The sequence below is a fragment of the Neofelis nebulosa genome, chromosome 4 (genome assembly GCF_028018385.1).
Source record: "Neofelis nebulosa isolate mNeoNeb1 chromosome 4, mNeoNeb1.pri, whole genome shotgun sequence".
NCBI classification, from domain to species: Eukaryota; Metazoa; Chordata; class Mammalia; order Carnivora; family Felidae; genus Neofelis; species Neofelis nebulosa.
The window spans coordinates 51391594-51535772 of record NC_080785.1 but is presented as its reverse complement, the minus strand read 5'-3'; the positions used below and the strand labels follow the sequence as shown (position 1 = coordinate 51535772).

The 144179-nt window shown below is 43.0% G+C and overlaps 1 protein-coding gene and 1 long non-coding RNA gene across 7 annotated transcripts; one reads left to right on the top strand and one right to left on the bottom strand.

The window, feature by feature from the left end:
* The first annotated feature begins 24114 nt into the window (after nucleotides 1-24114).
* On the top strand, nucleotides 24115-98538 carry SNX10 (sorting nexin 10). Of its 6 annotated transcripts, none has more exons than XM_058724774.1 (7): nucleotides 24115-24338; nucleotides 66800-66846; nucleotides 84427-84513; nucleotides 88102-88202; nucleotides 88604-88702; nucleotides 96061-96273; nucleotides 96745-98538. In XM_058724774.1, the coding sequence occupies exons 2-7, from the start codon at nucleotides 66823-66825 to the stop codon at nucleotides 96824-96826; spliced, it is 606 nt and encodes a 201-aa protein (XP_058580757.1). In that variant the 5' UTR covers nucleotides 24115-24338; nucleotides 66800-66822; the 3' UTR covers nucleotides 96827-98538. The 6 variants fall into 6 exon arrangements, with proteins under 6 accessions (XP_058580757.1, XP_058580762.1, XP_058580760.1 ...); XM_058724779.1 differs by lacking the exon at nucleotides 24115-24338 and adding an exon at nucleotides 24363-24384; XM_058724777.1 differs by lacking the exon at nucleotides 24115-24338 and adding an exon at nucleotides 39079-39099.
* LOC131509246 (uncharacterized) lies at nucleotides 96107-100409 on the bottom strand. The gene is made up of 4 exons (XR_009260389.1): nucleotides 100312-100409; nucleotides 99876-100078; nucleotides 96375-96822; nucleotides 96107-96218 (listed from the first exon to the last, which is right to left on the bottom strand). It is a non-coding gene; the product is annotated as an uncharacterized LOC131509246 (long non-coding RNA).
* Between the last annotated feature and the right edge of the window lie 43770 nt (nucleotides 100410-144179).

The window sequence follows — 144179 nt, the reverse complement described above, 5'->3', positions numbered from 1 at the left end:
CTGTTATGTTACACTGAGAAAAAAACACAACATCTGCTTGTGGGAAGTTTTTTCCCCCCAACAACGCACGGCTTGAATCTAATCATAAATGATCATCAGACAAACCCAAATTTCACCACAATCTACAAAGTAACTGGACTGTCCTTTTCAGAAATGTCAAGGTCACGAAAGGCAGAGAAACTGTTCCAGATTGAAAAGAATAAAGAGATATTACAACTATGTACAATTCTGAGCTTGGCTTGGATCCCAGGCAAATAAAGGACATCATTGGGACTAACAGTGAAACGTGAAAGGGTCTGTGGATAGATGAAAATATAATACCTGTTAATTTGTTTTATTGGTTATATATTATTATGCAGGAGAGTATTTTTGTTTTTAGGAAATATACACCGAAGTAGTAAGAAGTAATGGAACTTTAAGTCTGCAACATATTCTCAAGTTCAGAAAAATATCATGTACTATAATAACAAGGCAAATATGATAAAATGTTAAGAACTGGAAAATCTGGGTAAAGTATATATGGGAGTTCTTTGTAGTGTACTTACAACTTTTCTATATACTGAAATTATCTAAAAACAAAAAGCGAAGACAATGTTTAAAGTATAAAACTCATCACCATACCTACAAGAAAATTTACTAAACTTTCAAGGAACTGATGATTCCAATTTAATACAAGACTTCCAAAGAATGCAAAAGGACAAAACACTCCTCAATTCGTTCTATGAGGCTAGTGCAAACTCAGTAACTAGACTAGATATGACAGATGATACAAGAAGGAAAAATTACAGTCTCATACATGAACATACATGCAAGACCCCAAACAAAATATTAGTAAAGTGAATCCAGCAATGTGTAGAAAAGATAATACACTGTAAGTTCAGCTTATCCCTAGAATACAAATTTCACCTCACATTAAGTTTTGTAAATGTAATTCTTTACATTAGTAGATTTAAAAAGGAAAATCATAGATTCTCAAGAAGCATATCAAAAGCATTTGTGAAAAAAACCTTGGCAAACTAGGAATGGAGAGAAATTTCTTTAACCAGATAAACAGTATCTACTAGGGGCGCCTGGGTGGCACAGTCGGTTAAGCGTCCGACTTCAGCCAGGTCACGATCTCACGGTCCGTGAGTTCGAGCCCCGCGTCAGGCTCTGGGCTGATGGCTCAGAGCCTGGAGCCTGTTTCCGATTCTGTGTCTCCCTCGCTCTCTGTCCCTCCCCCATTCATGCTCTGTCTCTCTCTGTCCCAAAAAATAAAAAAAAAAAAAAAAAAAAAAAAAAAAACAGTATCTACCAAAAAAAGGTGATCTCCCTTATCACCTCTAGTCTACACCGTACTAGTGGTTGTAGCCAGCCCAGCAAGACAAGGAAGGAAAGGAATTGGGAAGAAAAGGGAGAGGATAAGGAAGGAGAGAAGATACATAGGCATTAGGAGTGAAAAGGCAGAAACAAAATTGGTTTTATCCACAGAGGACACAAGTGTTTACTAGAAAACTCAAGATTCTCCAGACAAATTAATTAATAAGTTAAGATGGCCAGATACAAAGTCAATATACAAAACATCAATTATATGTAGATACTCTGGCCACAAAGAAAACTTAATTTCCAAAATGATACCATTAACCAGAGAAAAATAGAGATCCTAGTAATAAATTTACTAAAAGATGTACAAGGAATTAAGGACAACATGCTAAATGCATGTTCCTGGATAGAAAGATGTTCTCTTAAAAATGTAGCTTAGGGAAGCCTGGGTGGCTCAGTCGGTTGAGCGTCTGACTTCGCTCCGGTCACGATCTCGCGGTCTGTGGGTTCGAGCCCCGCGTTGGGCTCTAAGCTGACAGCTCAGAGCCTGGGTCCTGTTTCGGATTCTGTGTCTCCCTCTCTCTCTGACCCTCCCCCGTTCATGCTCTGTCTCTCTCTGTCTCGAAAATAAATAAAACGTTACCCCAAAAAATGTGGCTTAAAAGCATAAACTTCGGATCCAGAATGTCCTGGGCTCTACCACTTCGCAGCAGGCAAGTAGCTTAACCTCTCCCTATCTCCATTTCCTTCTCTGTAAAACAGAGGGGGAAAAGAGCACTTCCCTCATAGGATTAAGCGGATTACACAAAATGATGCCTCGGAGAGCAGAGCGCCTGCTGCGTAGGAAACCACGTGGTGATGTTGGCATAGGAAGCTGTGCTTTGTGGAGCAACAAATAAAAGTCTGGTCCCCTAACCAACAGGCAGCAACCACCTCTCCGTGTTTACGTGACAAAGCGAAATATACTTCTACCCTGTTGAAACCACTCTTGTTGGGACGCCTGTGTGGCTCTGTCGGTCCGACTAGGCTCAGGTCACGACCTCGCAGTTGGAGCCCCGCCTGGGGCTCTGTGCTGCAGCCCAGAGCCTGGAACCCGCTTCAGATTCTGTCTCCCTCCCTGTCGGCCCCTCCCCCACTCGTGTTCTCTCTCTTTCTCAAAAATAAACAAATACACATTAAAAAAAAAAAAAAAAACAACCCATAGGGTGCCTGGGTGGCTCCTTCGGTAAAGCCTCCGACTCCCGCTCAGGTCATGATCTCGCGGTTTGTGAGTTCCAGTCCCACCTCGGGCTCTGTGCTGACCGCTCAGAGCCTGGAGCCTGCTTTGGATTCTGAGTCTCCCCCTCTCTCTGCCCCTCCCATGCTCATGCTCTGTCGTCTCTGTCTCTCAATAATAAATACATGTTAAAAAAACAAAACAAGGGGCGCCTGGGTGGCTCAGTGGGTTAAGCGGCCGACTTCGGCTCAGGTCATGATCTCGCGGTCCGTGAGTTCGAGCCCCACGTAGGGCTCTGTGCTGACAGCTCAGAGCCTGGAGCCTGTTTCAGATTCTGTGTCTCCCTCTCTCTGACCCTCCCCCGTTCATGCTCTGTCTCTCCCTGTCTCAAAAATAAATAAAACGTTAAAAAAAAAAAAAAAAAAAAAAATTTTTAAAAAACAAAACAAAACAAAAAAAACCACTCTTGTTTGCAGCTTCCCCCTCCTCCACGCGCGCTCTCTCTCTCAAAAATGAATAAACGTTTAAAAACTTAAAACAAAAAGAAGAAAACAAACACTCTTGTTTGCGGGTTTCCTATCCCTCGTACCTGAGCTTAATGCAAACAAATACACTGGTTAACCCAACAACAGCCAGAGGCCACACTGCTGCGTCCCTCACCCACCTTCCACCAGGTGCTGACTCCTCACGCCTCTCCAAGGGGGGGGGGGGGGGGGCACGTGACCCAGTTTCGGCCAATAGGCTGTAAGGGGCGTCTGCAGAGGGCTTCTGGGAAACTCCCCAGTCTCAGGCAGAGCAGATGAGGTTCAGGTGCTACTTGTCCTAGTTTGAGCTCCCCCAGGAGCCGGCTCTGAAACAAGCATTTGAGCATCAGTAGTTTGTTTGGGAGATGTTCCCAGGAAACACTGGTAGGGGAGTGGGGAAGTGAGACTGGAAAAGGCAAGACGCCAATGAAAGATGAGTTATCAAAGCAAGTTCCCTTGGGAGTAGCTGAGCCATAATCCCACTGGGAAGCGATGTGGAACAGCCCCCCTCCCCAAGGGCAAGGAGCAGGCCTTACTCAACGATTCCCATCAGCTATTGCTTGAGTGCTGCTCCCAGGGGTCCCAGTGGCCAGAGAACCCTCAGCTAGGAGCGTGTATGGGGTCGGTTGCTAGCAGTCTGAAGCTGGGCCAGCATCCATGAAAATGGTACATGCCAAGGGGGTATGGGCAGGGTACTGACAGCATTTGTTACATCCAATTTGCTCGTCCTGTTGAAACGTTTGCGAGAGAAGGTGACATGGGGGGCTACTGCACTCGTGATGGGAAGGCAGAAAAAACTCAGAGTCCGGGCCCCAGAAGTTGGGCATCAAAGAGCCACTGAACCCAAAGAACAAAGCCCCACCTCAGGACTTCCTGCTGTGTGAGAAAAAAAAAAGAAACTCCTCTTTATTAAGCCACTGATTGTTGGGACAAATGCATTCTCAAAACCCATATATCTTTCTCTTGATGCTTCGCTCAGGGACATTTAGCTAACTCCATGGGGTTAGAGTTTTGGCAGCCAAAGCCGGGAGACTTAGTGATAGTTCTGATTTTTGTTTGGGGGAAAGAGCAAGAGAAAAAAAAGGAAAACACTTGATAAAGAAGGGGTGGGAGAGGGAAAGGAAGAACACAAGATAATAGCTTGAAAATATTATGTTGCCACAGTGGTTCGTGATGGCTGTGATGGCTGTAGCTTCGAGTTGGGAGGCCAGCCCTGCATCTAAATTAATTCCCAGGCCGGGTCCTCACCCAGCTGTTCTCTCTCCACCGCCCCTACCCTCCCCCACCACGGAGAGACCTGAGAACGGACCAGAACATCCAGAATTCAAAACAAGTCTGAAAAAATCTGTTTGTTTCCCTAGCTATGTATGTTGGGTTCAAACTGCTGTGGAGCAAACTGACTAGATACTGGAGTGTAGGAAGAGACACTTCAGAGACACAAGGGACGAGTGGTACTTACTGGAAAGAAATTACACAGATGTGCTCTTTTATCTTCCTTACCCTACCTTGGCTTCTTGTGTTTCCCTGTCAGGATTCACCTTATGTTTGCCTGACTCGGGCTTTCACTGAACTTCCTCTCCTAACAACTGCTGCCTCACCAACTGGTGGAAATGAACCTCTGCCTTGACAGGATCCTGTTCACTCAGTTCTTGTGGTTCTCTCCCGCAATACTAGGCCCACGTGGCCATTGTGTTCAGCTGAGGTTGGCAGAGATATAACTTCCCTCTGCACCTTCTAGATACTATCTGCAGGACATTGTTCTGTCTTGAACCTTTTTTTCCCCTGAGTTTTGAAACTTATTACCTTTCCAGAATCTTAAGGGAAGGGAAGTGACAATGTGTCAGACTTTTAGCTGAATTTACTCACGTTACCCTCCCTTCATCCCTGAGAAGGTGTTCTCCTCATTGTGAAATCATTTATGGAGAAAACTACTGGAGTGTCCCAGAGGGATTGAAAGAAGGAGGTGCCTTTGAGATGCCATGTGATGGACAGGAAAGTTTCCTCAGGTGAAATGTTTGTGAGTCCTCCAAGAAGGACCATCAAAACTTTGTTCTGACTAGTAGAAACAAATGAGGTTCACCTTCTAGGGTGCGCCACATAAAATCTTCACATGATGTTATATTTGGGTTCCAGACTCTCTTCCACACTGTAGGTTAGGTAGTTTGTCCTGGCTCCACACCACTCTCTCTCTGAGTCCTATCTGAAAGGACTGGGCAGCTGCATTTCATTTTCTGACTGGCTCGGGTCCCTGGGAGGCCTATGGGCTTGGAGGTAGCCTTAGAAGGCTGACTCTTGGAAAATTATCTCGGGACTTTACCAGAAATATCCTTTTACTTGTCACAAAAGTGACAGATCCCAGACTCTGGAATAATGGATGGCTTGGTGGTAACTAGGCTATACAGTTATCTGATGACCCAGGTCTTCCCTTGTGTATTGGCACTATGTAATGCTCCAAGACTTTTGCCCAATCACAGCAGAGGTAACCCCAAGAATAACTACGATTGAATCTCCCACAAGTCAAATAAAATGGGGAACGAGAGCCAGTTGGTTTATTTGAAGAAAGTCAAGATATTTCTTACAGACTTTAGTTTATAGAGTGACATTAACATGGGTTACTGGCCAACAAATTCAAGCTCAGAGAGGTTACATAACTCGTCTAAGACCACATGGCTAATAAGCAGCAGAGTTAAAAATTGAATATACTTTTCCTTCCGCAACCCAGGCTTTCCCATTTTAACTTGCTACCTCTCAGGCATGATGAGAATTATATTTTTCTTTTCTGAAATTACTGCCAAGCAATCCACATGTAGTTAACCAAGACTGCCAATTTTGCTTTCTAAATACTTCTCAAAACTTTCCGTGCTTTCCACACTTATTGCCAACCATCTAGGCCGTTATCTCTTAGCTAAACATTTGAAATTGTTTCTTAACTAGTCTCCTTGCATTCACTCTTCTGCTTCCCACTCCCATTCCTATTTCAAATATAATCCAGAGTGATCTTCTAAAATAGAAAGCTGATCACATTTTCGTCCTATCTAAAACCCCTCACATGGGGCGCCTGGGTGGCGCAGTCGGTTAAGCGTCCGACTTCAGCCAGGTCACGATCTCGCGGTCCGTGAGTTCGAGCCCCGCGTCGGGCTCTGGGCTGATGGCTCGGAGCCTGGAGCCTGTTTCCGATTCTGTGTCTCCCTCTCTCTCTGCCCCTCCCCCGTTCATGCTCTGTCTCTGTCTGTCCCAAAAATAAATAAAAAACATTAAAAAAAAAAATAAATAAAATAAATAAATAAAACCCCTCACTTGGCTTTGTGATGTTAGTATTTGACCCTAACCTAATCCCTAACCTGGCTACCTGTCTCTACATCTTTGCAGCTTCCTCTTCTGTAGCCATTCCCAGCCCTGTGCTTCAGCCACAGGGCCTTTGCACATGCTGTTCCAAACACTCAGAACAATTTGCATTCTTTCCCTATCACATCTCATAAAATCTCCCTATTTACATCTTGTAAAATTTGCATTCTTTCCCTATCCTTCCAGATTTTGCATCAAATTCCATTTTCTCAGTGAAAACTTCTGTGATTCCTCCAGGTTAGTTCTCTCGGTTTTTACTATTGTAACATTTAGCACTTTAACATCACAGCACTTAACACAAGTTATACTTAATTATTAATTTTTGTTATTATTAGATTAATAATGACCATTTCTCTTATTAGATTGTTAGCTCCATGACAAGAGGGACAATACCTAGTGAACAAACCTTGTGGACTGAGACATGGTAGGTGCTCAATAAATACCAGTTGAAGGAATGAACTAACTTTAAGAAGATAAGCAGAAACCAAAGCAGGGGCAAAGGAGATGGTTAGGATCATCTATGGTTCTGGGTTTACTCTGATGGCCTTTCTTACACAGAGGGAATTGTGGAAAACAGAAAAAGACATTTCAATATTGTTTTAAAAATTAGTAGGTAGGGAAGAGATGTTTTATAACTAGAGTTTTGATATATAGCTGAAATATATTAATGTCTGTAGAGGAAAAATACTCTAGGACAGCTTGTGACTGGCTTCATCTGGTCCACACTCATTTCCAGGAAAACTGAATCACAAACAGTGAGACTGAAGAAAGAGAAATATTCCAAATGAGCTACTGGAACAGTACAAACTGTGATTAACTTTGTCTCATTGCTGCCTCACACAGCTAAATGCTCCTTGTATTGATTACAAAAGGAACAAACATGTCTATTGTTAATTTCATTTTCTCGCAACTGGAAACTGAAACAGGCTTGCTGGATAGTAAAGTGTTGTTTGTTTTTTTTTTTTTAATTTCAGAAAATAAAATAAAATTCCACAATCAAGCTATAATTTTCTTAGGGCTTGATCAAGAATATCTGAGGAAGAAAAGAAGAGATGCTCTCTTTGAATGACTGACTTTGAATGACTTTGAAGCCATCTTTGGCTGGATGCAAAAGATATGGTTCTGTTTGTTTTCATCTCATAAAATTTGTGGGTTTTTTTTTTTTTTGCAAGCTTCTCTTTCCTTTATGGAATAGATAATAGAATAAAAATCTATATAACCTACCTGTCTTCTCCATACAATTCTGTTATGGAGCTGGAGATCTATTTCTTTGAAAAAAAGGTTGCTCTGGTATGTTCAAAATGTAGCCAGATTTGTTTTACTCAGGTGTGGAAGACAGCAGACATGGATATAGCTGTCATAAAGGAAAAAGTTTATGCTCATGGATCCCTAGAAACAGGAGAGACACAGGGCCGCAGGGGGAAGGACCAAGGATGGTCAGGGGGCAGAACAGTGGGAGAGGGCAGAGTATGGCCCAGAACCTTTATTGGAGTTCTCTTGGGAAAGAACCGGCAAGGCAGGATTGATACAATGAGTAGGCTTAGGATTGGATGGTTTGAATAATTTTGGCAGACTCTGGGCTATAAGGGTGGTCTCTATTTGTCCAGCACCTGGCCCTGGGGTGATTTAGGGCAAGAAGAATACAGCCTGGTGTGGGAGAGTTTGATAAAGAAGAGGGTTGAGGGTGTGAGCTCTGGATTGGTTGGTTTCCATATCAAAGGTACACTTGTAGGGGAGTCATTTGCTATCTGTAGGAACTTACTACCCCTGGGAGGAACAGTCTCTCTAGCATCAAGAATACAGAAAATAAGAAAATAGAGTCAACACACCTTAGGAGCAGCCAACTGGGACTTCCTTGGGTTTCTTCAGTTTGCTTCCTCCTTTCTTTTCCTCCTTTGTCCCTTTGTCCTTTTATCCTAATGACTATTCATTGAGGAACTGCTGCCTGTGTATCAGGCACTGTGTCTGGAACTATAGAAGTCTACTCTGTATAAGCACAGCCCCTGCCCTCAGGAAGCTCTCACAGTCTGGTGGGAAAGGTAGACATCAGCCTTGTGGTGGCGTTGGAACTTTAGGGATCTTTTCAGACGTGCTCTTAAAATGTTTTTCTCCTGGGGCACCTGGGTGGCTCAGTTGGTTAAGCGTCTGACTTTGGCTCTGGTCATGATCTCATGGTCTGTGAGTTTGAGCCCCGCGTCGGGCTCTGTGCTGACAGCTGGGAGCCTGGAGCCTGCTTTGGATCCTGTGTCTCCCTCTCTCTCTGCCCCTCCCCTACTCGCACCTCTCTCTCTCTCTCTCTCTCTCTCTCTCTCTCTCTCTCAAAAGTAAATAAACATTTAAAAAATGTTTTTAAATAAAATAAAATGTTTTTCTCTCACTTATTTGGTGTTGTCATACCTACCTTTGCCATTTCCTGCCCTTCTGTTTTCTGGGCTACTATTTTGTCAAGAATTGCTGTAACTACAAGGAAAAGGGGTCTGAGATTTAAGGATCTCCTACCTGTGAGGTGTTGAGCTTTAGTAATGGGGCTTGTACTTCCTTTATAATAATCATGGAGCTTCATTGCAGACAATTGAGCTGGCCAGAATCCTCTAGGTGAGAGGGGTGTTATTCTTTCTTATCCCACCTCATCTGGAAAACATATAACACTTTTTTCTACAAAGAAGTCAAGCAAAGGAGTTATTACAGAGGCAAAGTAACATAAAACAGGGACTACTTTTATTTCCCCCTATTCAATATTCACATACTTTGACCGCTTGCATGGCACAGGTGTTAAAGGATTAAGACGGTTTACAAGAATGTCTGGCACCCAGGACACTGAGTTATGGCAACTGTTTTCAGAATCAGTCCCCTTTCTTGGCAACACCTGATCTCATGGTGGATCAGAGCTGGAGTTGCCTTGCAAGCCCTGATATTTTTGTTTGGGGGTAGCAAACTCTCTTAGTCTTTGTGTGCCTTACGTTTTGAGCTCACTCTTAAATGACATCTTAGCTAAATAAAAACTTTTAGGTTGTCAGTTTTCCCCGAGCATCTCTGGTGTCTGTTTGCTGCCGCTGAGAAGTCTACGGCCAATTATAGATCATTCCCGCCATTTGCTTCTTCTCTCTGGTAGCTTCATAGATTGTCTTCTATCTCTGATGTTCTGCAATATCACTTTTATAAGTCTAAGTGTATGTTTATTTTTCTTTTTCCTTCTTGTATTTTATTTTTTTTTTTAAATTTTTTTTTCAACGTTTTTTATTTATTTTTGGGACAGAGAGAGACAGAGCATGAACGGGGGAGGGGCAGAGAGAGAGGGAGACACAGAATCGGAAACAGGCTCCAGGCTCCGAGCCATCAGCCCAGAGCCTGACGCGGGGCTCGAACTCACGGACCACGAGATCGTGACCTGGCTGAAGTCGGACGCTTAACCGACTGCGCCACCCAGGCGCCCCTCCTTCTTGTATTTTAAAGCACAATTTATATCTGAAGAATCATGCCTTTCAATAATTTTGGATAATTTTCAAGTCATTGCCTTAAACATGGCTTCTGTACCATTCAATCCAGCGTCTTCTTCTGGAACACCACTTTATGTATTTTGGAGTCTCTTGATCTATTATCCACCTCTCTTAACTGTCTCTGTGATGCATTCTGAGCAAATGCTACCATGATGTTTTCCAGTTTAGCAATCCTCTCTTCACCTATGTCCAGCCTAGACTTTATCCTATATGTTGAGTTTTAGATGTCATTGACTCTAATTTTCCTTCCTAAGAGTTTCAGTTGGTGATTTTGTATAATCAATTATTCTCGTTTCTCTTCTGCCTAGTTTGGATTTATAATTTTTTTCTTTAATGGATATTGAACAATGTTCACTTGTCTCTTTTAACATCCTCAGTGCATACAATGCCTTTTCCACAGAGCTTCCTCACATTTCCATGGGATAGAATTAACATTAAAGGACCGCGAGAGTTTGGACAATGGCATCTCAGTGGATACTGAAAGATTTGAAGCTTCTTTAAATATTGAGCTCTGAGTAAGACCTCTTGTTCCTTTTTAGCCTGTCATGGAGGCAGGTATTGAGTTGTGGGAAAGGACGTTAAGCAGCCTTTAGTAATGCCTGAAATAGACTTCGCCACTGACCCAGTGCAGTAGAACTTAGAGTCTGATTTATTGCCATAGACAAAATATAGAAATGGGTCATTTCTTGGAAAAAAATAAGGCTATAGTTGCCACTTTATACCTACCTACATGCGTCTCCTTCAAGGAAACAAAAATAAAAGCATAATTTACATACCCTTTATAACTTGCCTTTTTTCACTAGATTTTACATCATGAACTTCTTTCCATCCTTGCATATTTTCTCTTACTTTTGTTAACTTCATTTTGTTCATTGTCCAGATTAATTGCTCCTTCGCTGACTCCATTTTCTCTTTATCTAATTATCTTTGTTTCCTTGGTGCACTTACATGTGGGCACCCTAATTTTGTCCTCTGGAGGGAAGCTGGAGATTGTCCTCCTTCAGTCCTGCCTGTTGCCATGGAGACGGAGACCAGGTGCTGCTGGCGGAAGGTCTGTCAAGTACTGCTCGTGCCCGCCAGGGTATGGAGAGGAAACCAAGTGGGGGGTAAGCTCGCAGGAAACCATTCTGAAGCTGTCAAGTTGCCTGAGTCCCTGAAATGCTCCTCCGGGCCTGCCTGCAACAGGGAAAGGACCTTCTCCTGTGCGGTGACACAGCAGCGAGTGGATGTGATTGGGGTGATCCATCTCATGCCCTGGAGGGCAACGTGGGAGAACATCCGGGCTGGGTCAGGGCTGAAGCTCACATGAGAAGAAAGAGACAAAGCTTCTCTCCCGATTTGCCTCTGCCACAGCAACCAACGGGAACTTCCTGGAGGTAACCGTATGGGCAGTGGACAGCAACATCGGATAGTTGGAGCGGGAGAGAAAGAACTGGCAATTCCAGGTGGAGACCGAGGCTGGCAGTTTATACTTGCACAGAAGGACCTGTTAGGGGGCTTCCAAAGACAACCAAGGGAGGGGGTCTGGGAAGAGAGGAGCTGAAGTACTTCTCTCAAGTAGGTGACACACCAAAGCATTGTGATGAGGGCATAATGTAGGTGCACCATTTTTTATACTTACGGAGCTCCTCTGGGGACCTTCATCTTGGGGTTGTTTTATTCTTGTTTATTTTTTTTTTTTTATTTGAGAGAGAGGCAGAAAGAGAGCATGAGCAGGGGAGACGGGGAGAGGGAGAGAGAGAGAGAATTTTTTTTTTTTTTACGTTTTATTTATTTTGAGAGAGAGAGGGAGATAATTTTTTTTTTTTACGTTTTATTTATTTTGAGAGAGAGAGAGAGAGAGAGAGAGAGAGAGAGAATGAACAAGCTGGGGAGGGGCAGAGAGAGAGGGAGACAGAGGATCCAAAGCAGGCTCTGTGCTGACAGCTGAGAGCAGACAGCCTGATGCTGGGCTCGAACTCAAGAACCAGAAGGCCATGATCTGAGCCAAATACAGATGCTTCACCAACTGAGCCACCCAGGCACCCCAAGAGAGAGAATCTGAAGCAGGCTCCACGCATGGAGACTGCCGCAGGGCTCAATTTCTCGACCCTGAGATCACGACCTGAATTGAAACCGAGTCAAACGCTCAACCCACTGAGCCACCCAGGGGCCCCTCCTGGGGATATTTTAAACCCTAGTGTATCTGTAGCACATCTGTACAAATTAATTACCTAAGAATTTGGTTGGGATGTGGAGACTGATTATGGCACACATACCCCAAAAGGGTATGAAAAAGGTTTACTACTTACTGAGAAGAATAGGGTGTTCCCCCCAGCAGGTCTCAAAATAGTTTGAGAGAGCAGAGAAAAGAGACCAGCTTCTGGGTATTATGTTTGGGGTAAGGCCAGGTAAGGATTCCGTGTGTGTTTGAACTTCCTGTTGGTGCCAAAGGGGGGAGCACCGCACTTTCTTATCAGCTTGCCAAGATGTGGGATGCAAGGGAAAGAGCAAGGTGTAAGACTTAAAAGCTATCAGAAAACATAAAAAAGGAAAAGAAAAGAAAAGAATCAGCCTCTTTATTGTAGTATGTGATCTTGTTGACATAATTATCTTGATGCAAACTAGTTGAAGCCGATGTTGATGTTTTGACATAAAATACTTTCAGGCAGATAAAATAACAAACCATTAAATTTGAGTTTTCTTTCTTTTTTTTTTTAAAGTTTATTTATTTGTCTTGAGAGGGGAGCGGGGAGAGAGAGAATCCCAAGCAGGCTTATCAGGGCGGAGCCTGACACAAGGCTGGAAGATCATGACATGAGCTAAAATCAAGAGATGTTTAACCAACTGAGCCACCCAGGTGCCCTGAGTTTTCTTTTTAAAAAAGGATTGAGTCATATACACAAAATACACTGCACTCTAACCCACCCATCCCTGAGCCTTGCTCGATCCTACATTCTTTTCCTTTTGATTTGCTCCAGGCCCCTGCTCTTGCGATTGCTTTCATTAATAATGACAATGATGCCTCCATGACCTGTGGTAGGTTATCAATTGTGTCCCTGGATCAGGAGGGCAGAATGGCTTGACAGTGTCCAGGAAGCTGCCTATAGGGTATGTTAAATGAGAAAAAAAAAAAAAAAAAAAAAAAAAAAAGCATCACTCTGCAGGAATTAATGCAATAGTCATACCTAGTTGGGGTTGCAGAATGTTTGCTGATGAAAACCATTTATTCCACTTTGATGGATTATACCAAATAAAATAATTCACCGTTGGCTCAAGCATGCCTCACAGGGCTGTAAAACCAGGCTATGTTAGCCTGGGGAAAATTCTACCTGTGGTGAATGAAGACTTTCATGGAAGTCATATTGCTCAAGTTCTTGTTGTTGCAATTCATGCTTATGTAAATGTTGAGCAGGGAAATTCTTGAAGCGCCATCTGTGTCTTCCAGTGATGCTTATCAGAACACTTGAGAGGCAGTGGAAAGAAAATTGCCCAACACTGAAGTAATGAAAAAAACATACTCTCATGAAGGGGAGGCTGGGCCCACTGTCAGGTCCAGTAAAACCACAGACTTGACTTCAGTAGGGTTTCTGGGGTGCTGTGGGGTGTAAGGGGAAGACATCTCACACAGTGGACCACTGTTTGGCATGTGATCCTCCCTGGGGACCTAGTCCTGGAGAATTACCAAAGTGCTTCAATAGGAGCCAGCAGTTTCTTATTCCTAGGGGGAATCCTGGGAAGAACCTTTATAGGGAGTATAAGAGTTTACAGGAGGGAGATTGTAAGCAATAGTCCCTTGGCTGGGCAGGGGCTGAGCCGCAAGATGTGCAAGGGGAATCACATTAGACCCTTTGTCTCCCTCTCTGCATCCATTCTGCATATGCACCTGTGTGAATGCTAGCGTGATCAAGAAGTAGAATATTAGGTCATGTCCCTTCCAGTCATGACTTCCCGCTGCCATGACTAATAATGCCGCAGCTGACTTTCGCCTGGTTTGTGTTTTATACAATCTTGTATTTGGCTTCTTTCACTGAACACGATGCTGTAAGAGTCATCCACATTGTCCTGCATAGTCATAGGTGCATTCACTGTCAGGATTGTATGAATATACCACAGTTTAGTTCTCCTGATGGTGACGGTCATCTGGGCTGTTGGCATTTTGGGAATATTATGAATAGCGTTGCTATGAACATTCCTATATGTATCCCGTGAACGTATGTGTGCATTTATGTTGGGCATATATCCAGGAGTGCATTTGCTTGGCCATATAGTATGTGTCTATTCAGCTTTACTACATGATACCAAAGGATTTTCCAAAATGGATCATGAAAGTTCCAGTTGCTCTTCATCCTCAACAAGATTTACTGTTTGTTTTACTCCAGTCAGTAGTTTTAATGTATATTTCTCCGAAAACTTACGAGGCTGAACACCTTGTTATAGCTTTATGTTAATTTTTCACTTGAATATCATCTTTTGGGAAGTTCAAGACTTTGCTCATTTTCCTATTGGGCTGTTTGGCCTTTAAAAAATTGATTTGAAGGGGTTGTTTATATATTCTGGACACAAATCTGTTGTTAGATTTCATATATTCAAATATCTTCTACTCTGGTTAATTTCTCCATTCTTTTAGTGGTATCCTTTGATGAACAGAACTTTTAAAAAAAAATTTTTTTTAATGTTTATTTTTGAGAGAGAGAGGGAGAGAGACAGAGCATGAGTGAGGGAGGAGCGGAGACAGAGGGAGACACAGAATCCAAAGCAGGCTCCAGGCTCTGAGCGGTCAGCATAGAGCCCGACGTGGGGCTCGAACTCACGAGTCTTGAGATCATGACCTGAGCTGAAGTCGGATGCTTGACTGACTCAGCCACCCAGGTGCCCCTGATGAATGGAACTTCTTAATGTTAAGGTAGTCCAATTTATCAAATTGTGTTCTTGATTATTAATGCTTTTTGTGTCCTGTTTTAAGGCCAACAAATAGTATCCTAAATGTTCATCTGGAAACATATGAGTTTTACCTTTCACATTTAGGTCTATGATGCATCTTGAAATGATATTTCTATATGGTGTTTCTATATCTATATCTATATCTATATCTATATCTATATCTATATCTATATCTATATATCTATAGATATATCTATAGATATATCTATATCTATATCTATATATCTATAGATATATCTATAGATATATCTATATCTATATCTATATATCTATAGATATATCTATAGATATATCTATATCTATATCTATATATCTATAGATATATCTATAGATATATCTATATCTATATCTATATATCTATAGATATATCTATAGATATATCTATATCTATATGATATTTCTATATGATGTTAATTTTATTTACATCATATATATAGATATATATGATGTAAATACAGTGTAAATATATATATATATATATATATATATATATATATATATATATATATGTATTTATAAATGTGCCCCTTACATTTTCAGACCCCAGGCCAAGTGTATAATGGAGACATACATATCATATATCTAAATATTTACAAATTATAATTCAGACTGGAAAACTGTTAAATGAAACACAATTCTTCTACCTTGATAGATGGACCTTTATAATGTCAAACTTGAAAAATATGTTCATGGTCGTGTTTTTATGTGATTGACATTTGATAAAATACCCAAGATGACCAAATTTAATAATTATTGGGCATATCCAGTCTTCTGTTGATGGACTGGTGATGTTTGTATGAGGGATAAAATAAACATTCACAATTCATAAATTATTACATATTTATCCCATAAAGTTATGTTTCTTTATTTTATCTAAATCATTAATTTTATTACTATAATAAAGATTTTTGACACAATTTGTCTTCTATTGACACTAATGATCTAAAGAATTAAAAATAAGCTGTAACTATAATCAAAAAAAGAAAAAAAGGAAAACAAAACAAACAGACAAAGAAAGATGTAACTATGGTCAAAATGACCAAAATTTGAATGTATTTCTATTGAAAGTTTCATTTGTTTTCCAAAAATTATTCCTCTTTAAAACATTCACTATCACCTATTAAAAATTAAAAAGCAGAAATAGGGGCACCTGGGTGGCTCAGGTGGTGGCCCAACTCTTGATTTGGGCTCAGGTCATGATCTCATGGTTTCTGGGTTCGAGCCCCATATTGGGCTCTATGCTGACAGTGTGGAGCCTGCTTGGGATTCTTTCCCTCCCTCCCTCTCTCTCTTCTCTTTCTGCTCTTCCCCCACTCACAGGCACATGCTCGCGTGTGCTCTCTCTCCTTCTCTCAAAATAAATAAACTTTAAAAAAAATACATAAAAAGCAAAAATAGACCTTGAGAAGCTGGTGGGATGTGGGAGTGGCCAGAAATGCTCAGAATAGCTTGCAAAGCTGAGCTCCCTGTGATGGGCAGACAGGTCCTGGATGCAGAGATGCCTTATGCCCTGTCTGCCCCACATCAAGGACAAGTTCTTCCTGGGAGACTCCATGGTTTATCCCGGAAATCACCTGAGCAGACTCCTGGGACCCTGAGGGACAAGTGCTGCAGCTGGCAACGGGGGGCATCCTAGATGGGAAGAAATGGAACCAGTCTAAAGAGGCTAAATGACTTGAGACCTACGTGAGAGAGAGAGGCCAGCCACGCCACCAACCAAATACAAGCAAGTGAATGGGGGCAACAGAAGCCATCACATGTGGAAGCCAACACATGTGGAAGAGCCACCTAGCTGAGTTCTACTTGAATTCCTGACCCACAGAAGCCCCCAGAAACAAAACACACACATGAAAAACCAAAAAAGCAAAAATAAAGCATATACACTAAACATAAAATTTGTTAAATAAATTGTTTGAAGAAACTGACACTTTTTGACTTGATCTTTTGAAAAATTAATGAAATACTATTTAATATTTTCATACAAACAAAATTCTTCACAATTTTATGTTCAATGCCAATTTCATTGCCTCTATAAATAACCAGTAACACATTTGACCCTTGTATATCTAAACCCGCATAGAAATTTAACAGTAATTTGAATTGTTTAATATTGCAAAAACATTCGAAGCTGCCATGAGCAATTGCTACAAATACTTTACCAATTCCTGGTGCCTCTAAAACATGGTTTGAAATATAAAGAGAAGCAAGAAGATGGATACCTGGTTCCACTGAAGAAATGATACTTTGTTATGCAAGATTTATTGCACTCCTATCATCTAAAAGGAAGGAGTTGAGAGGTAATTAATTTATCTCATCTGATACCCAAGGTTGCTGCTGCTCAAATCCTCCCTGCACTTGGAAGCAGTCAGTCTCTGATGTTGGCGATGATATTAAACCCACAGACCTCACCGCATTGCCAGTTAGCTGCCTTTGCACGCTGAAATGTGTTACATGCTAAATTTTAACACACTGAAAATGACCTGATGTTTATCCATGTGGCCAAGGTAACTGTTACCTTATTTTGTGTAGAACTCAGAATAAAACTTGATCTCAGCCTCACCGCAAGGAAGTTTTAGTTCTTACACATAAGGGGCATGTCCTCTATAGGCAAAGAGCAGGATCATGCAGGTTGTACCCCTGAACAACCCTAGGGGGCAATCTTCACAGGGTAGTAAGTTTTCACGTAGTTTTAGTGATAGTTCTGCACAGACGGCAGTAAAGTGTCCTGATGAAAGAGAGTGTTTAACAAATTCTCACAAAGGTCTAGCAGCAATGTTGGGTCATTCTTTTCTCCAGAGGAAACCTCTGTAAAAGTTTAAAGCTCTCCTAGACCATACATACATATATATACATATAACAACAGAACAAGTTTTATAAGCTTAAAACTTCTACATAAAATAGTAGCACACTACATTATTTCTCACTTTTCTTTTTTCACTTAATTTGTCTTGAAAATCTTTTGATGTCAATGCATACAGACATTGCTACGCATGTGCTATAGATTATTTAAACGTTCCCTTATTGGTGGACATTGAACTTGCTTCCAGTTTTTTGCTGTTACAAACAACGCTGCAGTACCCATCCTTGCACGTACATATTCTCAATCACACAAGTAAGGGTCTCTAGGAGGGATGCTGAGAAGTGATGTTGCTGGCCTACAGGGTATGCATGATTTGGTAGGACACTGGCAAATCACGCTTCAAAATTGTTCTTCCAATTTAGACTCTCAAGAACAGAGCCTGAAAATATCTGTTGTCACCATGTGATGCTCTCAATTACAGTTCTTAAACTAAGCCAACGGTTGAAAAATGGATTCTCCTTTTATGGTCTATTATCTATTGGTACTTCTTTTGTGGAGTTGTCTGTTCACATGTTCCGTGCTTGTCTCTTACTTCGTTTGTATATTTGTGAATGTGCTCTCTAATATTTGAAAGGTTCAGAAGGATATAGAGTGAAGAGTAATCTTCCTCCCACCTTGGCCCCAATGCCCTATTTCTCCTCATCCAAGTGTACCAGAGATATTTCATGCATATGCACAGACTGGTTATTTCAAAAAATGTAGGTGTGTCTATGCCTGTTCCCAGAAAGTTGCATACATGAGTATAAGCATATCCTCTTCTGGAAGAGTTATCACAATGAGATTTAGATATTAGGCAATCATTTACTCAGGAAAGATGAGGTGTGCATTAGAAGCAATACTGTCTAAGTAATGCTTACGAAGCTCTTTTTTTTACTGCGTTGCAGCACTGCGCTAAGTTATGTTTTTATATTATCTTTTAATTCCAACCCTTGGGTAGATACTATCATGGATAAGAAAAGTGAGATTTGGAAAGATGAAGTGATTTATCAGGTCATGTGGCTACCAAGTGAGAGCTTTGGGAAGAGAACAAGAGCTTTTGGCTCAGGAACCATAACCACTGCCCTCTATCACCTCCACATGGCTGTGGGCTGCAATGCACCCAAAATCTAGAGCTAGTACCGTGTGTAAACTAAAAGGCTAGAGCATTTGCAGAGCAGGAACCTCTACTGGCTCATCTATGCGAGAGGGTGGCTTCTCCATTGTTCTCTTGCTCTTTGGTTGACCGTTGGTGCTAATTATACCGTATTACAATTTATATCAAAGGCCTAGAAATCCATGTCTTGGGACTGGATTTAAGTACAAGATATGCTCAGTAATGCTAAATTCTGTTATTTGGTTTTGGTCAGTTTTAATGAACCCATTTATTATTTTTGGTTTGTAATAATAAAATCTGCCACTAAAACCAATGCTTTTAAAATGGAGTTTTGAATAATGCAAAGCTTTTTTTTTTTTTTTTGGTTCTTTCTTTCCTTTTAGGGAATGAAGCTATTGGCTATTTGGAAAGAGCAGAATGACAGAACATCACTGCAGCATGCATCCATGGGTGGGTCTTGTGGAAAACTAGGCGAGGTACCCACCCCTCTGCTTGGTGTGTGCTTCTGTTGGTTGTTGTGAAATAATACAAAAAAAATTATACACACACACACACACACACACGTATGCACGTATGCTTCGGTTTCCTGGGATAGGGCTCCTAAGATCCTTGTAATTTCCTAAGTGATAAGAACATTGGGAGATCTTGTGTTCTAATACTTGGTTTTGACCCTGGTTCATGACACAGAGCTCCTAAATCCCTTGGAATTTCCAAGATCCTTTGGAATGTCTTTTGTTCTAATTAGGCAACGCTGGGTGGGTTCCTGGATAGCTTCAAGATAGAAGCTGGTCCCCAGAAAGACCAAACCATGGTTAGAAGCTTGAAACTTTCCACTCCACCTCCTAACCTTTAGCAAGGGGAGAGGGACCAGCATCCCAAAAGATCATACCATATATGCCTAGCCCAGGAAAAGATCAAAATTCAAACTTCGAAGTAGTTTCCACTGAAGGTATATCGCTTTCACACTGTTGTTAAGTTGAAAAATCCTAAGTTGAACTGTCATTAATCAGGAACCATCCTTAGAGGTGACAACTGGGACCTTGCAAGTGGCATCTGAAGTGCAGGCAGGCTTGTGGGCCTGAAGACTTAACCTGTGGGATCTGACACTAACTTCAGGTAGATAGCGTCAGAACCGAATCGAACTGTAGGACACCCATCTGGTGTCGCAGAATGGCTTGGGAACCACACACATCTTGTATCAGAAGTGCTGCGGATGTGGTAGTCATGGGAGAGTAAAGGAGAAACACAGGAGGGTTTTTTCTTATACAGTTATGTAAAGACATGTGGACACACAGCCTGTCAATCTGGCGATAATTCCCATTATATACATGTTAGCATCTACTCTAAATATTGGTCTTCTGCATTTTCTTTCCTTTTTTTCAGGTTTATTTATTTATTTTTTTAGTAATCTACACCCAGTGTGGGACTCAAACTCACAACCCAGAGATCAAAAGTCACATGCTCTTCTGACTGAACCAGACAGGCACCCCCCCACCCCCCCGACCGGCATTTTCTATTTACAATAAAGCACGAGGATGTGTTATATATTCTTAGTGCTTCATCTTTGAAACGAAAATTTCCATTATTCCTCTTTCAAACTTCTCAATGGTTTATATTGAAGAAAATCTTAAATTGTTTGCAAACTGTGACTATTTACAAACACCTCTCTAAGTAGATTAGGTTTTTTTTCCAATATTGAGCCATCAAATACAGAAATAAATTATATGTTGATGCTGATAGTAGATTCCAACAATCATTCACAAACCCCTGACTTCAAATGTTGGTGTTCAACAAAGTAGCTTCCAGTGGTCTGGGAGTTCTTTATAATATGCCAATGTTACAAAGTCGAATTCTTCAAATAAATGTATAGCAACGCAATAGTATCTATTGCTGTTTATAAAGGGGGTTCATTTTTAAGGAAGGGTCCCTTACTAAACACAATTGAAGACCACTATCTTGGACCACCGTAAAGAGGATGCTGTAGGATTCTGAGAGAGTGGGGAGCTGGATAAGAGAATGGAAAGCAGAGAACGTGAGTGACATCAAGATCTGACCACAGTGAAAAGCATGGAACTTGGATCTCTGTGGATCAGGGAAGGGAGCAGGTCAAAGCCAGTGCCAAAGTTGGTAGGATTGTGGCATTACCTGAGAGAAAGGTAGTCCAGGAAGATGAAGTGGTGGGTAAATGGATGAGAAGTCTAAATAAGCCCTTTTGTCTTACAAACAGGTAATCCGGCCCAAAAGTTTTCTTTAGTCAGTGTTTGGCAGGGATGCATAAGAGAGGTATTTTGAAAAAACAGGTTAGATTGATGGTCAGGAGTGGTTATTTTTTACTCATGTTAATCTGTCTTCATACTATTGAAAAAAGATTATGATTGTAAGGTCGGAAATCAAAATCCAAATTATTTGCAATTTGCTTAATTTTTTTTTGTTGATGGCCCTTATTGTTTGATGCATGACAAAAACCACCTTCTGTACATCATATCTACCATCACAGTCCTTCTCAAGAAGACAGGACAATTAATGTAAATTTAAAGGTAAAGAGTTTTTAATGTAATGTTCTGTATAGTAACAGCTAATTATAATTTCTGAACACTGAGTTCAGGCAATTTCCATTTGTACTGTCTGTGGGTTTTGCAATTTTCCCAGGGAATAGAGGAAGGACTCAGTGTCTTCTTAGTGACTTTTTTTGAGCTATAGGCAGTATATTGGAGGTGGCTTCCTTATGGGCAGCTTGGAGATGGAAGAGATTAGAGGATCAAATTACAGTAACAGTTATAATAAAGCTATAATAATGTTATAATAATAAATATAATTTCTTGAGCCCTTGCTGTGTATCCAGCACAGTTCCAAGATATTTACCTGGATTAAATATTTCACTTTTTTTCTTAAAATAATCTCGACAACCAATGTGGGGGATTAAACCCATGACTCCGAGATCAAGAGTCATGTGGTCGACCAGACACCCATACCTGGGTTATTTCACTTAACCCCCACAACAACCATATGTGGCTGGTGCTAATCTTACCATCCTCCTTTTTCAAATGGGAAAATGAGGCCCAGAAAGTTTAAATTATTTTCCCAAGATCGCATAATGAGAGGTAATAAAGCTAGGGTTTAAACTCAGTTAACCGGGCCCTCGTAACTATTGAGGCCAGATTGGACGGTTAAAAGAATTTCTTCTTAACAGCAATTTTATGGGGGCACCTGGATGGTTCAGTTGGTTAAGCGTCAGAATCTTGACTTCAGCTCAGGTCATGACCTCACAGTCTGTGGGTTCGAGCCCCGTGTCACGCTCCCCGTTGACAACGCAGAGCCTGCTTGGGATTCTCTCTCTCTCCTTCTCTGTATGTCACTCCCCCACTCACTCTCGTTCTCTCTCTAAAATATATAAAAAAATTTTTTCTTTTAAAGCAGTTTTATGGTGACTTTCTCAGCTGGCTAGGATTTTTTAAGCACCAGAAAGTCCTAGTTTTTTTTACCTGCCTACTGATGCTGTAACAAAAAGTCAGAACCTAAAAAAGTGGCAATCACCTAGCTTATTCCCCTAGATTCAGGCTACACATTATAATTCTTAAGTTGGTAACACCACCCAGATGCTACATCCACGGAATGCATTGAAATACCTCATTATTGCGTCATTCTATTCTGAATTCTTTCCATAGTCTTCCTCTTTGTTAGGGCCATAATCCTAACAGATATTTAAATGACCTCCTATAGACTCTCCAAAGTTTTTTTTTTTTTTTTTTTTTCTGCTCTGTCTACAGTTATAAGGTTGTGCTTTGACAATAATAAATTTAGAAAGATTTTAATTTTCCAGAATCTCTTGGGATCTTAGACATATGCAGCATTTTGTTTTCCATTCAATTCTTTCTTTGTGGAGCAAAAGAACAAGATTTGAAAAATAAACTTTAATTTGATTTTCAAAAGTGATCGTGTTTACATCACTTGTGTATTATGACTTGGGTGCAGTTTTAAGAGATTAAATAGTAATATTAAAAACAAGACAACAGGCTGAAAATGGGCCCTACCTTACCAAACTAAGACTTCATTACAGTTTCAGGATCTTCCAGAAATGGACTCTTAAACCAGTCAGTCAGGAAAAACCTGGTCAGCACAGACTGGGTAATCTGCGTGATATACTCCTGCTAAACCCTCCAGGAAAATAACCTGGCCACAACCAACCTGCTTTTTCCTAGTATTACTTGTTCTGCTCCCTTCTGCCTATAAAATCTTTCACATTGTCCAGCTCCTCAGAGCTCCTTTCTGTCTGCTACATGGGATGCTGCCAGATTCACGAATAGTTGAATAAAGCCAATAAGATCTTTAAAATTTGATTCTGTTAAATTTTAACACCAGTAGCTTTAAGATTCAGAGCTTTAAGTTCAGGATCCAAGATGTTAAGACACTACCTTGTAGACTTGGAAGTTTTGTTATGCAAAGTTAGTTTAGGTGTGGAGGATAGACAGGCACAGTTTTTCCTTTTTTTTTTTTTTAACGTTTATTTATTATTGAGAGACAGAGACACAGAGGGTGAGCAGGGGAGGGGCAGAGAGAGGGAGACACAGAATCCGAAGCAGGCTCCAGGCTCTGAGCTATAAGCACAGAGCCCAACGCAGGGCTCAAACTCACAAACTGCTAGATCATGACCCCAGCCGGAGTGGGTCGCCTAGCCAACTGAGCCACCCAGACGCCCCAAAGACAGGCACATTTTCAGGTGGGCCTGGAAAGGCCCTGAATGATAATCTGCAGCTGGCTGCCTCTAACGGGAAATTTCGTGCTGGGAAAATGAAGTATAAGGCTACGTTTATTATTCTGGCCTGTAGTCATCTAGCAGCTGCTTCAGCGAACCCTGGGGTTTTCCGTGCAAACAGGTGGGTCAGGCGTAGCCCAAGGTGTCATTGGGAAAGGATTCAGGCCCCTTGGCAGAAAAATTTCAAACATACAGCAAAGTTGAAAGAATTTTACAGCAAACACTCCATGTGCCCACCGCCTAGATTCTACCATGAACAATTTACCTTTTTTGTCGGTCACGCTATCTATCCCCTCTCTCCCCATTCATCAATCCTTCCATCACTAAGGGGGCAGGATTGGCAAACTCCAGGTGGCTTTCAGGTGGTGATTCCAAAGGATGCCGCTTGCACACCTTCAGCTTTAGAGCCCCGGCAAACGCGGGTATTGCCTCCCCAGCCGGGTTTGGCGGACTCGGGAAAGAGAACGCGGGCTCCGGGGCGCCGCGGCGCACCCGGGCGGCGGCACCGTTCGCTGCAGCCCAGCGGGCCGAGGGTGCGTCTCATCTTCCGCGGGCGGGAGGGCGGGGCTCCCGGACGGCGCCAGGCTGCACCTGGGCTGGGCGGTGCGGTGGCGCCCCGGGGCGGCGGAAGCGGGAGGCCCGGCGGCCCCACGAGGTCTGCGGGAGCCGAGCGCGGGCGCGGGCCGCTACGTGCGCGGGGCGCGCGGGGCTGCGCTCGGGTACGCTCCTGGGCGCTCGCCGCCGCCGCCGCTGTGCCTTTGAGTCAGCAAACTCCGTCGCCTGCCAGCCAGCCCGCCGGCTTGGCCCTGCCCGGAGGAACCATCCGTAAGTGACAGGAGCCCTGCGGGGGAGGCCTCCTCGCGCCGCCGGGGTGGGGATCGCGGCCGTGGGCGAGCCGGCCACCCTTTTCTTTTCCTGAGGGGCCCATGCGCCCAGGTGCCGTTCCCTGCGGGCCGGGAAGAGCTTGGGTCTCCCGGGATTGGAGCGGGGAGCTGCCACCTTTCCAGCCGGGATGTGCAGGGGAGGAAGAAATGGTCGGCTTCTTTGCCAGGGGAGGGCATGGAGCGTATTACGTATCGATACAGGGGTATATGGCTAAAGAGATACCCCGGCTAGAGGGTGGGGCGGAGATAGAATCCTGGATGCCCAAAAAAGTGCTGTAGCACCTTACTCCAGGCCGGGTTTGGGTGTTTTTGTTTTTGTTTTAACCCATGAAACGGTAGGTTTGAGTTTAGAAATTGGGAAGGGTAGGCAGAGGTTTTCGTGGGATTGCGGGATTGAGGGAAGAGGCCCGAGAGAAAATCCACGTTGACTGGTGACCGGGTTTGGTACCACCGGAAAGCAACAGCCTGTTTTTCAGTTCTGATGCATCATACTTCTGTGAGATTATCGAGGGGAATGGTCACGGGGACGCAGGGCAACGTGCCCTGCTTGAAAGGAAAGGCGTCTATTTCTGCAGGAAACGTTTTCTTGTAAGAATGATGGAATTAGAAATTTAGAGCAGGAACGAGGCTCTCACGTGATCTCCTTCAAACCTTTCATTTTAAGGACGGGGAAACTAAGGCCCGGGGAGGGGAGTCCTTCAGCCGGATGGAAGCAGAAACAGGCCTAGATTCCAGTGGGCTTCTGACTCTGACCCTCTGGGGACGTGGAGGGGGGCAGGGGCGGGCTTGGAATGCAGAACTCCCGACGGGGGGGGGCGGGGGGGGGGGAGACGGGTGAACTGGGCCGCGGCGTAAGGTGGACGCCCGGGAGAGAGCCAGTGAGAACCCACCGGCTCCTCCATCCGTGTCCGGGAGGTACCAGGAACGTGAGGTGAGCACTCCTGCCATTTCTGCCATCACTTCCAGGGATGGCTGTTCCTAAGGCCATTTTTATTCTAAGGAATGGTAGATTTCAGGTTGATTACTGGGGGTGTTTGGATAAAGGTACAAAAATAAACTACATTTAGAAGTAAATAGGGGAAGATGTGAAAAACGTGATTACAAGCCCTGGCTTGTATTTAACTCAGCGTCCTGTTTTCTTCAGCCGGAGTATTTCATTCTCAGTTCCGACCTTACCAGTTACCCGGTTCATTGGTGAGCAAATTGGTGTTGAAAGAGTGGGGGCGTGCTCAGGTGACGGTGCTCCACACCAGGGGGTCTCTTGACTGGCACTCCACTTCTCTCCCCACCACTCTGGGCTGTGGTGAGAACTTCCTCTTATTTTACTTTAGGGGAAGGCCTCCTGGAGCATGGTATCCAAAAAATAGATCTGAATTGTCATTCTTTTCTAAATAAAAATGTATTCATTAACGGCTGAGGATTGTGTCCTAGACACAGTTTTCCGTGGCTTTGGAGCACTCTTAAGTATCTTCTTTCAGCCTTAGGGTCTCTGCTTTCATTTTAAAGGGTTCACTTTGTTAGTTAAACTAGTTTGTGAAATGGCCTCTTTTTTTTTTTTTTCCCTCTTTTGGTGTCACTGCTGTGGTTTAACAACCAAGTTTGCAAAAGGCTTAGAACTGGTTGAGATGGGAGTCCAGCGTCTGTAGTTTTTCATTTCTAAGAGTGGCAAAGAAGAGCTTTTTGCCAAGTCAGGGCTGACTTCCATGGAGAATATCCCAAATTTTAGACTGTTAGCACCTACCTCTTTCTTTCTCTTGGTTAACGCAGTAACTATGAATCAGCATTTATGCTCTCTTAGCTCTGTTCAAATAAAAGATAGTACGGGGTAGTGGTTACAGATTATGGTCTCAGTCTCACCCACGTTGAAGTCTTGGCACAGTCATTTGCTAGCTGAGGTACTGTCAGTGGGGGCACTTAACCTGTCTGACTTATCCTTTATTCAGAAATTAAAACAAAAAAAAAACAATGGTAATCCTTGCGTCCCAGAATTGTAAATAACAACAGCTGACATTTCTTGAGCACTTACGATGTGCTAAGCATTGTGAGAGAGTTTTTATGTGACAGTCTCCTTAATCCTCACAACAAATTTACGAATCCGATCCAATTTACCTCTGGGGAAACTGTGCTCGCTTCGGCAGCACATATACCTCTGGGGAAACTAAGGCATCAAGGTATTTAAGACTTCCTTAAACTTCACAGCTCACAGTTTTAACCACTCAGCAAATGTATCCCACCTTTCTATAATAGCTAATAATAATTTTGGGCTTCCTGTAGGCCAGGCCCTTTTTCAAATACTCTATGTATATATTAACAGTCCTTTCTACCCCCTCACACTTCTTTTTTTTTTTAAGTTTTATTTAAGAGAGAGAGATAGAACACAAGCAGGAGAGGGGCAGAGAGAAGGAGAGACAGAATCCCAAGCAGGCTTCACACCATCAGCCCTATGTGGGGCCCGATGTGGGGCTCCAACTCCGAAACCATGAGATCATGGCCTGAGCTAAAACCAAGAGTCATTCGGTCGCTTAACCAACTGCACCACCCAGGCGCCCCACATCCTTCTTTTTTTTTGGTTGTAGATGGAGAAACTGTGGTTCAGAGCCCAGGGCAGACAACTAGTAAATGATGGAGACAACATTTGACCTGGGCAGCCTGGCTCTGGAATGGGTGCTCTCACCCAGTCCCCCGTGAATGTACGGAAAGGGCTGAGCCAGGCCTCAGTCAAAGGCAAGTCTTATTGGCACTTTGATTTATTCTTCCCTAAGTAACTACTTCCTCCTCCCAGTTATCTGCAGAGGAGATGCTTTTAGTTCTGCAAAGATTCAACTTTGCGTAAGGTTTTGTGATTCTATATACGTTTATGGTATTCTCTGGTATTTTTAACAGTGTGTGGTAGGTCTCAGAGATCTTGATCCTAGGAATACAGAGATAGGCTTTTGGGGATCTGTGAACCCCCTGAAAATGTCTGATTTTATACTCATGTGCAAAAGTGCATTATTCTGGAGGAGAGAATCCACAGCTTACTTCCGATTCTTAAAGGGTCACCCGTGGCGGAAAGAAAGGTTAGAAATGACTGTTCTATTCCCAACATCTCATTTTACAAATGGGGCAATGGAGACCCAGTGGAAAGGCAGAATAACTTAATCTGAACGACACTGCTAATTAGGAGTAGAAAGGGGACCAAAACTCGGGTTTCCTGGTCTTGTCTTCTTTCCATCGCACTCCCATGTTTCCCTTTGGAATAAGTGGTGCCAGGTGAATAAATTATGAGATGTCAAAAGACTCACTCCTCACCTGATAGGCTGCCACAGTGTGTGGGGCCCGCAAAGCTTCCTGGAAGTGCCTATCAAAATACAGCATCTTTTGGCATATCATGTTGTAAACTGAACCCCTTTACTGTGATTCAGGATGGGCATCAACAACTCTGAAAGGTATGAGCAGGAGCATAAAAATGGGGGAGAAGGTGAGGAAAGAGTCATAACATGCACCGATTGAGTCGCAAGGAGGCCATTGAGTCCTCTTGGTAGAATTGTAGTGTTAGAAAATGTTTTGCTGAGACGTGTGTAAATTCGATCTAAATTCCATGATGTCTGAGAATTCTGTGTAGTGTGTGAGTCACTAGGAAGTCAGGCCACCTCCTGGCCAAAGGCTGATGCTCCAGTGACTAAGCAAGACTGAAAGGTCATGAGATCTTTATTAGTTTAGGCCAGTCCTTTAACTTTGCTTCATTTTTACAAATTGATAAAGCTTACCTGGAAGAATAGATTTGTCCTAATAGGTAATACATTTTGAAATGTACCGTCCAGCCAGATTTCAAAATATATCATGGACCAGGGATGGGGAGTCCAGAAATGGTTCCATTGTGAAGACAGGAATTGAAAGTAACATAAAATCAACTACAGTTAAGTCTGTTGAGATGGTTGCCTCATACCATTCATAAAAGCACATTCCATTTAGAGTAAAGATTATATGTCAGAAACAAATTATAGACATTAAAACATACATACATGTGATGGTTTTCAAAAATAACTTTGGAGTAGGAAAGACCTTGCCAACTTTAATACTCAGAAGGCATAAAGGAAAATACTGATTTAACTTCATAAACATACTAATATAAGAAAAAAGATGTCGTAAACAAAGTTGAAAGGCAGATGACAGATTAGCAAAGCAAATAGTTGCAATATCTAAAAAGGCATGGAGTTTTCAAAGTCAATAGAGAAAAGAAAATAATCCAATAAAAATACAGGTAAAGGCTATTAACAGGTAATTCACACACACACACACACACACACACACACACACACACACACACAAATGTTTAACTTTGTTAATAATCAGATAAGTGATTTGTTGCCTTCTCTGTTCTTCCACTCTCCCGCTGACCCCTCCATTTGGTGGCTCCTTGGCCTGTCCTGATCCTCTTTTATTTTTTATTTATTTATTTATTTTATAAATTTTTTTTAATGTTTTTATTTTTGAGACAGAGACAGAGCATGAGCAGGGGAGGACCAGAGAGAGGGACACACAGAATCAGAAGCAGGCTCCAGGCTCTGAGCTGGCAGCACAGAGCCTGACTCAGGGCTCGAACTCACGGACTGTGAGATCATGACCTGAGCCAAAGTCGGACGCCTAGCCGACTGAGCCACCCAGGTGCCCCCTGATCCTCTTTTATTTCTCCACACTCTCTCCATATATCTGTGGTTTTCAAATGTTTTTGTGCATTAGAATTCTCTGGGAAATTTGTTAAAGCAGATTTCTGGGCCTTACTTTGAAATATTCTCATGCAGTAGGTCTGGGATGAGACCTGGGATTCTGTGTTTTGATTCCCACGTGATCCAGATGCAATGACAAACACTGGACAAGCTGGTTTAATTTGTTTCTGATACTTTGAACCATTAATTCCTTGATGCAGATGGCTGGCTCTCTCGTGAGCCCCAGGATTATGTAGTTAACATCAAATCTGACTCCTTGGATGTGTCAAGGACATTTTAAGTGAACTTGCCCAACATTATTGACCCTCCCCTCCCCAGTTTTGCGGGGCCTGACACTCAAGCGGTGTGGGGTCCTCTTTACGAAAAAGAACGCAGCATTGTGAATGCAAAATGCAGTACAGGTCCGCAGAGGTGTCTGTGCAGATGGCGGCCCAGAAACTGGAGATTCTTTAACTTCTTGGTGATTCTTCCTCTGCTCCCCACTCTCACCCAACCCGTCCTCCTCCCTTGCCCATCTGAAGAAATCATTACTGCCGTCCATTCGTGTGTCCAGGCTAGCACCGGGAGCCATTTCTCCACCCCACCTCCCAGCCGGCTCAAGGTCTCGGTTCATTTTCCCATCTGTCTATGCTCCACCCCCTACCCCAGCTCCCCCCCCTTAGCTCAGGCTGCTGCCACACACATTCATATCAGCGCCTGATCACACCTCTCGTTCCACTCGGCTCCCCTCGGATCCAGTTTCCTAAATCAGCCAGAGTAATCTTTTTAAGAACATACATTGAAACGTGTGGTCTCCTGGATTTGCCAGCCCCATGGTGTGGACTGGATTGTCCCTGCAGATGGCTGAGACTCATGGCAGGGCCATGAATGTGGGGTGGGTGGGGGAGGGTCGGGCTAGGGTCACACTATACGAGCTTGACCTTTTTGGGGACTGGTTTCAAAGAAGTGGGGTGCATCTGGGGAGGCACGCCCGCATTGTTGACTAGGGCTTGTTGCTTTCCCTCCCAGTTTACCACCTTTTCTTGTTAGAACTTGGGGGCCATGTAAGACCTGTGGAGTGCGAGCAAAGTCGGGGTGGATGTCCATTCTTTGCCTTTTGGTGCATTCCTGTGGTGATTAGATGTTATGTAGTAAAATCAGACTGTTTAATTAGTGTGGGGAAGAAAGGCCCATTCTCTTTTAACCAAGGTGGCACCTGGGGGCCTCCTGTTCCTTAGAGAACTAATAAACCTCGGGGAGAACCCACCAGCCATAGTCCAGGGAATTCCACAGTTTTCCCAGGTTTTCTGCTAATTCCCTGGGGTGCAAGTGGGAGAAAGGCTCACCTGCTCTCTCTGTTTTACATTGGTGTCAGCCCTGACATGCTGATAGAGCAGTCTGCCACCATGTGCTTTGCTGGGTCAGTGGACTTAACTAGGTTAGTGGGAGGTCAGCTGGTGGGGCCCCTGACCTGCCATCTTGTGTGTCCTTCCCTCTGCCTCTTAGTCCTTCCCTCCCTCCCTCCTCATTTTCCTCTGAGCTCCAGTCTTTTCCCTCCATGACTCTGGATTCTTCCCAGTTCTTTCCTCAGACTTATAAACCCAAACAGTTCAAAGTGCAGAGCACAACAAGGGGCTTTGTATATTGGAGACCTGTGCTTCTTAGAAATTAGAAATATAAACACGTAAAGAAGAGAATTTTCTATTAGGTGATAATTTTCTTCCCCCCTTTTTTTTAAATTAAAAGTTGTTTTTTTTGTTTTTTTTTTTTAATGTTTGAGAGACAGAGACAGAGCATGAGCTGGAGAGGGGCAGAGAGAGAGGGAGACACAGACTCTGAAGCAGGCTCCAGGCTCTGAACTGTCAGCACAGAGCCCTATGTGCGGCTTGAACCCATGAACCGCAAGATCATAACCTGAGCCAAAGTCAGATGCTTAACCAACTGAGCCACCCAGGCACCCCTCTTCCCCTTTCTTATTGACATAGCAGCTCTCCTTATTGTAGAGTGGCATTTGGAAGAGCTGGGGAGAAGGGGGAAAAGGGGAGAAGGCAGTCGTCCTCACAGCATTCCGGGGTCACCAGCTGGGTTGGGAGATGGTGTTACCATAGCTCTGGGTTCTGGTATCTCAGCAGGAGACACAGAGACTTTTTGTCAGCTATCTATGGATGATCAGACCCTGAGAATCTGGGCTCCCGCTCAAACACGCATGAAAGCTCCTATGCCAGGAAATCAATGCAGTGATTTACAAGGAGGTGCAGACTAGATGCTGGTTTTTTCCTAGTCAGCTCATTTCCCTGACAGTTGAGAAGCCTTGAAAAACTGACCTCTGTTTTGAGAACTTTGCTAAACCGAGTCGGTAAACAAACATGCCAAAATGCCCTTGGATTACAGTCAGTGCTTTGGCAAGTAATTTAAGGAATAATAACTTTGGTATTTTACCCACTTGAAAAGGACTTTCTATGTGGCTTATCTTCACCTTCTTGGATCAAAGTTGGGCATTGGACATCCCCGGGTAAATGATTTACTGCAGGCAATGGCCCAGGTATGCATTTCACACACGTGGGCTGAGTTTCAGAGCCGTATAAAGATCTAAGATTTTCTGCTTCTGTAAATATTACTGTTTCATCTGACAAAACAGATACTTGAACATTTTTTTTTTAAAGAACATTTTTTAAAGGCACAGGTGCTCTGTGATATTGAGGGAGACTTCAGCATTTTTCTTAGGGGTCTTGGAGAAGTCTAGGACCGTAATGAACAGGGACAGCGGCTGACACAGCAAATCCTTGGCATCTGCCTCCATGTTTGTTCCTTCAGTCTTTGCAGCAGATCCACGAAGTAGGCAGGTGTCCTGTTTTTACAGATGAGGAAACTGAGGCACAGAAAGGTTACTTTCTCCTGGCAAAGGGCAGAATGAGAATTCACAGGCTGCTTGGCATTGAACAGCTCCACTGTTTTCCCATTCACTGTGTCCTTCCTACTCCTCTTAGGGAAAGTCAGAAGTGAAATCTTGCTCAAACATGAAATCTCCCTTCTTGCTTGTCCCTCATTTTAACTTGCGAGTTCTTCCTATCTGGACTGATGTCACTTTGGACAGATTTGAACTTGACCAGTAGGTCACAGTTCCTTGTGTTGCTCTTCTCACAAGTAACTGAAATTGCCTCCCTAGTTGCAGTTCTTTGCAACAGAGGCTGCGAGCTCGCGGAAAGATTGTCATTTCCAGTGTGTTGTAATGCTTTTCCTTTTGAAAGAGAATTTATCACTGGTACTAAAGAGGAACATTTAGTGCTCACTTCTGTCTCTAATTTGCATCCCTGTACCCTTTTCTTATCTCACTGCCAACCTGTTCTCCAAAACAAGATTGTTTTGTGTGGATGTCCTACATCATCCCAGCTTATTCCCACCCGACCTCATCTTTCTCTCTTAGCTCTCAAAACAGCGCCCTCCGCCCACCCCCACACCTTTCCAACTTCTTCATTCTGCCAGTGACCACAGTCTTTTTTCCGGTCACCTGATTGGTGAGTCATCACTGACTCCCTTTTCTCCATCATGCTCTTGTCCAAGTTTTTTTCATGATATATATATTTTTAAATAGATTTTGTGTGTTTTTTTAGAGCAGTTTTAGGTTCACAGCAGAATTCAGGGAAAGCACAGAGAGATTCTATATACTGTCTGCATCCCCTCCTCCATCATCACCCAGAGTCCACACTTGACATTAAGGTTCACTCACGGTGTTGTACACTCTATGGGTTTTGACACAAGTCAGACACGTGTCCACCATTAGAGAATCCTACAGAATAGTTTCACTGCACCCAACACCCTCTGTGTTCTGCTTCTTGTTATTTTCTAGTGCTTTTCCATCCCCCCAGCCCACCTTGGGTCTGTGATGTTTTCTGCTGGCTGGAGTGTCCAAGCAGCCCCCTGATGAAGCTCATGGCCTTTAATTTCTCTCCCGGTCAATCCATCCTCCACCCCATCCTCGCATGAGTTGTTGCTATCATATCATGGCAACTTACTCAGTCATCCCTGCCTTCCAGCAGGATCGAAGTTCAAATTCCTCCTCTTTTTTAAATATATAATCTAAAAAAATTTTTTAAATTTATTTTAGAGAGAGAGAGCAAGAGGCAGAGGGAGAGAGAGAGAGAATCCTAAACAGGCTGTACACTCAGCATAGAGCCCGACACAGGGCTTGAACTCATGACCTGAGGTGAAAGCAAAAGCTCAACCGACTTAGCCACCCCAGAGCCCCATCAAATCCTCCTCTTATCATGCAGGGACTTCCCCATCCTAGATGCCCTTTGGAGCCCTTCTAGACTTGCCTCCTTACAGTATTCTGCCAACACAGCTCTTCCACTCCTAGGGGGCCAGATTCCTGGCTCTCCGAACGTGGTACTGCTGCTTAATCACCTGGTCCCGTTTTCTGTGCTTGTCCTGATGCGAGCATCGAGGCCTCCTCACTCCCTGTCTTCTCCGTGAAGCCTCTGCCTCTCCATTCTTCCTGTGGCCTTGTTGTCAGTGCTATTTTGGGGGGGGGGGGAGAGTGACACACAGTGAGTTCTGCATTACAAGCGGAGTGTCTCATATCTGTGCCTGGGCATCTTTAGGCCGTGGAAGTGAGAAAGTGTTACTTAACCATTTAAAAAAATACCCGTCACCAGGACCAGACCTGTAACAATCAGACAGCAGAGGCTTAGTGATTACATATTGAATTGACTTGTCCTTGTCCCCCGTAATGCTTAGAGGGTCCTTTATTGCCAGTGACACTAAAGAGGTCTGTCATGTGAATGCAGCACACCTCTCTCAGTATTCTTTCTTTCTGAGGAGAAAGTCACATCTAGATGTTTGGCTGCAGGCTTTCCCAGGTTCATATACAGACAGGACTCTGCCCCCAGCTCACCTCCTAAAGCATTTGAGACATTAATGAGCCAGTGTATCGGTTGCCGTCTTTTAAGCATTTATTTCTAAGGAGGTAGTGCAGGTGCCATGCTGGACATAGTGGGTCCCGTGTGGTGAGTAAGGAGGCCCCTGGTTACCTGGCTTTGGATCCTGGCTCCTTCACTTACTAGCTACACGACCTTGGGCGTGGTTTCCTTATTTGTAAAATGCGAGTAATGATACTTGGCCGTCTTGGGGATTAGATGAGATAATTCATCTTACAAGCTCTTCAGTGTCTGACACATGGTTAGCAGTCTGCTATTTTTTATTTTGATTACAGTTTCTGATTATCAGTGGCATAACTGTAACATTATTCCCCATTCTCCTCTTTTACAGTCCAGTGGAGTTAGGTCAGGAGGAAAGATAGAAAACGACAGAGGAAGACCTGGGTGGCTCAGATAGTCCCCTCTAGGCTGTTGCTGGCTGAAAGCTTTCTTTTCTTCCAAGGTGAATGATTAACGACCATGAGTGAGAAGGGAGAGGGCTGGGAGGAGAGGCAGGTGAAGTGTTTGTATGCCCCTCCTCTCAGCCCGCGTGGTTAGGCCGCTTAGAAACTTGACGGTGGTGCAGACATGGAGAAAATTAGTTGGGAGTAATGCAGTCAAATTTAATTGACCCGATATTTATTGGGCACTTACTACATGCCAGGCACTCTGCTAAGTGCTGTTATAAAGCCTGAATGATTTGGACAAGGTCCCTGTCCTTGTGGGACCTTTGAGAGGACAGATAATAAACAACAAAATAGATTAATAGATAAAACAATACAGATTGTGATAAATTCTAAAGAGAAAATAAAAGGGTAGAACATTACTGGGGGGAGTTTGCTTTAGTGGGTGATCAGGGGAGGCTCCTCTGAGGAGGTAGCATTGAAACCAAGAGCTGCAGGATGGGAAGGAGCCTCCATGGTGGGTTAGGTGGGGAGGTCGGGGTGGGAGGGGCTTTAGAGGGAACAAGAGGCGCAAAGGGACTGAGGTGGGAGTTTCAGAATTGACCTGTAGGGCAACTAGGCACCATGAGTGTGCAGAGTTGAGCCAAGAGGTTGGTCAGAGAACCAGAGCGCTGTGCTTTACAGGGGTTGTGCAGATATAGACTTTGTCCTCTGAAACAGTGGTTTTCAAAAATTGTCACCAGTACACTTGAGGGAGCAGGCAGTGACCTTCTGGGGTGGGCTGTCGAGGGGTTGGTGATGGGGAAGTCTCGGGTCTGTGCGATTTGAAAAGAGCCCTCTGTGATTGGGATGTACCTCCTTCTCCCCTTCCCCAAATGGAGAAGCACTGTTCTTCAGGATCCACTCAGAAGCCATGGGATCTGGGAACTTTTACATCCCTTATTTTTCAATTAAATGTGTGAGGTTATATAGGCACACTATAGGACATGGAATTCTGTCAACTGGTGAGAACATTGGCTTGGGCATTTGAGGATGAGTCACTGTTTAATTGGATCGCTGTGTGACCCACTTCAATACCTAACTGTTTTTGAATAGAAAAGTTACTTTTCACTTTCTTTTGAAATTATTTAGAAATGACTTTGGAGAGGTCCTTTAAGATTCAATGCACGTGGATGTTGTCCTTGTGTTAGGAGAGGCGGTCGAAGGGAGAGGAGAGAAGAGCTTCTGGCATTTAGGAGCCTCAGTTTGAGTCTGCACCACAGAGTGTGGCTTTCAGTGGCCATTTGTCCTCTCTGGGTATTGGTATCCTCTTGTGTAAAATGAGACACGTAAGTTGCCTGCCTCACCAACTGTCATGGGACAGTGCTTTTATAAACGTCAGAACATCAGAAAATAAAAGTTAACTTTCAAAAGCTTAAATTCTGGGGGCACCTGGTGGCTCAGTTGGTTGAACATCTGACTTGATTTTGGCTCATCAGGTCACTATCCCAGGATCATGGGATCAAGCCTGCTTGATGCCTGCTTGGGATATTCTCTCTCTCTCTCTCTCTCTCTCTCTCTCTGTCTCTCTCAATCTCTCTCTCTCTCTGTCTCTCCCCCTCCCTCCCCCTCTCCCCTGCTCATGCTCTCTTGCTTTCTCTCTCTTTCTCTCTCTCTCTTAAAAAAAAACCAAACAAACAAAATCCCCAAATAACTTAAACTCTGTTTGTGTACATTATGGCCAATAGCACTTATGGCCCCGATATAATTTATGACATAGAAGGTAACTTTTCACTGCTTACAGATGATTGGTTTCTGGAATAATTTAAAGGAGAATATTTTTATAACTTTACACTTAGGAGTAGGCTTTGTAAATATGGGGCAAAACTTAAAAGCCATAAAGGAAATGACTGATAAAATTCATTACCTAAAAACAATTAGCATAGCAAAACCCCATAAGCAAAAAAAAAAAAAAAAAAAAAAAAAAAGTTTACAAACCAGAAAAATATATTTGTATTTCATGTTATGTATTAAGGATTAATTTTCCTAATACATAGAGAACTCCTACAAATCAATAAGGAAAAGAGCAAGAATACTATAGGAAAATGGTCAAAGGATATGAGCAAACAATTCATAGAAAATAACTTAGTGGCTCCTAATCATATAAAAATGCTGACCTCACAAATAATTTTTTAAATTCTAATTAAATTGCACTGAAATTTACAACATTTCACCTGTCTGGGATTCACAAAGAGAAAAACATTTTGAAAACCATCCATGTTAGGGAGGCTGTGGGAAAACAGAACTCACATACTCGCTTGAAGAATGTGTATTAGTTTCCTATAGAGGCTGTCTTGCTGGTATTTGTCAGAGTGGAAAATTCACATGGTCTTGCTTGACTCAGAAATTCCATGTGCAGAAATTTATCCTTCAGATAAATTCACGGGATTCACTGTTTCTAACAGCAAGAGTGCCTATCCGTGCAAGCTGGTGAACATGAATTAGGAGACATTTGCACAGTGGAGTAGTACACAGCCACAAAAAGAGAACAAGAATGGTCTATGAATATCTGTGGAGCAGTGTGTATTGTTAAGTACAGAGTGAAGTGTAGGAAGGACCATATGTGAGTCTACGATTTACAGAAAAGGAAGCGGGGGGGCGGGGATCATATGTGTATGTACTCGCATATGCATAAAATATCTCTGGAAGTTATATTAAAAATGATGAAGAGGTAGGGAAAAGAGGGAGAGTTTTTATTCTATACTCTTTCGTGTATTTTATATTTTGAAATAAGTTATGTTTTAAAAATTAATAAATATGAAACAAAAAATAGAACATAAAACTGTCGTTGAGGTAGGGATTGAACCTACGTATAGATTCAGCATTGTGTTTGATCCCCAGGTTATTAAACGTCTTTATGTGTTCACCACTGTCAGAGTTTGGGGCTATGAAAAGGGAGGACACTCTTCAAAGAGCTGTTGGCCACTTTGGGGACACGAGACTAATGTACACCACAGTCAGAGGCCAGTGGAAGGACCATCTGATCAAACATTCAGGGGCTGGTGCAGCTGATTTCTGATGGAGATTCGGTTCTCCGCTAGTCAGGGGAACACTGTGTTCGAAGTGTATATACAAAGCTTGTGGTAGAATAATGGCCCCCCAAAAGGTCCATGTTCTCATCCCCACAAGCTGTGAATGTTTCCTTGTATTCAAGGGTGGATGTGATTAAATTAAGGCCCTGGAGATGAGATTATCCTGGGTTTTCTACGTAGGCCCAGTCGAATCACATGGATCCCTACAGGCAGAGAACTTTCTTGGCCATGGTCAGGGGGAGATGCGCCCCCAGAACAAGGGTCAGAGAGATGATATGTTGCTGGCTTTGAAGATGGAGAAGAGGGCCAGGAGCCCAGGAATCCTGGCGGCCTCTAGAAGCTGGAAAAGGCAAGGGAGCAGTCTCTCCCTTAAAGCCTCCAGCCCTGTAGATGCCTTGATTTTAGCCGAGAGAGATCAGTGTTGGATTTCCGATTTATACAGCTGTACAATAATTTTGTGTTGTTTTAAGCCACGAAATTGATGGCAGTTTGTTATAGCAGCTATAGGAAATGTGTGCAAAGATGATGTAGAAATAGCCCCGAAGCTTTGCTCTCACGGGCTTTCGAGTTTAGGAGGGAAGAGAAGACAAGAATCTAGTCAATTACCATGCCAAGCAAACATGGAAAGTGGCATGAAGATTTGCAAGGAGCTGTCCACGAAGGAGCCAGGGAAGGCTTGGGGAAGAGGTGCAGGTGAGTTGTGCCGTGAGAGGCAGTGTGGCTTGCTGATTGGGAGGAGGGACTTTGGTGCGGATTGTGGGTTTGAATATTGGCTCTGCCTCTTCTTATTTATGGGGCCTGGAGAAAGTCAATCTCTCTGTGCCTCAGTTTTCTCATCTGTAAAGTAGGGATACTTAATAACGCCTCTTCGAAAGGCTGTTGTGCAAAGTCAATAAGTTAACGTGTGTCGAGTGCTCGGAGTAGTTTCTGGCCATTCTAAGGGCTGTGGAGGTGTACGCTTTTGATATTTTGCCCTAATGGATGGGTAGGGCAGAGATAGGCAGAGAGACGTGATGGAGCATCTGGGGACACCGAGCCCACAGCTGGGGAGAGGAAGGCTCTCAGTTGAATGGTGGGATCGCCGGTGGGAAGAAGGAGCAGAAACTAAGACTGTTTCAGACCATGGAGCCAGATGATGGTGGCCTTGGAAGTTGGATGCAAGGACATCCACTTAGTGCCCTAGAGGTTTCAGCAGGTAGGATGACAATGAGTTCAGCGAGGGTGCTGATCAGGTTTCTCTAAGAGGGGAGGCAGGTGTGGTTTTTGAGCCCTGACTCCAGAGTCTTCTTCCCACTCACCTCTACTCCATCCCTTCACTCTGAGCAGCCTGACCTCTAACCAAGATGGTCACTCTTTATTCTCCTCTCTGCTACCAGGGCCACCCTGCAGGATTTGGATTCGGGGCCACCACCTGGTGTCTTGTCAGTACTGGATCACCAGGATTCCGTGTCTCTAGAGAACACTGTGGGATCTGTAGCTGGCTGTCATGTGTGTAGATGCTCAGAGTCACCTGCTTCTTCAAAGCCAGTTTTCAGCCTCTTCTGTGTCCCCACAGACAAAGGAGCAGAGACCTGAGCTGTGTGGCTTTAGCAAGTCCCCACAGGCTGATGGCTGGGCCCGGTGGTGAGTGTGGGCCTATCCCTGTTGCCTTTGAGAAGCCAGCTCTCTTCTGGCCATTTGGGGTCTGTGTCTTCTCAACATGTAGGGCTGGTTCTTGCACAGATGAGCCACCAGAACCTTCAGAGTTCTTGGAGAGAATGATCCTGAGGTGCAGCATTGTAAGCAGAAATGGGAATCTGGATTTTCCAGACCCGACTGCCTAGTCCTTGTGTTCTGTGTGTTCAACCTCTGCCTTTTGGAAATCCCTCTTTCCTCATAGCTGCTCAGATTCCTCTTGCTGACTCGGGGATGCCCAGGGCCTCTCAGGGAGCTGTCCCTGAAATACAGGATTCCTGCCTGGCCTTCCTCCCCATCCCCCCTCACCTCCCCAACTCTGTGCTCTTGGCTTATCTCATCCTTCTGCCCCTCCTCTCACTCCTGCTTTTGTCTCCTAAGAATTTACAAGCTGGAGTGTCAGTCTTCCAAGGCCTCTTCTCTACTACATTATCTGATAAGTGAGTGAACTTGTGCAAAGGGACAGGTAGGGGCTAATGAGTGGATTTATTATGATCATGTGAGGAAATGCCCAGGCCTGCCTGTCCTTGGATAAGTCATCACCTCCATTAGGTGTCTCTTCTTATCTGAGAAACAGAGACCGTAATACTTGCCCCGCCTCAGAGGACTGTTGTGACTAGGATATCATTCATCCATTTGTTCATTCACTCATCCGTTCCATAGTCATCGAGTACCGACATCGTGGCTGATACTGTGCCAAGCAGCAGGTATACATTAGTGATAGAACAGATGCGATGCCTGCTCTACTTTTGTGGGGACAGATCACAAACAAGAGACAAAAGCATATGTATTCACAGCTTATGGGTACATGGTAATGTCCGTGATGGGGCCAAGCTGTGATTGGTTTTTTGTTTGTTTTTTTTTCATTTTTTATTTTTTTACATTTGTTTATTTTTGAGAGACGGAGTGAGACAGAGCACAAGCGGGGGAGGAGCAGAGAGAGAAGGAGGCACAGAATCTGAAGCAGGCTCCAGGCTCCAAGCAAGCATTCAGGACAGAGCCCGACATGGGGCTTGAACCTACGAACCATGAGATCATGACCTGAGCTGAAGTTAGTTACTCAACCGACTGAGCCCCCCAGGCACCCTGGCCAAGCTGTGATTGTAAATGGCAGCCTTTGGTTTACCAAGGTGGAGGCCTTCTAGTAACTCGGCAGTTTGGGCTCAAGGTCTCCTGGGTTTCTGGGTGATAGCATGATGGGTTGGGAAACGTCTGAGAGTGCTTTGCTCTTCCTTTCCCTTAATCATGCCGTGGAGGTTCTCTTTCCTCTGCCGGGGCTTTCAGCTGGCATTTGGGCGGTGTTTGTATGGGCGCCTGGCCTTGCCCTTCACCGCCTTCTCACTGCCTGGTAGGTGAGTGCACAGGTGTGCCCTCTGGACGCAGGGCTGCTTCCCAGTCCTGTGTGCAGGAAAGGAAAGAGGATCTTGGCCTCTGCAGCAAATGACAGAAGCTTTGGTCACTGTTGACTTCATGATAGTTGCCAGGAGGGGTCACTGGAGATTTAAGACTGTTGTGATAAAGAAGTTTGAGTTGCTTAAAATTAGATTCTGAGGAAGCTCCAGATGCCAATGGTCGTGCGTGAGTCTGGCTGTGGGTTACTTGATTCAGAGCAGAGGCTACACATAGTTCTTAAAACTGTCATGTTAGGGCTTGTGCTGGGCCCTTGAGATCAGGATTGTAGTTTTTCATCCCTTCCTCTGCTGAGGAAACTGGCTTGGACTGAGTCTACTCCCAGGTAGTAGCACACTTGGGAACAGAACCTCTTTTTTTTTTTTTTTTTAATGTTTATTTATTTTTGACCGAGAGAGTGAGCGAGTGCGCGTGCGCGCGCGCACACACACACACACACACACACACACACACACACACACACACACGAGCGAGCAGGGGACGGGCAGAGAGGGAGGGAGACACAGAATCCGAAGCAGGCTCCAGGCTCCGAGCTGTCAGCACAGAGCCCGACGCGGGGCTCGAACCCACGAACCGTGAGATCATGACCTGAGCGGAAGGCAGACACTTAACCGACTGAGCCACCCAGGCGCCCCTCTGTTTCTTCTTTTATACACCGTGCTGCATCTTGGGAAAGGGCCTAGTATTTATATTAAAAAGATACGTGAAGCACACATAGGAATCAAGATGTAGAAGTTAACTGGCAAAAGGAGGAAGAAGCTAGTTGTGTGTGTGTGTGTGTGTGTGTGTGTGCATGCGCACGTACACAGAAGAGGCGCGAAGAACCTCCATGCTTGGGGCATTTTGGGGACCCTGCAGTTTCTCTCTCTCAGCCTTCATGTGTGGCTAACTAGAAAACCACTTAGCAGATACCTGATCATTTTTTTTTATTGTAGTAAGAACACTTAATATGAGATCTACCCTCTTAACAGATTTTTAAGTATGCTACACAGTATTGTTTTAAAAACTTTTTTTTTTTAACATTTATTTATTTTTGAGAGATAGAGCACAAGCAGGGGAGGGGCAGAGAGAGAGGGAGACACAGACTCCAAAGCAGGCTCCAGGCTCTGAGCTGCCAGCACAGAGCCCGACGTGGGGCTTGAACTCACGGACTGCGAGATCATGACCCGAGCTAAAGTCGGCCACTCAACCAACTGAGCCACCCAGGTGCCACTGCCATGCAGTATTGTTAACGATAAGTACATATCACACAGCAGCTCTCTAGAATTGGTCCTTCTAGTAGATACTGGATGGTGTTAGAACTTGTACACTGGTGTTTTGTCTCCTCAGGGCTGTTGTTTCCCTCACAGGCAGCACTTTCTTTGACTAAGACATTGCATAACTGGGCTCTTCACGGTTGGTTGTTCTGCCAGGCCCGGAGAACCTGCTGTACCTGTGGCTCTCTGAAAAGAATATTCGGGGGAATTCTATACCTGTAAAGATTGCGTGTTTTTTTCTTTTAAATTTATTTACATTTTAGTCAGCATACAGTGCAATATTGGCTTCAGGAGTAGACTTCGGTGATTCATCCCTTAGAAACAACACTCAGTGCTCATCCCAACAAGTGCCCTCCTTAATGCCCATCAGCCATCTAGCCCATCTCTCACCTCCCTCCCTCCATCAACCCTCAGTTTGTTCTCTATCATTAAGAATCTTTTGTGATTTGTTTCTCTCTCTCTTTTTTTTGCTGACCCACGTGTTCATCTGTTTTGTTTCTTAAATTCCACATATGAATGAAATCATATGACGTTTGTCTTTCTCTGATTGACTTATTTTGCTTAGCATAATACATTCTAGCTTCATCCATTTCATTGCTAATGGCAAGATTTCATTCCTTTTGATGGATGAGTAATATTCCGTAGTATGTATGTACCACATCTTCTCTATCCATTCATCAGTCAGTGGACATTTGAGCTCTCTCTGTAGTTTGGCTATTGTTGATAATGCTGCTATAAGCATCAGGGTGTATTTTTGTATCCTTTGGGAAAATACCTGGTAATGTAGTTGCTGGATCATAGGGTAAGATTGCATGTTAAAAAAGGGTTAGATCATGTAGACCTTTCATGAATTTGGGGCTCTGCTAAACCAGTGGGACTAAGTTAACCTTTTCCCCCTTTTTCCTGAGCATTTATGTAACAAAACCCCCTCTCCGGATTGTCTCCACCTCTTCCATACTCTTAAAGCTCAGCGTTCACCTGTGATATAAAACTAAAAAACATTACAAAGCTAGAACTATCATCAGACTGATAATCAGATCCTGAGCCCTTAAAAAACCTGATTTTTTGACAGGCAGCAAATGTAATTTTCTCTTTAAAAAAGTTACTCCTTTTTTATCTTATTGGACTAGAATAGCTTGCTCTGGATGTGTTTTTGAGTCTCGTGAAGGACTTAATGCTTCTACCATTTAACATTTTAATATTATGAATGGAGTATAATATGGGATGGTGCTATATGATTTGCTTAAAAGATTTTGCTCAAGGGTGCCTGGCTGGCTCAGTCGGTAAAGCACGCGACTCTTGATCTTGGGGTCGTGAGTTTGAGCCCCATGTTGGGCGTGGAGCCTACTTAAAAAAAGACAAAAAAATTTTACTCTCAAACCATTGGGATTTTCCTTGTGACAGTGCCTTACAAAGAAATGCTGAGATTCAATAACTGCTTTTTGTTTTGTATATGGTTTCCTTTATTTCCAGTTGCTTTTGGTTTCGTAGCTGAGTGTTAAGAAACTAGCCTATGAATGGGATGTGATGCTGCTTCAAGTATTTGAGAAAAAAGATATTCAAGGAAGGGAATAGAATGCAGATTAGAATGGGGGGGCAAGAAAACAGAGGGGACGCCTGGCTGGAGCATGAGACTCTTGATCTCAAGGTTGTGAGTTTGAGCCCCACATTGAGTACAGAGATTACTTAAAAGCAAAATCTTTAAAAATTTAATTAAAGAAGTGTCAAAACAGAATTAAGCCATATGCAGTGGAAAGAGTTGACCACAATGAATCAGAAGCATGATTTATTATTATTATTATTATTTTAAATGTTTTTATTTATTTTTGAGAGAGAGAGAGAGCAAGCAGGGGTGGGACAGAGAGAGGGAGACACAGAAACCGAAGCTGGCTCCAGGCTCCGAGCTGTCAGCACAGAGCCCAACATGGGGTTTGAACCCGTGGACCATGAGGTCACAACCTGAGCTGAAGTCGGACGCTTAACCGACTGAGCCACCCAGGTGCCCCTGATTTATTATTAATAATATCTTAATTGGGTTGATGAAGAGTCCATCTCTTGTACTGCCCTCTTTCAGATGAGAAGATAAAACCATGTCTCACCCCTGGGAGGTTTTGTGCTTGAGATCCTCCAGTTCTGCTTATTCCAGTTCTTCCAGTTATCTTGTCCCTCAGAATGGGCAGGTGGCATTGTGGTGCCCACACACGGACGGACACTGAACTGCCTGTGCTTGGTGCAGTGCCCAAGCGGCTGGCTGATTTCTAAATACTGTTTTTCCCCACTTTTTTGCACAATCAGTGCATGGTACTGGGGTAGGAGGTCAGGGACCCTAAGTCAACAAGCACAGCGAGGAGCTGTGCTATCCCTGAGCTTACAGTTTGGTGGGGAGACAGACATTAATTCAGTATTGACACAAATAAGGGTACAAATATCACTGTGATCAGAATTTCAGAGGAAGACAATGATGCAAGGGAAGTGGGGGATCTGACTTTGCTGGAGGGAGTTGGTGCGAGTGGAACCGAGATCTGAAAAGTGAGTAGTGATTAACTAGGCAGGTAGGTTTGGATTCCAGTGTTGCCCCTGGACAAGTTGGTGACCTTGAGCAAGCTGCTTCACCTCTCTAAGCCTTGACCTCTTCATCTATAAAATGGGTGATTTTAGGAATTAAACGGGGCAGTGCACATAATATACTCAGCACAATGCCAGCACTTGGTTGACATTCAGAAGTGGTAGCTATTTTTATTACTATCTGTGTTTTCTGCTCATTTGGAGACTCTGAAAAGGTACCTGTTTACATCTTTTTTTATCCTGGTTATCAAGAGCCACTGAATACCTGAGGATACTTAACTTGGAAAATGGAAGCCTAAAGGGAGATTTATTGCTGGTCTTCAACCAGGCCAACTGTCCTTGGCACCTAAGATGTGGGAAATTCGGCTCATACAGAGCTGTTGGTGTGAAATCACATTCATAAGGGGGCTGCCTTGGAAGCATTTGTAATAGACTAGGATTTTAAGACACAGTATTGTTAGATCACATCTCCGTTTCTATTTCTTGTGACAGTCAATCACGAATAGCTAGGCTAATGCGTATTTTCTGTACCAGTACCATATTCTGTTTGGCCATTGATTTTTGCTGCAGTGTTTATAGTTTTACATGGATATTTTTTATAGCTAAAGATGCAGTGGGCTTGTGCATCCTTTGTGAATGGCAAGTTTTGCTTTTCTCTCTCTGCTCCGGGACATATACATGCATATGCAGCCATCCAATTGAACTTTTTATTGAAAATATACAATTTTTTGCATCTTCCATCGTTCTTAGATTTTGAAGAAAAGGTGCCAAGAATTCAGCCATTGGTCACACTTAACTTTTATTGCATACTTGGTAAGTGCAGTAAGTCATTATGTGATTTAATTCTCATCCTACGAAACCAGCACTATTAAGAATCCTTTCTTTGCCCCCTGTAAGAAAATGGAGGACCAGAGAAGTTAAGTAACTCAGCCAAGGTCACACAGCCATGAGTGGAATGGTTGGGATTTGAATCCAGATGTGAATGGCTCTAAGTATGAGCACTAAACACTTCCATGCTGCCTTTTGAGCTGGTTATCGAGGATTGTTAAGCTGCTGTGTCAACAAGCTAGGTATGTGCCAGAAGATCGATTAGACTTATATGAGAATTAAGACAAAGGCTTAGAAAAAGGCTAGTGTCCTCTGAAGAGCATGGGGAAGCTTGTTGAATTCAGATTTATTTACTGAGTCAGTAGAAGTGGAGAATGTAGTGCTCTCCTTCTGGATTATTTTCCTGATTGTTATATTCCTTGGTTATACAGTACAGATCTTAAGGAGCCCTAGTGTATATCAACCCAAAATTAAATATGCTTCAACCCAAAATTAAATAAGTATTAGGAGTTTATACTTAAAATGACCTTTTTACTTTTTCCTCATTCTTACCATATCTGTATCACAATTCCTATGTTAATAGCTTTACTGCCTTAACTATTTGGGAACTGCTTCCCATCCATTTGGAAGCAAGGGAAGGATGAATTAGAGATAAAGGATATATTCAGAAATGGGTGTAGACCAGGTGGGTGGAGTTGGAAAGACATACCCCTGAGACTTTGGCCAGTTAAGCTGTTGGCTGTCAGTGCCTGATACTGGCCACAGACTTAGATGGAGCCTGTTCGGGCTGGGCCGGGCTGGCTTTCAAACCATGTGGATTTGCTTTACAGTTCCTGTTTTGTGTTTCTGCTAATGAGAATCTTGCTTCAAAAATTAACTGTTGGGGCCCCTGGGTGGCTCAGTCAGTTGAGTTGTACGACTCTTGATTTTGGCTCAGGTCACGATCCCAGGGTCGTGGGATCGAATCCCATGTCGGGGCTCAGTCAGCATGGAGTCTGCTTAAGATTCTCTCTCTCCCTTTCTTTCTGCCCCTTTCCTGCTCACTCTCTTTCTCTCTCTTAATTAAAAAAATAATTATTATTTTTTGATGAAGTTTTCGGGTGATGGGGGGTTCGTGGGATCTGAAGCCGACTGCCAAGAATTCTTCAAGAATTCTTGAAGATGTTGTTGGTGCAGAAAGGTGATTTTAGTAAAGCATGGGGACAGGACCCGTTGGCAGGAAGAGTTGCACTGGGGTTATGTGTGTGTGTGTGTGTGGGGGGGGGGTGTTGACTGTTTAATGGAGTTGGGGGAGATAAAGTCTGAGAGGGAGTTTCCCAAAGAGACTTCTACATGCAAAAGACTTACTGGAAGCCTAGTTATTTATTGTCAAGCTAAGGTTGTTTTTCCCTCCAGTAAAGCATGAACATTAAGACAGTAGGGAGTTCCTGGACTTTAGGCTATGATGGGATTGCCTTTTTCTGGCAAACTGGTGGAGACTCTTACCAGTTTAACCATTTGTTTTGTTGTCCTTTCCAGGTTTGGGGTAGCCTGGAGTGTCCAAGAAATATCATACATGTCCCACCTGGGTGGGGGCGGGGTGGGGGTGGGGGTCCTAGCGTGTGCTTTGCCCCTCAGCCTGCCTCAGGCTCCCTCATCATTTCTGATGGATCGGAACTGAATACAAATCTGGCCTGATGTGTCAGCTAAAGGAGGGAGAAATATCTTACACACTTCTGAAGAAAGTGGTGTCTTCACTTCTCCAGGCCGTGTTTCCTTTCCTAGTAATTGGGATCTTCTGATTCAGCAAAAGAGGAATAGAGATGCCCAGGGGCTCCGGTTTATTTTATATATTTATATATATTTACATAAATACTTTCAAATCACAAAATCTCATTTTTAACAATGAGAGTTCTTAACAATCCAGGAGTGTATAAACTAAAAAAAAAAAAAAAAGTGCTTCCCTCCCCCCCCCCCCCCCCCCCCATACACCTTCATTGCATTCACTTTGGCACATATCCTGTGGAATCTTTTTCAATGCATCACTGGGCATTTAAGTGTATACACATGTATGTTGTTAAAAAATTAAATTCAACGGGTCAGCATCTCATTTAGCAGGTAGAGAGATGCTCCAAGGAACTGTACAAAATGGAAGGTTTCTATAGGAAGGAGGGTAGGGCAGGGAAGTTGTTAGCAAAAGAAAAGAAAAAATTGCTTCAGGCAAAGCCATTGTCCCTTGGGAAGAGTGGGGGTATTACCTGCAGATTATTTTACCTTCTTTCTTTGGGGAGAGTGGAGGAGTAGGACCAAGAGGCCCTTGTAACAGATTATCTCATTAGTGCTGACCAGAAAATTCCTGACTGACTGGTTAAGACTACTTTCTGGGGGAGGTTTAAACTGCATTTAGGTTAGTCATTAAGTCCCCCCCCCCACCCCCACCCCCGGCTGGTGGCGTGGCCTTGTGTAAGTGACTCCATTTTGGGCCTTGGTTTTCTTTTTGACAATGTACACGCTTGAACAATGGAAACACACTACATATCATTCTGCAGTTTGTTGTTCCCACTTTGTGCGTTGTGAATAATCCCCTATCTCAGCACTTACAGATCCCATCCCCTCTTTTGGAACAACTGCAAGGTATGCCATGAATGCGCCTTACTTTATTCAATCTGTCCTTTACTAACGGGCATTCACGCTGTCTCCGTTTCTCCAGTTAATAAACATGGCTACAGCCTCACAGATGGGACTTTGCACCTGGTGCCAGTTTTTCTCAGAAATCCCTTCCTAGAAGTAGGGATGCTGGGTTGGAGGGTGTGTGAGCTCTAGACTTTGAAGTCAGTAACCCTGTATTCTGGTCAGGGTCAAGGTGTAAATCCTGGCCTGAGTTGCATGGAGTCCTGAGGCATGCAGAGCAGTGCCCAGCCCAGAGCCACGTGACAGGGCTAGTTAATGGGCATGATGACTCTCCCAGCTAGCCTACGCTTTTCAAATTTGTGAAGGTAACGATTTAACCAGTGTTAAATCTGGGCTTTTGCTTCATTCCAGATATATTCACAAAGAACCTGAATCTGTCAAGTCTGCTCCTAGAACAAAACCAGTCTGAGTTTTCTTTCCCACTTCCCAACCACCTGCATTTGTTTGCCTTCTTAGTATTTTGTTAATCTTTGGACTTCACAAGACCACAAGATCAGTGTTGTTTGGAAAACACTCCCTTTGGCTTTGTTTGATTTGGTCAGTTTTGTGAAAATCAATAGTTCTGCTTTGGTCAGTTTTGTGAGCCCTTGCCTAGCCAGACTCCCTGGGCCAAGGCTCCTTTCCGGATGTACAACACACCCTCGAGGTCACAGATCCAGCATTGACAGCTTGCTGTCAAGGTTATGCTGGGGCAGGAAGTGACTCACGTAAAAGGAGTGAGCGAGGCCAGCTGATTGCTGGGCACCCTAGTGACTTCCTGGCCCTCTACTTCTCTATGTTCAGCAACAACTTACGTTAAGGGGCTAGACAAGTGACTTTAATTTTATACTTGTAGTTAAAATTTTTTTTTTAATGTTTATTTTTGAGAGAGACAGAGACAGAATGCGAGTGGGTTAGGGGCAGAGAAAGAGGGTGCACTTGTAGTTTATTTAGCAGGTTTTAACGTTGGGCTCTGACGGGCTTGGGGCAGGGGTTATTTCTGTCAGACGCATTGCTCACGTCACCCTGCCTCTGCTTTATCTCCCATTCCCTCCCTGCTTGGTATTCCCATGGCAGAGGGCACTGAGTGATCTGGTCCTGCCCCTTTCCCATGAAGCCAGACGAGCCCTCCAGAATATTTACTTTCAGAGGTCAGAGAACGTTTCTTTGGGTTCTTTCACTTAGTATTTATGTCTCTCCCCTTGACCATGAGGGATGACCATGTTGGTCTCCCACGAGTTGGGAGGCCTTGAAGCTGTGGTCATTGTTTGATCTCCTAGATCCTCATGAAGGAGGGAACCAGAGTAGCACTTACAGATTCCAGGGTGACCATTTCCAGTGACTGACGAGATTAGGAATCTGTAGGTCCATAGGGACCTAAGGGCTTGCTTAGATGGCTTGCAAGGCTGCTTCCCTTTTCTTTCCCGAAGCAGTTTTAGGGTGAAAGGTTAGCTTTAAGGTCTGCCTTTTAATTTTTTTTCTACTAAAGTTTTCCTACTATAAATTTATATTTTATTTATTTTTATTTTAGAGAGTGTGTGCGTGCACACGTGAGCAGGAAGGAGGAGCAAAGAAAGAGGGAGAGAATCTTATATATTTCTTAATGTTTATTTATTTTTGAGAGAGAGAAAGCAAGCATGAGTGGGGGAAGGACACAGAGAGAGGGAGACCAGATCCAAAGCAGATTCTATGCTGACAGCAGATGGCCTGATGTGGGGTTCAAACTTACCAACAGGGAGATCATGACCTGAGCCGAAGTCGGACCCTTAACCGACTGAGCTACCCAGTCGCCCCAAGAGAGAGAGACTCTTTTACTTTTAAGTTTTTTTTAAATGTTTTATTTATTTTTGAGAGAGAGAGACAGAGTACGAGCAGGGGAGGGGCAGAGAGAGAGGGAGACACAGAATCTGAAGCAGGCTCCAGGCTCCGAGCTGCCAGCGCAGAGCCCAATGTGAGGCTTGAACTTACAAACTTCGAGATCATGACCTGAGCCGAAGTCGGACACTTAACCAACTGAGCCACCCAGGCGCCCCAGGAAAGAGAGAGTCTTTTTTTTTTTTTTTTTTTTTTTTTTTAGTTAAAAAAAATTTTTTTTTTTTATTTTTAAGGGAGAGAGAGAGAGCGAGCAAAAGAGAGAGAGAGACAGAGTACGAACGAGGGAGGGGCAGAGAGGGAAACACAGAATCTGAGCCAAGCTCCAGGCTCTGAGCTGTCAGCACAGAGCCTGTTGCGGGGCTCGAACTCATGAACTGTGAGATCATGACCTGAGCCAAAGTTGGATGCTTAACTGACTGAGCTACCCAGGCACCCCTCAAATATAAATTTATATTTGACTGACTTGTACATAACTTCACAGTAGTGAGGTGTGAAGATGGCAATTTATTGGCTCACATTTGAAGTACTATGAAACAAAATTAGAGATTTAAAAAAAAATTTTTTTTTTAACGTTTATTTATTTTTGAGACAGAGAGAGACACAGCATGAACGGGGGAGGGGCAGAGAGAGAGGGAGACACAGAATCGGAAGCAGGCTCCAGGCTCTGAGCCGTCAGCCCAGAGCCGACGCGGGGCTCGAACTCGCGGACCGCGAGATCGTGACCTGAGCTGAAGTCGGATGCTTAACCGACTGAGCCACCCAGGCGCCCCCAAAATTAGAGATTTTTAAAAATATGTGTGATCTTTTCAAACTAATACTGTATCAAAAATAAATGCTTGCAGGTTAGGGTGCCGATGATTATTTCCATGGACCTAGGGGCCGGTTTTACCATCTAGTTAACCGTAGGACCTTGAACAACTTAGCTCTTCCTTTGCCTTTTAGCTCTTCCACCTTGATATTCAGGAGAACTAAATACCGTGGTTAAGAAAACAGAGTGAACACGTTCCTCTGACAGTTCACTACCTTGTGAATGTATGGAGGCACTTTACGTATCAAACAAGACTGGCCATTGGCCCTGGACCAGGTAACAGGAAGCTTTGTGTCTGACACCGTCTTTTCTCTGGGGCCTTACTTTCTACTTCCCCTTGATCCCAGCCACAGCAACCCCCCCTTCCTGTTGCCAGATTCGACTCCCACCTTCTTGCCTTGCTGCGTGTAATCGTACGTTCCCTCCACCTGGAACCTCCCTCTGCCATCTTCCCTCCATCATGAAGGCAGTTTGCCAAAAGGTTAAAGGGACGACCAACGCAGACATTGGAGCCAGACGGTCTGGGTTCACATCCCAATTCTGTCACTCAGTAGCTTTATGACCTTTGACAAATTGTTAACTTCTTGGTGACTCTGTTTCCTTAACTGTTAATACGGGGATCACATCCGTACCTGCCTCACAGGATTTTTGTGAGGGTGTATGCGAAGTTCTTAGAATGGTGACTCTATCAGAAGCACTCTCTGTGTGTTGGCTATTACTATTATCTTTTGAGGTCCAGCCTGTCGTGTAGGCCTGTGGCCATTAGCCATGATGGGATTTGGGGCCTGCAGACCTCAGTTTGAATCGAAACCCTGCTATGTATGAATCTAAACCCTGCCACCGTAGATCATTATTTAACTCCTTTGACTCCTTTGACATTATTTAACTCCTCCTTTAGACTTTATATTTCTTAGCTTTCTTTGTACACGGCATGCATTTATTCTTTTATTTATTCATTGATTTGATCACTCTATCATTCTGTTCACTCACGCATGCTCCCTCTCTTTTGTTTATTCAAAAATCATTTACTGAGCATCTGCTAAGGGTGTTGGGCCCTGGGAATCTCCAGTATTTCAGCTAGGGTTCAGTAGAGAAATGACAAGATCCTGAGCTAGTCCATTGACCCTGGAGGCCAGGAGAAGGGAATGGACGTAGGAGGTATTCAGAGAGAGAGGGCTTGCTTACCAGTTGGATTTGGAAAGTAAGGGAAAGGAAGGAATCAAGGACAGTTTCTGGGACTCCCATTTGAGTCACTGTGTGGATGTTGATGTGATTCATTATTAAAATGGGCAGCACAGGAGGTGGTAGAATAGGCTAGGCCCCAGAAGTGCAGGGAAAAGGTGACATGTGACAGCCAGCTTGGATTAGACACAGTAAGTTAGAGGTGCCTACAGATGTCTGGATGGAGATGTCCACTAGGAGGTGGCCAGGCTGTCCTCAAAGGCAGTTCTGATTCTGGACTCCTTCGCATGTGATAAGGGAGTGTTAGCCAAAACAGAATGAGTGGAGAGTGGAAGGAAAGAGGGCTGCCAGTGGCCCGTTTGGGAACTGTCCTGATTAAAGTGGAGGGTGACAGTGAGTACGTGGCTTCTGCTGAGAAGCCGTGTGTGGTGCCTCACCAGGGAACCTTTTCATGTCCCCACCAGGAACATACTGTCCCTTGTGTACTTCAAGGCCAGCCCGGGAGGTGTCCGTGCAGAACTGGGGAGAAGAAGGCCCATTCCCCCATGGAAGCCTCACCAGGGAGTGCTGTTTCCCAAGACCACCTTGTCACTGGCTCCCCCTTGGCCTTTCAGGTTTCAGTTCAGACGTTACTTCCTCAGAGAAGCCTTTCCGAATCACCCGAATGTGAAGTAGTCCCCACCAAGTACCCGGCATCACGCTCGATTACATCATCCTGTTGTTTTCTTCATTAAGCTTGTTCATTACCTTGTCTGTTTGTTTACATGTCGTCTTTCCGTCCCTTCCCACTAGGATGTAAGTGAAATGAGGGATCTGGTGTCTTGCTCGTTGTCCTGTCTCTGACATCTGCAGCAGTGCCTGGTCCTTAATAGGTTGAATGAATTAGCCAGTGTTGCCCATCTACACTGGGGTAAGAGGAACTTGAGCTCGTTTGTTGGAGAAGGAAGCAGTTGGAGTTAGTAAGGCTGAGGGGTACTTGAACCGACGTCTTGGAGGAGGTAGGAGAAATAAGATCACAAAGACAGGGGGACATGTGACCCTTTTTCTCTGAGACTGAGGGAAGTGTGTGAGTATGTGGGTAGATTTCAAGGGGGCGGAGAACCAGGATGAAGAATGTAAACCTGATGGTCTTACTGTTTTGATGAAATGGGAAATAAGAGTTATCAGATGATGGGGTGGGGTAGCAAACTGGGAGGAGGTAGGTGGCTGGAGGTGAGGGGTGAAGGTCTGAAGCTGCTGGCATGAGTGGAAGATTCCTGAACCCTGGAGGAGCCCACTGAAGTTGGAACTCATAACCTGGTGATGGAGGCAGTCATAGAAACGATGGCATTTTTCTTCAGCGGTAGGTGAAATGGAGGTGACAGAGGTTAAGTTGATCCGTGTTTGGAGGTTGACATATAGAGTGTGTCAGTGGAACAGGAAATGAGGGGTACTGGAGGGAGACTATATGAGGAAGTGAGGTCCAGAGGGAGAATAGGAAGGGTAGGATCAAAGTTCTTGTGGTTTTCATTCAAATGGAAGAGCAAATTTGATGAGAATGAGGAAGTGAGAAAAGAAGGGTAATCAGAGGAGACTTTTAGTTTTACATTTCAAAGAGAAGTTCCTGGTTAGGATGTGATATGGTCACATGGTAAACACATTGTTGGTAAGAGGTTAGGTCACAGGAATCAATAGGCTAAGGCAAGACCAAGAGGTTTCAGGTCATTACTGTGAATGAGATCCTCCTTGGAGGGATCAGGAAAAAATGGGAAAGCACAGGGAAGGTTCCTAAAAATGTAGAAAGGAGAAGCAGGAAACTGGCGAGAAGGAAGTCATTCCAGGAAGTGAGGAGGAGGGAGTTGGCCACATTCCTAGGTTCTAGGCACTTGTTGGTAGGTTATTGTCTGGAGATTGTAGTGACCTGGGGAATTTGGTTTTCTCCTGGTCCTTAGAAATGGGAGTGCTGACTTGGGAGGGTCACAAGGGAAGGGAAGAGTGGCCAGGGCCCAGCCAGAATCGTGCCGCTGAGGTGGGTGTGAATGTGGGGCACTTGCTGGATCTAGGAATGAAGTTCCGAGGCATAGTGGGAGGAAGGGTTGGAAGACGGGATGGCAGAGCAAGGATGGGGTCAGAGCCAAGTCGGGGTGAGAGAACCCTAGGGGTTGATGATGCCCACAGGGCTTTCAGTTTGGCACACATGGTGTTTTGTAGGATGAGGGACACCGGGGCTATGAATAAAATGGGTCAAACTCAGAGTTTCAGGTAACACTTAAAAAATAGCTTTCTTGAAATATCCACATACTATACAATTTACCCAGTTGAGTGTACTATTCACTGGTTTCAGTTTATTTACAGATACTTACAACTATTTTAGGATGTTTTTATCACCTCGTTTCATTGCTCTTTAGCTGTCACTTCCCTGAACCCCTGCACTCCACCCTTTCACTCTCCACACCCCCCACCTGAGCCCTAAGCAACCAGTGATCTATTTTCTGTCCTTAGTTCCCTATTTGGCACTTTCATATGAATGAAATTCTATAACAGGTGGACTCTTGTGGACCTTTTCTAACCTGATGTTTTCAAGCTTCATCCAAGTTGCAGGTATATCAATACTTCATTCCTTTTTGTTGTCAAATAACATTCCATTGGATGGATATACCACATTTTGCTTATCTGTTTGTCCATTGCTGGACGTTTGGGTTATTTCCACCTTTTGGCTATTATGAATAATGCTGATATGTATATAGTAGTTTCTCTGTGGACATACATTTTCATTTCTTTTGGGTATCCACCTAGGAGACTTGCTGGGTCAAATGATGAGCCTGTGTTTGGTGGTTTGAAAAATTGCCAGATTGTTTTCTGAGGTGGCTGTACTACTTTACAAATCTACCAGTGGTGTATGAGGGTTCCAGTTTCTCTATGTCCTTAGCCAAATTTGTTATTATCGGACTTTGTGATTTTAGCCAGCCTAGTGGAGTGCAGTGATATCTCATTGTGGTTTTGATGTGCTCTCCCCTGATGGCTAATGATATTGAGCATCTTTTCATATGGTTTTGGCCATTTCTCTGTTTTCCTTGGAGGAATGTCTGTTGAGGATCCTTTGCCTGGTTTTGAATTATCAGCTATCAGTTATCTCTATAAGTTGTCAGTGGTCTTTTTATTATTCTATTTATATGTGTAATGTAATACAACATATATATTTTATTTTTATTATTTTTCCAGCTTTACCAAAGCATAATTGACAAAATTGTAAGTTACTTAGAGTGTTCGATGTGATTTGATGGTATGTATACATTGTGAAAGGATTCCCCCATCAAGTTACTTAACACATCCATCACCCTACCTATTGATATCCCTCCCCTTTTTTGGTGAGAGTTCTACTCTTTTAGAAAATTTCAATTATACAATACAGTGTATTATAGTCACCAGGTTATATATTAGATTCTTAAGGTTTTTTTTTTATTACTGAATTGTATGAACTCTATATATTCTAGGTCAAGTTTCTTATCAGATACATGATTTGTAAATACTTTCTCCCATTTCATTTATTGTCTTTTCACTTTCTTGATGGTGTCCTTTGAAGAATAAAAGTTTTGATTTTCATGAAGTCTAATTTATCTGGGTTTTGTTTTTTTTTTGTTTTTTTGATGTTGTTGTTACTCATGCTTTTGGTATATATCTAAGAATCCTTTGCTAAATCCCACGTCATGAAGATTTACCTCTGTATTTTCTTCTAAGAGTTTCATAATTTTTGCTCTTACATTTAGGTCTTTGATCCATTTCAAGGTAATTTCTCTAGCTGGTATGAAGTATGGGTCCAGCTTTATTTTGCTTGTGGATATCCACTTGTCCTGGCACCATTTGTTGAAAAGACTGGTTTTCTTCCCCCATTGAATTGTTTTGGCAGCCTTGTTGAAAATCAGGTAACCATAAAAGTATGGATTTATTTCTGGACTGTTAATTCTATTCTGTTTATCTGTTTATCTTTGTGCCACTCTCTTACATACTGTTGCTTTGTAGTAAGTTTTGAAATCAGGAAGTGAGAGTCTTGCTACTATGTTCTTCTTTTTCAGGGTTGTTTTGTCTATACTGGGTTCCTTGCAACTAGATAGGAGTTTTAGAATCAGCTTGTAATTTGCACAAAGTCAGCTGCGATTCCGATAAAGATTGCATTGAATCTACAGATCAGTTTGAGCAGAGTTGCTGTCCTCACAATAACAATGTTAAGTCTTCCTGTCCATAAACAGGTTTTTCCCCCCACTTATTTAGATCTTTAATTTCTTTAAATGATATCTGGTAATTTTTAGAGTATATGCTTTGTACTTTTTTGTTAAATTTAATTCTAGATATTTTATTCTTTTGATGCCATTTTTAAGGTGTATTTTAATGGGAAGTTGTGGTTGTACTTCTGTAAAGTCCCCTGATCAGGGGATGGGGCTAGAATAAGTGACGTTGAAAAAAATGCCTTCTAATTGTTGGTAGGAAAGAAGAGCAGGGTGTTTTCTGCTGTTCCTCAGGGGGCTGTGGTCTCAGTCTTTCACGATTCTGTGGCAGGGCGCTGAGGGATGCATCAACCTCCAAAGAACTCCACACCCCCAAGTACCAATGGTTTCCCCTCTTTTCCCTCTTCGTCAAAACTCTGCATGGTGATGGGGGTGGGGGAGGGGAGTGAGTAGCTGTAGATAGCTTTTGGTTAATAGGAATGCTGTCTGATTGGACAAATTCACACTAATGTTTAGATTACTAATACCCCGTCTCCCAACCCCAAGACTTACCTGCTCTTCCGGAAGAGGAAAAGGAGTAGCCCAGACACATCACTAGTTAAGAGAAACTTAATAGCATAAAAAAAGGAAGGAGACCATTTGGGAAATGTGAAAAACATTCTTGGGTTTGATCTGGGAGGGTAGGGTTGTTTTGGGGAGAGTGGATGTCACAAGTTAGGAAGTCTAGTGTTACCTGCCTGTCTGCTCTAGTGTCCCCGTCTGTCTCCTACATCTGCGTTTTATGGCTTCTTTCCTTCAATTCTGTTTCTTCTGGTCATGTGTTGCTATTCCCCAGTGTTGTCCTTAGTGTATAGATGAGGGGAGGTAGAGTCAGGCCCACAGTGCACATGGCTATGTGTCCAGGTAAGACCTTAAGTCTAAGGTAGCACGTTTCCTAAATGCCACCAAAATAGTTGAGGTTAAAATTCGATGTGTTTTTTTCTTGTTCCTGGATTTTAGACCCCATATTTGGCCCACCATCATTTCATGACCATAAAAGGAACCCATATGTTGTGGAGATTACCAAATCAGTGGTTTCATGGTTTTTTTGTACCGTGCACCAGTATTTTTTTAGACTGCTAATACACCTTAAAAAGAAATGCCGTATTCTCTTTGATTTTTTCTTTTGTGATAAATGGTGGCAAACTTAAGCAGTAATTTTATCTGTGTTTCCAGCTTTCACTGAATTTCAGCTTTCTGCTTGTGTTTCCATTTTGGTTTGTGTTTTTAAGTTCTAAGGTCAGACTGAGGAAGAACTTGGGCTGGCTTTACAGGTGGTTCTGCATGCGCTGCTGGTCCTCCTCGAAAGGGCACAGCTCCCCCACATCGGTCCATTTTTCATGTTTTGGTGCCAGCTTGTTTGTCTTTTTCTTTTTGGATTGCCCAAGCTGGGCTCTCCCTCAGGCTACCTGGAGTAAAGGGGTGCATGGGTACCCAGGAGACACGGGACCCTTAAGCTACTGGACACTCTGGATGCTGGCTCCAGGCAGCTGTGTGGATGTCAGCAGCTGAAGCCAGTGCCGTAATTCAGCTTTTCTGGTGACCAGTTTCTTTGATATCTCATGAGATCTTTTATCTTCAGCATGGCTTCTGTTTCAGTACAAGCTCTGGTCCCTCAGACCTCTGGCTGCGACGTTGTAATCCCTCCTGTTTCTCTTTCATCATTTCCCAGCTTCGGGTCTCAGAGTACTGCCAGTCCTGCGCCAAATATGGGCAGGAGCAGGTGCCCAGCCCTTGTTTGCTTGCCAGGCTGTGTCTTGGGCACCTGACTAAGCTGTGGATTGGCTTCTCTGGAGTCTGATACTTAACCATTGATGCCATCACCTGTGTCTAGGAAGGGTCGCCTCAGGTGATACAAAACAGGGCTACCTGTAGAGCTGTCCCTTCAGCAGGACCTTGGCCCAGAGCTTCCCCCCTAGGGGAGGTTTGGGGGGGGGGGTATGGCCTCACCCCCAGACCTGCCCAATGCATCGCGAAGGACATAGGTGGTACTGAGAAATAGGTATGTGGAAAACTGGCACGAAGTTAAACTTTGAATTTAAAACAACCTCACTGATGGCATTATCTTTATGAGCTGAAAGTAAGAAGTCAGTAATTCTTGATTTATGTAGAAAAATTGCTGAACATCATAGGAGGAAGTAAAACACAAAGTGAAATTAACTTAGCTGTTTGTTTTCTTGGAAATGGTAACATAAAAGTAATTGAGCACATTAAGTTTTATTTAAAAAAAAATTTCGCAGTGTTTTCAGACTTCAGAAGTAACAAATGCGTTGTAAACTTCCTGAAAAATACAGAAAAGAACAGAGTAAAAAACCATTAGAATCCCACCACTCAGAAATGACCACTGTTAACTCCTTGTATGTAGGCTCTGGTTCTTAAATATTATTATTATTTTTTTAATTTAATTATTTTTTATTTAAAAAATTTTTTTTAACATTTATTTATTTTTGAGACAGAGAGACAGAGCATGTACAGGGGAGGGGCAGAGAGAGAGGGAGACACAGAATCTGAAACAGGCTCCAGGCTCTGAGCGGTCAGCACAGAGCCCGACGTGGGGCTCGAACTCACGGACTGTGAGATCATGACCTGAGCCAAAGTCGGACGCTTAACTGACCGAGCCACCCAGGCACCCCTAATTTAATTATTTTTAATTAATATTATTATTTTTTTAATTTATTTTTGAGAGAGAGAGAGACAGAGCACGAGCGGAGGAGGGGCAGAGAGAGAGGGAGACGCAGAATCTGAAACAGCTCTAGGCTCTCAACTGTCAGCACAGAGCCCGACGCGGGGCTCGAACTCACAAACTGTGAGATGGTGATCTGAGCTGACCTCAGCTGAAGTCGGATGCTCAACCGACTGAGCCACCCAGGCGCCCCTGGTTCTTAAATAAATAAGTAAAGAAATAAAAACATACATAAAAAATTCACTTGGCGATACTGTTACAGAAGGGTGGGAGAGACACTCGTCCTTGTCTCACGGAGTTGAAGAAGGAATCTTTGCGGACAACAGAGAGCGAGCAAAACCATAGAGTTTATTGAGGGGAAGTACAAAGCTCTCAAGAGTGAGAAGGGGTCCCAACTGGGTAGCCACCGAGGATTTTTGTCCCTGACTTTTTATTGGGACCCTATCAGAAAGTTTGTGAGACTTCATGCACGGCCCCTAGTGCGGGCAGGTCCAGAACACGTTTATCTCTTCCTCTTCTTCCCCAAACCCTGCCGCCCCTGCTGCCTCCTTAGCCTCCCGCTCTCTGATGCAGTCTGCCTCCGTGGAGGTCCCTTATCTTTCCCTGCCTGGTGTCAGCCCGTTCCCTATTCAGAACTTCTTGAACAGTCCTTACGTTTAATATTCTTCTATAACATAATTTGTAGTGGCACAAGCTGGTTGGTGTGTTATGAAGCGCTGCCATAATTCATTCTGTCTAATCTACCGATGGACATTTACGTTTCCATTTTATTTGATACACTTTTTAAAAACACTGCATTGTGAACGTTCTTTCATATAAAAAAAATTTTTTTTTTTTGCACACGTCTGATTGATTTTTTTAGGTTGAGTTCCCAGATGTGGAATGATTGAGTCAAAGAACACGAGCAATTTAAAAATTCTTTTGAAACATATGGCCCACTTGTCTTTCAGGAATGTTGAAACAGCTCACATTTCTGCCAGCAGCAGTCAGTCCCATTTCTCATGATCTTTGCCAGTGTAGATATTATCATTAAAAAAAATTCTAATTTAATAGACACAAAGATGGTTCCTTATTTTTTATTTGCATTTCTGTTTATAGCAAGGTTAAACATTTTAAATAAATCATTGACCTTTTTCCTAAAACTTTTTTTTAATGTTTATTTATTTTGTGAGAGAGAGAGAGAGAGAGAGAACGCACGAGTGAGGAAAGGGCAGACAGAGAGGGAGAGAGAATCCCAAGCAGCTTCTGCGCAGGGCTCCATCCCACGAAGCACGACATCATGACCCGAGCTGAGATCAAGAGTCAGACGCTTAAGCGACTGGGCCACACAGGCACCCCTAAAACTTTTTAATTGTGGTAAGAACATGTAAAATTGGCCATCTTGTCCAATTCAAGTGTCCAGTCCAGTAGTATTATGTATATTCCCATTGTTGTGTAACAGCATCTCTGGGTCTGTTTCGTCTGGCCCAACTGAAACCCTGTACCCATTAAACAAGAACTCTCCATTTTCCCCTTCCTCAGCCCCCGGCAGCCACCATCCCACCTTCTGTTTCTGTGAATTTGGCTAGTTAAGAAACCTTACTTACCTCATGTAGGTAAGTGGAATCATAAAGTACCTGGTTTCTGTGTATGTGACTGATCACTTCATTTAGAATAGCGTCCTCAGGGCTCATCCATGTGGTAGCATGTGTCACAATTTCCTTCCTTTTAAAAGGTGAATAATGTCCCCTTCTACATATATACCACATCTTGCTCATTCATTTGTTGATGGACATTTGGGTGGCTTCCCCTTCTTGGCTGTAGGAATCAAGCTTCTAAGAAGGTGGGTGTGCAATTTTTTGAGAGACTGCTTTCAGTTCTTTCGGATATGTACCCAGAAGTAGAATTGCTGGACTCTAGAGTAGTTCTATTTTTAATTTTTTGAGGAACCTCCATACTGGTTTCTACAGGAGCGCCGTTTTACATTCCCGCCAGCACCCAGGTTCCAATTCCTCCATAGCCTCACCAATACTTGTTTTCTGTTTTGTTTTTTTTTTTTTTGTTGTTGTTGTTACTAGCCTTCCTAATGGACGCGGGGTGATAACTCGCTGTGGTGTTGATTTCCATTTCCCTAATGACTAGTGATACTGACTGTCTTTTCATATGTTTTTTGGCCATTTGTATATCATCTTTGGAGAAATGTCTACTCAAGTCTTTTTTCCAGTTTTTAATCAGGGTGTTTGTTTTCTGTTGTTGAGTTTGACCTTTATTGTTTTCGTTTTATGAATTGATTATTGGTAACCTTTACGCCATGTTTCTACAGAAATGCTCTTTGGTATGGATTTACAAGAGCTTTTCATAAATTAAGAAATATTAATCCTTTGTTATGTATTACAAATATTAACATTTGTCTTCATATTCCTTTTGAAATGTATACTACAGCAGGTTTAAATTTTCATGTGGCCACGTCTGTCACTGTTTTCTAAAAATTTTTTCCTATTTTTATGTGTGTATGAGGGTGGAGGGGTGTTTACTGACAGTAATATTAGTACCAGTTCCTTTGGGTATCTTAGAGGACTCTATGGGGCCTTCAGCACCCCAGGGCATCTCACAGGGCAGCACAGTGGCCACAGCATAAATTCTCTGGCATGGTGAGCCTTTCCCCTGCTAGGTGCTGAGCTGCTGAGACACAGGTGTAGACAGAACACGTCTCCCTCCTCTGTGCACACTACAGAGGCCATAGGCACAGGACTGGGTGTAGGTGCGAGGAGGTTCTCTCGAAAGGTAAGGAAATAAGCTTTTTAGGTCCTGGGTGCCCCTGAAAGCAACCACCCCCCTCTTCCCACCTTTTTAGCTACTGCTGAGACTGACACAGGCTATTCAGCCAACTCCTCACATGGGCCCTCTCCTCCAGTGCTCACACCCCTTCAATACCAAGGCTTTTGTCTGACTTTCTTCTAAAAGCCCTCTCTGAAGGCAGAATCGTTAACAGGAAAGGAACTGGGTGACTTACGCCTTTCGTTAAGCCCTCTTGTCCCGGAGTGGAGTCTCTTCAACATTAAAAAGTAATATGTTGGTGTGAAGGCTCTAAGACTTGGGTGAAAATGCATTGGAAGAAGCAGTGTCGGGGCACCTGGGAGGCTCAGTTGGTTGAGCATCTGACTCTTGATTTCAGCTCAAGTCATGATCCCAGATCATGAGATCAAGCCCCACATTGTGTTCTGTGCTGAGTGTGGAACCTGCTTAAGATTCTCTCTCTCTGCCCCTGTCCCCCACTTGCTTTCTCTCTCTCTCACACACATTCTTAAAAAAAAAAAAAAAAAAAAAAGAAGCAGTTTCAAGGTGAAATGGTGAGACCTAACAGAAAGGTGAGGTGGTATCTTTGTTACTTGTTTGCTTCCTCCATGCACAGCTTGTGGGCCTGTCTCCAGGCTCAAGCCCCAGCTCTTGGAACCTGAGCACACCTGCCGAAGGGAGAAGAGGTTAAGTGTATTTTGTTTGAGGGTTGATGACTCCTTCTAACATAACTAACTAACTAACTAACTAACTAACTAAATAAATAAATAGTAAGAAAGAAAGAAAGAAAAGAAAAAGAAAAGAAAGCTATAAAAGTTGTTTCCTAATAAAAAAATATACCCTTGTCCCATTACTGTTAGAAGAGCCCTGCCCACCATGAGGTTAATTAAAAATCTACCTGTACTTTCTGGTTAGGAGCACATGAGATTTCTCTTGGCTTCTGGGTGGGAAATATGGAAAAACATACCTATTTGGTTTACGAAATTGTATATTGTTACAGTGAGTCAATGACTCTGTGTAGATCTTTGATAAAACCAGTTTTGTTCTGTTTAGAATGTCCTTGTGCCTTTGATATAAATTCTGACCTAGTTCATGATTAACAAATTTGTTGGGTTAATCAGCCTTTGACAAGAGATGGTAAGAAAACCCAAAACTATGGTACTAAAAGCTCACTCCCCCCACCCCCATCTTCATTTTAGAGAATGACGTAAACCATACTTGTGTTGCTTATTTCACCATGGGGAAAAGTACGTAATCCCTTCTCTTTCCGGCCCCGTATATGGTCTACAGACTCTCGGTCAGTAGTTTGCTTGTCAGAGAAGAGACTGCCCATGGGTATACAGACCACGCTTAACATTGTGAAAGTTTTTTCCTGTTTATCTAAGAGAGGGCTTCAGTAAGGTATAGAATTGAAAACACAATACTTAATTTCTCCATAGGTAGGGTCTGCAAACTACTGCTGCCTGTTTTTGTAGATAAAAGTTTTGTTGGAACATAGCCGTGTACGTTGGATTACTTCGCATCTGGGTGCTTTTTTCACTACAAATTTTAGACTTGAATAGTTATAACAGAGACTGTTTGACATGAAAAACCTCAAATATATACTATCTGGCCCTTTACAGAAAAGATTTGCCATCCCTGCTCTATAGAATTCTATCTTGGTTCCAGACATTTTGTATGTTATAGAAGAAATTATTCCAAGGTGGAAAATGGAGGTGGTTTTCTCCTGAAGCTTCTGGTTTTGGCAAATCATACTCTCAAGGCAGTGATAGAGTTGTGAAGATACATTTTGAGTCTCTGAGATGAGTCTCCGTGGCCGCCATGTTTCCCAGTAGGGGGACAATCCATATCTCTGTCATCTCTGTGTACCTAATTCTAGCCTGAACAAGTTTGAGAAGTCATCCCTGTTGTTCAGAATAGTGGGGGCAGTTAATAATTCTCTCTGGGAAGGTAAGTAGGAAAGATCATGGATCTCAGTGGGTGATTATCCAGATGTGCAGTGGTTCCCCATCGGTGGTGGGGAGGTCCAGCGCTCCAAAGACAGTCTTGTTGATGGTCAGCGGGAGGCAGACTTCCACAGTTGTTGGAATGAAAATCTTCCAGTGAGGCAAGAATTCCCTATGTACAGTATTACGAAAGACACATGGGCTAGTCTGGAGAATTTAGAAATCTAAACAAACCTAATAATATTATAGCCCACCAGGCGGGTGTCGCGTTTTCAGAGGGCAGCTTCTCATTAGCGGCTTTGGTTTGCTAAATTATAGACAACTGACCTTTTATCTCAAACCATACTATTGAGCTAGCAGTTAATTTCCTTCTCTTCATTAGTAAATGCCATGGCAAGATCTAGTACCAGCTGATAGTTTCTGTTATAAAGGTACTGTCTCTTTGTAATTCAAATCTGCTATTTATTTCACATGAAAGAAAAATCTTCCATAATTTATGTTAGAGTCACTACTTCTGACAGAATTATGGTGTTTGTTTTAAACCATCATTATTTCAAAAAGTATAAAATGAATTTGTGTTAACTGGAAAAATTCAAACAATATGGAAGTATACAGAGTAAAACATGAAAGTCCTACCCCCCCCCCCCCCCCCCCACCTCTCTCCATATTAAAGGTTGACTGTGTGGTTCTCTGTGAAGTTCTAGAACTGGTTTAAACATTCAGTTTCCTACTTCTGTGCTACTTGGTATGTAGCATCTCGGGGTGGCTGGCACCCTATTGGGGTTGCAGAGTCCTTCTGTCTGGGTGGGAAAAGCTCAAGCCCTTTAAGGAGAATTAAGACCCAAACTTTGACCCATTGGTTCATATGACACAGTCATGGGTGCAACCTTGGGCAATGGAAAGAACAGGGTCGGGAAGCAGACTGGCTTGAGTTGAAAGTAGACTGGAATTCTGTCACTGGCTGTGTGACCTTGGACAACTTGTTCCCTCTGACCTTCTGTTTTCTTACTTGTAAGGTGAGGATGCTCACATCTCCTTCACAGAAGATTACACATTTCCTTTGATTACACAGGAAAGCACAGATACACTCTGTTGGAGAAATTGACTCAATTGGGGTCATATAGATAGCATATATAAATATTGTGATGCAGATGAGGGTCATGATGGCAGGGGATTGTGTAATGGCGCAGAGAGCTGGGGCAAGAAGAGGGGAAGTGGTTTCTGAGCAGAATCCTGGAAAAGGACCTGAGCTTTGCAGGGGGGTCTGGAAGGGGTGAAGGCATGAGAGTAGAAGACCCACCTGGGCAGAGACTCAGCTGTGTGGTGCATTGCAGGGTGTGTAGGAAACGAGACCCGTCCTGAGATGGATGCAACTCTTGGTGTAAGTTTTATCCAATGCAGGAACCCCTTCAATGACCCGGCCCTCTAGCTGCTCCTCCCAGCCTCCACCCCTTTGCACATGCCAGTCCCTCTGCTCAGAATGTTTCTCCTTTTGCATTCCACGCTAAACCACACCATCCTTTAGGTCTCAGCTCAAGTGCCATTTTCTCAGTAAAGCCTTCCCAGCTCCCCACTCCACCCCCTATTTTGTTCCTCCGTTCTTGAAACAGGTGTCCTTTCCTTTCCTCTCCCTTCCACATTATGGTTATAAAGTCATCTTCTGAGCTTCCGGTGTATGCTGTAGTCCCCTGTGTGCCCCACTCCTAGCCCAGCACATGGCACATAGTAGGAGTGCCATAAATATTTGCCGAGTAAATATGCCGAGTAAATTTGCCGAGTGAATAAATGAATTCCCACCCCTTCCACAGTTACGACCCCAGCCTGTCTTTTCTATCTGATCCCCGCAGACCCTTTCTGTATCGGTTTCCTATGGCTGCCAAAAGGAGTTACCATAAACTTCGTGGCTTAAAACAAGAGAAATTTATTCTTTTGTAATTCTGGAGGCCAGATGTCTGAAATCAATGTGTTGGCAGGACCGTGCTCCCTCTGGAGTCTCTAGGGGGACATTTTTCCCCTGCCTCTGGTGACTCCGGGTGTCCTTGGCTTGTGTCTGCCCCTCTGCAATTTCTACCTCCATCTTCGCACGGCTTCCCCTCCGTGTGCAGGTTTTCTCCTCTTCTGTCTCTCCTAAAACACTTGTCATCGTATTCGGAACCCACAATAATTCAGGATGATCACATCTGAGATTCTTCTTTATGTCTGCAAAGACCCTTTTTCTAGATAGGTCCTGGAGGTTAGGACCTGGGCATATCTTTTTGGCAGCAACAGTGCAACCTGGCCCACCCCCGCCATCCCTTTCCCACAGTGGAACTGGCCTGCCCACCTTCTCTTGACTGTCCATCATGCTTTTCTCCCTCCTTTGTGCATGCTGCTACCACCCCTGTTCCTTGGAGGTCCCTCTTCCTTCCGTGAATGCTGACATTCCTGTGTTCTCCATGGGTCCTCCTGTGTTTCCCAGGTGACAGGAATTGCCTTCCCTTTGGAAACTCTCCGGCCACTCACGTGCAGTCCACTCTCCTCCTGCAGTAGGTCCTTTCCTCTGCCTGCTGTGCGGCATCTTATCAGCAACATCATGTGGGTCTGGAGGCTGAAGCTAGGGTTCTCGCTTCCTTATATTCCCTGCAGTCCCAAGGATGTTAGTAGAGGCTCAGGAGATTTTTGTGGATGGTAAAAAGTATCCGGAAAATGGACCCAGACACCTATGGTCAAAATAAAGACAGACAGTGATGACACAGTCATAGCCACCTTTCCGTCGTAAGAATACGTGTGTAGGGATACAGCTAGGGGATTTTAATTTTCTTTGACAGAGAGCAGGTGTCAGATTCAATGAGCTTATGTCATAAATGGGGTTTAAAATCCAGCAGACAATCCCAGGGACCTTCAGGGCCTGGAATGACCCATCAGGTTGGTTGTACTGACTGGAATCAAGGTGCTGACCTTTATCCCTCTTGGGGCCCACACCGTTTCTCATCTGAACACTGAAGTGGTTCAGATGTCACAGGAATGACCCGTTCCTTGAATGTCTGGTTGCCGGTAAAGCCATCAGAGCTGTTCTCAGCAGTGGCTCTCTCTGGGCATCTCCATTGTCTCCATTTCTCTGCCAGTGGGCATCCTCTGCCGGCCCCCCATGGCCACCCTGCTCCCCCACCTCCAGGCTCTGACTTACCAAGGCTTCACCTGTAGCTACACTCTGCCTGGCCTTCGGGTTTGAGCGCCTGTCAGCATCCAACTGCCTCAGACTTGCCATGTCCTAAACATCAGTCTGATGTTCACCTTGGTCTGGTCAGCAGTGGATAGGAGGGAGGAGGAGCAGAGGTTCATCTTTCAGGGACTGAGTAGGCAGAGTTATTTTCCCTTGGAGGATTTTGGTGGGAGGCCATGAGAGACATTTCTGCTTCCAAATCACTGACTGTTGGTATCTTATTTTTCAGATTGATTGTATCCTGTGCTGAAGATGTTTCCAGAACAACAGAAAGAGGTATGTCATCACAAATCCAAAGATAAATAATCCATGCATTTTGACTCACTGCGGATTAGTTCTTCATTCAGTAACCATCAGTCTGTGGTGAAGAGTCACGATACTTCAGGGCATCCTAGAGGAGGGCTAACGACAGAACAAAACACCTGCCCTCCTGTCCTCACTGCCCCCGCTGCCCCCATTTCCCAACATCGATGCGTCCTCGGCCCTCATTCCTTGGTTCCAGTGACTGAGCTGGCTCCTTGCTCACTTCCACCCACTGCTTATAAAAATATCTTTTTCCATGACTCAGATTTCTCCCAGGCTCTGACTATCACCCTCTGCTTTGAACAGTCTCCCTCTTGCTTTCTTGGTTTTCTACTCTCTTGCCTCATGAGTGAATCCCCCCACCTCTGGTAATGACCCAGGGGAACTGTCCGCCATTAGTTTCACTTTCACTTGGCTTGTTACCTCTCAGATCTCTTGGCTTGTTTTCACACAGTTCAGAGAACGCTGTTCTTTCCTGAACCCAGTCTCACCTCCCAGGCCTCCAGTCCTGGCTTCTTGAGCTTTATCTGACTGGGCGGAGGGTAGGGTAACCACCACACCAACCCTTTGCTGAGTGGCCTCTCTTCGGAGTACCCATTTGTCCTACCCTGCCTACTCCTGTATCACACACTTTGTCACTGGGTGAGCCTAATGAGACTGAACAGTGGCAGAGGGACTTGTTAGGGAGTATGCAACACACACACACACACACACACACACACACACACACACACACGGCCACATGGTCCTTAGTTTGTCTTGTCCAAGTTTAAAGCACTAAACAATCCAAGAAGTCCATTTCAGAGAATCCTTCCAGAAGCTTCTTTGCTAGATCTCACATCCTTACTTTCAGCCCTGTCTTTGGGTTCATATTCTAATTACTCCAGCTCACTTCTACCCTTTAATTCCAGGCTGGGCTCCTGCATTTTCTTTTTATTATTTTTTTTTACATTTTTTTTTGGCTCTCCTGTTTTCAAAGACAGTGTTTTTTAACTTTTGGGGTATAACATATAAACAGTAAAATGCATAAAATTCCTTAATCTTACGTGTTCAACAGATTATCCCTTATGTGTACACCTGTGTAACCACACTCAGCTATAGGTGGTTCCAGCACCCCAGACAGTGCTGTGTGGCCCTTTCCATCAGTCCCCCCATCTTCCCCACAGAGGTAACCTCACATAATACCAGGACTTCTCTCTTGTCTCTATATTAAACAACACTGGGAAATTTCAGGAAATACTTATTTGCTTATTTCAGGAAATACCTTCTCTGTGAAGTTGGCCAAACTACAAGTCCCCACATGACTTCTCTCACTTCTGACACCAGTTACAATTTCAGGGATTCCCAAAACCATCCTCAGTTTTGATAGTTCGTAAGACTCACAGAATTCACTGAGAGAGCTATGATACTCACAGTTACGGTTTATTACAGGGAAAGGACACAAATTAGAACCAGCCAAAGGAAGGGATGCAGCGGACAGAGTTGGGGAGGCATCCAGATGTGGAGCTCCTGCTCGTCTTCTCTGTATGGAGTTGCTGGAGTTATGCTCCCACCATTGATGTGTGAGGATATGTGCAGGGGAGCTCAGCAGGGCATTTGGTGTCCAGTTTTTACTGCGGCTCAGTCACATACTCCCTGTGTGGCTTTTTTTTTTTTTTTTTAATTTTTTTAATGTTTATTTTTGAGAGAGAGAACGAGAGAGATAGAGCGTGAGTGGGAGAGGGGAGGGGGAGAGAGAGAGAGATACAGAATCTTCATGAAGCAGGCTCCAGGCTCCAAGCTGTCAGCACAGAGCCCGATGTGGGGCTCGAACCCACAAACCGTGAGATCATGACCCGAACTAAAGTCGGACGCTTAACCGACTGAGCCACCTGGGCGTCCTCCTGTGTGGCTGCCTTTTAGTCTCTACTCCTGGGGTCAGGCTAATATCTTTAGTCTCCAGTTCCTCCAGAGGTTGCATTTGGTACAACTGAACTCCCATCATATGCACATTGTTGGACTGTCTGGTGGCCAAAGCCCAGTCTGGCAAAGGTACTCCTGTCAGGCAGGATGTTCCAGGGGCCTAGAGATCACCTCCCAGTAGCTGAGGGCAGAGGCCAGACCTCTCTCTGGGTGAGGTGAACTCTTCACTATACCACCTGCATTGTCCTGACCACTGGGCAGGCAGTGCCGAGAGAGTGAGACTATGTGATTGATGGCACATTCCAAAGGCACATTTTAAACCTTGTTCTCTTAGGGGAGAAGGGTGCCTGGGTGGCTCAGCTGGTTAAGCTTTTTACTCTTGGTTTTGGTTCAGATCATGATGTAATGGTTCGTGGGATTGAGCCCCAAGCCTCGTGTTGGGCTCTGCATGGACATCCTGGAGTCTTCTTGGGATTCTCTCTCCTCCCTGTCTCTCTGCCCCTCCTCCACTTGTGTGCACCTGTGCTCTCTCTCAAAAAAAAAAAAAAAAGTTCTCGTAGGGGGGAAAACTGCCAATGAAAGCAACAAAGACTGTTTTTCCAATTAGAGGGTTTACTTAAAAATTTCTTAATTTAAAAAAAAAAGTTTTTTTTAACGTTTATTTATTTTTGAGACAGAGAGAGACAGAGCATGAACGGGGGAGGGGCAGAGAGAGAGGGAGACACAGAATCCAAAGCAGGCTCCAGGCTCTGAGCCATCAGCCCAGAGCCCGACGCGGGGCTCGAACTCACGGACTGCAAGATCATGACCTGAGTTGAAGTCGGACGTTTAACCGACTGAGCCACCCAGGCGCCCCCAAAATTTCTTAATTTTTAATTTTCTAAATTTTTTACTTGGTTTAAGCACTTGATTTTGATTACAAACGCATTTCAATTAATAAAAACTACAACACGAAAAATAATTTAACCATCTACATAAAGAAAGTGTTTTATTGATCTTGCAAAAGTCCTTTATTATAAATAATTATATAATATTATAACATTGGGGTGCCTGGGTGGGTCAGTCGGTTAAACATCTGACTTTGTCTGTGCTCTTAGCACAGAACCTGCTTTGGATCCTCTGTCCCTCTCTCTTTCTGCCCCTACCCTGCTCATGCTCTCTTTATCTCAAAAATAAATAAACATAATAATAATAATAATAATATTATAACATTAAGGAATTTTAAAGTAATTTTTTAAAGTTTATTTTTTTTTTGAGAGAGACGGAGACAGTGTGTGTGAATAAAGGAAGGGCAGGGAGAGAGGGGGAGAAAACTCCCAGCAGGCTCTGCCCTGTCAGCATGGAACCTGATGTGGGGCTCAAACTCATGAAACCATGAGATCATGACCTGAGCTGAAACCAACAGGAGGACGTTTAATCAACTGAGCCACCCAAGCGTCCCATAAAATTAAGGAATTTTAAACTAGAAAGTCCTTCAACTGAAAAGGAAAAAAGTATGATAAGAAGAGAGAGATTTAATGCTTGGAAATTTATGTTAGCCTTTGTCAGCAAGAACTGAGCATAGCCGGGCCAGGTTCTGGATGTATTGTGATGTAGTGTTGCTCAGACAGTCCACTGTTTCCCTGTGGCCAGAATGATCTCCTGGCTTCTAATGGCATTGCTCTTAAACAAAGTTAAAACTCCTAAATGTGTGACTAAGACCCTCTATAATTGGACCCTGCTTCTTTCTCTAGGCTCATCTTCTGTGCCTCCCTTTGCCCCGATGCACTTCTCACTTCTTATTTTGGAGCTTATTTTGCAGACTCGAATGCTCTGTGTCCTCTGGGCCCCTGGGCTTTCACAGATGTTTTCCCCACTGCTTGGATAATCTCTCCTCCCCCAGACTTCACTCCATGTTGAGTGGAGTGGCTAACTCCTCCTTATCCTCAGGCCTCCACTTAGAAGTCAAGAAGAGGCTTTCCTAAAGCCTCAATTATAAAAAGGTATTTTTACCTCACCACCTAACCTGTAGTCGGTGTGGTCAGAAGTAGAGAAGGTTTTGGCTGAGCTTTTCAATATCCTAGTGCCTGGTTGTTGTTCAGTGGAAATAATTCATTTCCCACCTGACTGCATATGTAAGGGCTGAATGTAGTGTCACTGATTGTTCTAGAATCTAGACCAAGGAATCAGTGTGTGTGTAAGCACTTTCCACTCAGTGCCCATAGCAGACATTCCTAATTAATCTTGACATTGGCACATGAAGTGAGACCTATTTACTACCTTGGTTTAAAATTCAGATGGCCTAAAAAAAAAAAAAAAAATAAAATAAAATAAAATTCAGATGGCCTAAGAGGGACATGTTGGTTCTACCTAACTGATAGAGCCAGCCTAGAAGTTTGGTAAAAAAAAAATTTTTTATAGATGTGGGGGGTGGGTAACCAAATCTAGTCTCTCTTGTTAAAATAGCTTTATTATTGTAATAAATCTAGAGAGAGGAGAACAGGGAACGAGAGTTTCCCTTGTTAGTTAAACATATTCCATTTGCACATTGGTTTGGATTCCCAGGAGAACAGTATGCAAGCTGATGGATCTTCCCCATAAAAAGGCCCTGGCATTGGGCCATTGTAAAATTAAAATGAATTCAGATTCATTCATGCATGCAACTTTAATTTACAATTAAAATATTATGGTTGCATATTTTAATAAGAATAATTAGGTGGACTCAACTGAATCAACTCTTCTGTTTAATGAGACAGAACCCAGTATCCTAATGAAAAGGCAGGTGGCTGTGTCAGGAAACGTGTTTCAGATTGTCTTTCGTGGAGTCAGGCATTTTTGTTCTTTTTCTATTCTAATGTCCAGAGTGAGCAGTTTGGCTTTTCTGCGTCACTAAAGGCCCTTGCTCTCTGCCACGTTGAGCTCCTCTTCTGTGATGTGTGAATAAACAGTTCCCTCCTGCCGGACAGTGTTTCATGACGTCCCACATTCTGGTCCCTCCAGGGCACTGGGTTTGTTCCTCTGCCCAGGGCTCACGTGGTGTAAATGGGACAGTCCAGCCTCTGTGATATGACTGGAAGGGTGGGCCGAAACCCCTTTTGTGGGTGTAGGTGTGGGGGATGGGATGTATATCTCCTCTGCTCTCCTGGATCATGATGACTGAATTCTACCTTGAGAAATGTATACCTTTAGGATGAGGGTTTTTCTCCAAAATGTACATACTTGATTCTGGGTAGAGCGGCAAATACCAGTATTGACACCTAGTGGCAATAAATCCTCAGCTCTGTGGCAGTGGATACCCTGAATGGAACGGATCCAAGTGGGCCCAGGAGAGTTCCAGGGACCATGAGGACCCTGCCGCCGAGGGAGGAGACAGGGCCCTACACGGAAAGATGCCAGGGATGTGCTGCTCTTTCGGATGTGTTGCCTCAAAACTTAACATTTACATGCTCAGGATATGCTTTTGCTGACTGATGGCAACCTCTTGGGCTCGCTCTAGGAAAGCATACTTTCCTTATTGGGAAACTGATTGGAAACTGACTGGGCTGGAACCAGCGAATGTCATTAAAGAATATCCCATAAGCAGGCCTTCCACCTGGGTCCTGTGATGCTGGGGACTTTGAAGGCAAGTGACAAGACAAGACAGAACGCTCTCCTACTCCGCCAAACAAATTTTTTTTTCCTTCTTTGCCTGTGTGGTGTGATATAATAATAGGAAAAACTGGATGTGAGATAAGTGGGGATTTTTCTGTATATCCAAAACTGTGCTAAAATTAACACTTTTATTTATTGTTTTTTAAAAATTTTATGTTTTTATTATTTATTTTTGAGAGAGAGAGAGACAGAGCATGAGTAGGGCAGGGGCAGAGAGAGAGGGAGACACAGTATCCGAAGCAGGCTCCAGGCTCTGAGCTGTCAGCACAGAGCCCAACGCGGGGCTCGAACGCACAGACCACGAGATCCCAACCTGATCTGAAGTCGGATGCTTAACCGACTGAGCCACCCAGGTGCCCCTAAAATTAACACTTTTGAAGCAAATTACATTGAATTATATATGATCAACATATAAAGGTTTCTAAAAGATTGTGCAGTAAATAAAGCAGGATACAAAACAGTATTTATATTATCCCATTTATGTTAAAATTAAATATATATACATACACATGCCAATTCTATATCTATATATAATATAAAAATTATAAAAGTCCTCACTAGGTAGACAAAAAGCAGGGCGACCAGCATGTAGGGGACTTCATTTTCATGGTGTATTCATCTGTGTTTGAAATTTTATGTATCTCTCTTTAATTACATACATGTTTTATTTTTATAGGAATGAAAAAATCTTATTTTTTAAGGTAGATAAGTATTAGGCTATTATGTTAATGGTGTCAATAAATGTTGAATAAATGGTTAACATTTTAGGTCTCTGTTTCTGACTTGCTTTCACTTTCAGGTGCCACATTTGTTCCTTTTCATAAAGCAGTCATCTTAGGATGACCCCCCTCTCCCTCTCCCTCCCTTCCTCTCTCCCTTCTTCCCTTTTACTTTCTCTGATTGTAACCTTTCATTGTGAAATTTTAAACGTACACAAAGCAGAGAGGTACACAAGGGTTCATTACGTTATTCTAAGGATTCAACAATTAGCACATTGTTCATTCATGACCAAGCTATCCCCCACCCATATTCATTTTTTTCGTGGGACCAGGCAGTGAATTACTTTGAAACAAATTCTAGACGTTGTGTATTTTCATCTGTAAGTATTTCAGTATACATTTCTAACAAATGACCCTTCTTAGGAACAAACCAGATTATTACACCTTAACTAATTAGCATTAATTCTTTCATACCATCAAATCTTCAGTCAGTGTTCAAGTTTTTTGGATTCTGTTGGGGGTAGGGGGAATGTATATATTTAGTTCTCATTATGATCCAAATAGGGACCACACATTGCATTTAGTTACTGTTTTGCTTACAGTCTGTTATTCTGCCTTTTTCCCCTTTTGTAATTAATTTGTTGAAGAAACTACATCTTTTTGTTCAGTAGATATTTTCACAAACTGGATTTTGCTGATTGTGTCCTGTGGTATAGTTTAATACAGGTTGGCAATTACTTCTTACTGCAAAAGATGAGTTTTTTCCCACTGCACTTTTCCTAATGTATTACGAGATACAAAAGGTAACTCTCCTTAATTTTGAACCCTACTTGTATAAAAAAGCTTGCAACATCACGAACTGTTATAAGTCATACAAAAGGCAGGTCTAAGTGAATCTTATCCATGGTTATTTCTCCTAAAGTAATAAAAGCTTTCTTAAAAATCATCATTCAAAACTGCCAGAGCATGACATTTAAACACCCTCCAAGCTATAAAGTAGAAAGTAACATCCCTTGTAGTATTCCTTTAGGTGATTTGTCATAACTGTTATTAGGAAATAGGAAGCTCACTTGATGCATTCCTTCTGCCTTTCAAGCTTGTTATTTGTAAAGAATGTAGTGTGCAAAATGGGTTAAATATTAGTTTTGAGATTGTTATGTGAGAGTCCTGAACAGAACACTGGTGAATAAGACATTGGTTAAATTCTACAAGTTAGAACAGTGCCTAGCACAGAGTCCATGTTCTTTAGTTGAATGAATGAATGAATGAATGAAAATATGAATGAATCCTTAGTTTAAACACATAAGCATGTAAAACATACTTTGGAATAGGAAAAAAAAAGTCCTGAGAAAGTGAACACATAATGAAACAAGTTTTCATATTTGTGATAGAAAATTCTCATTAAGGCTATGAAAAATTACTCTTCATTAGCACTTAGAGGTTCTGATTTATTAGCTTTTGTCCCTACTTGTCTTTTTGTAATCTGAGTAAATATTCTTACAATTAGCACAAGGTTATGCTTCCTGTACTACAAAGCTAGGCTACAGTGAAAATTAAAAAAAAAACAAACCCACACCTATCAAAATGGCTAATATAAACTATAGGGATAACACCCCCAGAAACTGGTAGGTGCTGTGATGTCACATTATGGTGGTGATTTGCATTTCCTAGTGGCTAATGATGTTATACCACTTTTCATGTCCTTGTTTGCCATCTATATGTCCTTGATGAAAGGTCTCTGTGTGTGTTTTGCCTATTTTCTAATCGAATTCTTTATTTTTTTTTAATGTTGAATTTTGTTTTTGTTTTTTTAAGTTTATTTATTTATTTTAAGAGAGACCGAGAGAGCTTGTGTGGGGAGGGACAGAGAGAGAGGAGAGGAAGAATCCCAAGCAGGCTCCTCGTGGTCAGTACAGAGCCTGATGTGGGGCTCAGACTCAGGAACCTGAGATCATGACCTGAGCTGAAATCAGTAGTCAGACGCTTAACCTGCTGAGCCACCCAGGTGCCACATAAATGTTGAGTTTTGAGAGTTCTTTATATGTTCTAGGTACAAGTCCTTTGAAGGATGTGTGATTTGCAAATATTTTCTTCTAGTCTGTCATTTGTCTTTTCAACTTCTTTTCAGGGTCTTTTGCAGAGGAAAGGTTTTTAGTTTTGGTGAGGTCCACTGTATAACTATTTCCTTATGTGTATTATCCTTTTGGTATCGAGTCGATGAACTCTTCATCTATGCCTAGGACCCAAAGATTTTCTCATATTTTTTCCTAACTGTTTTATGGTTTTGTGTTTACATTTAAATATATGATCCGTTTGAATTAATTTTTGTGGAAGGTGCAAGGGTCAGGTCAAAGTTCATCTTGGGCCTGTCGATGTCTAATTGCTGCAGAGCCACTTGTTCAAAGGCTGTCTATACTTCACTGAATTGTTTTTTTATTTAAAAAATATTTTTTTTGTTTGTTTATTTATTATTGAGAAACAGAGAGAGACAGAGCATGAGCAGGGGAGGGGCAGAGAGAAGGGGAGACACAGAATCTGAAGCAGCCTCCAGGCTCTGGGCTGTCAGCACAGAGCCTGATGCGGGGCTCAAATTCACAAACCGCGAGATCATGACCTGAGCCGAAGTCGGACGCTTAACCGACTGAGCCACCCAGGCGCCCCCTTCATTGAATTGTTTTTACACGTTTGTCAAAAGTTAGTTGGACATCCCTGTATAGGTCTATTTCTGGGTTTTCTGTTCTGTTCTGTTGATCTGTGTACCTCTCCCAATACTGTACTGTCTTGATTACTGCAGCAGGGGGATTCTTTTCACTCTTTTGTACTTTTTCAAAATTGTTTTGGCTATTCTAGGGTCTGTCCCTTTCCATGTAAATTTTAGAAGAATCTCATCTGTGTCTTCAGAAAATCTTACTGGGATTGATACAGGAATTGCATTAAACCCATAGATCAGTTTGGAGAGAACTGATCTCTTTACTGTGTTGAGTCTTTCAATACATGAACGCAGTACAGACATATACTTATGTAGACATATACAGAGAAGTGTAGACTTCTTTGATTTCTTTTAACTGCATCTTATAATTTTCAGCATACAGAATCTACATTCTTTGTTTTTGAGTCATCTCTGTAATCAGTTGTTTGATTAATTTTCTAACATTTCATGAGGACTTACTATGTGCTACTACTGTGCTTGGGGCTAGAAATATAAAAATGGAATAGAAAGCCTTTGAGAAGAGCATGTCGTTTGAACTGATATTGGCTAAGAGCAACAAAGATAATATTTTCCCTCCAAAATAATTACAGAGAAGATGGAAATCATCTGAGATTTATCATTGCCCAAAGTACCGCTAGATAGAATGTGTGAGAGCACAAGCTTTGAGTTTGAATATTGAAATGGCCAATAGCTCAGCCTGTTGGCTGTTTGGCTTTGGGCCAGTTGCTTAAATTAAGCTTTAGAAGCCTTACTTTCCTTATCTGTAAAATGGGACAGATAATTAATTGACCGCTTCCTTAGAATTGTTGTAAAGATAAAGAAAAACATATGTAAAACGCTTGTCACAGTGCTTTATATAATACAGTTATTTTTATTGTTAATTTCATCTCCTATCAGGGCTAAGGAAGAGAAGACAAGGTAGACGAGTAAATAGACAAAGGTTGAACCTGGGGCAGTGGTGGTGGGGGACAGGATGCATTACAATCAAAGAGCGATTATTATAAGAGAACACAGGAATTAGATTTTCAAAGAGTCTAGCAGTCTCTCTTTCTTCAGAAGCCTTTTCCCACATGGAGAACAGTAGGGATCAGTTAGTTTAAATTTTTAATTCTATTCTGCCTGGCTTCTTCCTCCACACTAGATACAGTCATTAGGCCCAAGAAGTCATTAAAGTGTTTAATAAGGTTATTAAATTGACTGACTGCTGCTGCTGAAGCAATTTTCAGAGGAAATCCATATGATTGTAGGTGTGGAACTCGGAACTGTCCTCTGCGGCTGACAAGCTGTCAACATTCCTTTGAAGGATGGTGGGCAGCATCGTGAGGGATGCGTCTAATTAAGAGATTATAGGTGAACCTTGGCTTCCTGGGTGTGCTATTCATAGCTGGATGTACGGCGAAACTTCACTAATTCCTACTAATTGCGGGGTGGGGGAGGGGAGGCCCATCTGAATTATAGAATATTTTAAAATAAATGTACTTTTATTACTTTCAAGTACATATTTTAACTCCAACTAGGCAAACAAATTGTCGTCTGGCACGGGTCTTCGGGGACCCAAGTTATTGAAGCTATCAGGATGATTTTCAATTATTTCTATGTAAATAGGTGCTTCTAGAGTTCTTTAGGGTGCTCGAAAACAGTTTGTGCTCATAGATCTTAAACATCGCTCGCGTAGCCATATGCTGTTAATTGGCACACCCTTAGAGGAAGGGGTTTGGTAAATTAAGATAAACTTTAGACCAGCTGCTAAATAACTTCTCATTAATTCACGGAGTCCAAGAACCCAAGCGGATGAGGATTTTATTCCAGTTCAGGTTGGATCTTGTTTTTTTCCCGAAGGCAGTTCATTCATTCCTGCAGGCATTCATTTATTCATTAGGTGATATTAATGGAATGCATTGTCTGTGCCAGGCACCCAAGTCGGCTGTGACGGCCTGGGCTACCCTGAAGGACCTCAGTGTCTGAGAGAGGGGACCTACAGGTATCACAGCACAGTAAGCTGTGGCAAGTAGGGACAGTGCCCAGGATGTGCCCGGAGGTGTTAGGGGCTCGGAAGAGGGTCAGATGAATCAGACTGGGTGAACTGCAGGATTTCCAGAGACTGAGTTGCATTTTGAAAGAAGAATTGGAGTCAGCAGACCATGAAGGCTAGAGGAAGATGATGATGAAGAAGAAAGCGGAAAGTAGGGTAGGGATCGCAGTCCAGGCAGAGGGAACAGTATGTTCAAAGGCATGGAGGGCTGAACTGGCATGTCATGTAGGCGACCTTTGTTTAGCCTTTGGCCATGAGTAGAGCGAAAATCATGTTGTGCTACCTAAGGAGTCTGAACTTGATCTTGAAAATTATGGCGTAGGTTTTGAAGGACTTTTAGCAGGAAAGTGACATCCCCAGATGTGTGCGTTGGGGCCATTCTTGTCTTAGTGTGGGGGATGACCTGGGTGCAGGCGAAGTCTGGCATAATTGCGTTTCGGGCAGGGTTGCTGGAGATGAGATGGGGGAGAAGGATGCGGTGTGTGGCAATGGTATAGACTCTGTGCTCGTGAGACTTCTAGGCAAGAGGCTGGAGATGTGGAGAGACGCCCAGGCTGGGCTGGGGATGGAATCATCAGCTCCTGCTGGGTGCTCGAAAGCATATGTTTGCATGAGATCATCCTGGAAGTGCATCTGGGTGTGAAAAACAGCAGCTGGGGGTGGCTCTCAGGGCCCTAGCGATGTTTAAGAGAGTGAGAAGGGAAGAGCTCACCATCCACAAAAGAATAGGGAAATTTAGCCCTCCTACCAAGTTAAAAATTTTCAAGATTGAAAAAATATTTGGAGTTTTAGCACCATAGTTGACTTTAAATGTGCATTTAAAATGCATTGCTGTTCTTGGGGGGGCCCGAGTGGCTCAGTAGGCTAAGTGTCTGATCCTTGATTTCCCCTTAAGTCATGATCTCACGGTTCATGGGTTCAAGCCCCATGTTGGGTTCTGCTCGGATTCCCTGTCTCCCTCTCTCTCTGCACCCCCCCCCACCCCGGTCAAAAATAAATAAACATTAAAAAAAATACATTGCTGCTCTTACAAGACTTTTTTCCCCCCAGCAAAGTTTTTGAATATGTATTCAACATGTCCTTCCCTATGTAAAGAGTAGACTTTAATAAGTAACAATAATAGCAGAGTCTGAGAATTCCAACCCATTGAGATGAAGAAAAGACTTTTTTACTGTAATTTTTCATTATGTTGTCCATCCCTTCTATAAATATTATGAGGCGCTTGCTCTGAGCAAGTACTGTGAAATCCTTAGGTCAGTCTGAGTTTTGCTGAAAAATTACAGTGTTAGCGTGTTTGCTGCTGGGTTCTTAAGTTAATAATTTTTTGTACTTTAAGAAACACATACAATTGGTTTAGCTTAATTTTTTATTGCCAGTGTCTGTGGGAAGGTCTCAATGTTTTGGGTTTATTATAAGCGTTTTCCTTTCTGTGTAATAATACTTTACCTTCATGTAGTACTTAATGAAAAACTTCCCAGGGTTTCCACTGGTGTTTTATAATTTGATACTTGTAACAAATAGCTGGGATATTGTTCGAACAGGCATTATTCCCATTTTCCAGATGTGGAAACAGAGGCTCAGTGAATAAGTTCATAATTTAGAATGCCGTGAACCAGAATTTATCCCTAGTCTTGTGACCATAAATTCAGTGCTCTTTCCATGAAACGGGACATGTTACTCAAAGCTTACATGTTAATGGTTGGGCTGTAGCAAGCAAATAGTGGGGGGAAATAAAAGCCCCCCTTTTTTTTCCCAGAACTATTTGTCATTGCTACCATCATCGATTAATAGAATGTTGAGTGGTCAGGGGCGTTGTGACACTGTAGTAACTGTGGGTTTTATAGTTTTAGTTTAGATTTTTTTTTTTTTTTAATCACAAGTTTGTAGCACATTGACAAATGGATTTCCTTTTCTTTTCATTTTTGTTTAGTCTGTGTAGAGACCCACTATTTCAGTAACAGGTGCATATCTTCTGCTATTAATATAGAACACTGAAGGGCACGTGGGTGGCTGAGTCAGCTAAGTGTCCGACTTCGGTTCAGGTCACAGTCTCACAGTTTGTGGGTACGAGCCCCACAGCAGGCTCTCTGCTGTCAGCGCAGAGCCTGCTTTGATCCTCTGTCCCCCCCCCCTCTCTGCCCCTCCCTAGCTAGCGTGCATAGCGCACATGCTCTCTCTCTTTCTCAAAAATAAATATTTGAAAAAAAATACAGAACATTGAGCCGTTGGAAATATTTAATTCCCCTTTTGGTATATTCAAGAACTCCGGCCTCTCCAGTGGAAAAGTGGAGTTGCCAGCACCCTGTGAGGGCTCATGGCCCACATGTGACCTGATGACTGGGTGCCTTCTGGCTGTAGGGTGGTGGAGAGATGGAGTGGGGGCATGCACAATAACCTTGCCTGCTGTTATCAATGTCCTGCCTTGCTCAGTGTAGGCATAGTGGTGATCAAGGCCCACACTGCTTTTAGGGGTTTTCATTAAAACATGAAGACGTTTTAATTTTTTTTTTTTAATTTACATCCAAGTTAGTTAGTGTATAGTGCAACAATGATTTCAGGGGTAGATTCCTTAATGCCCCTTTCCCATTTAGCCCATCCCCCCCTCCCACAACCCCTCCAGTAAACCCTCTGTCTGTTCTCCATATTTAAGAGTCTCTTATGCTTTGTCCCCCTCCCTGTTTTTATATTATCTTTGCTTCCCTTCCCTTATGTTCTTCTGTTTGGTGTCTTAAAGTTCTCCTATGAGTGAGGTCATACGATATTTGTCTTTCTCTGACTAATTTCGCTTAGCATAATACCCTCCGGTTCCATCCACGTAGTTGCAAATGGCAAATTTCATTCTTTTTGATCGCTGAGTAATACCCCATTGTATGTAGATAGATAGATAGATAGATAGATAGATAGATAGATAGATAGATAGATACCACCACCTCTTCTTTATCCATTCATCCATCGATGGACATTTGGGCTCTTTCCATACTTTGGCTATTGTCGATAGTGCTGTTATAAACATTGGGGTGCATGTGCCCCTTCGAAACAGCACACCTGTATCCCTTGGATAAATACCTACTAGTGCAATTGCTGGGTCATAGGGTAGTTCTATTTTTAATTTATTGAGGAACCTCCATACTGTTTTCCAGAGTGGCTGCACCAGTTTGCATTCCCACCAGCAGTGCAAAAGAGATCCTTTCTCCGCATCCTCGCCAACATCTGTTGTTGCCTGAGTTGTTAATGTTAGCCATTCTGACAGCTGTGAGGGTGGTATCTCATTGTGGTTTGGACTTGTATTTCCCTGATGATGAGTGATGTGGAGCATTTTTTCATGTGTTGGTCGGCCACTGAAAATGTTTTAATTTCCTTCTAAACCAGAAAGATAAAATGAACTTTCAGATCAAATGAAAGGTTTTAATATATAATATTAATATATTCCTCTTTATGTCAGTGTGGTTATAAAGTATGATTTTTGATTTTCTTTTCTTTTTTTTTTTTTTTTTGGTGTGTGTGGCAGGAAGGTCTTATGAAGGCAAAAGTCCCCAAGGCCCATGAAAGCCAGAATGCAGCCCTAAGTGTGTGTGGGGGGGAGGGGAGAGGTGCATGGTTTGGAAAGATAAATGTGGTCTGCTTTGGATTCTGGTCTTCTCTTCCTAACCTATTTTCCCTTCTGTTCATTGATTCATCGATGATTAGTCCATTAAGAACTCTGGGTGTGTGAAAAGTACTGCAGGGAAATGAGTTACACACACACACACTCACAGGAGACGGAAATGACAGTTAGACTAAGGGCAGGGTGCCTGGGTTTGTTTCAGTTTCCATCTCTGAACAGTTTCTCTTACAATTTAGAATGTACTTTTGAGAGGCGCCTGGGTGGCTCAGTTGGTTAAGTGTCTGACTCTTGATTTCAGTTTGGGTCATGAGCTCACGGTTGGTGAGTTTGAAACTCACGTCAGGCTCTGTGCTGACAGCATGGAGCCTGCTTGGGATTGTCTCCCTCACTCTCTGCCTCTCCCCCACTTGCTCTCTCTCTTAAAATAAATAAAAATAAACTTTAAAAAAGGGGGTTTGAGAAATAATGGCCAAAAGAACATCACTATGTTGTCTTATTTTTATTATCTGTCTTCTAAATGACTTAAAAAAATACATAAAGAAAAGCTTTTAAAGTAAGACTTTTGGGAAGATTAACTCATAATCCCTGTATCCTTCGGGCAGGCAGTAGGGCAGAAGTCTCAAATTCAAGAACAAAGTTTATGTTGCCTTAGAAGGTGAAATTTGAGGGTTACCTGGGTGGCTCAGTCGTTTGGGCATCCCACTTCGGCTCAGGTCATGATCTTGCGGTCTGGACTGTGGGTTCAAGCCCTGGGTTGGGCTCTGTGCTGATAGCTCAGAGCCTGGAGCTGCTTTGGATTCTGCGTGTCCCTCTCTCTCTCCTCTTCCCCTGCTTGCACTCTCTCTCTCTCTGTGTCTCTCAAAAATGAATAAACGTTAACAAAAAATTTTTAAAAAGGTGAAACTTCATAGGTGTCAAAAGGGAATGTGAGCTGTTTTTTTTCGCCTTTTTAAAAAATGCTCTGGGCTGAAAAATGATCATTTTATGGTCTGTGTAACAGAATAGAGGTACTCTGTCCAGAAAACACCATCATCTGTCTTCTGCTTCTGCTCTACAAACATTCAGAGCCTGCCTCTCAGATGTGCCAGCACAAAGCAGTAACAGAAGCCTAAGATTTCAGCTTTGATGCCCCCCCTTTTTAGATAAAAAGTTGAAATATTTAAAATAAAATTAGGGGTGCCTGGGTGGCTCAGTTGGTTAAGCATCTGACTTCGGCTTAGGTCATGATCTCACGGTCCGTGAGTTCGAGCCCCGCGTCGGGCTCTGTGCTGACGGCTTGGAGCCTGGAGCCTGTTTCAGATTCTGTGTCTCCCTCTCTCTCTGCCCCTCCCCTGTTCATGCTCTGTCTCTCTCTGTCTCAAAAATAAATAAACGTTAAAAAAAAAAATTAAAAAAAAATAATAAAATAAAATAAAATTTGGGGCACCTGGGTGGCACAGTCAGTTAAGCATCCAGCTTCAGCTCAGGTTATGATCTCACAGTCCATGGGATAGAGCCCCACATAGGGCTCTGTGCTAACAGCATAGAGCTGCTTAGGATTCTCTCCCTTTCTCTGTGCCCCTCCCCAGCTCACTTGCGTTTTCTCTCTCAAAATAAATACATAAACTTAAGAAAATTAAAAAAATGAATTAGGGGTGCCTGGCTGGTTCAGTCGGTAGAGCATGCAGCTCTTGATCTTGGGGTTGTGAGTTTGAGCTCTATGTTGGGTATAGAGATTATCTAAAAATAAGATCTTTAGAAAGAATTTGGGACACCTGGCTGGCTGAATTGGTGGAACCTGCAACTCTTAATCTTTGGGTTGTGGGTTTGAGCCCCACATTCAGTGTAGAGCTTACTTAAAAATGAAATCTTTAAAAATAAGTAATAAGATTTAAAAATTCACTTAGCAAATTTGTGATCACCAAGTGAATCAATTAATACTTTCAGATTTATCATGCCAAACATAATCATTTGTTGTATATGATGTCATATTTTTATACTAAGAATATTTAGTAAAGAGCACTTTTTGGAAAGCATTGTGTTTTAAATTTTACCCTGTATTTCCAATTTTTGTTATCTTTTGAAAGGAACAAGATTGTCTACCAGGTATTTTTTTTAACATCTGTTTTTACTTATGACATGAGGTTATTAAGAAGGTGAAATTATTTACTATAAGGGAGAGTGTATTTAAAAAAATAGAAAAGTATTGGGTAAAAGGGTTTCATCTTTCTAAGTTATTGTTGCTTATTCTCATGAAGGTGGGGTGTGTAGAAAGTCATTTTCATCTTCCGTTGCTTGCTTATCCCATGTCCTTTGCCACTCTTCTATTTTCTTCTAGGAAGTGATTTATCAGGTGGGGCCTATAGTTTTTTTATTTCACTTATTTATTTTTATTTATATTTGGGGGGAGCGCAAGAGGGGGAGGGGCAGAGAGAGGGCTACAGAGGATCTGAAGCGGGCGCTATACTGACAGGCTGACAGCAGTGAGCCCGAATTTGAGGGCTCGAACTCACGAACTGCGAGATCATGATCTGAGCCGAAGTCAGACGCTCAACTGACTGAGTCACCCAGGTGCCCCAGGGCCTATGGTTTTAACGTAGGGAGATGAAAAAAGTAAGAAATGGCTGCTGTAAAGAAAGTGAAAAAAAGAAAGAAAAGTAAGATTTGAGAAAAATCTGAACGTATTTCACGATTCAAAATGACACATCAGTTACTTTCTTACGGTCTCCATTAACCTGTAAGACTCCCTAGAAGGACCCCCAGGTTGGATTTACACCATTTTAAAAATTCCATTTGTGCCAGAAATGCTCTTGGACTTCCCATAGTGCCTGATTCATTGGCTTTACTTCTTGTTTTTAAAAGAATGAACAACCACAGCTCATTTCAGTTTTGTTCCAGTACTGTGTGCTTCTCTCTCTTCTTTCCAGCCCTGCTTGCGATTCTGAAACATATTCCTTTGTTTATGATGCCTTTACAGGAATTTGTAAGCGTCTGGGTTCGAGATCCTCGGATTCAGAAGGAGGACTTTTGGCATTCTTATATTGACTATGAGATATGTATTCATGTAAGTATTCAGTCAATAGTCTGCAGAAATCATGGCAGTTTTTAGGTATCATGCATTTGATGGGACACACTGTTATACTTCAAATTGATATTTGTAAAAATGTTCCTATCTCAAATAACTGACTTTGGATGATTATAACTAATGCCTGTGTCTCGAATGGAGTAGTAAGTTGGTTCCTAAAGTTGGAAAATTGCTCATTAGAATTGCTTATTGTACCTTTGCTAATACTAATATTTTAAAGTTTATTGCCTTCATGTATGAATATGTGAATACATCTAAAATTCACAGTTAAAGTGTATTTATAGCTCATTAATGGTATTTCTTTATGATCTGTTATAGCATATTTCTGGGTAATAGATTGCCTGATAAATCTTAGGTTTTAAGAGAATATAGAGCTTTCTGGGAAACTGATGTGCAGTGGTTTTATATGTAGAATAAGAAAGTGGAAAATAAATACGTGCAATTATTTTGCCTTAGTCTAGATTCGTAATTAACATACGTAAATAACTAGAAATGTTGTACTTTATTTGGAAGTAATACTTTATCATAATCTCGAGCATTTTTGTGTGGTGTATGGCCTTCTGTAATCATCTTGAACAAGGGTCAGCAAACTTTTTTTGTAAACACTGAGGTAGTAAATGTCTTCAGCTTTGGAGTATACATTCTGTCTCAGAACTACCAATTCCACTATTGTAGGGCGAAAGCAGTCCTAAACAATACACAAATGAATAGATGTAACTGTATTCCAATAAAACTTTATTTGCAAAGCTAGGTGGCAGGCTGGATGTGGCCCACAGGCTATAGTTTATTGGACCTGATCGTGAAGATAGGTTCCTTTTCCCATCTGATTTAGTCCAGACTTCTCTTGGGAGCATAGACTCAGATTTTATCTGTGACTGTATGCAATGTGACGTAAAATCTAGCCACCTTTAATCTTCCCATTGTAAATAGTTAAATTGATAGATTAGACACCCAGGCATCAGCCATAAAACTTTTTTTTTCTCTCCTTTCTTCCCTTTTTTTTCTTTCAAAGTTCTCCAACTTAGAAAATAAAAACTGAGAACTGCTTTTTTTTTTTTTTAGAACTGCTTTTCTGATGATCGTGTTGAAGACCACTGCCAGGGTATACCTTGTGTTTTGATTTTGTTTTGGTTTTACTCATAAAATCCCACCAGATATGTGTTCTGTGTGGAAAATTATGAGTATGTAAGAGTAAGCATTTGGAAATGAAACGTAATTCTTTAGTTGCCTTTTTAACTTCTTCTGAAAAATTTGTGTGTCCTTATCACACTTCATGGGAGACATGAAATTTAATTATCCTCAGAGAGTTAATGAAAGTGTAGATTTTTTTCTCTGCTACATAAGTTGCATTAGGTGAATTCAGAAATGTCTGTCTCAAGCCAGAAATGATAGATTCCACAAATATTATTTGGTGGTGTTCTGGCGTTTCTCTGAAATGTTAGTACATTGACAATGACTAAATCTTCTTGGCTTGGGAGATAACAGAATAAGCAAACAGATTTAGAGGAACTTAAAAATTAGTGATCTCAGCATAGTCTGGTCCTAACTATCCATACCTGTTTATGATTAGGAATGAGGTGGGGGCCTGGGTGGGGGGGGACTAGAGAGCTCTAGTCAGCCTCATTTAGGTGCTGTACCCATAGGGCTTTGCAGTAGAGAAGCCGGTAGTTAACCCATTTAAATGAACCTCAAGAGAAATGACACCAGGTGACTGTGGAATCTCAGCATTTATTTAGAATTGTAAACTAGTGAACTGTATATGCTCTCCTAACCTTGTCCTGCAAATGAAGGACTTATGGATGGACGTTTGTCTGGCATAGGTACCAGGTGGATCTCCAACTGACACCCACATTATTGACATCCACAATAATCCAGAACAGAGAAATGAAAGGGAGTTGAAATCGGTTCAGTCCTACCTGAGGTGTCAGGAGTCCCTGCAGTGGCCTGGTCCTCTAGAGGACACCTGCCCAGGCCTTGTTAGGACACTCGTCCTGGTGTGAACGGTCTGCTGACTCAGACCCCAGGGGTCACTTTAGAGTGAGGCCGTAGTAGGCTTTGAAATCCACACACAGAATGTTACTGTGCCCCAGACTCCATCTTGTGCGTTTTGCTGCCGTGTTGTCAAAGGTGACAGGCTTTAGACCAGTAGCTCCTTTGGGGGCAGATCTCTTCATCTGTCTGCATTCTGAGGTTTCCTGAACTTTATCAAGTTTAGGAGAACCAGGAGCTGTGCCGTACCTTTCATGGGGGTGGGGGTGGGGGTGGTTTAAGAACTCAGGCACATAGTCACTCACACTCGCCAAGGGAAACAACTGCTGGGTGCTTAGGTGCTAAGTGGTAGGATAATCATGACTTTTGAAAGAATAAAAATCTTGGGGACCCAAAACACTCTCATTTGGCAAGGTAAAGATCATGAAATAGAAGTTTGAAATAAATGTAGAGAACAGAAATCTTACGAAACCATTAGTCAGGTATCTGCCAGTCTCTTGTTTTACACAAGGAGAAAGGAGAAACATGTATTTACTGGTCTTGGGTTTACCCGGAGGAGAAGCATTGCTGTTCTGCTTAGGATGGGGACTCTGTAGGTGGCTTTTCCAAGTCTGCCTTAGGGTAGCTGGAAGCAAACCAACATCTCCTATCTAATAACGGTATTAATAGATAACATTTGTCAGGTACTTACCATCAATCCTTACGACCACCCAGTAAAATAGGTGTGTACTACTTCACCCCCATTTTACCACTCAGCAAACTGGAGTTTAAGTGACTTGCCATATGGCAGGGCCAGAACTGGCATGTGTGGGTTCCCCATGGGTATAATTGTCCCTGTGCACCACAAGCCTCTCTCTACCTTGGATCGCACTCCCTTGCACATCTAGTAGAGAAGGAGAATGCTCTTCTCTTGTTTAAAAGTGATACCAGGGGGTGCCTGGCTGGCTCAGTCAGTAGAGCGTGAGACTCTTGAGTTCAGGGTTGTGAGTTCAAGCCCCGCTCTGGGTGTGGAGCCTACTTAAAATAAACATTAAAAAAAAAAAAAAAGTGATTTCAGGATGCCTGAAAACCACCAAACCTGGTGGTTTGTGTGATCTGTACTGATGGCCGTATCAAGGATATGATGGCTTCTCGTGGTGTCGTGTCAAGGGCCATAAGAAGGTGTCTCTAATTCCCAAAGTCTTCTCCAGCCTCATGGGTGGACGGTGTTAAAATGGAAGGGATGACCCCGAGTTTTTATTGGTCATTTAGACTGCAGGATTTGTTTAATTTTTATGATTCATCTTTGAAAGCAGTACTAATAGGTGAGCAGGAGGCTACCTCAGGACTCAGGGGACGGCAGGGTCAGGCTTTGCCCCAGGACAACACTGCGCGTTGATGTCATCCCGGCTGTTTTTCAGGGATGTAATAGATAGTGGTGGGCTTTGTGCAAGATTGGAATCTGGCACAAGTGCAACTGTGCTTTCGGTTTTTTTAAATCCTATGCAAATGAACATGGGCACATTTGGTGAGTTCGAGATGGAGGAAAAAACATTTTTTCCTTAAATGGGGCTTGTATTTTTCTTTTTCTTCAAACAGACCAATAGCATGTGTTTTACAATGAAAACATCCTGTGTGCGAAGAAGATACAGAGAATTTGTGTGGCTGAGGCAGAGACTCCAAAGTAATGCGTTGCTGGTGTAAGTGACTTAAATAAGTGATATTGGGGAGGCTTTATTATTATATTCAATATTTTAAAATTCGTCATGCATTAAGATTCAGAAAACATGAAGGATTTGATAGGATTCTTGATTGCCATCTATAGCTTTAGTTAGTTTTGTGGCTGCTACATCTGAATACAAAATTTATCACTTGCATTTCACTAACCTGTTGAGTATTGACCATGAAAGCCCTCAAAAATTTTAAAAAATGGGTTTTTCTTTAAGTTAATTATTTATCTTATACCCTTATTATATATACCCTATAATATATACAACTATATGATAATTATAACATAATTTGCTTTCGCTTGGAGAAATTTTGTCCCTAACCCACCTTGATTTGATTATTAAAACATTTTTTTTTTTTTCTTTTTCCTAAGGCAACTGCCAGAACTTCCATCTAAAAACCTGTTTTTCAACATGAATAATCGCCAGCATGTAGATCAGCGTCGTCAGGGTTTGGAAGATTTCCTCAGAAAGTAAGTGTGCAGAAACTCTTGCGGCCATACAGGAGTTGTAAGCAAAGTGCTTTGCAAGAGTTGAGTGTCCTATAATTATGTGGGGGAGAAGAATATCAGTGTTCCAAATATTAATAATAATCTAGAGCCTAGCTCAGTAGTTCATTTCCTATATTAGAGCGCCATCTTGTGGCTGACATCTTATCGTGCACATCTGGGACCACATCTTCTATTCTAGAAGGAAAACAATGAGCTAATTGAGTTTGGTAATGAATAAATCTGTGGTCCTTGAAGCTGTGAAGCAGAGCCAAATTACTAAGGAGTTCAGCTGACAAAAGTAAAATTTGCGAGGAAGCAAACATGCTTTATTAAAAAGGTGCTACTTAAAAACTATCTTTATTTACGACATTTCGGATCGACAGACCAACATCCGTTCTCCAGTGCATTGGCTGCTAAGTGATACTGTTCTGGGCTCTTCTAAAGGAAGACTTTAACTCTCCTCTTTGGAGGGAATGTTTATAAGGGAGTATTTATTGGTGGTTGAATAGTCCCGGTGGGTTATTAACTCTGGATTGCTTGGTGATGGTAGGCAGTGCAGTTAAAACGACTTGAATTCTCACCGCTATAATTTCTTTCTGTCCCCACTCTGGAATGCTAGAATACCCATCCTGTGAGACAGCACATTGGTTTGCACACAGACGCTGAGGCCAGACTGTCTGGGTTCAAATCTTGGCTCTGCTACTTATGAGCTGAGGGGCTGGGAGCATTTTCTACCTCCTGTGTGCTTTTGTTTTTTTCCATCTATAAAATGGGGTTAAAAATAGTATGTACTTCATATAGTTGTTGAGAGGATGAGGTGAGTTAATGAATAGAAAGCACTCACAATAGTGTGACATGTCATGTGTGGTATTGGCTGTTATTGTTTTGATCCACTTAGACATGAAACAGCTTTGAGCTAATTTCTTAAACTTCCCATTTTATAGATAAGGAAATAGGCTGAGTCATAGGACTGCTGGTTAGTGGCAGGGCCCAGCTTCCTAAGCTCTCTTTCTTTTTCTCCTGACTTCAGGGTCTGCAGTAATCTCCTTTTGAGTTCATTCACTCCATGGGACCTTAGAGCCAGCCTGAAATAATATACTGCCTTCTCCCCATATGGCTCACTCATAAAGGGTTTGGATATTAAGTATGCACATGAATATTAATATTTATTTCCATTAAGTTGATATAGTGTCTTTCCTTGGAAGGGGTCATGGAGACATACAGAAATATCCGCGATTATAAATTGAAGGAAGGCCAGAAAGGAAAAAGAACAGAGGAATAAAAATGACAAGAGACCATAAGAACCCATTAACCAAGCCGAGTCCTCAGAAAACATTACAGTGGTATTCTTTTGGGTATCACAGGCATGACGGAACAAAGGCCTGGTCAACTTTTTTCTGCCGTTTCCTTTGGAGACCGCTCTGCTTTTAATTGTTGTCTGTATGAGACCCAGGTGGCTGATGGCGTCTCCCTTAAGATGTGGCCCCAGTTGTCCAAGTTGGCCGAACGGCCCATCAGTGCAGATGCTGTTCAGGAAGCTGCAGACTGACCATTGGCAGTGGGGCCTGGGTGGGGACAGCCAAATCCTGCAGTCCCTGTCAGCACTCGGGAGCTGCTTGTCTTCCGTAGAGAAGTCTCCTTTTTGGAGGTCAAAGAACAGCATGTGTCTCTGTCTTTACATTGAGTTAAGCTCAGGGCATGTGTTTTTGACCAGGAATCACTTCGCTGCTTTGAATACGACCTTTTTTCCACAGTTGATCTGCCAAATTAATGACTGAATGAATGTCATTTGGCTGCAGTGCACTTAGGCTTGTGCTTGGTTATTTTTACATACTGTGTCGTTTGGCTGTTTGCGGATTGAATTTGATGCAGACATCATAGCAGAAAGTATCCTGGATCAGGAGCTTGAAGAGCTGGGTTCCAGGTCTCCTATAAGTCGCAACTCCTAATTTTTTTCTGGCCATCCGACCTTGGAAGAGTCACTTAATTCTTGTGTGCCTTTGTTGTAAAGGGTATGATGATGTAGCACATTCACTGCTGTCCTAGTTGGTTGTGTCGTTAAGATGATGCATTGGTAAGGACTCTGGAAACCTATTTAGTAAGTGACTACTTCGGACTGCGCACAATGGACACCAATCCTTATCCACTTGAAGCTTCCATGCTAGTGGGAAAGTCCTATGTACTTACCAGGGGATGGCTAGGTTCATTAAAATTGGGTCTGGGTTACCATCCAGAAGTCAAATCAGAGAAGAGACAGCAAGTTCGCTTGTGGTGTCTGTTCCACTGTGGTGTGTGAACATTAGTCTCCAAGCTGGTGAGTTTCACATAGCTGGTAGAAGCTGGTGCTTCTACGTGGTTTGAACCTGAAGGAAGCAACGAGTCTATAATACCACACGGCCGGATTCACCCCCGACCTAAATGGCCTAAATACCGTGGCCCCTTCAGGTCCTCCTCACCCTCCGTTCTGTGTCCCTCGGATTCGGATGCATAGCTTTGTCCAGTCTGTATAGAAGTAGCAACCTTCCAGCTCTTTTCCCCTGGGATCCCCTGAGCCCAAGTCCATTTTGGGAAGCGGGATGTGATTTGCAACTCGGCGGTCTCAGTGCCATCTCAGCGCCGTGTCCTGACCCCAGCTTGACATCCCCTGAGGCCCCATGAGGTACCTGCTAAGTAGTGGTCACTGTCAATGGCCTGTACCTTGTTTTTTGTGTAGTACTTCTAGGAACTTGAGAGGGAAGATACCACAGCATTCAAATGTGATATATACTTGTGCTGTAGATTTATCACATGTATTTCTTTTGATAATTTTATTTTTTTAAACTACATCCAAATTAGCATAAAGTGCAACAGTAATTTCAGGAGTAGATTCCTTAGTGCCCCTTACCCAATTAGCCCATCCCCCCCTTCCCACAACCCCTCGAGAAACCCTCTGTTTGTTCTCCATATTTAAGAGTCTCTTATGTTTTGTCCCCCTCCCTGTTTTGATCATCGCATGTATTTTTTAAATCTGGTTTTTATGTAAGTTTTGAAGTTATGAACCAAGAAGAGTATGTATGTTCAAACCCTTTAAAACCAAATTGCTGCTGTCTCTGTACATATGTGTGTATACTATATATATATTCATCTTAAGGTGGAATAATACTTTTTTATTAAAAAGTTTATGTTTACTTTTTGAGAGAGAGAGAGAGAGGGAGAGAGGCAGACACAGAATCCAAAGCAGACTCCAGGCTCCGAGCTGTCAGCACAGAGCCCGACGCAGGGCTCAAACCCATGAACCATGAGATCATGACCTGAGCCGAAGTCAGTCGCTTAACCCACTGAGCCACCCAGGCGCCTCAGTAATACATCTTTAATAACAAAGTACGCATCCAGGCCAGTCTTCATAAAGGAATTGGAAAGTTGTTCCTTTGACTAGGTGCCAAAGAATAATAATTTATACTGTTTATTGAACACTTGCTATGTGTCTAGCTTTTTGCATGTTTTAGCTCAGGTCCTACAATAATATTAGGAATTGGGTATCATCTCACTTTTATAAACAAGGAAGTTAGAGGAAAGGTGGAGGCATATTCATTCTAGGATCTCGCAGGTTTATAATTAGTAGAACTCTTACATGATAGTTAAATTTGGTCAGTATGAGTGTGAGATTTTTCGAATACATTCATTTTCCCTCAATCTTGGCTATACTCTCCCGTTTGGATTTTCCCTCCCTAGCTAATTATAAATTGTAAGTCACTTCTGCTAATAGTTATGGGAAAAGAAAGTTATGGACTAAAATGATAAACTGTGTTGGTAAGTCCCTAACTATAAACATGGCAGTCCTACTAATTTTTTGTTTGATTCATATCATGAATGGGAGCCAGCTTTCCTTTTTTGCTGAATTCATCCCATTAATATAACTACGTGTGCCTTACAGTGTAGACTTTTTATTACAGCTTTATATTTCTTAAAAATTTAAGGAATATTAGTTTTTTGTGTAAGGATACCATGGAAACACACACACACACACACACACACACACACACACACACACACAATATAAGTCTTTGTGTTCAATAGAGGGCACCATAGCACAGATCATGAATGTCTTCGGAGAAGATTTGTAGGTTGTTTTTTTTTTCCCCTCATGGTAAGAGGTAAACAGGCTGACTTAAATTCTTTCTCCCCTACATCCAACTGCGAACCTTCCACACTATACACATGTGTATATATCATTATATTGGGTTCAGTAGACAGGGCATCCTTAGTTAGGATTAAATGGTTTTGCATAGCTATATATTGTTCCCAACTGAACTGGTATATAATACACCTAATAAAATCAGGTTGAGGAAAACCAGATTTTCAACTGTGTCCAATTCAAGGGAAAAACAAGATTTGCTTTGTTTAGTTTAAATTTGTTATGGGGAAAGGAATAACGTTTGACTCATGTTGTAAATATCTTTTCAGAAATCCCTCTAAAATTCTAGAGGCTATTTGTTGCTCCTTTTGTAAAGGCTTGAAAATTGTATACATTTGTTTTTATGGAGGCTTATAAAGATGACATTTTATTGACCATTTCACAAAGTACTCTTTATATTAAGTTTGAAGTTAATTTCTGCTGTTAGATTTATTTGTGGAAAGTGTGGCACAAATATGACTAAGGTAAAAATAGGATTTAATACTATGATGATGGCAGTCACAACGTTCTCTGAAATACAGTAAACCAGGTGTTACTTAAAATGAACTGGTTACGCTCACTGAACCAGATGGGAAAATGCTTTCAAAATTTTGTATTTTTAATTGTGAAATGAATTATCTGAGTAAAAAAAAAAAAAATCATAAGTACATTAAAAAATTATTTTGCTTCTTTAAAGGCCATACCCATGGAGTATGGTAGCATAAATTTAGCCAGCCAGCGGGCATTCAGATGTACTGTCTTTGAACTCCAGGCCTGTGTGGTGTTCAGATCTTGCCTCCCCAGCCACATTCTCCCACTTCAGAATTGTGAGCTGGGTGTGTGCGGGCTCCCTCTCGCTTTTCACGGGCATGTCCTCCAGATGGCAGTAGCGAGCAGAAGAGAAAACACTGGGAAATAATGAGTCTAATGTACAGTAAAATTGGAAATTGAATTATAGCTCAAGAAAAAGGACAGTAGCCTTGAGGTCCCGATCAACCTGGACTCTGATCACTTTTGTTTGCTGTACCCGTGTGTTAGGTTACCAGCAAGTTAATAACAGCGCGTGAGCAGTTCAAGGCTCAGTAGAATTGCTTTAGACGTGAAATAAAGCTAAAATGAATTTGTGTCCAATATCATTGGCATTAGTGCTCATTACTTTTGTGGTGTAATGCCTCGAACCATCTAAAATCAATTTTAAGGATTACCCATTATTTTATAAAGAAAATAAAACACATTTCCAACAGAAATAAAGCAGTAAGTATAATCCTGTGAGCAGTTACTTGTACCCTGGCTGGCAGGAAAACCACTGACAGACAGAAGGGCGCAGGAAACACTCCGTGCAAACTTCACAGTGGATGCAAGTTCATATTAATGGGCTGTTGCCACATAAATCTTCTCTTGATTTCAAGTATTTAAAACAAGAGTGGTAAACATTTGTAAATGTAGAAAATAAATCTCAAAGAGTAGTAAAAGGGATTTACTACTTTACTACTTGTACTTGGTAAATTAATCTTTACCATGTGACACGCTCATCTTCTGGGAGAACCCAGGGCAGAAGACACGGAGGGAAGGGAAGTATTTAGCTGCTTTGCTTGAGAGTTTTGCCCTTTCAAAATGCACAAAGCTTTTCATTTTCCTTTTCGTAGGGCCAGTAAAGACTGTTTTCCCAGGCTACATTTGGTAAGCCTGTCGAAGCTACATTTTGGCTGTGATACTGTACGTGTTTAGACTTTTGCCTCTGTTTTATTTTGAAGAAAAGGAAATCTTGTAATGACCTTGGATTTTAAGTAAATTAATATGAATGGCCAGAAAAGATTCACTTTTCCTAATTATTTGTGTAAAAATGCAGACTATAAGGCAAGGTTCATTTGGCCTGACACACATAATCTGTTTTTCTTAGAGCTCTCTATGAAAAATCCCATGTTGGGCAAAATTATGCTCAGGTTTTAGTATTTTAGTTTTGTCCCTTCCATCTGGTCTGAGTGCCTTGTATTATATCTTTATTGGACTATTTGTAGAGACTAAATTATCATACGTCAAGATCTTTCCTGAAAATATGAAACGGGTTTTCATTTAAAAATAAGGGTGGGGCGCCTGGGTGGCTCAGTCGGTTGGGCGTCCGACTTCAGCTCAGGTCATGATCTCACAGTCCATGAGTTCGAGCCCCGCATCGGGCTCTGTGCTGACAGCTCAGAGCCTGGAGCCTGCTTCAGATTCTGTGTCTTCCTCTCTCTCTGCCCCTCCCCTGCTCATACTCTGTCTCTCTCTGTCTCAAAAATAAATGAAAACATTTAAAAAAATAAAAATAAGGGTGTACTCTGACTTCATATCCCCTCCCAAGACATGCATTTCAGAAAGAAAACCCACATTCAGTAATAATATGAATTTGAGCATGTATGGATTTGTTAGAGTTGTTTTTAATTTTCCGTGTAGTTCTGATGCACTGGTTGAAATCTGTACTCGTTGTAAACTTTGACTTTGAATATGGGAAGGCTAGTATGTACTTACCACAGAATCATCATGGTTTAAGTATAGATACGGTAAAATTAGCTGGGAGCAATTTTATTTGATGGCTTATTTTAATAACATAGATACACAGTGCTACTGCAGAGTATGGAGAAATTTCTCGCCGATTTTAGGTATTCAAAAAAAGCCACCTCTCAACTTAGCTGTTGTAAACATGTACATAAGTATACTTGTAAAGTTTTAAAATGTAAAACATGCTGAGAAACGTATTGACTTTTTAATATAATTTTTAATGGCAGTGGAAAGTTTTGATGTTTGATGACAGCCTAGCCAATAAAGATCACAGAACAGACATGCTGGTTGGCAGTAAAAAATTTTTTTTAAGTAGAATAAATTTCTAGGACTATCAGCAGAATCTTTCCATAATTAATCCACACGGTCATAACAGATGGTTAAATTGAAGAAACATCCTTGAAGTTATTCTTTTAACAGATGTTGTTAACTATTAGCTTCGTGTTTTTACTCACCTAAATTTCCAAATAATTGAATAAAAGTTAACATATGCTTTCATCCTTTTAATGGGCAGAGTCTGTAATTGATGCAAAGTTTGCCATAGCAGAGAAATTATAGCGGTGGCACATTCCTAACGTTTCTCCTCTCTCCTACCCTCGAATTGTCCACCCCTGTTCACCGAGGATGTCTCCTTGTTTCTTGTGCCCAGGGTCCTACAGAACGCGCTTCTGCTCTCGGACAGCTGCCTTCACCTCTTCCTGCAGAGCCATTTGAATTCGGAAGACATTGAGGCCTGCGTCTCCGGGCAGACGAAGTACTCGGTAGAAGACGCAATTCACAAGTTTGCCTTGATGAACAGACGTTTCCCTGAAGAAGATGAAGAAGGAAAAAAAGAAAATGATATAGATTATGACTCAGAAAGGTATCGCCTTGCATTTCGAGTTAACGTGTATGCGTCTGTATGATACAGAGCGCGCGTGTGCGTGCGCATATACACGCACATGTGTGTATAGGCATACGCACCTCACTGTTTTGTTGATGTAATACTAAGATAATGAAAAAATTAATTGACTGAGATTTTATTGAGCTGTGACAGCTCATCATAGTAGTCTTCACACACACCTCCACACTGAATTAATGAACGCAGTAGAAATTCAATTATCTGCATTCTGATTATGTGACTTTCATTTAGTCAGACTTGAATTATTCGCGTTTAAATTATCTAGCTAAAAAAATATCCAACTGCACTCCAAATGGCTAATTAAAAGTCCAAATTTCCTGTCTCTCTTTGTGACTGGAGATAATTAAAGTTCTCCTCTGTTACTCAGGCTTTGAGTGTGTTGTGAAAACCAATTTCCTCTTTTTATTATTTTCCCCCTCTCTTCTTTTCCAGTTCATCCTCTGGGCTCGGACACAGTAGTGATGACAGCAGTTCACACGGATGTAAAATGAGCACAGCCCCGCAGGAATCCTGAAAAAGAATTCTGATGTTACCATCTTCGGAATAGTGAATTACGTCCAGTCGTGGAGAAGCAAGCTCACTAATAATAGCTTCTTACCTAACGCTCCCTGTCATGATAGTAGGTATTTAATTAAAGACGTTGGGTCGTTTATTAGTGGTATTTTTATGTTGTCTTATTTTGGATAAGCTCCTGTAAAAAGCTAAAGGCCCGCGAATGCAACGCTCCTTTGTAGGCAAACATTATCGGTAAAACTAGATCCTGTCCTGAACTGAAATGCCACAAACATTTAGAAGCACCGAGTTGGTTTTGCTGAATTTGAAAAGATAGGTAAATAGGCAGCATTGAGAATCCAGAGAGCGCCTTCCTTCTCGTGTCAGTGGGACAGCGTCAGCATAAACCCAGCTCGTATGATCTTAGCCAGTATGAAGACTGACGGCATCGACCGGACGGCCTCTTTCAGACATGTGGCTGATGTTTTCTGGGCACCTCCCCTGCACTGGCAAAACACTTTGCTTCGGGTGTTTGAAATATTTTAAGAAGCTTCGCCTTTCCAGTATTTTATTTCACACGTAGATGGAAAATGTACCTTATGACTAGAGACATGGTAAAATAATGTTTACGTCTTACATGAAAACAGAAATCGTGCTCGTAATTTTGCTCATACTTGCAATATATAGATTCAGAAATACATTTGCGTTGTTCACATTAAGCTTTAACACCTGGTTTCTGGAAACAGGTACTGTGGTTTCATTACTGGCGTGCAATTAGAATTCCAGGTTGACTGTTTTCTGACTAAATGTGCAATTTCTTATCACTAGATACCTTTCAGTGTCGGTGGTGGTTACTCGTTACTTATTTTTAAGTTACAAGTGGGATCTTATAAAAAGTAATACATTTAATATTTTCAATAAACATTCCCATCATTTAGAAAAGAATATCAACTTGCTAATTTAAGAATTACTCGTTTTTCAAGAGCCTTTCTTTTAAGGCATCTGCCTGAGGACTGGTGCAGTTTAATAAAATGTCTTCTTTGTTAGTGGCCCAAAGATAAAATGTCTTAGATAAACTACATTGAACTTCAAATTTCAGATGAGGCAGCGTTTCCTTGAGATAATTATCCAAGTTTCTTCTCTGTTGAATGGTGTGAAGTGTCTCTCAAACTACCAGGAAGACACTTCCACGTAACTGCGATAACTTGTTGCTTTAATTAAATGTTACCTCACCTCATTTTAACTGGGAGTTTAAAAGTGACTGTATTATTAAAAAGCCTTTGAAGTGCTCGTAACTAAGAACAGAAAATAAATTAAATTTAGAACAAGAATGATTTCCTTAAGTTTTCCTTTTTTGTTTTTGTTTGGTCTAAAACATTATTGAACTTTTGTAAATATTTTTATTTAATGTATCTTGGATCTTGTTATTTTATCATCTAAGACTCATTTTAACACGGGGGCGGAAAAGATGGAGCAATTTCTTTTTATCTTGCTAACCTGTGAAGTTTGCCATCTAGCTATTTAAGAGCGATCCCCAGCTTGTTTGGCAATATGTGTCTGAATTCACATTATTTCTGTTTTACAGCAGTTTTCAACAGCATGTAATGTGCCACCAATTGTCATATTTTTAGATGATGTAACATAGCCATTAAAGTTGATATTAAGTAATGCCTAATACTGTGGTATGTAACCTTCACATGATCATCGTTTTCACATTAAATGTGAAAAAATCAAGTTCAGTTTGTTGGATCACTTATTTTATAGAAGAGAATACATTTTTTTTTTGACTTCCACCTAATTTCAGGGTGTTTTTGAGCAAGCAGTAAATTTTAATGAGAAACGTGGGTAAGATTTGGTTTACTGCTCAGTATAGTTGTACACATTTGAGGTTTTTAGCCTTGGGTTTGGTTGTTTTGTAAGCACTGGCTTCTCATTTTCTGCAGCTGAGATATTTAGGTAAACTTCAGCCCCCAGTGGCCTTCTTGCTATGTTCAAGTCTCTTATTTTTCTCTGGCGTAATTTTATAAAGCTTTCTTTGGGAAAAAAAAGTAGTTACTGAGTAACTAAATTAAGTCGATGTTTATTTAAAACTATTTTTAATGTAATCTTGGATGCTTTATGATTTACATACAGCAGAACTGTATTTCCCTGGCTAGTTCTTAAAGGGTAAATGATTCACCTATAAAGCCAGTTTGTGTGTTTTGTTTGAGAACTGGTTTTATATATAACCCGGAGGTGTCGACAAGGAAAGTCAACGACCTGTTACTTAGGGCTTCTTTAAAGTCTCACTTGGAAGAAAGTGACTTAGATTCTAGTTAAAATTACAAGTTTTAAAAATTGCCAAGGAAAAGCAGAAATGTTTATCTTTAAATAGTTATGTCCCTTAAGATATTAAATATCTTGCAGGAGCTTTTCAAGCCTAATGCACATTTTATTGAATAATTAAATACAAACAAGTGATATGCAATAACCTTACTGTAGTAAGGTAAAAGAATAAAATTTCTTTTATGGCTATTGAGAACATAAACAAATTCATTTAGCCTCGCCACAATTACAGTTATATCCAACAGTAAATTGAATGTTGTTTTGAACTCCGTTTTTTTGGTGCCTTAAGGATTCATCATTATGGAGCTACTGTGGTACAAATAAGGTTTTTAGTATTTCAGCTATAAATGGAAGACAGTTTTTTTCACAAAAGGCCTCTACAGTTTTAAGACAAATATAACACAACAAAAGCTTATTCTCTTTCTAAATAGTTGCCCTCTTAATACTTAAATTGCTTAGTTGGTGTCCTCTAAATCCAATGTAGCATCTTTTCAGTGGAGGAAAACCATTAATTTCAACACAATTTTCTGTTTTTGTTTGGAATATAGACCTTCTCTTCCTTTATTATATAGACACACTTCCAAGTACAAAACGCCGTCTGAAATGAATTACTGCAATTTGACATTCAAAGCATAGATACAATTTTCTTTGCAAATAAAGGTCATAAGAAATACATTTTAATAGAGGGAATTCAAAAATTTTAGAAGGATGTAGGTAAGCAACATTTTAAAATTTGAAATATTTACTAAGGATTTTGACTCTGTTCTTTGCCGTATGCATCTCACAAACGAGTCACCATTGTCCCTTTAAGTCAGACACAATTGCTGTTCACTCTTGTTGGAAACTTCTCTGGATCATTGTTATGAACACTGCCTTGGACAGTCATTTATTTCAGCTGCGCCAACTCTGGTAATGATCATTTTCTCTTTCTCCAAAATTCCAAGGACTTCTTTTCAAACGGTACAGAAGAAAAGAGGGGAAAAAATTCAGCCACGGTTTTCTGCTGAAAGTAAACTCTGGTCTAAAGACACTATGCAAATGGCTTATGCCAAAGAGGCCCACACCCTTTCTCTCCCCCACGAGAAGTGTAGACTCATCCCCAAACCCCACACCGCTTGTCTTTGCTGCTGCAGAGGCACAGCACGGGCATAACTTGTGGTTGTGTTTTTGTTAGTTTCTTACCTCTGGGTCTTCTTTATAGCTTTGCCCCCACCCCACTGGCGGTGGCGCTCCCGCCGCTGCACCCTCGGCCGCCCGTTGGCTGCGGCGCCTCGGCGGCCCGCGCACACTCCCCCGCGCCGCGTCCCGTACACGCGCGCTCCCGCCTCCTCCCGCCCGGGCGCTCCGCCGGCGGCGGCTGCGGCGGCGACTGGGTGGCAGGTAGCGAGCCAGCCGGCCTCGGTCCGGTAACCCATGGCAACCGCCCTGGTAACCCATAGCAACTGCGCTGCGGAAAGAGAGAGAGAGAGAGAGAGAGAGAGAGAGAGAGAGAGAGAGAGAGAGAGAGAGAGAAAAGAAAACCCGGGTGGAGGGGGGCGGTGGGTGGCGAGTGGGAACAACGGCCGCAAAAAGACAGCGATTTACAGCACAAACCTGCAGCGCCCTCTCCCCTGCCCCACCTGCTGCCAACGTGGGCACCACGAGGCCCCCTTCCCAATGTGAAAATGACGACTCTGGCTGCTTGAAAAACAATAATAAAACATAAAAATGCAGAGGGGCCTCGGAGGGTGGGTTTGGTGTCGGAGGGGCGGGGGGAGCTTTGAATAGCGACGTCCCCACCGCGGGCCTCCGGGCTCGGTGGTCTCCTGGGGCCCCGCTGGGTTTGGGAGCGCGCGTGGAGCCGCAACTCCGCCGTTCTGGTGGGTTTGGGGATGGTTGGGTCGGGGTCGGCCGCGCCGGAGCCGCAGCCGGGGGAGGCGGCGGCGGCGGCGGCGGCGGCGGCGGCGGCGGCGCTGCCCCGTCTAGACCTGAGTCTTTGTTCTGCAAGATGCTCGCGGCGCTGCGGCCCCCGGCCCCGCCGGCCGGCCGGAGAGAGGGCGACGACGTGCCGCCCGGCCTGGAGGCGATGAGGCCTGGGGGATACGGGGGGGGCGGCGAACGCCCCGGGGTCGCGGCGAGGCTGGGGCGAAGCCGGTGCGCTCCGAATGTCTGCGCACGCACCGCACCCGTTAGTTAACCCCTTTCCTCTCCAGTCTCCCCAGGACCTTAAAACCTGCCGAGCGGACGCGCCGTCGCCTTAAACTCGCCTCCTCCCGTTTGGAGAGGGAGGGGACGGTCGCGCCTGGTGGCGGGACTGGGCCTCGGGATAGAAGCGCGTGCCTCCGGGTCCAGAAACGGCCCTGGGTCAGAGTTTAATGTCTCTGTGTGCGGGGGTGGGGGTAGCGGGGTAGTTTAGGAACACGGATCCTCCACCGCTTTAGGCTGCGGGCCCAGAAGCGGGGCGGGGCGGGGGGGTGTTCTTCGCCTGGAAAAAAGAGGCGCGCGCAGATGGCATAGCCGGTGCAAGGCCGTCGGAGGACAGAGGGGGGCGCTGCGGGGCCAGGGCGGCGGAGAGAACACGCAGCCTCGGGTCTGGCTAGTTGTCCGCGTGGTGGAGTGAGTGGCGTTAGGGGTTCCAGGTTGGAGGAACCTGCGCCCCATGTAGATTTCACTTTGTGCTTAGTGGCATCGTCTGCTCGCTAGCGTATTCGCAGAACCCCCAGCCCTCAATGAGATGATGCAGGAAATAATACCAGAGACTCGGTCCTTCAGTACAGAACACCTAGGCACATAAAAGGCCATTCCACAAGGACATGTACCGGAGTGAAGACCGGCTGCCCTAGGAAGCTGGAAGTCCACAGTCTACGTCTAGTTCAAACGAGTTGTGATTCCAAGCTCATTTTGATGCTTTAGAAAGGAAAACGTTTGACCTGGACGATTTTTTAACTCCTTTGAGATCTTAATCCTCAGTTATTTTCCCTCTGTAGATGTGTCCCAGTTACAAACCCAAATAGCAAAGCCATCAGCAACATCTTTTTTTATGGCAAAGATCTACACACGTATGACACGCATTCGTTTGTACCATGTATGTTCCTGAAGAAGTGATTAGATCAACCGTGTTTTATATATCTAACTTTTGCTGGTAGACAAAAGGGAATCTGGCTATGTAAAGAGTGCTATTTTAATCCTTTCATCAAGAAAAGACTCTCCCAAATATATATTTTTGCTGCCACGGATCCTCGGGAAACTTGGTTCATTTTCACAAATGTGCGCGTTCTGGGTTCCACTGCCTACTGGGCACCTGCTACAGAGAGACCCTGTGAACCTTTAGAGGTGAAAGGTAGCTCCTTGCATGCCTGGGGATCCATTCAGTACCACCCCAGCCCTCTGCATAGTGGTGTACTGGGAGCCCTGTGCTTTAATTTAATTTTTTTTTTTTTTAACAAAAGCAATTACAGAAAAGTGCAAATTTAACGTGTGACATTTAACATTTTGCCGTGGCAGGCAGCCTCCTCTTAAATGGGGCCTTTCTGCAGAACAACAGGAGCCAAAAGGCCTTGTGTCATGGAGTAATGTAAGACACAATCTGGGCTGCAAACGCACAATGAATCGGGAAGGATTTATGTAATTAATTGACCAGTCTTAACCTGTTATCGTGATGTAAGGAATTTGGAACTCATTAATTTGGGCTCTGACAGATTTCATATTAGAGCTGGCAAATATGGATTGAACCTCTTATTCTTGTAGCAGCTGGAATTTCCATGACAGTGAGGATTAGTGAGGAGTCAAACTGCCTCTTTGTAATCAGTAGCCCTGCTCTGCATTAAAGGGATAATGGAAAAAAAAAAAAAAAAAAAAAAAAAAGGAAGAAGCGTATTACCTGGCTGAAGAAGCCGAAGGGGCTTCACTCTGCTGGTCTGTGTGTTAAGCTCAAGCATTTGCAGTGGAACGAAAACATTAATTGCAGTCATAAAGTTAGGTGGTTCCCTAAGCACCTTGAGAGAATGAGAAGGTAAGGGGTCTTAGGGTCGGGTTTGGTATTGTTGTCCAAGTTAAACGGAGTTAAAAGACGGAGCCTTTGAATTTCCTCTATGTGAGCACAGGGACTGTATGAAGAAGAATCTAGAAGTCTTCTGAGGGGCAAATTGTATTTCTTGTAATGTCATATCCACAAATGAGTAATTCAGAGCCTTGAAGGAGAGGCTGGCTTTCTCAGGAGTCACTCACTGTCTCCCGGTCAGAGCTCTTTCCCGGACCTCACGAAACCCAGAACTCACGTAATGAGCCTTTCATTGATAATCTAATCTCTGTCCTCTTCACAGCATATGATGTTTAATGAATCACCCATTTGGAAATGTCTGAAATGTCTGATTTCTTTTTTGAGATTTTAAGAAAACCCAGTAAAAACCTTACTTTCATTACCCCCTGCCCTTGACAATCAGAAAATTGCTAGGTTGAAAAAAGGGTCTCAAGATTAAACTAAATGCCTTTTCTTTTCCTTCCTTTCACAATAGTTTTCCCCTATTGCTGTTCTATGTGATAAGGTTAATATAACAACTGCCGTAAGGATCATTAATACAGGAAGATAAGCAAAGTTGCACGTTTAAAACATTTTCAGGGTATCATTTGCCTCCTTCTGCTGATAAAGAAGCCTTTGGTAACAAATGCAGAATGCAGGCACTGAACATTTAACTGTTTAGACAGACAGCCCAATTGGCCTTTCCTAATCCATTATTATTCATAAATACTCTTCAAATTTGCACGCTGACTGCTCTTGAAATGTGTTCTTTAATTTGTATATTACCTGGAAAATGTTTTCATTCAAACATAACTTAAATTTTAATATAATAGATACTGTTATAATAGAAATCTTCACACAAAAAAAACCCCAAAAAACAAAACAAAAAAAAACCCTTCCCTTCCTTTTTTGTGCTGTCTGGATTCCAAGTGAATTCCAAAGTAAGAGTTTTCCTTTTAGGTGGTGATGATGGGATTTGATCTCGCAACGAAGTACTTGGTGCAAAGATTTGTTTTGTGATTATCTTGTTAACAAGTGATTTCTTCAGCTTTGGTTCCGTTTAAATGAATGCATAAAGATAAACACTAGAAATTGCCATCGAAATATTAATGTTATCTTTCACACTGAGAGCAACGAGAGAGCCAGTAGTTGTTATTAGTATTATTATTTCAGTGGGAAGGCTGTGAAGATAAACAGTTGATATCAGCAAGAGTTGGATAACTAATATAAACCATGACAAGGGCGATTCATAGTGTATATAAACACACTTCAGATTTGTATACATGATCTCAGCTCTCACCTACGGATTTCTTTGTGGTTGTTTTTAGAGGGGTAATTTGTTAAGTTGGCAATTACAAGGTTATCAGCTCATGTGCTGTGTGTACTGTTTACATATTGGAAGTATGGAACGGACATATTGAAGCATGATTTGTCTGAGAGAATGTTGACTGGAAGGAAGTCTGATGAATTGAGTTCTGACTCTGCCATTAGCACATACCCAAAGGTAGCTCCCAACCCCTCTCCACTGCAGTTTCCTCATCACTGCAGTAAGAAAATTGGATACAGAATGTCTTTAAAGGTGTTAATAAGTGTTACTAAAAAAAGGAAGGAAGGAAGGAAGGAAGGAAGGAAGGAAGGAAGGAAGGAAGGAAGGGGGTTGGGAAGGAAGGAAAGAAGGAAAGAAAAAGAAAGAGAAAGAAAGAAAGAAAGAAAGAAAGAAAGAAAGAAAGAAAGAAAGAAAGAAAGAAAGAAAGAAAAGAAGGAAGGAAAGGGGTTAAGTTGGAGGTTTCCATGGTCAGTTACATTTCAGACACATTGAGTTAAACAAAATTTAACATTAATTTTTCTGCAGGACTTGTCAGTGCCTTTCATATGTTAATATGCACTGTGAATCTCTTAAGTGTACGTGTGTGGGAGGGCGTGGGGGGGGGGTGGCTTCTCTATGCAGTTTCCTTAAACTGATTTGAAGAAGAAAATCTAAAATTCCATGATATTTGATTCTGTAATACTTTGGATCTCTTCCCAGAATGAATGCACTTTCATTCACCCCAGGTGTCCCTGAGGTGTGGTGTGTGAGGGAAGTGTGAATATCACTAAGTAAAAAGGATTCTCCTTCAGAGAGCAAGTTCTATAAAGAGGCAGGGAAAATGGTAACAAGTTTAAATCTTGGTTTCACTGCTTACAAGATAAGTGGGAATAGGTCACTCAACCTTACGGAATTCGTTCCTTCATTTATAGGGTGAGGATAATAATACAACGAGAGGCTGGATGTGAATTGCTGATGAAGTCACTGCGGGTTCCCTTGGTTCAGAAGGGTCTTTTCTTTTCCCCTCCCAATGCCTCATAGCTTGGCTAATTCCTACTAGTTATTCAGGACTCATGATATGTCTCCTATGCGCTGATGGCTGAGGTCTACTCTGAGGGCATCCACTACAAGTCAGGTGCCCTTTCGTGGTGTTTCTGTAGCAAGACCCACGTATCCCCACGTGACTTTCTGGTAGCACTTCTCCCTCTGCTCTTCATGATTGGTCACCCGCCTGTCTGTTCCTCTGTTCAGGCAGAAGCTCCTGGACGGTGAGGAACACATTTCATTTCTGCCTCCCACCCCCCTGCCACCCAGCACCAACCTACATTTTAGTACGGAGCACGTTCTGGAGTCAATGATGCCATGTGGTGGGCAAAAGGCCTGTGGACCCTCTTAAGGCTCCATTTCCTGTGGCAGAACCAGCAAAAATAGAAGAGCTTAGAGAATGCAGCAGGTAATTCAGAGACGTTTACCTCCTTGAACTTGGAGACTTTGGTCATCCTGACGGTGCATGAGAACCCTCATGCACAGTGCCTTGTTTCCCAGTTCTCTTTTGCAATAGGCCTTGCGATGGTAATATAATTGTCCACTCGTGAGGTCTGCCTGGCGGGTCAATAAATGCCTTTCTCGACATTACTTTTTTCGTTGATCAAAGAGACCATTCAATGAAACATTTTGATGAAATATTTCTTTTGGCCAACTCGGTTCTGACAAGACACTGTGCCTAGTGCAGTGTGTCAACAGTAGAGTGACATCCAAAACAGAGTTGATGATCGAGTTGAAATATTTGACCCTATGGGGCGCCTGGGTGGCTCAGTCGGTTAAGCGTCCGACTTCGGCTCAGGTCATGATCTCACGGTCCGTGAGTTCGAGCCCCGCGTCGGGCTCTGTGCTGATAGCTCGGAGCCTGGAGCCTGTTTCAGATTCTGTGTCTCCCTCTCTCTCTGACCCTCCCCGTTCATGCTCTGTCTCTCCCTATCTCAAAAATAAATAAACGCTAAAAAAAATAAATGAATTAAAAAAAGAAATATTTGACTCTGTGGACAGGTGAGCCTTTTCTCCAAATGTCTGTGGCTCTTGTCATATAACCCTACATAAAGCTGAAGTCCAGACAGAGTTTTAAAGTTTTACTAAAGTCTCCTAAAACAAACACCAAAGGAATCTCATTTTAGCCCCCAACACTTTCTCTGTCTCTCTGTGTCTCTCCACACACACTCACACACACACACACACACACACACACACACGCACCCCTCACATTCCTAGTCAGTTTCTTTCAAACTTCTGGCAACTTGGGCGTCTGTCGAGACTTCCAAATCCCAGCCCACACTGGCTCTCGTCTTTCTCCCCTTCTTTTCGAACCTGCCCTATCCATTCCTTGCTCTTGTGTAAATTGGTGAAGACAATCTCCGATCCTCCCGGTTCCTACCCACACTACCACTGACTCCAGCCTGCGCAGCCAGCCCTGGGGGGAGGGGGGCTGGGGTGTGTGTGTGTGGATGTGGGTGTGCGGGGGGGGGGGTGGGTGGGAGTGGGCAGAGGGCGGGAGCAGGCTGGCTATACTCTCCAGGTAATTCCCCCCCCCCCCTCCCCCATCGCAGAAGTGAGCAGAGGAAACCCACAGTCTCACACTGCCAGGACAGCTTTCCTGAGACTCCCAATTTTTTTAGGTTCAATAACAACAAAGGGTAGTTCGCACCCCATTTCTATGTTCCTCTCTGTAGGTCTATCTAGTTTCATCCTCTGACCTTCAGGGGAATTCACCTAAAGCCACAAGTGTGAAAATCAACCTTATTTCTAAGGACCATTGGGGAAAGAGCCTGTGTCCTTTGGTAAGGGGTAACAACTCCTTTTAGAAAATTAATTTTAGGGGCACTTGAGTGGCTCAGTCAAATTTAGCATCCCACTCTTGGTTTCGGCCCCGGTCCTGATCTCACGGTTCATAAGTTCAAGCCCCGCGTCGGGCTTTGTGCTGACAGTGTGAAGCCTGCTTGGGATTCTCTCTCTCTCACCCTCTCTGCCTCTCCCCTGCTCATTCTCTCTCTCTCAAAATAAATAAAAAACATTAAAATTTATTTTAAAAGAAAATTATTTTCAATCCGTGTGCCTCATGCTACACGTGAAGCCCAGTCTATGGCCAAATCCCTCGGGCTCCAGGGAAATGTGTAAGAAGCCTGGCGGGAGTTGGGGGGGGGGGCGGTGGGTGCGGCACTGGAGCGTGTATGTCCTTGAAGTACAGAAATTCAGAAATCCTGCAAGTGGTGTTGGACTGTGCCAGATCTGGGGAGGGGAAGGCCAAACAGTTCCACAGGTTGGATGCAACCTACGGGATGGTTTCGAATACAACCATATTTTATGCAAAAAAAAAAAAAAAAAATTAAACTTTTTCTTCACTTTTCATTCTCTCGTTGAAATGTTCTCAACATCACTCTTTCATCCTAAGTTTTGCTGTAAGAATCTATGGTTCTTTTCTGAATCAAATTTGCCCATAACTGTGGTAAACTGTAGACCGGCAAACTCAAACATGACATTCTTGTAAGGGTTTTGACAGTGAGCTGTGTCGTGGGCGAATTAAGGTCGTCTCAGTGCAATCTAGGTATCTGGGGGGCTTGTGGAGCCTGACCTGCAGAGGAGCAGAAAATGTACCTGTAGTAAACATGTATTGAGCTGTAGCACCCTTCTGACCGCGAAGAGAACCAGAAAGCAGTAAGGGGATGGTGAAGGCAGGCGAATTATCCTGTCTGTTAGAGGAAAGCAGGCTGCTTCGAAATAGAACGTAAGTAAATGAGGAACTGGAGTTGGGTAGAGAACACTAATTATAAGAAAGAGAGCCCAAAGTGCAATGGCTCCAATGAGTCAGAAATCAATTTCTCTTCCAGCCACTGTCCAACACAGACCAGCAAGCCCTGCTCCAGGAAATCATTCAGGGACCCAGGCTGGTGGAGTAGCTCTGTCACCCTCCACACGTGCTTTCCAAGGTTGCCCCGTTCCTTCCTGTTTCTAGCCAGTCCGATGGAAAGGCTAGAACAACTGGGGCGAGTGCGTGTTAATTAATTAATTATGTTTTATTTTAATTTATTTGGATTCATCTGCCAATAGGAATTTTCAAACACACCCACAGGTAAGGATAATGTAGTATAATACCCCCCTCCCCCCCCCCCCCCCCGTACCTCGGCCGTGCCTGTCACTCTGTGATTAAGAAGCTATCTGAAAGTGGCAGCCGTCACCACACCCGTCGCTTGGCAAGAACTCAGTGACCCGGCCACATCTAGCTGTAAGCAAAGCCGGGGCAGTCTCCAGTAGGCGGCTGTGTGCCCAGGAAAGTGGAGGAAAAGTGCCCCACTTGAGGCCACAGGATTTGAGGGGCGTCCTTGAGAAAGGCCACAGAGATCGAAGTTAAGTTACTCAAGGAAAGACTAAGGACATTTCCGCACTGCGGTGAAATCCAAATGATGACAACCGTGTACTGCTGATACCTTGCGAAAGGCCGAGTGTGAGTCTTACGCCCTTGAGTTTTTAGCAAATGCAACATTTGCTGAACGAAAACAGAACGGCAAAACGAAGCGGCTTAGAGAGGCACCACCGAATCTTGCTTTTTTCTCACCTGCGTAAAATTAGCTGAGATAATGATTTTAGAGGAGAGTCAATATATATGTAAATTATGAAGGTGGTTTATTTGCTTCTGCTGTTGGAGTCTTGCCTCTTCGGCGTTAAAAGGTGTGTGTGTGTTTGAGACTTTACGTACCCTCGTGTAATAAAAAGAGAACAAGACAGCACAGAATTTCAAAGGGGCACAAGAAGAACTAGTTGAAACTAGCGTCATGAATCAATTCGTGTCAAGAAACATTTACTGAACTTGTACTATATTCAAGGATTGTCCTGGGTCTTGGGGATACCATGGTAACAAACAAATAGCCCTTGTTCTCAGGGGCTCTCAATCGGAGGGCAGATACACATGGAAGCATCTGACCGTAATACGGGATAGAATGAACTAGGTGCCACAGTCGAGGGTAGCAGGCAAACATTGCGTTACGTGCCTACTGCGCAGTGTCTTCCTGCAAGCATCTTGATTTTCCTCGGGGGGCATCTCTTTGCTCTCGGTTCACAGTGGAGCTGATTCAACCTCCCTACCTAGAGGGGGCGGCCACCAGCCTGGCCAATCAGAGCAACGGTATTTCCCTGGCCCAAGTGATTGGCTCAGGGGTGGGCACATGACTCTACCAGGACCAGTGACTTTCGTGCAATTATGGAGGAAAGAAACTCTCTTTCGCCGTCTGGAGTGGCTGGGTGAGGGTGTAAGCCCGGAACTCTGGGATGCCGTCTTGCCACCGTAAGGGGAGCCTGCCTGAGAATGAGGAGAGTGATGCCACGCGAAACAGAACAGAGCTGGGAGACAAGAGAGTGGGCCCTGATGACGTCATGTAAATATCTTAAGTACTTCCCAGCTCACGCACGGCAGGAAGCACACCATTCGCTGATTTATTCATTCATTAACGCACTTGCTCACTTTCCTGATATTGTTGCATTTAATCCCTGTAGCATTAATATGAGTAGGTACCATTATCCCCATTGAATAGATGAACCTGCTGCTCATTGATGGAGGAGATGGAATTGAACACAGGTCTGTTTATAAACCCTTAATCATTTCCCTCTGTGATTTCCCCAGACACAGCTCTTAAGAAGAAAATAGGTCTTATTGACCAATGAATTCCCTTAACACCCAGAATAGTGCATTTGCTTCAGAGGTCCTCCTGATACATTTATTGACTCAGGAGGTGCAGGAGGAAGAGGAGGAGAGGGTGAATGACTTCGGGGTGTGGGTACAGGAAGAGATGGTGTGTTTAAGAGTGCCAGCGTGGGGTTGGAATCAGGAGAGAGGTCAGATGTGGAAATTCAGAAATCGTCTGAGAGGAGAATCGCAGAGGTCACCTCTGCACAGATGTCTGGCCAGTGAGGCCTGCCTTGACCCCCCAAGTTGCAATCTCGTCTCAACTCCCTGACCCGGCCGCTCCCCTATCCTTCTCTTTCTATTCTCCACAGCGCTCGCCACCTGTATCTCTTTTCCTTATCTATTTGTTTTTATCCGTTTTCTCTGCACCCACCCAACAGTATAAACTTTATTTGTGCAGGGAGATCGCTGGTGTGCGCTGTGCTATCCCATGGGACTAGACTGGGGTGTGGTACGTTGGAGATGCATAAGAAATACTTGTTGAATGAATAAACGAAAGAACAGAAGTGGATGAGATTGCTCACTGCTGGCGGAAATTGAGAGGAGGGGACAGAAGTCCAAGGAAGAGGAAATCTTGGAAGAGACCGAGAAAGTCTGTGAGGCAGAAGGCCAATCAATGAGCAATTCCCGAGCATAATGAAAGCAGAGGGTTTCAAGAAGGCAGGACCGAGCAGCAGGGCCAAATGTTGCTGGGAGGTGAAAAAGGGCCACTTCCATTACAGTTGGAGTGAATTCTCTTTGTAATGCTGCTCAGCAGCTACCTGTGGTAGCACCCGGGGCTCAGTTGATTGTGAGAAGAGGAGTTCCAGTCCCGTCATTTATTAGTGATGTGAATCTCTGAACATCAGAGCCTTGCTTTCTTTACCTGTAAAGTGAGTACAATACCGATCCTATCTCCAAGCATGATTGTGAAGGTGAGCGGAATTACTCCATGTGAAATGCATATATATGGGTGAATTATTGATATTATTACTGATTTGCAGTGAGTAGACTAAATATATAAAAAGAAAGTCATGAGAATTTCTATAACCATTATTATTTTTTTTAATTTATTTTTGAGAGAGAGAGAGAGCAAGCGAGCAGGGGAGGGGCAGAGAGGGAGACACAGAATCCAAAGCAGGCTCCACAGAGCTGCCAGCACAGAGCCTGACGCAGGGCTAGAACTCCTGACTGAACTGTGAGATCATGACCTGAGCCGAAGTCAGACACTTACCCGACTGAGCCATCCGGGTGCCCCATTTCTATAACCATCATTATTTGGGACTCATCGGTCTCAAGACAAAGCAAAATGCATGGTGAGTCCCGCTGTCATTTTTCAACCATCATGCATATTCATTTGAAAGGTAGTACATTGCATTTATGAATTTGAATTTGGGGCATTTTCTTCGTCATGCCTGTTTCCGGTTTTCCATGCCCCTTCTTGCTCAGGCTGCTTATGCAAATACACAACCCCAAGCCAAGAGGCAACATTTCAGTTCTCTGTCAATTGGGCTGGAGAGCTGCACGCTACCATTCTGTTCCCCTGCCCCCTCCCAGGGCGTATTGTTTCCCACCCTCTGTGGCCGGGAGGTTGAATATCTCATGTCCTTCCAGAAAATCACTGATTATATTTACGCATTAGCTTTTGACATGGTAGGCTTTGAGTTAGATTTAGTCCCGGTGGCTGAAGGTTCAACGTTTTCTCAATATTTCCCTCCAAAACCACAACCATAGTTGGCAGCAAAGAAGATGAGGGATGAATAGGCTTCCATGTTGCTTGGTTATAGATAGGGAGATGCTGGCCGAAATTTGCAAGCATTTGCATATATACAATTGTCTGTCTGATGTTTGCTTCCATGCTTGCTCTCCTCCTCTGCCCCCTGTTCTCTTTGTGCAGTGAATTACTAATACAAATACAGATAATGCAATTTCTGATCCCAGCCTGCACAGCAGACGCACATTTTGGAAGGTATCTGGGGAAAATGGATAGGCTCTCCTGATCTTGTTGCTTTATCCAGACAAGGAAACGAAGAGGAGAAAGTAATTACAGGGACTTGTCTTTGAAGGCAGAGTGAGTGGCGCTGACAGGGTTTCTTTTCAGAGCATCTTGTAGAGATGCTATTTTCTTGTTAATACCAGTAGGTATTTCCCTGGAAATAGAGTTTACTTATTAAAATGTGTGTTCCGCAGATGGGACGCTGTCCATAGGAAGCTGAACAAGTTCTGTCCTCGGGGCTTCAGAACAGAGTGGGTCTAGGGGCAGGTGAAATTTGTCCCCAGGACAGCACAAATCCCGGGGGAAGGAAGAAAGTAGATTCAGCCCTGACACCATCTTTTGGTAAATCACTGCTCCTGCTCCCGCACACTCGGGAGCTACCAGTTTCTTAATGCAGCCGCGTGACTTTGTCGGGTAACTGGAGGTGGTGTGGCTCAGGATCCCAGAGTAGGTGGCAGTGATATCGGGAATGCTCAGCTTGCCTGACCTCAGAATACGTGCCCATTAGCTATTAGAAAAATCCCCTGAAAGAAAGAGCTGAAAGGCAGCTTTCACTGGAAATATTTTAGGGTAACAACATTTTCGTATACTTATCCCTGCAAGTGAACCCAAAGTTAATACTCTGGTAAGTGAGCAACTAAAATGAGGCCCATGTTTTCTTAAATAAACAACCAAATGAATCAACAACGAAGTTCTAGTCGTCAGTGTGCTGTATAATGTGTGGCATAACACGGCCACCTCCTGTTCCAAAAATGTGTTATCAACTCCATACTTCTTTTTAAATAATCTTTGATTTTACCTATCGTTGACCTTTTCTCATATGTCATGTATTAAACACAAATTCTGTTTGTGTGAACAGGTTTCTAAACAACCCAAGTTTGTGCTGACAGCTGTATGAAAAGAGCAAATATTTGCTTTTTATTTCGTGTAAATATGTGCATGCTGTAAACCAGACGGGGTTAAAGACACTAAGATTTTGTCTTTCACTGCCCAGGAAGGGACAGCTAATCTATATCAGAAATAACTTTAGATGTAGAACTGTGAAAAATATAGACCCCCCTCCCCCCACTGGTTGAAATGACATTAGTAGAAAAAAAAATTAGCTGAAAAGGGTTATGAAATGTTTATTTTGTCATGTAACTTGAAATATGTTGGGAACAGAATTTTTAAAAGAGAGAAATGGTCTCGAAAACTGTTCTAACAGCTATTACTCTCCTGGAAATTAGTTCAGTGGTATTACAACATTTTAAGTAGACATATATGAAATGATTGAACTTTACAGTAGACCGGGGTTAAGTAAAACACATTGATAGTATTATTTTAGATCGAGTAGGTTCATTCCTTGAAATTGCTGGTGTTAAGGAACTCATTGGGCACTTGCTGGGTGTTTGCTTTTTTTCTGTTCTTTGATGGCACAGCCTTTATAGCTCATGATGAGGTAGGTCGAGGTACACTCTTCCCACAGCAGTTTTGTGGTGGAGAGTAAATGAGAGAAAATTTCTCTTAAAAATGAAAACAGTGTTTATCCTCACGGTGCTGTTGGACTATACACTGTGGAGATTTAACCGAGTGTGTGGAATTCATCTGGAGATATAATGGATACCAATCTGGGTATGAAATATTAATCATGTACCATATTGCTTCTGTTTGGATTCGTGCTGTCTGCCATTTTAGATGGGGTTGTGGACGGATTTCACCCCTGACTCATTTCCTGTTTCCCGATGCCTACGGTGCAGTATTGCTGGGATATGTCAGCCGAGGAGCTACCTCTTACGGGAATGACTTATCCCCACATTCCTTTACACAATGAAGAATTAACTGTTCAGGTAGAGCCATCTGCCTTATACAACATATTTTATAACACAGAAGGAGAATTTTAATAAGACCTCCAACGGGTCTGCTGCCATTTTCAGAGGGAAAGTCTCCTACAAAGGAAGTGCATGGAAACTCTCAAGAGAAAGCCGTTGAAAACACCCCCAGTGAGAGAAACGGGTGTCATCCCATTTTATTGTCTACCTGTCACCACAGCCCTTGCATGATTCTGACAGGCTGCTCTTTTCTCTTGTAGCCGGTGCTGCTTAATGTCATTTTCTTGGTTGAACATCTTTATTTCTGACTTGTTACAAACCATTAACTAGTTTCCAGGTTTCAGTGTCCTGGATACTTTTGACTAGTAAGTCATTTGGCATAACAAGGTTTCCCTTTATCTTCTTGCTAAAGAAAATCCCTACATGAAATGATCAATGTTCCAATTTTTATGAAACCTAGCAGATAGGAAGTGCCTGTCATCGGATGCAAGGCGTCTTTTCTGAAAGCATATTCTACTTCATGTAATGGAACTTGACAGACACACTAGGTAACCGCTACTCTGTTTGTAGAAAGCTTCAAGCCGTTTAGGTGAACAGCAGAGAATTTTACAAATACACTTCGCTCGTGATGATTTCACATAAACATAACAATACTGGTTTTAATTAGATTTCGTGGATGAGATGTCTTTCAACGTAAAATTCTCTGAATATATTTTTGTAAAACATTCGATAGTTTAACAGTTGTCAATCTCTATAAACACACTTTAAGAGGGTTTGTTACATGTAGCGTTGCTAAATTGAAGACGGCCTGCTTTGAGTGTTGGTATTAAAAATAATACATACAGGGGCGCCTGGGTGGCTCCGTCAGTTGAGCATCGGACTTCAGCTCAGCTCATGGTCTCAAGGGTTTGTGAGTTCGAGCCCCACGTCAGGCTTGCTGCTGTCAGCGTGGAGCCTGCTTCAGATCCGCTGTCCCCCTCTCTCTCTGCCCCTTCCTTACTCACGCTCTCTCTCTCCCTCTCAAAAACGAATAAACAGGGGCGCCTGGGTGGCGCAGTCGGTTAAGCGTCCGACTTCAGCCAGGTCACGATCTCACGGTCTGTGAGTTCGAGCCCCGCGTCAGGCTCTGGGCTGATGGCTCAGAGCCTGGAGCCTGTTTCCGATTCTGTGTCTCCCTCTCTCTCTGTCCCTCCCCCGTTCATGCTCTGTCTCTCTCTGTCCCAAAAAATAAAATAAACGTTGAAAAAAAATTAAAAAAAAAAAAAAAAAAAAACGAATAAACATTTTTATTTTTTATTTTATTTTATTTTTAACATCTCTATTTTCGAGAGACAGAGAGAGACAGAGTGTGAGAGGGGGAGGGGCAGAGAGAGAGGGAGACACAGAATCCGAAGCAGGCTCCAGGCTCCGAGCTGTCAGCCCAGAGCCCGACGTGGGGCTCGACCCCACGAACCGTGAGATCATGACCTGGGCCGAAGTCTGACGCTTAACCGACTGAGCCACCCAGGTGTCCCACGAATAAACATTTTTTAAAAATACATACAGGGGCGCCTGGGTGGCTCGGTCGGTTAAGCGTCCGACTTCAGCTCAGGTCATGATCTCACGGTCTGTGAGTTCGAGCCCCGCGTCGGGCGCTGTGTTGACAGCTCAGAGCCTGGAGCCTGTTTCAGATTCTGTGTCTCCCTCTCTCTCTGCTCCTCCCCTGTTCATGCTCTGTCTCTCTCTGTCTCAAAAATAAATGTTAAAAAAAAAAAAAAATTAAAAAAAAAAATACATACAGATGTGTGGCCTGGTGGCATATTGTTAGGCATTAGGAACAACTTAGACTTTAGTTTGCTTTTGCATAAAGCTACTCAGGAATTAAAACTTTAGATGAACTTTTCCTAAATTACTTCATATTATTAACGTTTTAAAAATATACTTTTCAGAAAATGTACTTAAATATTATGTACAAATCTATTAATGCAGTGTTGTAGTCACATCCTAACTAGGGACATTCATTTATTCTAGCCTTATGCACTTAATGGATTAAGGAGATTTTATTTTATTTTTGTAAGTAAGCTCTACACCCAATGTAGGCCTTGAACTCATGACCCTGAGATCAAGAGTCACATGTTCTACTGAAAAATCAGTCACCGACCTAGCAATTCCACTTCTAGGTCTCCATCTAAGGGAAATAGTTGAGCAAGTGCATAAGCATATATGTTCAGTGTATGTGGCACTATTTTTTCATTGTGAAAAACTGGAGACAGCGTAACAATCTTTAATGAGGGAATGGATAGATGGACCACGGCACCTCTACAAAATGGAGCCCTATACTGTTGCTTAAAATACGAGCTACAAATGTACGTGGTGATACGGGGCACGTCTTTGATATATTGTTGAGGGAAAAAAGCAAATCGCAGCACAGTAATGTAGAGTGTGATGCCATTTTTGAGGGCAGGGGGAACTCTTCCTCCCCATCTCCTCTATCTTTATCTATTTATTTATTTAATTTATTTTTTAATGTTTATTTTTCAACGTTTTTTTTATTTTTTTTATTTTTTTTATTTTTGGGACAGAGAGAGACAGAGCATGAACGGGGAAGGGGCAGAGAGAGAGGGAGACACAGAATCGGAAACAGGCTCCAGGCTCTGAGCCATCAGCCCAGAGCCTGACGCGGGGCTCGAACTCACGGACCGCGAGATCGTGACCTGGCTGAAGTCGGACGCTTAACCGACTGCGCCACCCAGGCGCCCCTTTAATGTTTATTTTATTTATTTTTTTTTTTAAATTTTTTTTTTCAACATTTTTAATTTATTTTGGGACAGAGAGAGACAGAGCATGAACGGGGGAGGGGCAGAGAGAGAGGGAGACACAGAATCGGAAACAGGCTCCAGGCTCCGAGCCATCAGCCCAGAGCCTGACGCGGGGCTCGAACTCACGGACCGTGAGATCGTGACCTGGCTGAAGTCGGACGCTTAACCGACCAAGCCACCCAGGCGCCCCTAATGTTTATTTTTGAGAGAGAGAGAGAGACAGAGCGTGAGCCGGGGAGGAGCAGAGAGAGAGACACACACACAGAATCCGAAGAAGGCTCCAGGCTCTGAGCTGTTAGCACAGAGCCCAACGTGGGGCTCGAAATCGTGAATCACGAGATTATGACCTGAGCCGAAGTCGGCCGCTTAATTGACTGAGCCACCCAGGCACCCGTCTTCTCTATCTTTAAATAAGCACAGAACAGTCTGGGAGGTTACTCATCAGACAACCTCTATGTGTAAAAGCATGGGGGAAATAAGAAGAAAGCCCTGATCTTTTGCTTTATATGCTTTCATATTCCTTGAATTTAGATTACCTGATGTTTTAAGATGCTATGAGTTCCCTTGGCAATCTAATTAAATAAATAATTGACAAAGGAAATCTGATGTCATAGAAAGGATAGGACGGAAAGAGGTAAATGTAGCTACTTGAACTTTCTAACAAAGAAGCATGGCTTCCTTTTATCCAGTTAGCTCTGGCACTTAGAGCGTTTGTGTCTCTCCATGTATTTTAACGGAACCTCAAAATCTGGGTGCACATGCTGTCAGCCCTGGGTGTACGTCCTCCCAGGCAGTGGCACTGGTCCTCAGTCGGTTTCTTCGTGCTGTATTTCAAATCGGCTCATAAATTATTAATAGTACATGTGTAGGTCAGAGACACACTAACCCTGACAATCATCCCATAATATTCTCTCTTTAGCATCAGAAGAGAAGAGAAGGGAGAAATCAATATGCAACATCAGAGGTACATTTCACATAGATATGGTATATGCACTTAGAAAAAAAGAGTCAGATCTTTACAAAAACCTGTCAGCCTGGCATTAATCTTGTGTTATGAATAATGTGGCTATCTATGAATCTTTAATATTTTTTCAATGATGAAATTGTATGGTATGCTCTACCAAAGCAAATTTGATAAAATGTGAGAATGGTTTGATCAATGAAGATGTTGCTATACACGAATAAAAAAAATTGAAACCCAGCTCATCAAAGCAGAAAAAGCTATACTTTGACCTCAGAGTGAATTTTCAGCCCCAGTAAATTTAGTTCCACCATTATCCGTAATGCCCAGATATTATTCTTTAAACAACTTATAAAATAATTGTTTGGTTAAAACCACCAGCTCACTGGAAACCAAGCTCTGGTAATATACTGCCAGCTACTAATATGGGGCTGTCTCCTGGCTTATAACAAAATCCATATTTGAAAACTCCTAACAAACACACAGATTAATGTTTCATATATAAGAGAGAGCAGTGCTTGAGAAGGATTGTGAATCCAACGGCTTGTTAGAAATACCGTTACATTCCATTTTTTTGCCCATGAAGTAATCCTGGAATAATTTGCTCCAGGTTTAATTTTCAGTGAAAGTAAGAAAAGTAGATCAAGAACTTTGCTTATGAAATTTGCCTAACGAAGAAATTTTCATCAGTGCTTGTTGAACTGAAGATAAAAATATAGTTTGTTTCTACAGATTCGAGGGGAATTAACATGTATCTGATTGTTAATATTTGATTCTTGTTTAATTATTTATGATATCAAGGAATGAATCTGTCAAGTAAATAATGAAATGCGTACATGCAGCATATGTAATTAGGTTAGGTGCATAAATCCAAAGTGTTCACTTTATAGTTGTCAGTGTAAAATTTATTAATAATGAGAACTGTTAAGTGAAGAAAATTCTTAACACAGTCTACCTCATTAGTGTGGATTATGGCAATTGTTGGTCAAAGGAGAGGAGGCAAGGGATAAAGAGGAGAAATATGGCCTCATTTTCTTAGTTGTGCCTCAATTGTTGAAAATATTAGTGAATTGGAGCTCCTTTTCCTTTCTGCTGTTTAGAAATGTACAATATGGGGGCGCCTGGGTGGCTCTGTCGGTTAAGTGTCCCACTTCGGCTCAGCTCATGGTCTCAAGGCTTGTGAGTTTGAGCCGCGTGTCAGGTTCCGTGCTGACAGCTCAGAGCCCGGAGCCTGCTTAGGATTCTGTGTCTCCTTCGCTCTCTGCCCTCACCAAGCCCCCGCAAACATAAATAAACGTAAAAAAAAAGAAATGTACGATATGAACAAATGAGTTGTAGGTTTGAGTGAATGCCGCCCATGGAATAAATCTATTATTCCATTCTGGAATAATTCCAAACAATTATTGAAGGGGGAAAATTCAGCTGACCTTGAGAAGTAAAAACCTACTTTCATGATTGAACTGAAAGACTCTATTCTTAAAATTTGGCTTCAAACTCACCGTGAGGGTGACATGATGGCCAGCGATGCCTTGTAGCTGTGCTCTTCTGTTTGTCCCTTCTTGTGCTGAATGGGAGTGCGGGGGAGAAGCACCTTGTCAGGGATGCTCCTCGCACCCTGGGTTGGCCTGGACTGCTGGGACGTGTCATGAAAACAGGGATCTGAGGAGACCCGAGGTACCTGTGGGTCAGGATGTAGGTAGTGTTGGGCTGGTGGGGAGGACACCCAGAGGATAGAACCTACACCCTGCCCTCTCGGGGACCTGGCTGAGCGGGTGCCACCTATAAAGACTTTGACCTGATGACCTGGTTAGAGTGAGTTCTGTCCTTAACGTCAATCATTAATGGCATTGTGTGGTGTAAAGGACAGGTAACCAGAAAACAAGATGATGGGACCCTACTCTGCCACCGACTAGCCCGGCAACTTCCAAAAAGTTTTCCAAACGCAAGGGCCCTCCTGTTCTTCACTTACCAAATTAGAGGGCTGTCGTTCTGGATTGCGTGGTCTACGACTCACAGAGATGAGGTCGAAATACATCTGTTTTTGTGCAAGCAGTTCCACGAGCTTCTTGAAAAAAAAAATGGGGGAGAGAGGTAGTATTATTATACGGACATTCATCATCTGACTGGGTATTGTTAGAGAGGCGGTTATACATTTATTAGAAGATGGAAGATATCATCACAAAAGGAAGCCCATGTATTATTTTAGTAAATGATATGAATCTCACCGAAGCCGCCACTAAAGCATTTCTTGCCTCACACATATGGAAGTTAGGATTGGAAGGCCTATTTAGGGTAAGGCGGTGGCATTACAAAACAAAGAATATTAGGTTGCCATTTGCTACCTGCCCTGATTAAAACGAGAGGAATGGTTATTTAATAATTGTATCCTCAAAAGCTTCTGTGGTTTACAGGTTTTCAAAAGGGTAATACTCTGGTGGCGAATAGTCCAGTTACCAAATTATTTGCAAAACCAAAGGAATTATTTGCTATCCTCCTGACCTCAATTCTCAGATGTCGACAACCTAAAGAATTTAGGGCAGAAATGGCTTAATTCAGCCAAGCGTTAATGTTACTGAAGGAAAACCCCTATGTGGAGTACATAGCATGGCTACTTATTTAGGAGAAAACAATGCAAAAGAGCAAACATGATTCTACCACCCACGAAGAAAATTATCGGTTGAATTTAGCCAATCGGCTATTGATGCAATTAAAATATACCATTTAAAAATATTATTTAAAAGTTTATTTATTCATGTTGAGAGAGAGAGAGAGAGAGAGAGAGAGAGAGAGAGAGAGCAGGGGCAGGACAGAGAGAGGGAGAGAGCGAGAATCCCAAGCGTGGAGCCCGACTCGGGGCTTGAACTCACAAACCGTGAGATCACGACCTGAGCCAAAATCAAGAGTCAGAGGCTTAACTGACTGAGCCACTCAGGAGCCCCTAATATATACCATTTTTAACACATTTTGTAGAAAGGACAACTACAAGAATAATCTAAGTGTGACTGTTTCTAACTTTCAAATAAACCATCATAATTTGCATGAAAGAGATGTTGTCACTTGCCCACCCAACCAAACCTCCCTTCTTGCTTGGGGTTCACCCCTTTCCTCACCCAGTCTAGAATATTGAGAAAAACAAATTATTTTTTAAGCCGGTAAATTTGGTATGGTCTGCATGCAGAAGAGATGACTGGCTGAAATTTGCCGTTTGTTCTGATGTTACCTGTCCTATCCCTTGCCTGCTCTCCCAATATAACCCAGGGATAAATCCCGGTTAGTCACCAGTGATGATAATCTCCTCTCCCTTGCCAGTAAAAGTTTGGAGATGTGATCCAATTCCGGCTAATGACATATGAGAAAAGATCTTCTGAGATGCGTCTGGTGTAATTTTCCTAACTCTTCAGAAGAAATGAAAGGTTAGAACAGTCCCACTTTTTTGGCTGGTCTTTAGCATGTCTTGAGGTGATGCCTGGAACTTTGGTAGCCATTTTGAGACCCTGAAGAGAACCAGCTAAGGACAATGTCAACAAGCTGAGGTTGGCGTGGGTCCTTGACAACACTAAACATTATGGAGACACTGAATTAATCGGCCTCAGCACCTGCCACTTTGAGACTTCCTATGTGAGATGCTACATTTTCCTTGTTACTTGAACTAGTAGGGACAGCTTTTCTATTACTTACATTAAAGTTGTCCTAGTAAAGGGGCGCCTGGGTGGCTCAGTCGGTTGAGCGTCCGACTACGGCTCAGGTCATGATCTCACGGTCCGTGAGTTCCAGCCCCACGTCGGGCTCTGTGCTGACAGCTCAGAGCCTGGAGCCTGTTTCAGATTCTGTGTCTCCCTCTCTCTCTCTCTCTGACCTTCCCCCGTTCATGCTCTGTCTCTCTCTGTCTCAAAAATAAATAAATGTTAAAAAAAAAATTAAAAAAAAAAAGTTGTCCTAGTAAAAACAAGAAGTGCAAGAAACTTTATCATATCTAAGAGAACATCCTTAAGTTGGGAGTGAGGTTTGTACATTCTGCTGATAATATATATAACCTATTTGATTTGTTTGCTTGAGGATATTTAAGGCCTATGCTATTTGGGCATGTACATTACTTTTAGAATACTGGGTGTCAATAAACTCAAAACATAGGCTAAATATTACTGAGAACAAATACTAGGTAACAAAATTTTCTGTCATTAAATGTAAGGAAGGGGAAAGGATTTGGGGAGGAGGTCGTATTTAATCTGTACCTGAAAAGGGCAGTGGTATTTGAATAGTTGGAGATGGGGTTCGAGGGCTTTCTAGATAGCATGGGCCATGAACATACTAAAGTGTCTGTCATGGGAGAGAAAATGCAAGAGTACGATTTAGGGGTATATGATGTAGACAGATAAGGCGAGAGCTGCTTAGGTACAGATTGTGGCATGTCTTGAATGCCTTGCTAATGCATGAGGGCTTCTTTTCCTCAGTGGTGGGAAATATTAGAGATACTTGAGCTGTTCACCATACTTGATTCTGGATGGATTGTTAAAGCACATGGTATGTATTTTATGTAGTGTCTTTTTTGCATATTTTAATGAAAAGTGTGGATTTTGTTGTTTATTTATTTTGAGAGAGAGAGAGAGTGAGCGTGTAAGTGGGGGAGGGGCAGAGAGGAAGAGGGAGACAGAATCCCAAGCAGGCTCCACGCTGTCAGCACAGAGCCCAATGCGGGGCTTGATCCCATGAACCGTGAGATCATGAGCTGAACCGACATCAAGAGTCAGACAATTAACTGAGCCACCCAGGCACCCCCAAAAGTGTGCGTGGTTTTAATGAAACAATAAAAATCAATTTTCCATTATAATGTGGATTCTATATTTTAAAGCATCTGCCAAAGGAAACTACTAAGTGCCTGGTTACGTAGCCATTGTTTTTGAAAATATCCCAAACCAGATACACATTCTCTAAAGACACTACTTGAAGGCTAGTAAGCAACATTTCACAGGGGGTCAAGCTCAGACACCTGCGCGTGTGTGTGTGTGTGTGGGGGGGGGGGGGGACAGTTAGATGGAGGGTCTGATGCTGAGAGGGAAGAGACGCCTTGCCTGTGTAGACAGAGGAATGTCTTGAAGAAAAAAAGGGGGCTGGGGAAAAGCTGCCTAGTGCCTTGACACTGAGTGAGGTTGGAGGTGAGTGTCCGGGAAGAGAATCTGGAAAGGTGAGGTCTCATTTAAAGCGTCTGTGCAGACACTTCAGTCATTTTACTTCATTTTACCGATGAAGACAGGGAAAGAGACCAGGGAAGAGACCTGACCAAATTTCTGGGGTGGGGGGGGGGGGTTCCCTTCTTTACTTCTTTATATTTTCTCTCGTTCCCAAACAGGCTTAACTTAAATATACCCCTGAACGAACATGAGGCAGCGTGATTTCACTGCTGGTAGACATGGGAATAAAATGAGACTTGCCTACACTTTAGCTCTCTCATTGTGTACTGATGAAGGGACTCCATTGTAGAAAGGCTCCATCTCTGCTGTTTTTCTGCTAGAAACGATTTACTCATGTTCCACATTTTGCTTCTGAGTAAGCCCAAAAAGCTACATTCCCAATTCAAGGGGGGAAGCAAGACAGTTAATCCTTCTCCGAGTTTTGTCATAGGCTTCACAACATGTAAGAAGAGAGAGCCAGATCCCTGACATGTACCAGGACATTAGCTTCAAACAAACCTCGACCTCAATACCCCTACCTTCGATCGTTTACAGAATAGCACCTACTGTTCACCTGACACCAGCCTTTGATTGGCCGCTACCCTGGATTCCTGAAGGAACACATACCCCAGACCCCTTTCCAGTATAAACTGGAAAAAGTGACGACGAGATTCACCCTCCTTCCTTCCAGAGTTTCCCAGACACTCTGCTGTGCTCTGTCACTCACGCTGTTCAATAAACTCTGCTTTCACTTTCTTTGGCTTGCATTGGAATTCTAGCCTGCGCCAAGCCAAGGACCCTTTTGGCTGGTCCTGTGGGACCCCCCTCCCCCCCTCCCTCCCTGGGGCCTTGGACTCCCTCTGCCCGCATTACTGAATCCTGCAGATCTGTCTCCACAAAAAGTAGTTTCGCTGGCTGGCACCCCCATGGTTACCAGGTGGTAGACACTATCAAACTACACACAGCACCAAGATATCATCCAACAGAAGAAACGGGAATCCCTTCTGCGTGTCCCTGTTTTAAGCACTTCCCAGAGCCCCCTAGCAGATGTCCCCTCCCATGACATTGGCCGGGACTGGTCACGTGTTCCTTTCTGAACCAAGCCGGGGACAAAGGAAGGGGTTGACTGGAACAGATTTAGGACTTACTCCTGAACCACAAGGGAGAGGACCCTGTGGGAGGGGGTTGGGGAGTCGAGAGGAGGGCGCCCAGCACAGCAGTGCCAGCGGCCCCGTACAATGAATATTGCCGAGTGGTTGAGAGCAGACTTGCTGGCAGACAGGCCTGCTTCCCAACCCCTGCTCCATCCCTTCCTGCTGGGTTACTCTGGGCCCCTGGTAAGGCTTCCATAAGCCTGGGTTTCTAGGAGAGCGGTAGCGTTGTTGTGGCAAAAATAAAGTCATCTAGATAAAGGAGTGGGTATATATTTTGCGCCTAAAAAGCTATCAGCAGATGTTAACTATTGCTGTTGATGTGATTAATAAAAATGACCTAACTCCTGCCCTAGAGGAGCTCCCAAGGAGTCCTCATGGAATAAGTGGAACTGTCACAAGGCGAGAGGTGACTTCTTGCCAGGGAGCGAGCCCTCCTCTCGTTCTACATGCCAAAGGAAGGAGGGAGGCTCTGTAAGGGCTGTTTTTCCTTCCGCCCTAGACTTGCCTCTATTGCCATCTGGACTGGGAGAGGGGCTCTGCAGGGTGACGCGGCATCGTCCTGGGGGGCAGGTGCACCCTAAGGCCTGGGGAGCAGGGAGCAGCACGCTCGCTTCCCTGCTTGCTCAGTAGGCGCAAATGGGCGGTAGGGATGCTTTCGTTCAAATTAATCACCAGGCAGGGCGGCCGGGGACCAGTGGGGTCCAACCTCTTCCTTCAGGGTTCAAGGTTGCGAATCCCACGCACCGAGTACTCTGTTTTCCCGGCATTTCCATACATTAATTAGATGACAGTTAAGAGGCAGGGCATTTGCTTCACACTCACGAGCACATCTCAGTCGATCAGCAGTTCTCAGCCGCCCCCACCCCCATGTCTCTCCCGAAACCGGCCTCCCCCGCGGCCCTCAAAGCCCGAGCCGGGCGGGGGGTCCGGGGTCCCGGCGGCGCGCGGGGGCGCGGGAGGAGGCGCCGGCCCTGCCGCGGGCGGTTCGTCAGGTCGGGCGGCGGCGGCTCCCGGGGCCTCCGCCCGCAGCCGGCGGCAGAGCGGAGGCAGGCGGCTGAGACGGGCGAGCCATTTGCATTCGCCGGCAGTCATTTTTATACGCGGAGGTAATGAAGTTGTCAGCGGCGCCCGGAGTGTGCCAGAGCCTGATATTCAAATAGACCTGCCCGACTCGCCCAGCCTCCCGCCCCCGCCCCCGCCCCCGCCGGGCTGCGAGGCCCCGGATGAGCGCGCGCCGCCCGCCCCCTCCCCGACGGCCGCGGGCGCTTTGTTTGCAGGGGCGCCGGTTCCCCGCGCCCGGCGTCCGCTTCGGCCGGCGCCCCGCCCTCGCCCTCTTCCCTTTCTCTCCCCGCGCCTTTGTCTCCGCCTCCCTCCCGCTTTGTGTCTCTGCAAGGCTCAGCCTCAGATACCAGCGACCCCACCCGGCTGGCCGCCGGTGGCCCCGCAAACCCCGAGACGCACGTCCCCGCTGCCCTGCGGACAGCACCCAGGGGGACGAAATTCGTGGCAGTGAGGCCACCACCCTCACACTTGGCACCCTTCCCTTCCCCCGGCAGCTCCCCCTGTTCTCCTTATCTCCATCTCCGAGAAGGAGGACCTAAATGCTGTCATTATAACTTTGGCCTGCAGTGGTTTTCTCCCCTTGCTGAATGCATGTTTGTGGTCATTTTTCTGATTACAAAACCAAAACATAGCCACCCACTCAGACTGCTAAGAAAAGGCTGTAGGTGCGGCAGCACTGGTAAGGAAATGACGTGGAAAGACAGACACATACCTGCTTTGACATAGGTAGTTGCTGGTGAACCTTGAAGCTCGTGAGACTCATTTTCCTGGGCTTCTGGAGCTGTGCTGTCCACTGGAGCAGCCACTGGCCACATGTGGCTAGTGAGCACTTGAAATGTGGCTAGTCTAAATTGAGATGTGCTGTAAGTGCAAAATACAGGCTCTATGAAAAAGGAATGCAAACTCCCCATCATTTACAAATATTGATTGGTTATTGACATGCCGTTTTGGTATTTTGTGTGAAATAAAATATTAAAATCTGTTAAGTCTGTTCCTTTTTGCCTTAAAAAAAAAAAAAACGAGACTGCAAAGAACACTTAAAATGACATACAAGGCTTGCACTGTATTTCTGTTGGGCAGTGCTGGTCTAGAGACTTAAGACCCAAGCAGCCTGCCTCTAGCCGTGACCTCTTACCTGACTGCAGGTGCTTTGGAGCAGGGCAGGGAGAGAGGGAAGGTTCTGGGATGTCAAGTGTCAAATGCCCAGGAAAATAATTAGAAAATAGTTGGGGTTACACTGAGTAGAGGCAGAGGCTTAGACTGCATGGACCAACAACTATCCCTTTCCCTTTGTTCACTGTAAAGAGAGACCCCTGTTCCCGCTACAGCCACGCCACAATTCCATGGGCCAACTGTCTGTGTGTGAAGTTGGGCCTCTAGGAGCGTTTTGTGCCTTTTAGGAGTTATTTGTCGCACACTAAACTTGCTGACATGCCGTTTAGAAGAGTGAATACTGTGTATGCACTGTAACGACTATTTCATAAGTATTTCTGGTGTACATTGTTCCTCAGCATGCACAGGCTGCGGAGTAAGGGCTCCCCGAGTATGCATTGACACGATGCGCTGCAAATGATCCAGGCATGAGGGCGTCCCTGAGTGTGCATTGACTCCACGCATGGCCATGGCTCCTACAGGGCTTTTATGGTGCAACTTGCCAATGATCCGTGCATTAAAGACTCCCCAAATACACATTGACACGACAGACTGGAGTTGTTTGGGTCTACCATGGCAATGATCCGGGGATAATGGCGGTGTCTTACGCACTTTCCTTGAGATGAGAGTGCCCCTGGTCCTAGCGGCAGAACCAGAACTGCCCCAGTTAAGTCCCCCTGTGACTCCTGGTGCAGAGTGCATGGGTCTTTGACCTCCTGCCACTGTGGCATTACTAACATTTGTTGATGTTTTCACTACTGCAATTGAGTTAGCTTCCCCCCCCCCCCAAATGTACTTTTGTAAGTCAATACCTGGATTGGGGGGCCACATACTGATGATTTCATCTGGTTGATGATAAACTGAAGACATGGGAAAGGCCGTGTTTAAAGTGCAAAAGTGGTTTAGAGAGAATAAGTTTGAGAGATGCATATGAGTTTCAGAGTTAACATGGAATAAATAACTTCAGTCCTGAGAAAAATCTAGTTGCGAAACCGAAATAGATAAAATAAGAAGGTGGTAAGGAGATGGAAGACACTTTTAGAAAATCACAAAAGTGATATATTTTATAGTAAAATAATTCAAACACTGCCAAAGACTATGAACTAAAAAAATGAAATTCTCCTGTTCCCTTCTGGCGTCTGTACCATCCGTTGTTATAATCTCTGTTAATATTTTTTTTATATTCTTTTCGTAATTTTTATACATATGCAAATATAGGCATCTGTTGTTTTTAATAACATAGCGAACGTCTCCCCCCCCCCCCCCCAGCATATTTAATCTAATGCATCCTTTGTGGTGATTGCATGAAATTCCAGGGTATGGATGTAACAAATTTTAAATTTATGTTATTCCAACCATTGCTGCAATGAATATACTTACACACTTGTAGATTTGTGCAAACATGTTCATGGAGTAAATTTTTAGCAGTGAGATGCTGGGACAAAGAGATGTACATTTAAAATGTTGAGACATATTGCCAAGTTGGTCACTAGAATGATTATGCTGTCTTATACTCCAACTAACATACGTGTGCCTACTTTCCCACGCCAGGCCAATACGATGGTTTATCATGGGGGACACTTTTGATGTGTGTGAGTGAATTTTCCCACCATGTTTTCTGCACAGCTTTATGGTGAGAGCCCAGCCCTGGGGGGGGGGGGGGGCGCGCTGTGATAAATGCGGTGAAGTGCGGAAGTCAGCTTACAAAGTAGGAAGTCCTGTTAGTAGAGATAAAAAGCGATTGCTCTACAAAACACACTGAGATCGGTTGAATTTCATAATAGCCTATCAATTTGGGACAATTGGAATTAAGTCATGTTAATTCATCATTCATCAAATGTTTGCTAAGAAGTTATAAGCGACTTCTCGACTGGATGGTAAGCCCCTTGAGAGCAAAAGCTTTGTCTTTTTACCTTTGTAGCTTCTACAGATTTATGGAGTTGGGTCTGGCCTAAGGTTGTTTTTATTGTTATTATTGTTTATTGGCTTGTTTTAATTTGGCCATTTATTGTCCACTACATACCTGGGTATACTTGGCTCTCCCTGAGGCTGGGCATTCAAGATGGCTGACATTTAATTCCTCTTCCAGCAGCTCAGAGTAGGAGAGACAGGGGAATGGAAACCAGTCTGAAAATTCACATAAAACGGGCAAAGTGAACAATGAGCAACTAACCCTGACAGAGTAAATAGTTTCCTCAAAGTTTATTTGACCTGGGTCTTGGAAGATGATTAGGGAACCATTTCCATAGCAACAGGGAGGGACCTCTAGACAGAAGAAACCACAATAGGAGGGTGAAGCTTTGTGGGAATGCTGGTGTGAATGGCTCACAGAGAGGAAAGGGAGCAGAAAGGGAAGCACAGCCTACTTAGGGGGAGGCACTGAGTCAGGCATTCGGGAGCATAAAGAGAATGAGGTATAAGGAGGGAGTGGGATTTTCACTTAGACTCTAAATCTGAATTGCACTGGGGCATTCAAAAGCCATGGAAATCCTGTACCTTTAAAGTGCCTCAGTCTTAAGATGGAACATAGGAGCTACGTACTTTCTAATATTTTCTCATTTCTAAAATTCTATGGTCTTTGAGCTACAGGACTTGAACTTGCCTGCAAGGACTTTGTCTGTTGTTCTGTGTGCCAAGGAGCATTGTGTGATATCTCAGGGTGTTCCTTTAAGATGATAGGAAGTGTCTCGTTATAATTTGCTGCAACTGACTACCAACGCCACTTGCTGTGATCTCAAAACTACATACACTTTTTAGTCACCTCCCCACCCCCAAAAAAGATACTAATGAGAATGAAGAAGAAAACAAAACAACAGCAGGCAGTATACATCTTTTGATAATTACTCTGCACATGCAGCTAAATCCTATCTTTACCGGAGTTTGAAAAGACACTGCTTACATCGTTTCCCTGAAGTATATTGCAGAGTTGGATGTCAAGTGTCCTGTTTCTTGGATTCACACGCTGAATAAATTTCATAGGATTTGATAAGCATGCCATCCATGTCCTCGTCGCTGGCGGGGGAAAACATTTGGACTGAGGGAATGTCTAAAGACAGAGAGAGCCCTGTGGCCTATTGATTAGAGACCTCCCTCCAGGCTGACACCAGTCCTCTTTGAGAATTATGAGCCAGCTCATTTTGCTTAAAAGAACGAGAGACTTGGTTTGAGTCTGTGCTGACTTCCAGATGAACTTTACGTAATTCCCCCAATTTTTAGGCTCAGGGATTTCCGTGTTGTATTTGAGGCTATCTAGAAGCAAACAAAACAAGCACAAGCAGACCTCCCATAGGACCAAACATGTGGCACAAAAACATCTCTTGTGACCAGTGACTAGCCTCAGATTAGGGAGTTTGACGACATGATTGAATTACTGAAGAAGGATGTCCTGTCAGACCTACCAGTCCCTGTTCAGAGTCTTGAATTTTACAAATGAAAGCGAGAGGTCTGAGAGGCTCTGCTGAAACCTCACAGAGTCAAGCCACCTGCCCCCACACGTTGATATTGGGGATTTCCAACATAGTTTCCCATGAGATCACCTCCTATGTGAAATTCTTGGCAATGACCTCCAAGAGGGACTCCTGACAAAACCAAATTTGATATTTTCATTGGCATGGAACAAAGGCTGGGCCATGAGAATAAATTTCTAATTTTCTCAGATATTGAACAGAAGCGCAAGGTTGTTGAGAGAATTCTTACTACGTAGGTGAAGAAGATGATCTGGCAATCCCAGACATCATTAGGACTCTGGGGACATGCAATCCTTGTTCAGAGAGCAGTCTTTCCTCAGTGATTTTCTCCTAGATTCAAGGAGGAAAGTAAAAATTGTTTTGAAAGGATAAACATTGTGAAAGGATGTGCCCCTTAACAGGTATGAGGTATTGCAACTAGCAGAGCATGACATCTAATCAATCATTGGGTGTCTGGAAGCTTACGTATTTTTACACCAGCGGAGACAAGAAGGTCCAAAAGTACCTGTCCGGGGGCCATGAGCAACACATGAAGGTAATGCTAGTTGTTAGGGCCTGACTGGTAAGACATCACCCTAGAATTTTTTCATGGCCATTTGCCAAGATTATTAAGACTAACTTCACAGTAGTTATATAGTTGATATTTCTGGAGCTCTGTTGTGATTGTGAAGTTCAACTCCTTGTTGAGAAAGCTTGGGAAAGAACAAAAGGATATCATCTAGAATTGATGTCCCCAAATTTTTATGTGTTTATGATCTAGCAAAGTAACTAGACCCTATCTAGGTGGTCAATACAAACTAATCAAATGATGAGTGAAGAAAGAATAACTCAATGTTAGATAAAATATAAAAAGATAACCGGTTGTTTTTATCTAGTCTGATAATACCTATGTATGAAGAGAGAAATGACTGCAAGCCTAAATATGTAGGTGGTAGGATCTAACTACTTGTCACTAAAAGTTGAAAGAAAAGAGAAAACAATTAGAAAAAAACGGTCAGTTTCTAAGGCCATCACATCTTTTGAAAAACCCAATTATAGGAAGATCTCTCAAAGTAGACCACATTTATATCTAGACATGTCATCAATTGACTCGAAGTCTTGAGTTTCTATTCCAACAAAGTAGATTTGAAAACACCACACATAGCTAGTGGACTGTACTAGTGTCTCAACACTTAAAGCCTGTGAAGATCCTGACACTGAAGTTAAAACTGAGGAGGCGGGGGGGGGGGGGGGGCGCCTGGGTGGCTCAGTCGGTTAAGCTTCCGACTTCAGCTCAGGTCACGATCTCGAGGTCCGTGAGTTTGAGCCCCGCGTCGGGCTCTGGGCTAATGGCTCAGAGCCTGGAGCCTGCTTCTGATTCTGTGTCTCCCTCTCTCTCTGCCCCTCCCCTGTTCATGCTCTGTCTCTCTCTGTCTCAAAAATAAATAAACGTTAAAACTGAGGAGGGAAAAAGAGCCAACAGAAACTTGCAAAGTCATTCCAAATATATGAAAAAAAACAGAGTGTCATGATGGAGCAGGGAAGTTCCAATAAAGAATCCAAATTTTTTATTTCAACTTAGGAGACATATATGGCATCTTCAGTAAATGAAATTCGGACTATATGCAGAAGATTGAATTCCTGTAATGGTCATTTAACTGCAGAGGACAGAGCTCATACTTCACATCATAGAAATGTGGAGAATACAGTGTCATACCCAGAATTGGTTTCCTGGTATAAAATATAAGACATCTTGAGGATAAAACTTAGATAATAAGTTTTATTTAGCGCCAGCATTTTAACATCAGATCTTAAGAGGCCACCAAAGCTAGGAGACAGAGAAAGCGATTCTTCAATGGCCAGTGGAGCTGCTTTAGGAAGCACTGGACCTTTCTTCATCTCTTCCTAAATTCAAGATAGTCTCTCAGTGTACTTTTTCTGCAGGTTAAAATGTACTGTGATTGGAGATGCTTTCAAAGTGAGATTAACAGGCGAGACACATCGAGACGCTTGTTAAAAATTAAAGGCAAATTCCTTTACCCCTGAAATAAAACCTTCCTGGGTGATTCTTAAGCACATCCAACTTTGAGACCTCCTATGGTTAAGGTTGCAAGGGTGTGATCTAAAGTTATTGCCCGGTTCCTTCAATATTGAAAGTTATGTGGTGGAGGAAATCGGTATGGTTAAACAAATATTTCATTTAAAAAATAAAAACAGCCTTATTATTTTTCTTGGTGGAAAAATGGTATATGTTCATTGTAAAAAATCAAACAACGTTGGAAAATATAAAGAAGAAAGTATTTACACACTCTCTTTAGATTAGTGATGTCAACTCTTTGAAAATTATGCTCGCTGCAAATGTTTTTCTGGTTGTCATTTGCCTTCTTTTTTAATTACAAGGGTTTTACATTTTTTATGAAATAAAATTTATCATGTTTTCCTCTTTTCATTTCTGGCCTTTGACTCATGTTAAGAAAGACTGCCATTTTTCCTGGATAATAAAAATCTTTGTTCTTTTTTTCCCTTATTGCTTTTACAGTTCCAATTTTTTTTTTAATTTTTTTTTCAACGTTTTTTATTTATTTTTGGGACAGAGAGAGACAGAGCATGAACGGGGGAGGGGCAGAGAGAGAGGGAGACACAGAATCGGAAACAGGCTCCAGGCTCAGAGCCGTCAGCCCAGAGCCTGACGCGGGGCTCGAACTCACGGACCGCGAGATCGTGACCTGGCTGAAGTCGGACGCTTAACCGACTGCGCCACCCAGGCGCCCCTACAGTTCCAATTTTTACATTTGTTGTAATTTTGTTGATCCCTCTGGAATTTAACTCAGTATAGAGAACGAGGCTGGGATCCAACTCTATTTATTTTTTTCCAAATGGCTAGCTAGGTTTTTCAAGATCATTTCTTGAATAATTTATCTTATTCCCACTGATATAAAATGCTGCTTTTATTATGTACTAAATGTCCATATATTACTTTCTAGGCTCTACCACGGTCAGTTGATTGCTCTGTGCATTTCTGTGCCAGGACCACACGTTTTAATATCTCATTACTATTCATCTTCAGAGTTTTCCTGGCTATTTTCGAATGTTTAGTCTTCCAGAGAGATTTTGGAATCATTTTTCAAAGGTTCAGAGAGGATCCTTTTGGGATTTTCATTAGAATTGTATTTTATGTAGAGATTAATTTGGGGGTGGGGGGGGGGAGCTGGTTACTTCACGATTCCGAGTCTCAAGTGACAATGTCCCTGTGTGTGAGTGGGTATCACAGATTTTGCCTGTTTCTCTCAGTGTTTATTTCTGGGTATTTTTGTGGGTTTTGTTGGTTTCACGATTAATCATATGGTTCTCAGGTATATGCTTAGACAGGCTACCCTCTGACATAGATTGTAAACTCAGAGCTGCAGTGAGGTGTTTCAGGGAGTTGGTATGTAATAGAAACCTACCAAGTGGATCTTTGATATAACTTCCAGGTTGCCAAGAGGCTTAGGTAGATTCTCCTGTCTAAGCTTCTTTTCCCCATCTATAAAATAGAAAACCTGGCGGGAATTTGTAAGCATCGATAATGATAAATGAATCACTTAATACAGGTCTTAGCACTTAGTGAGTCCTCAGATAATGGGAGCTATTTGAGGGCTGGGTTAAGGAGTTCATTTCAAAATTCTTTACAAGACTGAGATTCCTTGAAGCTTTCAGAAACATATCCATATCCAGCAGATTTTTAACAAATGTTCTTAATAAAATCATTGTTCTAACACTCTGCCCTCCCAACACCCTCCTTCCCATGATAGCATATTTGATGTGAATAGGAGATATCATCCAATGACTGACTGGTTCTGAGCAAGATCATTGCTGAACGGATTGGTCCCAGTCGCATGGCAATGGGAGGCCTGGTTTTTTCTTCTTACACTGTTAATTAATGATCGCTTGGGGAATTGGGGGAGGGGCCTCAATGTGTTAATGGCTTAGAAAAATACATCTGAGGTACACAGACCATTTGCAGTACCCAGTTAAGAATGATTTGCCACATGTAGGAGAGCTTAAAGAAGGTTTTCACAAGCATGGGCATTCAGCTAAACCAATAGTTAGCCCCACGTTCTTAATGGCATAATCACCAACATAGCCAATTCAGCATAATGGCCTGTTAATACTGAAACAATTACTTTGGATAATAAAATAACACTTTTAATTTGCCTGACACCAAATTCGACCTATGTGGATCATCTGATGGTGAGGTGAGGGGAAAGGGAGTCTGTTGGGTTCTAAATACATTATAAAGCGATAACACTTAATGTACATAATGTAGTTCAGGACTGAGATGCTTTAAATGGCCTAGTGGAAAAATAAAAACAATTACCAGAATATACTATTGCTTTGGAATTTACCCAATACTTCATAATTTACACACTGACTTCCACAAGTTTCTTTAGGAAGAGATGGTTAAAACTTGAAGTTGCTGTACTTTGATTAAATCTGTTCTTTTTTTTTTTTTTAACGTTTATTTATTTTTGAGACAGAGAGAGACAGAGCATGAACGGGGGAGGGTCAGAGAGAGGGAGACACAGAATCCGAAACAGGCTCCAGGCTCCGAGCTGTCAGCACAGGGGCCCGATGCGGGGCTCGAACTCACGGACCGCGAGATCGTGACCTGAGCCGAAGTCGGCGCTCGACCGACTGAGCCACCCAGGCGCCCCAAATCTGTTCATTTTAAACACCTCCTGTGGGAAGTCTACACGAGATACAATCAGCATATTTTTGTTGAGTCAAAAATAATACTGTGTTCTAGAAGGAAAATGTCAGCTAAATTCATTGCTTCACTTTTTTTAATATCTATTTTCCAGCCATTATGAATTGTTTTATTCTGTTTTTTTTTAACTGAAGTATGTATTTTTAAGTTTTATTTATTTAAATAATCTCTATACCCAATGTGGGGCTCGAACTCACAATCTCGAGATGGAGCATTGCCCACTCTTCCAACTGAGCCAGCCAGGTGCCCCTAATTGAATTGTTTAAATGTCATCAGTGTTTTCAAATTCTTTTGGGAAGTAGGTGAGCCTTAAATCCTAAAAAATGGAAAAACCTCTCTCTATATACCTCCTAAGTGGGTGACGAAGGCAGCATCTCTGTTTTGGTGTCATGGCTCATTGTTGTGGGCAAGGACTCTTGGGAAGTGAAGAGCTGGGACCAAGCTTATGAGGCATATGCCATATATATCAGGGATCCAGCCTCTTTCAGTTGCCTGATTTCAAAGTAATATTCCTAATGCATAGCTAATTGAAACTGGACAACTAATTCTTTTTGCTATGTCTCCTATTAAAAGGTAAATGCTCCCCGGAAAGCATTACTAGTTATTAGTCATTTACACCTTAGTGAGAATGAATTTGTAACATTTTCTTAAAATAAGTTAAGGAGATATTAATTAGTATGTTAAGAAAAACATTGATGCTAGCTAAAATCGTCTACCAAATTATAATTAGAAACAAGATAGTTTATAGAGTCCTTTCTTGATAGCAGATTTTGGTGTGTTAAAGATGGGATTATACTGGATATATGTTACTCTTGTGTTCTATTTAGCATTATATCTATTTTTCCAATGACTGTATACTATTCCAGTGAATAACTTCACCAGAATTATTGTTCCGTTCTTCTACTGTTAGACAATTGCTTCTATCCTATTGGTTTATAATATGAAAGATGCTTTTAGGTCTGGGAACTACCTTTTTATAAATGTCTTTGCTTCCTCATTTTCCTTTGGATTTTTTTAATGTTGGGCTTTCCTTCTCTGAGATGTACCTGTACATACAAACACTAATCCTTGTCAACTGGCCCCCTTGCCTTTGCAAGATTAGCGGGCTGCAGGTTCAATGTCCTACATCACTGCTGTTCAACGTGTGGTCTGTGGACCAGTGTATGTCTGTGAACTGTTTGCTGCTGGTCTGCAACGAGACAAATACATCAACTGAGAGGAAGTGTCTAGATCTCAAAATGACATAGTGGTTTGACATTGCTACACCATCCAAGAAATGGTCAGAAGATTATCTTATAGGATATTGTGCAGGCTGGGTTCTGACTCCTATGTGGTGGGAATCTCTAAGCGTATGAGAACTCTGCATCGGTCCATGGCAAACTGGACAAAACAAATAAGCAAACAAACCAGTTCTTCACTTTGGACAGGCTGAGAATCAGAGTGGAGAATGCCAGCACACAGGATCTTGAAAGCTGCATAAACCCTCACAGAGCGGAGAACAACAGTCGGAAGACAGACTTGGTTCAAATCCCAGTTCTGCCTCCTGTTTAGCAGTTACTAAAATTACTAAAATTCTCTGTGCCTTGGTTTTCCCCATCTGTAAAAATAAGAATAAGGGTAGAATTAACTTCGTAATACGATCCTACAGACAAAGGACTTTGCACATTGCCTGGCATGCATTAAGTGCTTAATAAATGGAAGCCACCATCATTACGTCGCTAAACAGCACACCAAGCAGAAGTCTGGGAAGGATTCCTTTATGCATTATTATTGCAAAACATACAGCTCTCGAGTGAACTCCCCCTTCCCGTACGCCTAACGGTGATCCAGCAGCTCTTGCGTTTATCCTCTACAGAGGGTGGGGTCACATCCCTTACAGGACAGCCTGGCTCAGAGCTGACAGACCAGGAAATCAGAGACCCTTCAGAACACTCACCTCTGCTCCTTCCCTCGCTGTCACTGACTCATCAAAAGCTCTGAGTGCTTATCTTACGAATGCCAGATGTCCCTCTGTTTGGGATTGTCCTGAATTTTACTGCCTTGTCCTGTTTGCAATCCCCACAGGGCACACAATGGCCCTGTGTTGGTCTGAGACCAGGTAGCAGCCATGTATCTGTGCCAGCACACCCGGATCCTGTGGGTCTCTAGTCCTGCTCCTACTGTTGACCCACTCACCACTTTGCAGGCTTAATGTAGCACTAGCACCAAAAGAGTGTCAGAGTTGAGGCTGAAGATCTGGATTTTTATCCTGACTCTGCCACTTATGATCTCTGAGCGCCAGCGTCCTCACCTGCAAAATGGGGCCGTAACACCAATCCCGCCATGCCGCTGTGGTGACTGAATGAGATAGCCCTTGAAACGTGTCCTGATGGATAATAAATGCAACTTTCCTCCCCTCCTTCCAAGGTTAGGTGACTTCTCTTTCCCCACTTTGTGCTGTGCTAAGTGTATAAGGCATCACACGAAGTGAATTTCCCACCAGAACATATGTTTATAAAGGCAAGGATTTGTCTGTTTTGTTTATTGGTCTGCCCCCAAGTTTTAGAACAATGCCTGGGGCTAGTGGATGTTCAATTAGCACATGCTGAACAAATTAATTAAAGTGAATTATATAGTCATGCTTTTCTGCCGTCTCCTTTAGGATACTTTCAGCCCTGAGCAGCAGAAAACCCTGACTCAACTTGCTAAACCAGTAAGGACATCTATTATTTCATACAACCAGAAGTTTGAAAGGTTGGTGTGTTTGATGGCTGGCTAACATCATGCCTGGCCCAACTCCTTCTCATCTTTCTGTTCTGTCATTTTCAGGTTAGCTGATGTCACAGTCGTGAACGGCTGCTGTGGTTCCAGGCACCATATCTGGACACAGGGACATCCAACAGAAACGGAGGGAGCCTCTCTCTTCCTTGCATATCCTTTCACACAGAAGCCCAGAATCCCTGCAGTTGACATTTGCTCACCTGCACACCTAAATCAATCACTGGCTTGGACCAGGTTAGGATTAGTCCTGAGCTTCGTGTGGGAGGGGTAGATACCCGAACAGATTCTGGCCATGCCACAAAAGAAGACCAGAGGGCAGCCAACTGTGTGGGATACACCTAGTCTTTGGAGGCTTAGGGAAATAAAAGGAATTATTGAGCAAAAATTAATTAAACAAGTGCCCAAACAAGTAAGTGTTTATGTTATATGCAAATTAAGGGCTGGGATAATAAGTGAAGAGAGAACTGCGTTCTGAGAGTTGGAGGAATGTACTCTACCCAGCTTCTTGATTCAAGTACAAATACGTTTGTATTTGGTTGCCAACTGGCTATGTCAAAGAGGGTGCTTAAATGCAAGATGAAGTAGAAAAAGATACATTTTCCAGTGTTGCAATATCTCATGGATTAGGTTAGACACTGAGAACCACTGTCCTTGCTGCAGTATAATCTCACTAATGCATCCTAAATTTTTTTTTTTAATTTTTTTTAATGTTTATTTATTTTTGAGACAGAGAGAGACAGAGCATGAACGGGGGAGGGGCAGAGAGAGAGGGAGACACAGAATCAGAAGCAGGCTCCAGGCTCTGAGCTGTCAGCACAGAGCCCGACGTGGGGCTCGAACCCATGAACCGTGAGATCATGACCTGAGCTGAAGTCGGACGCTTAGCCAACTGAACCACCCAGGCGCCCCTAATGCATCCTCAATTAATTCAAAACATGAACTAGTTCCCTTGGCCAGGCTAGTATTTACTCTGGCATTTTCAAGGGAGCAATGGTTTGCAATAGTCCAAGTAGAAGTATAGGGAATGTGTTAAATTATTTTTAATATTCTGGCATATGAAACTCCGTATGCAAATAATAATTTGTTTGTTTACACAGGTCCTTGGAGCCTTGGAACTCCAAGTCCTTGGAGTACTTGACACACTTAGTGGCTTGTGGTTGAAGGCACAATATGCGTTTGGAATGAACCAAACCAGTACTTTCTAAAACACTTTGTAATGCAAATTATCTTAATTTGGCCACTGCCTTCCCTGCAGGTAGTTTGGATTTGGGAGGTTTTCTTGTGTCTTCAAAGTACCTCGGGCACTTAGGGGTAATCAGACTACCGGAAGTCGATTCTTATTTCTGGGGCTGCTACTGTGAACATTGCTTTGAATCAGCTGTAGGTCCACACTTAGTGGAAGCTGTTTAGGGCACAGCAGCCAAGTGTAAAACACGGGTCAGCCAGACCACCCGCGTACAAGTGCCAGTTTGACAGCTTGTTGTCTGTGTGACGGCAGGTGAGTTCTATTATCTCTCCGTGTCTCGGTTTCCCCCCTTTTAAAATGGGAATAATAGTAGTACCTACCTAACAGTCTTGTGATGAATACACGAGTCAGTATATATAAAGTTCTTATAACAGTGCTTGGTTTACAGAAAGTGTTATAAATATGTTTGCTACTTATTGTCATATATTGACTATGTGAATGGATTCAGGACGACTACATCAAATCGTATCTATTGTGATTTAAAGGACGTTTGACCAATTGTAAGTCACTTTCTTTCTGGGTCCCTTGAAATGCAACATTTTCCTCCGTGCATGGGCAAATTTTGTCCAATGTGTCTCTCATAGGGCAGTCATATTATGGCTGGGTGATATTGGTTGCAACTGATTTTTCATAAAATTAACCACTCAAGTGCCTCTCAAGCAGTTTGCAATGATTTTATTCCCATGTACAGAGACGGAAATTCTCACTTTGGCCTCCCACTGAGCTGGACATAGTCAACATTAATACACACTTCCAGAATTGCGCTAAGATAAAAATTACTGTTTAGGTTCGAACCTAGTTGGCTTACTTTCATCATCTGCTTAGAGATTATCATTACTTTGCCAGAGAGCCAGAAAAATAATTCATTGAATAGCAACCTGGTTTAAAGTAAAATTTTTCTGCATGAATTATCCTGATAGGGGTTAGAATGTGTATGAATTTGTCGATGAATTGAGTCATCCTGTTTGTCTTCATGGATCTAGGACTTTAATGTCCCACTAAGGCTGTTGATCTAATAGAGGCATGTAAGTCACATGTTATTATTCATATGGTTCTGAGTGACCTGAAGCTTACGGGTATTGGAGAGATGCTTTGTATCCTGTATTCAAGCTGGGAATAAATGGAAAACAATTGACTTCTTGTCATTTCTGGAATTCTTTCTACCCGTCTACACAGCAAAGCATTGTCTCATCTTAGGTTCTAACTCAGTCTGCAAGAGGAAATCAGTCACACACACCACACCATTTATGTCTTCCCACACGGAACTTTCTGAGAAAAGCCAGGAGCTCCGGGTCTTAGGAAGATACTGAGATAGAGGTTCAGCCCACCTGGCTCTCTGGCTGTCTATGAATCAATCCTTTCATTGACCCTTTCCAGGGTGAATCTGAAAGCAGAATCTCCTCAAAGTTCTGCTCCTAAGTAATAGGGGCCCCAAAGTCTGATTCAATATTCTTGTCTGTTGTAGACCTTTCATGCTTTCTTACGGTACTTATCACAAAATTAGTTGTCCCTGTGTTTATTCTCCTGAATATTTGCAGGGATGAATCAGAACTTTTTTATAATACATGACCAGCCCAGGGGAAAAATGTAATTATTTTAAGAGCTAGCCAGGAATTCCTTTCAGGGAGGAGGCTGTCTACCACCTTAATGGGAGCTTTTGGCTAAGAAGATGAGGCTTCTGGAGATAGCCTGAACAGCCTGGAGCTAGACTAGGAGAGAGAAAATTGCTCTGTGGAAGAAGTTTACAGGAATTTGTGAATGGTGGAGAGCAGAGGAGAAAGAAGAGGGGAAAGAGACTAAGTAAGGGAGAAAGCAAGATGGCGGCATACGATGGACCTGATGAAAGACTTTTAAGGACATAAAAAGTCTGTTGCACACAAATACTATTCCACACGAATACTGTTTTTCTGTGGTGTTTTGACGGAAATCAAATGAAAGGGGTTACCTTCAGAATCTAAATTGGCATGAGGCAGCCATAAGATGTGAGAGATAGCGAGGTCAAGAATCCAGCCCAGAGAAGTCACTGGAGCTCTAGAGAAGTGAGTATAAAAATACAGGTTCTCCGGGATTCTCAGAAATCTAGGGGAGAGCATCAGACTTCCCACAGGATGTGGGGTGAACACTTGAGCCAGTTTTTAATTTAAATCTCAAAGGACAGAGCGACCTCGGCTGAACGCCTTGTTACATCTCTACCAGGGACAAAAGTGGTTTTCAGTTAAAGCATTTTTGCAATACCGCTATAGAGATGAATGAAACCTTAAAGTAAATTGTATGACTTATGTGTCTCATAAAAAGAAAAGCATATCAGTGGCATTTTAAAAAGTTATTTCAAAGGATTTCCTTATTCTAATGGATAGAGATTGTCTTTGGATAATATAAATATTCCAAGTGTTTAATGAAGTTATCTGAGACCATGTAGGCCATTAATTAGAGTTCCGTAATTAGAATTATAGTTATAAAAGCTTCCTACCGCAAAATAGAGGGCGATATTTCAATATTTCAGGTTTACTGTGCTGTTAGAACACAGTACCTGATGCATTTTCATATAGCATGGCTTTAATAATTCTTTCTAAATAACCATTTTGATAGATATTTAATAGTATTTTAATTAATGTCGGAGGAAAACGCATTTGTATTTGTGCTCGTTCCAGTCCTTCTTCTCTCCAAGGGAACAGTCTGTCTGCTTCCTGAGCACAGAGACACCCAAACCATTGATGACACAGAATCCAATCAGAAAAGCAGCATAAAGATGAAAGGTCTTACCAATGAGAAGTGAACTTGCTAAAGTACACCTTTCAATGAATTTGGACAAAACTGAAAAATGTTGTTGATATCAGATCCTTAGGCTGATTACTGAAGTGTTCGATTTTTCAGTATGTCAATTCATCACTGTCTCCCCGGTTATATTTAACACTTTCTCCTGTTTCCAGCGTGTCTGCTGAGACAGGCAATTGCTGTCACATGGTATCTGCCTCTCAGGAAGGTCAGTAGACTCTTTGGGGGGCCGCGGTTTCTGTCCCCCTGCCGCCTCGATTCTTTCTCAGGTAGCGCTAACAGCAGGTGGAGCCTCAATGTCTTGCAGGATCTAAAATATTAATAAGATCAGGGCTTTTATCCTTCAAACAGGTTAGCCTTTCCTTTTAGAGCCTCTGCAAAAATGTCTGATCTGTTAATTTATAACACTGGCTCTCCAGGAAGACCTGCCACCACTTAGAGATACCGAAACACCACTTTGTACCAGGGGCCTTCCTTTTCGTTTTGTGCAAGTGCTCGTTCACCTTTTAAATCACTCATTTTTCAGAGACACTTGAATGAGTCTAATTCCATTTTGAGATGAGAGGTCTTGGGGTGCGTTTTAATAAATAGTTGATGGGAATGCTGGCCCTGGGGGTCATTCTTATTTGCAAAATTAGGGATGGCGTCTCTGAGGCAGGCTTGACTTTCTGGAAGAAGCAGTGTTTATAAATGCACGCAGTACTCAGGTGCAGGGTTTGCTCTCCTTTCCAGAACATGGTGGTGATCCACGGTTTTATTTTTAGAAGCACTGATTAAATTGCAGAGCACTGCTGTGTGGTACCAATTAACCATTGTGTATTCAATGGTGGGGTGGTTTTTTTTTTTTTATTTGTGGAAAGCAAAATTCTCTTTTTGCATATATGCTGCAGAAAAAATATATATGGTGTGCAATTCAGGTCTTTTTAAGAGACAGTGATGGCATTAGTTTAGCTATCCCACTCTAGTCGGGCAATGAGCATCAATTTTGTTAATTAAGAATTTTAGGCTCTGTAAATTCATAGTACAATTACAATTTACCTCGTTTGGAAGAGGGTCTTTACCCCATGTCACCATTAGCAGAATGTCCACTTTTATGATCTGCTAACCATTTCAAAGGCAGAGGAATTTTAGAGGAAGAGTCACCGTTTCTTCTTCCGCATTGAAATTTCTCATTAGGGGCGCCTGGGTGGCGCAGTCCGTTAAGCGTCCGACTTCAGCTCAGGTCACGATCTTGCGGTCCGTGAGTTCGAGCCCCGCTTCGGGCTCTGGGCTGATGGCTCGGAGCCTGGAGCCTGTCTCCGATTCTGTGTCTCCCTCTCTCTCTGCCCCTCCCCCGTTCACGCTCTGTCTCTCTCTGTCCCAAAAATAAATAAAAAACGTTGAAAAAAAAAAAAAGAAATTTCTCATTAAATGTCAATTGTTGGTCAGCAGAATGGAACCATGAAGACTTTTGACTTAAATCAATCTCCCTCTGTCTCTCTCTCTCTCTATCTCTCTCTCTTTCTTTCTTTCCCTCCCTTTTTCTTCCTCCCTCCATCTCTCTCTCCCTTTCTTTCCTCCTTCCTTCCTCCCTGTCCTTTTCTCTCTCTTTCTCTCTCTCTCTCTCCCTCCCTCCCTTCTTTCTTTCCTTCCTTCCTTCCTTCCTTCCTTCCTTCCTTCCTTCCTTCCTTCCTTCCTTCTTTTCTCTCTCTCTTTCTCTCCTGAAAAAGCCAATTCATCAGGTAGGAAAGGACTGCCTTTTGCAGTCTCAGGTCCTGCCAGAGACAAATGACTGTAAAAATTTAAAATCAATCATTAACAGATTAGCTGTTGGTCCAAAGTAAATAGCAATCAGCTTATTAGGCATCAGGCAGAGTGAGATAAAGGGGAAGAAGTATTGAAAATGAGGATGTTGTCTGGGGCTCTGCTCGCGGGCCGCACACAAGGAAGCTGCTTCTTTGTGAGTCTAATTACAAATGGAAAACAAGGTAGTTGGCTGAATAAGTTGAGTCCCTGGTTGTGTTAAACAGAGTCCCGTGGTTTTCTGTTCTGTGTCATGGCTTTATTCACCTTGATTAGCATGGAAGTTGGCTGTGCTCCTGGTTGTTTTCCTTTTTTGTCTTCTAAGCAAGATCTGTCAACTGCTGTGCAGTTGACTCTGCAAAACAGCCCAGAAGTTGTGGCTGAGACTCTTTAGTTTCAGGAACCGGACCTTTCTCACCCCTTTGCACATTTAGTCCAAATCTCATTATTGGTTGGGTTGAACTTGGGAAGCAAAGGGATGGTTCATGTTCACGAGCTGCTTCCCTTCCAGCTTCAGGTGGATGAGCCACCATTCGGCGAATGCCACGGTAATAATGTTGCAAGCAAGATCCACCAATGGACTCTAAAATCAGCAGATGAAGGTTTGAGAAGAAAGGATATTTGTATAATCGCAAAGTATCTTTCTCAAGATTTTATTAATTATATAGGAAAAACAGTAACTTGACAGTGGTAAAATCCAGCAGATACTCCCTTCCACCAAGTGATTAATAAGTGATCGCTAGTAATAAGACAGTTCCCCCCACCCCCCTATTCCCATGATGCACTGAGAAGGAGCCAACATTGTTTTTGTGGTATTCTTACTAAAAATGCATAACCTCATCCCAAATATGAATAAACATCAGGCAAATCCATTCTTTAAAAATTTTTTTTAATGTTTATTTTTGAGAGAGAGAGAGAGAGAGAGAGAGCGAGCCAGGGAGAGGCAGAGAGGGAGAGAGATACAGAATCCAAAGCAGGCTCCAGGCTCTGAGCTATCAGCACAGAGCCCAGCACAGGGCTCGAACTCACCAACCATGAGATCATGACCTGAGCTGAAGTTGGACGCTCAACCGATTGAGCTACCCAGGTGTCCCATGTTCTGAAAAATAACTGACCAGCAATCTTTAAAGTGTCAAGGACATGAATGTCAAGGAAGACTAAGGAATTGTCATGGATTTGAAGACG

Excerpts from the sequence above, each read along its gene's own strand:
- SNX10 (XM_058724774.1), top strand. The coding sequence starts at position 66,823 with ATGTTTCCAGAACAACAGAAAGAG. Across the intron at positions 84,514-88,101 it reads ACTATGAGATATGTATTCAT|ACCAATAGCATGTGTTTTAC; the intron begins GTAAGTATTCAG and ends TTCTTCAAACAG. Across the intron at positions 96,274-96,744 it reads ATAGATTATGACTCAGAAAG|TTCATCCTCTGGGCTCGGAC; the intron begins GTATCGCCTTGC and ends CTTCTTTTCCAG.